General features: G+C 26.6%; 2 long non-coding RNA genes across 2 annotated transcripts; one reads left to right on the forward strand and one right to left on the reverse strand.

Moving 5' to 3' along the window:
- Window positions 1-27,292: 27,292 nt before the first annotated feature.
- Window positions 27,293-43,713, reverse strand: LOC126301326 (uncharacterized). The gene is made up of 2 exons (XR_007553040.1): window positions 43,014-43,713; window positions 27,293-27,397 (listed from the first exon to the last, which is right to left on the reverse strand). It is a non-coding gene; the product is annotated as an uncharacterized LOC126301326 (long non-coding RNA).
- A 6,528-nt stretch (window positions 43,714-50,241) lies between these two features.
- LOC126301328 (uncharacterized) lies at window positions 50,242-102,252 on the forward strand. The gene is made up of 2 exons (XR_007553042.1): window positions 50,242-51,365; window positions 102,102-102,252. It is a non-coding gene; the product is annotated as an uncharacterized LOC126301328 (long non-coding RNA).
- Window positions 102,253-118,853: the final 16,601 nt, after the last annotated feature.

Raw genomic sequence — 118,853 nt, forward strand, 5'->3', positions numbered from 1 at the left:
CTAATTATATCATACACAGAAAATTCGTGATCTATAAAGATAAAGTCCCAAAAATCAAGAATCATTCTTCCTATAACAGTAATAATTTCAACAATAGGATTGATTTCAACATCAACCTTAATTTCATTATACTAAGGACTTAAGTTAATCAAACTAATAACCTTCAAAGTTATAATTAAAAGAATAATCTTTTAGGCCTTAGTAAAATTTTACACCTCTAGAATTGCAGTCTCGAATCATAATTGAATATAAGACCTAAATATGATAAGAGAGAAAACATCTCATAAGTAGATTTACAGTCTACCACCTAAAATTCATCCATCTTACCGCAAAAATGATTATTCTCAACAAACCATAAGGACATTGGTACTTTATACTTCATATTTGGAGCATGAGCAGGAATAGTAGGAACATCAATAAGAATACTTATTCGTGCTGAACTTGGCCAACCCGGATCTCTAATTGGGGATGACCAGATTTATAATGTTATTATTACAGCTCACGCATTCGTAATAATTTTCTTTATAGTAATACCTATTATAATTGGTGGATTTGGTAATTGACTTGTTCCACTAATAATTGGTGCACCAGATATAGCATTTCCACGAATAAATAATATAAGTTTTTGATTACTACCACCTTCACTAACCCTTCTTCTTACATCTTCTATAGTAGATAATGGTGCTGGTACAGGATGAACAGTTTACCCTCCTCTAGCAGGAGCTATTGCACACGGGGGTGCATCTGTAGATCTAGCTATTTTTTCACTGCACTTAGCAGGTGTATCATCTATTCTTGGTGCAGTGAATTTCATTACAACAGCAATTAATATACGATCAGAAAGTATAACTTTAGATCAAACACCTTTATTTGTATGATCTGTAGCTATTACAGCATTACTTCTCCTTCTTTCACTTCCAGTTTTAGCAGGAGCTATTACTATATTATTAACAGATCGAAATTTAAATACATCATTCTTTGACCCTGCAGGAGGGGGTGACCCAATTCTATATCAACATCTATTTTGATTCTTTGGACACCCAGAAGTTTATATTTTAATTCTACCGGGGTTCGGAATTATTTCACATATTGTATGTCAAGAAAGAGGAAAAATTGAATCATTTGGAACATTAGGTATAATTTATGCTATACTATCAATTGGACTAATAGGATTTATTGTATGAGCACATCATATATTTACAGTAGGAATGGATGTTGACACACGAGCATATTTTACATCAGCAACAATAATTATTGCTGTACCTACAGGAATTAAGGTATTTAGATGATTAGCTACATTATATGGAACTAAATTCAAGTTCAATCCACCATTATTATGAGCTCTAGGATTTATTTTCCTATTTACAATTGGTGGATTAACAGGATTAGTATTAGCAAATTCATCACTTGATATTGTATTACATGATACATATTATGTAGTAGTCCACTTTCATTATGTATTATCTATAGGAGCAGTATTTGCAATTATAGGAGGTGTCATTCAATGATATCCACTATTTACAGGATTAACTATAAATAATACATGATTAAAAATCCAATTTACAATTATATTCATTGGAGTAAATTTAACATTCTTTCCTCAACACTTCCTAGGATTAGCAGGAATACCTCGACAATACTCTGACTACCCAGACGCATATACATCATGAAACGTAGTATCAAGAATTGGGTCTACAATTTCTATTGTAGGAATAATTATATTCATTGTAATTATATGAGAAAGAATGATTACAAACCGAGCAATTATATTTAGAGCTAACATAAGAAGATCAACAGAATGACTACAAAATAACCCTCCTGCAGAACATAGTTACTCAGAATTACCATTAATCTCTAGATTCTAATATGGCAGATTAGTGCAGTAGATTTAAGCTCTACAAATAAAGGTTTGACCTTTTATTAGAAAATATTTATTAATGGCAACATGATCAAATTTATCTCTTCAAGATGGAGCTTCACCATTAATGGAGCAATTATCATTCTTTCATGATCATACTATGGTCGTATTATTATTAATTACAGTAATTGTAGGTTATGCCCTAAGTTATATATTATTTATTGCCTATACTAACCGTAATATACTTCATGGACATTTAATTGAAACAATCTGAACAGCTTTACCAGCAATTACATTAATTTTTATTGCCCTTCCATCATTACGACTATTATATTTACTTGATGATTCAGTAGATGCAATAATTACAATTAAAACCATTGGACGACAATGATATTGAAGATATGAATATTCAGACTTCATAGACGTAGAATTTGACACTTATATAACACCAGAACAAGACCTAGAAAATGATGGATTCCGACTACTAGATGTAGATAACCGAACAATCCTACCAATAAATACAGAAGTACGAGTATTAACAAGAGCATCAGATGTTCTACACTCATGAGCAGTTCCTGCATTAGGGGTTAAAATTGATGCAACGCCAGGTCGGTTAAATCAAGGAACATTCACAATAAATCGACCTGGATTATTCTTTGGACAATGCTCAGAAATCTGTGGAGCAAACCACAGATTTATACCAATTGTAATTGAAAGAACTTCAGTAAATTTATTTATTAAGTGATTATCTAAGATAATTTAAGGAGTTAGTTAAAATAGATAACATTAGAGTGTCAATCTAAAGTAACTAAAAAAAATTAGTACGCCTTGAAATTCATCAGATGACTGAAAGTAAGTAATGGTCTCTTAAACCAAATAATAGTAGATTAACGACTACTTCTGATGGGGAAATTATATCCAAATCCCTCAAATATCCCCTCTTATATGATTCTCACTATTCATTATATTTTCAGCTACATTAATCTTGTTTAATCAAATAAACTTCTTCTCATTTAAACCTAACCTTATTAAAAGAGCAGAAAAAGGAACAATTGAAATAAAAAACTTAAATTGAAAATGATAACAAATCTATTCTCAACATTTGACCCATCAACTAACATGTTTAATTTATCATTAAATTGAACTAGAACATTTCTAGGACTATTATTAATCCCCTCACTATTTTGACTTACACCATCACGAATTAACATTATCTGAAATAAACTAAATTTAACCTTACATAATGAATTTAAAACACTTCTTGGACCAAAATCATTTAATGGAACAACATTCATTTTCATCTCAATTTTTATTATAATATTATTTAACAATTTCATAGGATTATTCCCTTATATTTTTACTAGAACAAGACATTTAGCATTAACATTTGCAATTGCCCTACCTATATGGCTAAGATTTATATTATTTGGATGAATTAACCATACTAATCATATATTTACACACCTTGTACCACAAGGTACACCGCCTGCATTAATATCATTTATAGTACTAATTGAAACAATTAGTAATGTTATTCGACCAGGTACATTAGCAGTACGGTTGGCAGCAAATATAATTGCAGGACACTTATTATTAACCTTATTAGGAAACACAGGACCATCTATAGCAATAAACTTAATCTCATTACTAATTATTGGACAAATACTTCTATTAATTCTAGAATCAGCAGTAGCAATAATTCAAGCCTATGTTTTCTCAATTCTAAGAACTCTATATTCTAGAGAAGTATATTAAACCTATGTTAACAACTCACTCAAACCACCCATTCCACTTAGTAGACTATAGACCTTGACCATTAACAGGAGCAATTGAAGCAATAGTCCTAGTATCAGGACTAGCAAAATGATTCCACCTATTTAATATTAACTTATGCATAATTGGATTTGGAATTACCCTACTAACTATAATTCAATGATGACGAGATGTAGTACGAGAAGGAACATATCAAGGATTACATACAGGATTTGTATCAATCGTATTACGATGAGGAATAATTTTATTTATTGCATCAGAGGTATTATTTTTCGTTTCTTTTTTTTGAGCATTCTTTAGAAGAAGATTAGCACCAACAATTGAACTAGGAATACTATGACCTCCAATAGGAATTCAACCCTTTAACCCTATACAAATTCCATTACTTAATACAGCTATTCTTTTAGCATCAGGAGTAACAGTAACATGAGCACATCATAGTTTAATGGAATCTAATCATACTCAAGCACTACAAGGATTATTCTTCACAGTGTTATTAGGACTATACTTTACAATACTTCAAGCATATGAATATTGAGAAGCACCTTTTACCATTGCAGATGCAGTTTATGGATCAACATTCTTTGTTGCAACAGGATTCCATGGTTTACACGTTATTATTGGAACAATCTTTTTATCAACATGTCTACTTCGACACTCAATAAATCAATTTTCACCAAGACATCACTTTGGATTTGAAGCAGCAGCATGATACTGACACTTCGTAGACGTAGTATGATTATTCTTATATATCTCTATTTATTGATGAGGTAGATAATTGTTTTTCTAGTATAAATAGTACATTTGACTTCCAATCAGAAAGCTTGATATAAATCAAGAAAAACAATTCTAATTCTATCAACAAGAGTTTTCATTACATTTATTATTCCAATAATTGTTATAATCCTGGCAACAACACTATCAAAAAAATTAATTAATGATCGAGAAAAAAGATCACCATTTGAATGTGGGTTTGATCCAAAAAGATCAGCACGAATACCATTCTCAATACGATTCTTCCTAATCGCAGTAATCTTTTTAATTTTTGATGTAGAAATTGCACTAATTCTACCAATTGTAATTATTTTTAAAACTTCAGACATTATAATCTGAACTGTATCAACAATATTTTTTATTCTAGTTCTATTAGGAGGACTATACCATGAATGAAACCAAGGAGCATTACAATGAGCAGAATAAAGGGTTGTAGTTAAATATAACATTTGGGTTGCATTCAAAAAGTATTGATATTATCAATCAACCTTAAATAGAATAAGAAGCGAAATATTGCAGTCAGTTTCGACCTGGAAGATTGGTATGTACTGCCTTATTCTTATTAATTGAAGCCAAAAAGAGGCGTATTACTGTTAATAATATAATTGAACTATAATAGTTCCAATTAAGGAAATGTAAAGCCAATATGAAAGCTGCTAACTTTTTATATTAGCGGTTAAACTCCGTTAACATTTCTAAAATTTATATAGTTTAAATAAAACATTACATTTTCACTGTAAAAATAATATTTCTATATTTATAAATACTTAAAAGTAAAAATACTTCCTTAACATCTTCAGTGTCACGCTCTAATTATAAGCTATTTAAGTAAATGAAAAACAATATTACCAAAATAAATATTCAAAAAATAAAAGTTAAAAGATAAATCTTGAAATTAGAATCATATCAACCTTGAATATAACCAATTAAATAAATAAATAATCTATATAAACCTTGACCACCAAGTAATTCACCTCAACCATAATCAAATGACTTAGATGAATAATAACCTATTTTTAAAGGAATATATCTAATAAACTTAGTTGAAAGAAAAGGTATATATCATATAGAACCAGCAAATCTAACAAAAGAAAGTATACTTAAAGAAAATAAATTATGAGAAAAATCAAAATTAGAAATAAGATAACCTAAATAAGCACCTAAAATAACAACTGTAATAGTTAAAAAATTTAAACAATAAGGTAAAGCAATCACATGAGGAATAGGAAAAATTAATCAAGATAAAAGACTACCACCAAAAACAGCAACAAACAATAGACCAATTATTCCAAATGAAATATAATAACCCTTATCATCAAAAGAAAATCTAGAATAAAAATTATTATCACCAGATATTGAATAATAAAACAAACGAAAAGAATAAGAAGCAGTTAAACCAGTAGAAAAAAAAATAAAGAAAAAAAATTAAACAATTAATTCATCTTAAACAAACCATCTCAAGAATTAAATCCTTTGAATAAAATCCCGCTAAAAAAGGTGTTCCACACAAAGATAAACTAGAAACATTAAAACAAACTGAAGTTAAAGGTATGATATTAACAATTGATCCTATAAAACGAATATCCTGAGAATCCTTCAAATTATGAATTATTGAACCTGCACATATAAATAATAATGCCTTAAATAAAGCATGAGCCAATAAATGAAAAAATGCAAGCTTTGGATAACCTATAGCCAAAATTCTTATTATTAAACCAAGTTGTCTTAAAGTAGAAAGAGCAATAATCTTCTTTAAATCAAACTCAAAATTAGCGCCCAATCCAGCCATAAATATAGTTATACAACCAATTAAAAGTAAAAATCAACCACAATTATAAGTATCCAATATTGGTCTAAATCGAATTAATAAATAAACACCAGCAGTAACAAGAGTAGAAGAATGAACTAAAGCAGAAACAGGAGTAGGAGCTGCTATAGCAGCAGGAAGTCATGAAGAGAAAGGAATCTGAGCTCTCTTAGTTATAGCTGCTAAAACAATTAATATAGTAATGAGCTTTATTTCAAAAGAATTAGAAATAAAATCATAATAATAAATATAATTTCAACCACCAAAATTTAACATTCATGCAATAGAAATTAAAATAGCAACATCACCAATACGATTAGAAAGTGCAGTTAATATAGCAGCACTATAAGATTTTACATTTTGATAATAAATAACTAAACAATAAGAAACTAAACCTAAACCATCTCAACCTAATAAAATTCTAATTAAATTAGGACTAATAATTAAAAAACCTATAGAAAGAATAAATATTAAAACAATAATAATAAAACGATTTATATTCTTTTCACCAGATATATAATCCTCTCTATAATAAATAACCAAAGAAGAAATATATATAACAAAAGATATAAAAATAAGAGATATTCAATCCAAAATTAAAGTTATAACAACTATAAAACCATTTAAATTGAAAAGCTCTCACTCAACAAAAACTCTATAATCAATTATTAAATAATAAATACCTAAAATAAAAATTATAGTTCTCGAAATAAACAAAGAAAAAAAACTCAAAGAACAAATAGAAAATAAATTCACGGCCTAAGATGAAAAACTTCATATCATTGATTCCACAAAACAATATTTTTAATTAAAATACTTAAGCAAACTAAACAAAGAAATATTCACCCTTTAAACAGAGAATATTTAAAGGCAATCAATGTAAAAGTAAAAGATGATATTCACGAAAATAACCAAGAGAACAAGTATAAACACCAGAATAATAATTCCCATGCTGAGAATAAGAATATATATACAAAGTATAAACAGCTCTAAAAAAAGATAAAAAAATCAAAGCAAAGAATCTAAAAGAAGATCAAGATATAATTCTATTTAATAATCTAATTTCACCTACCAAATTTAAAGAAGGAGGAGCAGCCATATTTGATGATCTTAAAAGAAATCATCATAAAGCCATTCTTGGTATCAAATTAATTATACCCTTGTTAATTAATAATCTTTGTCTACTTAAACGTTCATAAATAATATTAGATAAACAAAATAAACCAGAAGAACATAAACCATGACCAACCATTAGAGAAAGAGAACCTACACAACCTCATCAATTCATAGTCATCAATCCACCAATAACCATTCTTATATGAGCAACAGAAGAATATGCAATTAAAGACTTTAAATCAACCTGACGAAAACAAATAAATCCTACAATAACACCCCCAGATAAACCTAAAGACAATCAAAAATAATTAAACTTTAAACCCAAATAAGAAATAACCTTTATAACACGAAAAATACCATAACCACCTAACTTTAATAAAACACCAGCAAGAATTATTCTACCTGAAATAGGGGCCTCTACATGAGCCTTAGGAAGTCATAAATGAACCAAAAACATAGGTATCTTAACTAAAAAAGCCAAAATTATAAATACATAAAACATAAAATAATAAGAACCAAAATCAACCAATAAAGGAAAATATAAAGTATTAGAAAAATCATAAACCTTAAATAAAACTAATAATAAATGTAATCTAGCAACCAAAGTTTAAAAAATTAAATAAACACCAGCCTGCAAACGCTCAGGTTGATAACCCCAACCCAAAATTAAAAGTAAAGTAGGAACTAATCTAGCCTCAAAAAAAATATAAAAACAAAGAAGACTTAATCTAGCAAATGAACAATAAAGCATAATTATTAAAATCAAAACCATAAATACAAAAAAATTAGAATGATATGAACTTAAATAAACTGAACCTCTAGCAGTGATTATTAAAGAACAAATCCAAAAACTAAGTAAAATTAAACTAAAAGAAAAATAATCAATACCAAAATAATATCTAATTATATTCAAATCAGCATATGAATAAACACAAATTATAAAAACAAAACCCGACAGAAACATTAAAGAATGAACCAACCATCAACAATTATTTAATAAACAAAGAGGGATCAAAAAAATAGTTATAAATAAATACTTTAACATAAAGATAAACCAAAAGAATTAAAAAAATCATTACCATGAGAACGAATTATTGAAACTAAAATAGAAAGACCTAAAGCACCCTCACAAACAGAAAAAACTAAAAAAATAACAGGAAAAAATAATCATAATCAAACTCAATAAGAAAAACAATAACTAACATAAATAAAGAAAGAACAATATATTCTAATCTCAAAAGAACCATTAATAAATGTTTACGTTTAGAAGAAAAAACATAAACACCAGCAAAATAAATCAATAAAGAAGTAAAAATAGAGAATATAAACATTAGTTTTAATAGTTTAAAAAAAACGCCGGTCTTGTAAACCGGAAATAAGTCCAGCCCCCACTTTTAAAACTTCAGAGGTGGAAAAGCTTCCATCATCGGTCCCCAAAACCGGTATTTTAAATAAACTAACCCCTGAAATGATCAAAATAATAATTATATCATTATCAAATGTAATAAATATTAATTTTATTAAATTAAGACACCCAATATCAATAATGCTTTTTATTATCCTTCAAACCTTCCTAGTTGGATTAATAACAGGAACAATAATAGAAAGATATTGATTATCATATATTTTATTTTTAACATTTCTTGGTGGTATACTAGTATTATTTATTTACATTACAAGAATTGCATCAAACGAAATATTTCAGCCTAAATCAATCACTATAATTATTACATTAATAATGTGAGTATTTATCATATTAATATTAATTATTCTAGATATATCTATATTTATAGACTTTTTCAAAAACACCGAAACTATAAATATTGATAATTCAATCAATTATCAAGAAATAACAATATCTTTAGAAAAATTATATAATAGACCAACATTCATTATTACAATAATAATAATAATTTATTTATTTTTAGCACTACTAGCAGTTGTTAAAATCACCAATATTAATCAGGGACCTATTCGTAAAATAAGATAATTACTAATGAATAAACCCTTACGATTAAGACATCCTTTAATTAAAATTATTAATAACTCTTTAATTGACTTACCTGCCCCAACAAATATTTCATTTTGATGAAATTTTGGATCCCTATTAGGGTTATGTTTGGTAATTCAAATCGTAACTGGACTATTTTTAGCTATACATTATACATCAAATATTGAAATAGCATTCAGTAGTGTAGTACACATCTGCCGAGACGTAAATAATGGTTGAATTATCCGAACCTTACACGCAAATGGAGCATCTATATTTTTTATTTGTATTTACTTACATGTAGGATGGGGAATTTACTATGGATCTTATATATATATACATACCTGAATAATTGGTACAGTGATTTTATTTTTAGTTATAGCAACTGCATTTATAGGATATGTCTTACCCTGAGGCCAAATATCTTTTTGAGGTGCAACAGTAATTACTAATTTATTATCAGCAATCCCATACTTAGGAACAGATTTAGTCCAATGAGTATGAGGAGGATTCGCTGTTGATAATGCAACATTAAATCGATTCTTCACATTCCATTTTGTATTACCATTTATTATTGCTGCTATAGCAGCAATTCATTTATTTTTTCTTCACCAAACAGGATCTAATAATCCTCTTGGACTAAATGGAGATATTGAAAAAATTCCATTCCATCCATACTTTACCTTTAAGGATTCTATTACATTTGTAATAATAACATCATTATTAATTATACTATGTTTAATTAATCCTTACCTATTAGGAGATCCAGATAACTTTGTACCTGCCAACCCATTAGTAACACCAATTCACATTCAACCAGAATGATATTTCCTATTTGCATATGCAATTCTACGATCTATCCGTAATAAGATAGGAGGTGTTATTGCATTATTTTTATCAATTAGAATCTTAATAATTTTACCATTTTATAATAAAACACCATTCCGAGGCATTCAATTTTACGTTATTAATCAAATTTTATTCTGAATTATAGTAGTTGTTGTATGCTTACTAACGTGAATTGGTAAACGACCTGTTGAAGAACCTTATATTATAACAGGTCAAATCTTAACAATTATTTACTTCACATATTTCTTAATTAATGTCCATGTCGCAAAGGCATGAGATAAATTAATTAAGGAATAAAGTTAATTAGCTTAGGAAAAGCATATGTTTTGAAAACATAAAATTAGAAGTTTAACTCTTCTATTAACTTTTCTCAAAAAATTTCACTAAACAAATGAGATAAATAAAATCTTTAAACCAACAAAGAAAATAAAAAAATTCAAAGATAAAGGTAAAAAACTTTTTCAAGCTAAGTACATTAATTTATCATAACGGAACCGTGGTAATGTTCCACGAACCCAAATAAAACCAAAAGATATAATAGCAAGCTTAATAAAAAATATAAAAGAATAAAAATCACCGCCCAAAAAAATTAAAGCCAATAACATTCTTATGAAGACAATTCTAGTATATTCAGCTAAAAAAATTAAAGTAAAACCACCCGCACCATACTCAATATTAAATCCTGAAACTAACTCAGATTCCCCTTCAGCAAAATCAAAAGGATTACGATTAGTTTCAGCTAAGCAAGAAGCAAAACAAGCTAAAGCTAAAGGAAAAGAAATAATAATAAATCAACAATAAAGCTGATAGTTTATAAAATCAAACATATTAAAACTACCAATTAAAATAATTAAAGACAATAAAATTTAAGCCAAACTAACTTCATAAGAAATTGTTTGAGCAACAGAACGAAGAGAACCTAATAAGGAATAATTTGAATTAGAAGATCAACCAGCAATTATAACAGTATAAACACCTAATCTAGTACAACATAAAAAAAATAAAAATCCATAAGAAAAAGAACACATATAAGTTAAATAAGGAAAAATTACTCAAACGGCTAAAGAAATCATTAAATTAAAAACAGGGGAAAAATAATAAAGTAGGTAATTAGATATAATAGGAATTGGCTGCTCCTTACAAATTAACTTAATAGCATCTCTAAATGGCTGAGGAATTCCAACAAAACCTACCTTATTTGGACCCTTTCGAATCTGAATATAACCTAAAACCATACGCTCTAATAAAGTTAAAAAGGCAACACTAATTAAAACACAAATAACCAATAAAAGAAAATTCAAAATAAATATAAATAAATCATAAAGTATCAATACTATTTGTAGAAAAAATATACATAAATGAATTCTAAATTCAACACATTAATCTGTCAAAATAGTAAATAAATTAATATTAATCAATATAACAAAAAATATTTTAACCATATGGTCCTTTCGTACTAATATGGATTAACAATCTTAGGATAGAAACCGACCTGGCTCACGCCGGTCTGAACTCAGATCATGTAAGAATTTAAAGGTCGAACAGACCTAATCATTGGGCTCCTGCACCCAAAATTTTTCTTAATCCAACATCGAGGTCGCAATCTGCTTTGTCGATATGAGCTCTCAAAAACACTTACGCTGTTATCCCTAAGGTAACTTAATCTTATGATCATAAATTATGGATCAAAATAACAAACATAAATAAATGATATAATAATGAAGAGTTTATCTATTCTTCATGTCACCCCAACAAAACATCATCATTAAATATAGAAAGACAAACAAAAAACTATATAAAAGTAAAATGACAAGCTCTATAGGGTCTTCTCGTCCTAAAGAAGAATTTAAGCCTTTTGACTCAAAAGTTAAATTCAAAAATTTATTAAGAGACAGTTGATTTCTCGTCAAGCCATTCATTCCAGCCACTAATTAAGAGACTAATGATTATGCTACCTTTGCACGGTCAAAATACCGCGGCTCTTTAAAAATACGCTCAGTGAGCAGGCCAGACCTCAAAATATAAACAAGAGGACATGTTTTTGATAAACAGGCGGAAATCAATTTTGCCTAGTTCCTTATAATAAGTTCACAAGGTAAAAATTTCATACAAATAAATATACTAATTCTATCATTATTACAAAAATTTTAAAATTAAATTAATAATCTTAATAAAAAACCTAAAATATTTATTAAATCAAAATCAAAAATAATGAACTAAAACGTAATCTTAAAGATAGCTGGTTTAAAGCTTACTATTATATTTCTATAAAATAAATTATAGGTTATTAACTTCAAAGCTTATCCCTTAAAGAATAAATAAGTTAATATTTTTACTTAAAAAATTAAATAAAAACAAATAACTTTAAAAAATTAAATTTTTTCTTAAGAAACTAGATATCTTGGGAAACGATTAACATCTCATTTCTATAAATAATTTAATAATAATTATGATACATTAACTATAAATTATTTATAAATCAACCCAAATCGAGACAAGTAAAATAAATACTAAAATTTTGATAAACCCTGATACAAAAGGTACAATAAATAAAATCTACTTAAATAAATTTAAAATAATATTTCATAAAACACTTACATTACCAATAAACTATAATTTAAAAAATCAATTCTATAAAATATACTAAGACAAAAATACAATAAAATTATTTATATTAAATAATTAAATAAACAAAAAATAAATATAATAAAATAAATAATCAAGATATCCTGATTTGCACAGAAAAATTTTCAGTGTAAATGAAACACTTTACTAATAAGTTATATCTTGAAACTCTTCCTAGATACACTTTACAGTACATCTACTATGTTACGACTTATCTCATCTAAATTGAAGCTACTTTAAAATAAAATAGAATAATCAATAATGAGAGCGACAGGCGATGTGTACACATCTCAGAGCCAATATCAGTTAAATTAAATAAATTAAATTACTATCAAATCCACCTTCATTAACAGTATTTCACTATCCAATCCGTTATAAACAAAATTCTATTGTAACCCACCTCCTCTTAACTATAAGCTGCACCTTGACCTGAAATATTTTATAATTATAAATCTTGAGAATTATAACTCTAAAAAGATTCTCTGATAACGGAGATATACAAACAAATAAATTAAGTAGAGTAAATCGTGTATTATCAATCATGGGGTAGGTTCCTCTGAATGGAATGAGATACCTCCAAATTCTTTGGGTTTAAAGACCTTAACTAATAGTACCCTGGTAAATATAATTAACATTTAAAATAATAGGGTATCTAATCCTAGTTTATTATTTAAATTTCACAGATTCATAAAAAGGGCCACAAATAAATTTTAACATTTCACCTTACAAATTTATATTTCAACCCTAATAATATAAACAACTGTTTTAACCAATAATATTCACTTGTATCAATCGTATAACCGCGGCTGCTGGCACGAATTATGCCGATACTAAATCAATTGCTAAATCCAAAATCACTTGATAATTAAATCAAATTACTGCAAAAAGAACATTTAGTCTAACAAAACTTACATATAATACAAAGAAAAAGTGAATAAACAAGCAAGAATAAAACTTTTAACAATAAAAAATAAGAAAATTTTAAATCTATTAATTCAGGAAAAAATAAAAGATTCAAATATTTAAAGAAAAAAAAAGAAAAAAACCACAAACATTAACAAAAAAAAAGAAACGCCCCTATGTATAACCACAACAACTTCTCTATTATATATAATTAAAGATTAATATGGAACATGTATAGCAATAAATGTATTATATTCTTTCTTATTTAATCTTTCTTTTCACTAATAAATAAAGAAACATTAAATAATATAATAATTATATTTTATACAATTATGTATTTTAATATAATATGTTATTAATATGAATTCTTTTTTTATATTAAGTTAACTTTCATATATATTAGTTAAATAATCTAATTATAGATAATTTACATAATTATATTATTATAATTAATATAATTATTTATATTAATTATAATATTTTATATTTAAATTAATAATTTTATTTATTATATCCAATTATAATAATATTAAATATTAAATTACATATTATTATATATATTATATTGTAATAACCTATTTTAAGCTAAAAACATAAGTAGCTATAATCCTAGGTAAATAATTGCATTAAAATAATCAATTGATAATGGTAAGATGAACTTATAATACTTTAATTTCAATTGAATGTAATATATTAATATAAATTATTTATTATATATATATATATATAAAAAAATAAAATGAGCAGGATAAATTAATCCTAATTAAACAAAATAATACATAAAAGAATTTCAAAAAAAAACTTTCGATTTATATATTAAATAAATGAAGTGCCTGATTAAAGGGTTACCTTGATAGGGTAAATAAAGTAAATAAAATTACCTTCATTAAAATTACATAAGATAGAATTAAACTACCTCCTTTAGTATCAAAAACTAACGTGCATCATACACCTTAATGTAAAAAGGTAAGCTAAACAAGCTAATGGGTTCATACCCCATTTATAGAGGTATCAATCCTCTCCTTTTTAATGACCAACAACTCTACAAAACTTCTCTTTCTATCAACATTAATGATAGGAACGATCCTGTCCATTTCATCAAATTCCTGATTTGGGGTTTGAATAGGACTTGAGATCAACTTACTTTCATTTATTCCGCTCCTAACAAGAAATAAAAATATAATAATAAATGAATCATCAATTAAATATTTTATGGTCCAAGCAATAGCATCGACAGTATTATTATTTTCAATTTTGCTGATTCAAATAAAATATCCCATGGGATGGGAAACAGAATTTATCCCATCAATAATAATTAGATCTAGACTATTATTAAAGATTGGAGCTGCACCTTTCCATTTCTGATTTCCAGAAGTTATAGGAGCATCAAGATGAAATAATTGTTTAACATTAATAACATGACAAAAAATCGCCCCAATAATGGTCTTATCTTATTGTATTCAATTAAGAACTTTTATTTGAACAATTATTATCTTAAGAATTATTATTGGGGCAATAGGAGGTTTAAATCAAACATCCTTATGACAACTTTTAGCATATTCATCAATCAGACATCTAGGTTGAATAATTAGATCATTAACAGTCAGAGAAAACATCTGAGAACTATACTTCATTATTTACTCACTATTAAGATTAATTATAGTTTTATTATTTAAGCAAATAAATCTATTTTTCATAAATCAAATTTATTCAGCCAGAAATATAAAAACCGAAATTAAATTCATAATATTCTTATCTTTAGGTGGACTACCACCATTCCTTGGATTCTTACCAAAATGAATTGTAATACAATCATTAATAGAAAACAATATAACAACTATTATAACTATTATAGTTGTATTAACTACAATTACACTCTACTACTATATACGTATTAGATTCTCAGCTCTAATTATATCATACACAGAAAATTCGTGATCTATAAAGATAAAGTCCCAAAAATCAAGAATCATTCTTCCTATAACAGTAATAATTTCAACAATAGGATTGATTTCAACATCAACCTTAATTTCATTATACTAAGGACTTAAGTTAATCAAACTAATAACCTTCAAAGTTATAATTAAAAGAATAATCTTTTAGGCCTTAGTAAAATTTTACACCTCTAGAATTGCAGTCTAGAATCATAATTGAATATAAGACCTAAATATGATAAGAGAGAAAACATCTCATAAGTAGATTTACAGTCTACCACCTAAAATTCAGCCATCTTACCGCAAAAATGATTATTCTCAACAAACCATAAGGACATTGGTACTTTATACTTCATATTTGGAGCATGAGCAGGAATAGTAGGAACATCAATAAGAATACTTATTCGTGCTGAACTTGGCCAACCCGGATCTCTAATTGGGGATGACCAGATTTATAATGTTATTATTACAGCTCACACATTCGTAATAATTTTCTTTATAGTTATACCTATTATAATTGGTGGATTTGGTAATTGACTTGTTCCACTAATAATTGGTGCACCAGATATAGCATTTCCACGAATAAATAATATAAGTTTTTGATTACTACCACCTTCACTAACCCTTCTTCTTACATCTTCTATAGTAGATAATGGTGCTGGTACAGGATGAACAGTTTACCCTCCTCTAGCAGGAGCTATTGCACACGGGGGTGCATCTGTAGATCTAGCTATTTTTTCACTGCACTTAGCAGGTGTATCATCTATTCTTGGTGCAGTGAATTTCATTACAACAGCAATTAATATACGATCAGAAAGTATAACTTTAGATCAAACACCTTTATTTGTATGATCTGTAGCTATTACAGCATTACTTCTCCTTCTTTCACTTCCAGTTTTAGCAGGAGCTATTACTATATTATTAACAGATCGAAATTTAAATACATCATTCTTTGACCCTGCAGGAGGGGGTGACCCAATTCTATATCAACATCTATTTTGATTCTTTGGACACCCAGAAGTTTATATTTTAATTCTACCGGGGTTCGGAATTATTTCACATATTGTATGTCAAGAAAGAGGAAAAATTGAATCATTTGGAACATTAGGTATAATTTATGCTATACTATCAATTGGACTAATAGGATTTATTGTATGAGCACATCATATATTTACAGTAGGAATGGATGTTGACACACGAGCATATTTTACATCAGCAACAATAATTATTGCTGTACCTACAGGAATTAAGGTATTTAGATGATTAGCTACATTATATGGAACTAAATTCAAGTTCAATCCACCATTATTATGAGCTCTAGGATTTATTTTCCTATTTACAATTGGTGGATTAACAGGATTAGTATTAGCAAATTCATCACTTGATATTGTATTACATGATACATATTATGTAGTAGCCCACTTTCATTATGTATTATCTATAGGAGCAGTATTTGCAATTATAGGAGGTGTCATTCAATGATATACACTATTTACAGGATTAACTATAAATAATACATGATTAAAAATCCAATTTACAATTATATTCATTGGAGTAAATTTAACATTCTTTCCTCAACACTTCCTAGGATTAGCAGGAATACCTCGACGATACTCTGACTACCCAGACGCATATACATCATGAAACGTAGTATCAAGAATTGGGTCTACAATTTCTATTGTAGGAATCATTATATTCATTGTAATTATATGAGAAAGAATGATTACAAACCGAGTAATTATATTTAGAGCTAACATAAGAAGATCAACAGAATGACTACAAAATAACCCTCCTGCAGAACATAGTTACTCAGAATTACCATTAATCTCTAGATTCTAATATGGCAGATTAGTGCAGTAGATTTAAGCTCTACAAATAAAGGTTTGACCTTTTATTAGAAAATATTTATTAATGGCAACATGATCAAATTTATCTCTTCAAGATGGAGCTTCACCATTAATGGAGCAATTATCATTCTTTCATGATCATACTATGGTCGTATTATTATTAATTACAGTAATTGTAGGTTATGCCCTAAGTTATATATTATTTATTGCCTATACTAACCGTAATATACTTCATGGACATTTAATTGAAACAATCTGAACAGCTTTACCAGCAATTACATTAATTTTTATTGCCCTTCCATCATTACGACTATTATATTTACTTGATGATTCAGTAGATGCAATAATTACAATTAAAACCATTGGACGACAATGATATTGAAGATATGAATATTCAGACTTCATAGACGTAGATTTTGACACTTATATAACATCAGAACAAGACCTAGAAAATGATGGATTCCGACTACTAGATGTAGATAACCGAACAATCCTACCAATAAATACAGAAGTACGAGTATTAACAAGAGCATCAGATGTTCTACACTCATGAGCAGTTCCTGCATTAGGGGTTAAAATTGATGCAACGCCAGGTCGGTTAAATCAAGGAACATTCACAATAAATCGACCTGGATTATTCTTTGGACAATGCTCAGAAATCTGTGGAGCAAACCACAGATTTATACCAATTGTAATTGAAAGAACTTCAGTAAATTTATTTATTAAGTGATTATCTAAGATAATTTAAGGAGTTAGTTAAAATAAATAACATTAGAGTGTCAATCTAAAGTAACTAAAAAAAATTAGTACACCTTGAAATTCATCAGATGACTGAAAGTAAGTAATGGTCTCTTAAACCAAATAATAGTAAATTAACGACTACTTCTGATGGGGAAATTATATCCAAATCCCTCAAATATCCCCTCTTATATGATTCTCACTATTCATTATATTTTCAGCTACATTAATCTTGTTTAATCAAATAAACTTCTTCTCATTTAAACCTAACCTTATTAAAAGAGCAGAAAAAGGAACAATTGAAATAAAAAACTTAAATTGAAAATGATAACAAATCTATTCTCAACATTTGACCCATCAACTAACATCTTTAATTTATCATTAAATTGAACTAGAACATTTCTAGGACTATTATTAATCCCATCACTATTTTGACTTACACCATCACGAATTAACATTATCTGAAATAAACTAAATTTAACCTTACATAATGAATTTAAAACACTTCTTGGACCAAAATCATTTAATGGAACAACATTCATTTTCATCTCAATTTTTATTATAATATTATTTAACAATTTCATAGGATTATTCCCTTATATTTTTACTAGAACAAGACATTTAGCATTAACATTTGCAATTGCCCTACCTATATGGCTAAGATTTATATTATTTGGATGAATTAACCATACTAATCATATATTTACACACCTTGTACCACAAGGTACACCGCCTGCATTAATATCATTTATAGTACTAATTGAAACAATTAGTAATGTTATTCGACCAGGTACATTAGCAGTACGGTTGGCAGCAAATATAATTGCAGGACACTTATTATTAACCTTATTAGGAAACACAGGACCATCTATAGCAATAAACTTAATCTCATTACTAATTATTGGACAAATACTTCTATTAATTCTAGAATCAGCAGTAGCAATAATTCAAGCCTATGTTTTCTCAATTCTAAGAACTCTATATTCTAGAGAAGTATATTAAACCTATGTTAACAACTCACTCAAACCACCCATTCCACTTAGTAGACTATAGACCTTGACTATTAACAGGAGCAATTGGAGCAATAGTCCTAGTATCAGGACTAGCAAAATGATTCCACCTATTTAATATTAACTTATTCATAATTGGATTTGGAATTACCCTACTAACTATAATTCAATGATGACGAGATGTAGTACGAGAAGGAACATATCAAGGATTACATACAGGATTTGTATCAATTGGATTACGATGAGGAATAATTTTATTTATTGCATCAGAGGTATTATTTTTCGTTTCTTTTTTTTGAGCATTCTTTAGAAGAAGATTAGCACCAACAATTGAACTAGGAATACTATGACCTCCAATAGGAATTCAACCCTTTAACCCTATACAAATTCCATTACTTAATACAGCTATTCTTTTAGCATCAGGAGTAACAGTAACATGAGCACATCATAGTTTAATGGAATCTAATCATACTCAAGCACTACAAGGATTATTCTTCACAGTGTTATTAGGACTATACTTTACAATACTTCAAGCATATGAATATTGAGAAGCACCTTTTACCATTGCAGATGCAGTTTATGGATCAACATTCTTTGTTGCAACAAGATTCCATGGTTTACACGTAATTATTGGAACAATCTTTTTATCAACATGTCTACTTCGACACTCAATAAATCAATTTTCACCAAGACATCACTTTGGATTTGAAGCAGCAGCATGATACTGACACTTCGTAGACGTAGTATGATTATTCTTATATATCTCTATTTATTGATGAGGTAGATAATTGTTTTTCTAGTATAAATAGTACATTTGACTTCCAATCAGAAAGCTTGATATAAATCAAGAAAAACAATTCTAATTCTATCAACAAGAGTTTTCATTAGATTTATTATTCCAATAATTGTTATAATCCTGGCAACAACACTATCAAAAAAATTAATTAATGATCGAGAAAAAAGATCACCATTTGAATGTGGGTTTGATCCAAAAAGATCAGCACGAATACCATTCTCAATACGATTCTTCCTAATCGCAGTAATCTTTTTAATTTTTGATGTAGAAATTGCACTAATTCTACCAATTGTAATTATTTTTAAAACTTCAGACATTATAATCTGAACTGTATCAACAATATTTTTTATTCTAGTTCTATTAAGAGGACTATACCATGAATGAAACCAAGGAGCATTACAATGAGCAGAATAAAGGGTTGTAGTTAAATATAACATTTGGGTTGCATTCAAAAAGTATTGATATTATCAATCAACCTTAAATAGAATAAGAAGCGAAATATTGCAGTCAGTTTCGACCTGGAAGATTGGTATGTACTACCCTTATTCTTATTAATTGAAGCCAAAAAGAGGCGTATTACTGTTAATAAAATAATTGAACTATAATAGTTCCAATTAAGGAAATGTAAAGCCAATATGAAAGCTGCTAACTTTTTATATTAGCGGTTAAACTCCGTTAACATTTCTAAAATTTATATAGTTTAAATAAAACATTACATTTTCACTGTAAAAATAATATATCTATATTTATAAATTCTTAAAAGTAAAAATACTTCCTTAACATCTTCAGTGTCACGCTCTAATTATAAGCTATTTAAGTAAATGAAAAACAATATTACCAAAATAAATATTCAAAAAATAAAAGTTAAAAGATAAATCTTGAAATTAGAATCATATCAACCTTGAATATAACCAATTAAATAAATAAATAATCTATATAAACCTTGACCACCAAGTAATTCACCTCAACCATAATCAAATGACTTAGATGAATAATAACCTATTTTTAAAGGAATATATCTAATAAACTTAGTTGAAAGAAAAGGTATAAATCATATAGAACCAGCAAATCTAACAAAAGAAAGTATACTTAAAGAAAATAAATTATGAGAAAAATCAAAATTAGAAATAAAATAACCTAAATAAGCACCTAAAATAACAACTGTAATAGTTAAAAACTTTAAATAATAAGGTAAAGCAATCACATGAGGAATAGGAAAAATTAATCAAGATAAAAGACTACCACCAAAAACAGCAACAAACAATAGACCAATTATTCCAAATGAAATATAATAACCCTTATCATCAAAAGAAAATCTAGAATAAAAATTATTATCACCAGATATTGAATAATAAAACAAACAAAAAGAATAAGAAGCAGTTAAACCAGTAGAAAAAAAATAAAGAAAAAAATTAAACAATTAATTCATCTTAAACAAACCATCTCAAGAATTAAATCCTTTGAATAAAATCCCGCTAAAAAAGGTATTCCACACAAAGATAAACTAGAAACATTAAAACAAACTGAAGTTAAAGGTATGAAATTAACAATTGATCCTATAAAACGAATATCCTGAGAATCCTTCAAATTATGAATTATTGAACCTGCACATATAAATAATAATGCCTTAAATAAAGCATGAGCCAATAAATGAAAAAATGCAAGCTTTGGATAACCTATAGCCAAAATTCTTATTATTAAACCAAGTTGTCTTAAAGTAGAAAGAGCAATAATCTTCTTTAAATCAAACTCAAAATTAGCGCCCAATCCAGCCATAAATATAGTTATACAACCAATAAAAAGTAAAAATCAACCACAATTATAAGTATCCAATATTGGTCTAAAACGAATTAATAAATAAACACCAGCAGTAACAAGAGTAGAAGAATGAACTAAAGCAGAAACAGGAGTAGGAGCTGCTATAGCAACAGGAAGTCATGAAGAGATATATAATCCTCTCTATAATAAATAACCAAAGAAGAAATATATATAACAAAAGATATAAAAATAAGAGATATTCAATCCAAAATTAAAGTTATAACAACTATAGAACCATTCAAATTGAAAAGCTCTCACTCAACAAAAACTCTATAATCAATTATTAAATAATAAATACCTAAAATAAAAATTATAGTTCTCGAAATAAACAAAGAAAAAAACTCAAAGAACAAATAGAAAATAAATTCACAGCCTAAGATGAAAAACTTCATATCATTGATTCCACAAAACAATATTTTTAATTAAAATACTTAAGCAAACTAAACAAAGAAATATTCACCCTTTAAACAGAGAATAACTAAAGGCAATCAATGTAAAAGTAAAAGATGATATTCACGAAAATAACCAAGAGAACAAGTATAAACACCAGAATAATAATTCCCATGCTGAGAATAAGAATATATATACAAAGTATAAACAGCTCTAAAAAAAGATAAAAAAATCAAAGCAAAGAATCTAAAAGAGGATCAAGATATAATTCTATTTAATAATCTAATTTCACCTACCAAATTTGATGATCTTAAAAGAAATCATCATAAAGCCATTCTTGGCATCAAATTAATTATACCCTTGTTAATTAATAATCTTCGTCTACCTAAACGTTCATAAATAATATTAGATAAACAAAATAAACCAGAAGAACATAAACCATGACCAACCATTAGAGAAAGAGAACCTACACAACCTCATCAATTCATAGTCATCAATCCACCAATAACCATTCTTATATGAGCAACAGTAGAATATGCAATTAAAGACTTTAAATCAACCTGACGAAAACAAATAAATCTTACAATAACACCCCCAGATAAACCTAAAGACAATCAAAAATAATTAAACTTTAAACCCAAATAAGAAATAACCTTTATAACACGAAAAATACCATAACCACCTAACTTTAATAAAACACCAGCAAGAATTATTCTACCTGAAATAGGGGCCTCTACATGAGCCTTAGGAAGTCATAAATGAACCAAAAACATAGGTATCTTAACTAAAAAAGCCAAAATTATAAATACATAAAACATAAAATAATAAGAACCAAAATCAACCAATAAAGGAAAATATAAAGTATTAGAAAAATCATAAACCTTAAATAAAACTAATAATAAAGGTAATCTAGCAACCAAAGTATAAAAAATTAAATAAACACCAGCCTGCAAACGCTCAGGGTGATAACCCCTACCCAAAATTAAAAGTAAAGTAGGAACTAATCTAGCCTCAAAAAAAATATGAAAAGAAAGAAGACTTAATCTAGCAAATGAACAATAAAGCATAATTATTAAAATCAAAACCATAAAAACAAAAAAATTAGAATGATATGAACTTAAATAAACTGAACCTCTAGCAGTGATTATTAAAGAACAAATCCCAAAACTAAGTAAAATTAAACTAAAAGAAAAATAATCAATACCAAAATAATATCTAATTATATTCAAATCAGCATATGAATAAACACAAATTATAAAAACAAAACCCGACAGAAACATTAAAGAATGAACCAACCATCAACAATTATTTAATAAACAAAGAGGGATCAAAAAAATAGTTATAAATAAATACTTTAACATAAAGATAAACCAAAAGAATTTAAAAAATCATTACCATGAGAACGAATTATTGAAACTAAAATAGAAAGACCTAAAGCACCCACACAAACAGAAAAAACTAAAAAAATAACAGGAAAAAAATAATCATAATCAAACTCAATAAGAAAAACAATAACTAACATAAATAAAGAAAGAACAATATATTCTAATCTCAAAAGAACCATTAATAAATGTTTACGTTTAGAAGAAAAAACATAAACACCAGCAAAATAAATCAATAAAGAAGTAAAAATAGAGAATATAAACATTAGTTTTAATAGTTTAAAAAAAACGCCGGTCTTGTAAACCGGAAATAAGTCCAGCCCCCACTTTTAAAACTTCAGAGGTGGAAAAGCTTCCATCATCGGTCCCCAAAACCGGTATTTTAAATAAACTAACCCCTGAAATGATCAAAATAATAATTATATCATTATCAAATGTAATAAATATTAATTTTATTAAATTAAGACACCCAATATCAATAATGCTTTTTATTATCCTTCAAACCTTCCTAGTTGGATTAATAACAGGAACAATAATAGAAAGATATTGATTATCATATATTTTATTTTTAACATTTCTTGGTGGTATACTAGTATTATTTATTTACATTACAAGAATTGCATCAAACGAAATATTTCAGCCTAAATCAATCACTATAATTATTACATTAATAATGTGAGTATTTATCATATTAATATTAATTATTCTAGATATATCTATATTTATAGACTTTTTCAAAAACACCGAAACTATAAATATTGATAATTCAATCAATTATCAAGAAATAACAGTATCTTTAGAAAAATTATATAATAGACCAACATTCATTATTACAATAATAATAATAATTCATTTATTTTTAGCACTACTAGCAGTTGTTAAAATCACCAATATTAATCAGGGACCTATTCGTAAAATAAGATAATTACTAATGAATAAACCCTTACGATTAAGACATCCTTTAATTAAAATTATTAATAACTCTTTAATTGACTTACCTGCCCCAACAAATATTTCATTTTGATGAAATTTTGGATCCCTATTAGGGTTATGTTTGGTAATTCAAATCGTAACTGGACTATTTTTAGCTATACATTATACATCAAATATTGAAATAGCATTCAGTAGTGTAGTACACATCTGCCGAGACGTAAATAATGGTTGAATTATCCGAACCTTACACGCAAATGGAGCATCTATATTTTTTATTTGTATTTACTTACATGTAGGATGGGGAATTTACTATGGATCTTATATATATATACATACCTGAATAATTGGTACAGTGATTTTATTTTTAGTTATAGCAACTGCATTTATAGGATATGTCTTACCCTGAGGCCAAATATCTTTTTGAGGTGCAACAGTAATTACTAATTTATTATCAGCAATCCCATACTTAGGAACAGATTTAGTCCAATGAGTATAAGGAGGATTCGCTGTTGATAATGCAACATTAAATCGATTCTTCACATTCCATTTTGTATTACCATTTATTATTGCTGCTATAGCAGCAATTCAGTTATTTTTTCTTCACCAAACAGGATCTAATAATCCTCTTGGACTAAATGGAGATATTGAAAAAATTCCATTCCATCCATACTTTACCTTTAAGGATTCTATTACATATGTAATAATAACATCATTATTAATTATACTATGTTTAATTAATCCTTACCTATTAGGAGATCCAGATAACTTTGTACCTGCCAACCCATTAGTAACACCAGTTCATATTCAACCAGAATGATATTTCCTATTTGCATATGCAATTCTACTATCTATCCCTAATAAGTTTGGAGGTGTTATTGCATTATTTTTATCAATTAGAATCTTAATAATTTTACCATTTTATAATAAAACACCATTCCGAGGCATTCAATTTTACCCTATTAATCAAATTTTATTCTGAATTATAGTAGTTGTTGTATGCTTACTAACGTGAATTGGTAAACGACCTGTTGAAGAACCTTATATTATAACAGGTCAAATCTTAACAATTATTTACTTCACATATTTCTTAATTAATGTCCATGTCGCAAACGCATGAGATAAATTAATTAAGGAATAAAGTTAATTAGCTTAGGAAAAGCATATGTTTTGAAAACATAAAATTAGAAGTTTAACTCTTCTATTAACTTTTCTCAAAAAATTTCACTAAACAAATGAGATAAATAAAATCTTTAAACCAACAAAGAAAATAAAAAAAATCAAAGATAAAGGTAAAAAACTTTTTCAAGCTAAGTACATTAATTTATCATAACGGAACCGTGGTAATGTTCCACGAACCCAAATAAAACCAAAAGATATAATAGCAAGCTTAATAAAAAATATAAAAGAATAAAAATCACCGCCCAAAAAAATTAAAGCCAATAACATTCTTATGAAGACAATTCTAGTATATTCAGCTAAAAAAATTAAAGTAAAACCACCCGCACCATACTCAATATTAAATCCTGAAACTAACTCAGATTCCCCTTCAGCAAAATCAAAAGGAGTACGATTAGTTTCAGCTAAGCAAGAAGCAAAACAAGCTAAAGCTAAAGGAAAAGAAATAATAATAAATCAACAATAAAGCTGATAGTTTATAAAATCAAACATATTAAAACTACCAATTAAAATAATTAAAGACAATAAAATTAAAGCTAAACTAACTTCATAAGAAATTGTTTGAGCAACAGAACGAAGAGAACCTAATAATGAATAATTTGAATTAGAAGATCAACCAGCAATTATAACAGTATAAACACCTAATCTAGTACAACATAAAAAAAATAAAAATCCATAAGAAAAAGAACACATATAAGTTAAATAAGGAAAAATTACTCAAACGGCTAAAGAAATCATTAAATTAAAAACAGGGGAAAAATAATAAAGTAGGTAATTAGATATAATAGGAATTGGCTGCTCCTTACAAATTAACTTAATAGCATCTCTAAATGGCTGAGGAATTCCAACAAAACCTACCTTATTTGGACCCTTTCGAATCTGAATATAACCTAAAACCTTACGCTCTAATAAAGTTAAAAAGGCAACACTAATTAAAACACAAATAACCAATAAAAGAAAATTCAAAATAAATATAAATAAATCATAAAGTATCAATACTATTTGTAGAAAAAATCTACATAAATGAATTCTAAATTCAACACATTAATCTGTCAAAATAGTAAATAAATTAATATTAATCAATATAACAAAAAATATTTTAACCATATGGTCCTTTCGTACTAATATGGATTAACAATCTTAGGATAGAAACCGACCTGGCTCACGCCGGTCTGAACTCAGATCATGTAAGAATTTAAAGGTCGAACAGACCTAATCATTGGGCTCCTGCACCCAAAATTTTTCTTAATCCAACATCGAGGTCGCAATCTGCTTTGTCGATATGAGCTCTCAAAAACAATTACGCTGTTATCCCTAAGGTAACTTAATCTTATGATCATAAATTATGGATCAAAATAACAAACATAAATAAATGATATAATAATGAAGAGTTTATCTATTCTTCATGTCACCCCAACAAAACATCATCATTAAATATAGAAAGATAAACAAAAAACTATATAAAAGTAAAATGTCAAGCTCTATAGGGTCTTCTCGTCCTAAAGAAGAATTTAAGCCTTTTGACTCAAAAGTTAAATTCAAAAATTTATTAAGAGACAGTTGATTTCTCGTCAAGCCATTCATTCCAGCCACTAATTAAGAGACTAATGATTATGCTACCTTTGCACGGTCAAAATACCGCGGCTCTTTAAAAATACGCTCAGTGAGCAGGCCAGACCTCAAAATATAAACAAGAGGACATGTTTTTGATAAACAGGTGGAAATCAATTTTGCCTAGTTCCTTATAATAAGTTCACAAGGTAAAAATTTCATACAAATAAATATACTAATTAAATCATTATTACAAAAATTTTAAAATTAAATTAATAATCTTAATAAAAAACCTAAAATATTTATAAAATCAAAATAAAAAATAATGAACTAAAACGTAATCTTAAAGATAGCTGGTTTAAAGCTTACTATTATATTTCTATAAAATAAATTATAGGTTATTAACTTCAAAGCTTATCCCTTAAAGAATAAATAAGTTAATATTTTTACTTAAAAAATTAAATAAAAACAAATAACTTTAAAAAATTAAATTTTTTCTTAAGAAACTTGATATCTTGGGAAACGATTAACATCTCATTTCTATAAATAATTTAATAATAATTATGATACATTAACTATAAATTATTTATAAATCAACCCAAATCGAGACAAGTAAAATAAATACTAAAATTTTGATAAACCCTGATACAAAAGGTACAATAAATAAAATCTACTTAAAAAATTTTAAAATAATATTTCATAAAACACTTACATTACACCAATAAACTATAATTTAAAAAATCAATTCTATAAAATATACTAAGACAAAAATACAATAAAATTATTTATATTAAATAATTAAATAAACAAAAAATAAATATAATAAAATAAATAATCAAGATATCCTGATTTGCACAGAAAAAATTTCAGTGTAAATGAAACACTTTACTAATAAGTTATATCTTTAAACTCTTCCTAGATACACTTTCCAGTACATCTACTATGTTACGACTTATCTCATCTAAATTGAAGCTTCTTTAAAATAAAATAGAATAATCAATAATGAGAGCGACGGTCGATGTGTACACATCTCAGAGCCAATATCAGTTAAATTAAATAAATTAAATTACTATCAAATCCACCTTCATTAACAGTATTTCACTATCAAATTCGTTATAAACAAAAATCTATTGTAACCCACCTCCTCTTAACTATAAGCTGCACCTTGACCTGAAATATTTTATAATTATAAATCTTGAGAATTATAACTCTAAAAAGATTCTCTGATAACGGAGATATACAAACAAATAAATTAAGTAGAGTAAATCGTGTATTATCAATCATGGGGTAGGTTCCTCTGAATGGAATGAGATACCGCCAAATTCTTTGGGTTTAAAGACCTTAACTAATAGTACCCTGGTAAATATAATTAATATTTAAAATAATAGGGTATCTAATCCTAGTTTATTATTTAAATTTCACAGATTCATAAAAAGGGCCACAAATAAATTATAACATTTCACCTTACAAATTTATATTTCAACCCTAATAATATAAACAACTGTTTTAACCAATAATATTCACTTGTATCAATCGTATAACCGCGGCTGCTGGCACGAATTATGCCGATACTAAATCAATTGCTAAATCCAAAATCACTTGATAATTAAATCAAATTACTGCAAAAAGAACATTTAGTCTAACAAAACTTACATATAATACAAAGAAAAAGTGAATAAACAAGCAAGAATAAAACTTTTAAAAATAAAAAATAAGAAAATTTTAAATCTATTAATTCAGGAAAAAATAAAAGATTCAAATATTTAAAGAAAGAAAAAGAAAAAAACCACAAACATTAACAAAAAAAAAGAAACGCCCCTATGTATGACCACAACAACTTCTCTATTATATATAATTAAAGATTAATATGGAACATGTATAGCAATAAATGTATTATATTCTTTCTTATTTAATCTTTCTTTTCACTAATAAATAAAGAAAGATTAAATAATATAATAAATATATTTTATACAATTATGTAATTTAATATAATATGTTATTAATATGAATTCTTTTTTTATATTAAGTTAACTTTCATATATATTTGTTAAATAATCTAATTATAGATAATTTACATAATTATATTATTATAATTAATATAATTATTTATATTAATTATAATATTTTATATTTAAATTAATAATTTTATTTATTATATCCAATTATAATAATATTAAATATTAAATTACATATTATTATATATATTATATTATAATAACCTATTTTAAGCTAAAAACATCAGTAGCTATAATCCTAGGTAAATAATTACATTAAAATAATCAATTGATAATGGTAAGATGAACTTATAATACTTTAATTTCAATTAAATGTAATATATTAATATAAATTATTTATTATATATATATATATATATAAAAAATAAAATGAGCAGGATAAATTAATCCTAATTAAACAAAATAATACATAAAAGAATTTCAAAAAAAAACTTTCGATTTATATATTAAATAAATGAAGTGCCTGATTAAAGGGTTACCTTGATAGGGTAAATAAAGTAAATAAAATTACCTTCATTAAAATTACATAAGATAGAATGAAACTACCTCCTTTAGTATCAAAAACTAACGTGCATCATACACCTTAATGTAAAAAGGTAAGCTAAACAAGCTAATGGGTTCATACCCCATTTATAGAGGTATCAATCCTCTCCTTTTTAATGACCAACTACTCTACAAAACTTCTCTTCCTATCAACTTTAATGATAGGAACGATCCTGTCCATTTCATCAAATTCCTGATTTGGGGTTTGAATAGGACTTGAGATCAACTTACTTTCATTTATTCCGCTCCTAACAAGAAATAAAAATATAATAATAAATGAATCATCAATTAAATATTTTATTGTCCAAGCAATAGCATCGACAATATTATTATTTTCAATTTTGCTGATTCAAATAAAATATCCCATGGGATGGGAAACAGAATTTATCCCATCAATAATAATTAGATCTAGACTATTATTAAAGATTGGAGCTGCACCTTTCCATTTCTGATTTCCAGAAGTTATAGGAGCATCAAGATGAAATAATTGTTTAACATTAATAACATGACAAAAAATCGCCCCAATAATGGTCTTATCTTATTGTATTCAATTAAGAACTTTTATTTGAACAATTATTATCTTAAGAATTATTATTGGGGCAATAGGAGGTTTAAATCAAACATCCTTGCGACAACTTTTAGCATATTCATCAATCAGACATCTAGGTTGAATAATTAGATCATTAACAGTCAGAGAAAACATCTGAGAACTATACTTCATTATTTACTCACTATTAAGATTAATTATAGTTTTATTATTTAAGCAAATAAATTTATTTTTCATAAATCAAATTTATTCAGTCAGAAATATAAAAACCGAAATTAAATTCATAATGTTCTTATCTTTATTATCTTTAGGTGGACTACCACCATTCCTTGGATTCTTACCAAAATGAATTGTAATACAATCATTAATAGAAAACAATATAACAACTATTATAACTATTATAGTTGTATTAACTACAATTACACTCTACTACTATATACGTATTAGATTCTCAGCTCTAATTATATCATACACAGAAAATTCGTGATCTATAAAGATAAAGTCCCAAAAATCAAGAATCATTCTTCCTATAACAGTAATAATTTCAACAATAGGATTGATTTCAACATCAACCTTAATTTCATTATACTAAGGACTTAAGTTAATCAAACTAATAACCTTCAAAGTTATAATTAAAAGAATAATCTTTTAGGCCTTAGTAAAATTTTACACCTGTAGAATTGCAGTCTAGAATCATAATTGAATATAAGACCTAAATATGATAAGAGAGAAAACATCTCATAAGTAGATTTACAGTCTACCACCTAAAATTCAGCCATCTTACCGCAAAAATGATTATTCTCAACAAACCATAAGGACATTGGTACTTTATACTTCATATTTGGAGCATGAGCAGGAATAGTAGGAACATCAATAAGAATACTTATTCGTGCTGAACTTGGCCAACCCGGATCTCTAATTGGGGATGACCAGATTTATAATGTTATTATTACAGCTCACGCATTCGTAATAATTTTCTTTATAGTAATACCTATTATAATTGGTGGATTTGGTAATTGACTTGTTCCACTAATAATTGGTGCACCAGATATAGCATTTCCACGAATAAGTAATATAAGTTTTTGATTACTACTACCTTCACTAATCCTTCTTCTTACATCTTCTATAGTAGATAATGGTGCTGGTACAGGATGAACAGTTTACCCTCCTCTAGCAGGAGCTATTGCACACGGGGGTGCATCTGTAGATCTAGCTATTTTTTCACTGCACTTAGCAGGTGTATCATCTATTCTTGGTGCAGTGAATTTCATTACAACAGCAATTAATATACGATCAGAAAGTATAACTTTAGATCAAACACCTTTATTTGTATGATCTGTAGCTATTACAGCATTACTTCTCCTTCTTTCACTTCCAGTTTTAGCAGGAGCTATTACTATATTATTAACAGATCGAAATTTAAATACATCATTCTTTGACCCTACCGGAGGGGGTGACCCAATTCTATATCAACATCTATTTTGATTCTTTGGACACCCAGAAGTTTATATTTTAATTCTACCGGGGTTCGGAATTATTTCACATATTGTATGTCAAGAAAGAGGAAAAATTGAATCATTTGGAACATTAGGTATAATTTATGCTATACTATCAATTGGACTAATAGGATTTATTGTATGAGCACATCATATATTTACAGTAGGAATGGATGTTGACACACGAGCATATTTTACATCAGCAACAATAATTATTGCTGTACCTACAGGAATTAAGGTATTTAGATGATTAGCTACATTATATGGAACTAAATTCAAGTTCAATCCACCATTATTATGAGCTCTAGGATTTATTTTCCTATTTACAATTGGTGGATTAACAGGATTAGTATTAGCAAATTCATCACTTGATATTGTATTACATGATACATATTATGTAGTAGCCCACTTTCATTATGTATTATCTATAGGAGCAGTATTTGCAATTATAGGAGGTGTCATTCAATGATATCCACTATTTACAGGATTAACTATAAATAATACATGATTAAAAATCCAATTTACAATTATATTCATTGGAGTAAATATAACATTCTTTCCTCAACACTTCCTAGGATTAGCAGGAATACCTCGACGATACTCTGACTACCCAGACGCATATACATCATGAAACGTAGTATCAAGAATTGGGTCTACAATTTCTATTGTAGGAATCATTATATTCATTGTAATTATATGAGAAAGAATGATTACAAACCGAGCAATTATATTTAGAGCTAACATAAGAAGATCAACAGAATGACTACAAAATAACCCTCCTGAAGAACATAGTTACTCAGAATTACCATTAATCTCTAGATTCTAATATGGCAGATTAGTGCAGTAGATTTAAGCTCTACAAATAAAGGTTTGACCTTTTATTAGAAAATATTTATTAATGGCAACATGATCAAATTTATCTCTTCAAGATGGAGCTTCACCATTAATGGAGCAATTATCATTCTTTCATGATCATACTATGGTCGTATTATTATTAATTACAGTAATTGTAGGTTATGCCCTAAGTTATATATTATTTATTGCCTATACTAACCGTAATATACTTCATGGACATTTAATTGAAACAATCTGAACAGCTTTACCAGCAATTACATTAATTTTTATTGCCCTTCCATCATTACGACTATTATATTTACTTGATGATTCAGTAGATGCAATAATTACAATTAAAACCATTGGACGACAATGATATTGAAGATATGAATATTCAGACTTCATAGCCGTAGAATTTGACACTTATATAACACCAGAACAAGACCTAGAAAATGATCGATTCCGACTACTAGATGTAGATAACCGAACAATCCTACCAATAAATACAGAAGTACGAGTATTAACAAGAGCATCAGATGTTCTACACTCATGAGCAGTTCCTGCATTAGGGGTTAAAATTGATGCAACGCCAGGTCGGTTAAATCAAGGAACATTCACAATAAATCGACCTGGATTATTCTTTGGACAATGCTCAGAAATCTGTGGAGCAAACCACAGATTTATACCAATTGTAATTGAAAGAACTTCAGTAAATTTATTTATTAAGTGATTATCTAAGATAATTTAAGGAGTTAGTTAAAATAAATAACATTAGAGTGTCAATCTAAAGTAACTAAAAAAAATTAGTACACCTTGAAATTCATCAGATGACTGAAAGTAAGTAATGGTCTCTTAAACCAAATAATAGTAAATTAACGACTACTTCTGATGGGGAAATTATATCCAAATCCCTCAAATATCCCCTCTTATATGATTCTCACTATTCATTATATTTTCAGCTACATTAATCTTGTTTAATCAAATAAACTTCTTCTCATTTAAACCTAACCTTATTAAAAGAGCAGAAAAAGGAACAATTGAAATAAAAAACTTAAATTGAAAATGATAACAAATCTATTCTCAACATTTGACCCATCAACTAACATCTTTAATTTATCATTAAATTGAACTAGAACATTTCTAGGACTATTATTAATCCCATCACTATTTTGACTTACACCATCACGAATTAACATTATCTGAAATAAACTAAATTTAACCTTACATAATGAATTTAAAACACTTCTTGGACCAAAATCATTTAATGGAACAACATTCATTTTCATCTCAATTTTTATTATAATATTATTTAACAATTTCATAGGATTATTCCCTTATATTTTTACTAGAACAAGACATTTAGCATTAACATTTGCAATTGCCCTACCTATATGGCTAAGATTTATATTATTTGGATGAATTAACCATACTAATCATATATTTACACACCTTGTACCACAAGGTACACCGCCTGCATTAATATCATTTATAGTACTAATTGAAACAATTAGTAATGTTATTCGACCAGGTACATTAGCAGTACGGTTGGCAGCAAATATAATTGCAGGACACTTATTATTAACCTTATTAGGAAACACAGGACCATCTATAGCAATAAACTTAATCTCATTACTAATTATTGGACAAATACTTCTATTAATTCTAGAATCAGCAGTAGCAATAATTCAAGCCTATGTTTTCTCAATTCTAAGAACTCTATATTCTAGAGAAGTATATTAAACCTATGTTAACAACTCACTCAAACCACCCATTCCACTTAGTAGACTATAGACCTTGACCATTAACAGGAGCAATTGGAGCAATAGTCCTAGTATCAGGACTAGCAAAATGATTCCACCTATTTAATATTAACTTATTCATAATTGGATTTGGAATTACCCTACTAACTATAATTCAATGATGACGAGATGTAGTACGAGAAGGAACATATCAAGGATTACATACAGGATTTGTATCAATTGGATTACGATGAGGAATAATTTTATTTATTGCATCAGAGGTATTATTTTTCGTTTCTTTTTTTTGAGCATTCTTTAGAAGAAGATTAGCACCAACAATTGAACTAGAAATACTATGACCTCCAATAGGAATTCAACCCTTTAACCCTATACAAATTCCATTACTTAATACAGCTATTCTTTTAGCATCAGGAGTAACAGTAACATGAGCACATCATAGTTTAATGGAATCTAATCATACTCAAGCACTACAAGGATTATTCTTCACAGTGTCATTAGGACTATACTTTACAATACTTCAAGCATATGAATATTGAGAAGCACCTTTTACCATTGCAGATGCAGTTTATGGATCAACATTCTTTGTTGCAACAGGATTCCATGGTTTACACGTAATTATTGGAACAATCTTTTTATCAACATGTCTACTTCGACACTCAATAAATCAATTTTCACCAAGACATCACTTTGGATTTGAAGCAGCAGCATGATACTGACACTTCGTAGACGTAGTATGATTATTCTTATATATCTCTATTTATTGATGAGGTAGATAATTGTTTTTCTAGTATAAATAGTACATTTGACTTCCAATCAGAAAGCTTGATATAAATCAAGAAAAACAATTCTAATTCTATCAACAAGAGTTTTCATTAGATTTATTATTCCAATAATTGTTATAATCCTGGCAACAACACTATCAAAAAAATTAATTAATGATCGAGAAAAAAGATCACCATTTGAATGTGGGTTTGATCCAAAAAGATCAGCACGAATACCATTCTCAATACGATTCTTCCTAATCGCAGTAATCTTTTTAATTTTTGATGTAGAAATTGCACTAATTCTACCAATTGTAATTATTTTTAAAACTTCAGACATTATAATCTGAACAGTATCAACAATATTTTTTATTCTAGTTCTATTAGGAGGACTATACCATGAATGAAACCAAGGAGCATTACAATGAGCAGAAAAAAAGGGTTGTAGTTAAATATAACATTTGGGTTGCATTCAAAAAGTATTGATATTATCAATCAACCTTAAATAGAATAAGAAGCGAAATATTGCAGTCAGTTTCGACCTGGAAGATTGGTATGTACTACCCTTATTCTTATTAATTGAAGCCAAAAAGAGGCGTATTACTGTTAATAAAATAATTGAACTATAATAGTTCCAATTAAGGAAATGTAAAGCCAATATGAAAGCTGCTAACTTTTTATATTAGCGGTTAAACTCCGTTAACATTTCTAAAATTTATATAGTTTAAATAAAACATTACATTTTCACTGTAAAAATAATATATCTATATTTATAAATACTTAAAAGTAAAAATACTTCCTTAACATCTTCAGTGTCACGCTCTAATTATAAGCTATTTAAGTAAACGAAAAACAATATTACCAAAATAAATATTCAAAAAATAAAAGTTAAAAGATAAATCTTGAAATTAGAATCATATCAACCTTGAATATAACCAATTAAATAAATAAATAATCTATATAAACCTTGACCACCAAGTAATTCACCTCAACCATAATCAAATGACTTAGATGAATAATAACCTATTTTTAAAGGAATATATCTAATAAACTTAGTTGAAAGAAAAGGTATAAATCATATAGAACCAGCAAATCTAACAAAAGAAAGTATACTTAAAGAAAATAAATTATGAGAAAAATCAAAATTAGAAATAAGATAACCTAAATAAGCACCTAAAATAACAACTGTAATAGTTAAAAACTTTAAATAATAAGGTAAAGCAATCACATGAGGAATAGGAAAAATTAATCAAGATAAAAGACTACCACCAAAAACAGCAACAAACAATAGACCAATTATTCCAAATGAAATATAATAACCCTTATCATCAAAAGAAAATCTAGAATAAAAATTATTATCACCAGATATTGAATAATAAAACAAACGAAAAGAATAAGAAGCAGTTAAACCAGTAGAAAAAAAATAAAGAAAAAAAATTAAACAATTAATTCATCTTAAACAAACCATCTCAAGAATTAAATCCTTTGAATAAAATCCCGCTAAAAAAGGTATTCCACACAAAGATAAACTAGAAACATTAAAACAAACTGAAGTTAAAGGTATGAAATTAACAATTGATCCTATAAAACGAATATCCTGAGAATCCTTCAAATTATGAATTATTGAACCTGCACATATAAATAATAATGCCTTAAATAAAGCATGAGCCAATAAATGAAAAAATGCAAGCTTTGGATAACCTATAGCCAAAATTCTTATTATTAAACCAAGTTGTCTTAAAGTAGAAAGAGCAATAATCTTCTTTAAATCAAACTCAAAATTAGCGCCCAATCCAGCCATAAATATAGTTATACAACCAATTAAAAGTAAAAATCAACCACAATTATAAGTATCCAATATTGGTCTAAAACGAATTAATAAATAAACACCAGCAGTAACAAGAGTAGAAGAATGAACTAAAGCAGAAACAGGAGTAGGAGCTGCTATAGCAGCAGGAAGTCATGAAGAGAAAGGAATCTGAGCTCTCTTAGTTATAGCTGCTAAAACAATTAATATAGTAATGAGCTGTATTTCAAAAGAATTAGAAATAAAATCATAATAATAAATATAATTTCAACCACCAAAATTTAACATTCATGCAATAGAAATTAAAATAGCAACATCACCAATACGATTAGAAAGTGCAGTTAATATACCAGCACTATAAGATTTTACATTTTGATAATAAATAACTAAACAATAAGAAACTAAACCTAAACCATCTCAACCTAATAAAATTCTAATTAAATTAGGACTAATAATTAAAAAACCTATAGAAAGAATAAATATTAAAACAATAATAATAAAACGATTTATATTCTTTTCACCAGATATATAATCCTCTCTATAATAAATAACCAAAGAAGAAATATATATAACAAAAGATATAAAAATAAGAGATATTCAATCCAAAATTAAAGTTATAACAACTATAGAACCATTTAAATTGAAAAGCTCTCACTCAACAAAAACTCTATAATCAATTATTAAATAATAAATACCTAACATAAAAATTATAGTTCTCGAAATAAACAAAGAAAAAAAACTCAAAGAACAAATAGAAAATAAATTCACGGCCTAAGATGAAAAACTTCATATCATTGATTCCACAAAACAATATTTTTAATTAAAATACTTAAGCAAACTAAACAAAGAAATATTCACCCTTTAAACAGAGAATATTTAAAGGCAATCAATGTAAAAGTAAAAGATGATATTCACGAAAATAACCAAGAGAACAAGTATAAACACCAGAATAATAATTCCCATGCTGAGAATAAGAATATATATACAAAGTATAAACAGCTCTAAAAAAAGATAAAAAAATCAAAGCAAAGAATCTAAAAGAAGATCAAGATATAATTCTATTTAATAATCTAATTTCACCTACCAAATTTAAAGAAGGAGGAGCAGCCATATTTGATGATCTTAAAAGAAATCATCATAAAGCCATTCTTGGCATCAAATTAATTATACCCTTGTTAATTAATAATCTTCGTCTACCTAAACGTTCATAAATAATATTAGATAAACAAAATAAACCAGAAGAACATAAACCATGACCAACCATTAGAGAAAGAGAACCTACACAACCTCATCAATTCATAGTCATCAATCCACCAATAACCATTCTTATATGAGCAACAGAAGAATATGCAATTAAAGACTTTAAATCAACCTGACGAAAACAAATAAATCTTACAATAACACCCCCAGATAAACCTAAAGACAATCAAAAATAATTAAACTTTAAACCCAAATAAGAAATAACCTTTATAACACGAAAAATACCATAACCACCTAACTTTAATAAAACACCAGCAAGAATTATTCTACCTGAAATAGGGGCCTCTACATGAGCCTTAGGAAGTCATAAATGAACCAAAAACATAGGTATCTTAACTAAAAAAGCCAAAATTATAAATACATAAAACATAAAATAATAAGAACCAAAATCAACCAATAAAGGAAAATATAAAGTATTAGAAAAATCATAAACCTTAAATAAAACTAATAATAAAGGTAATCTAGCAACCAAAGTATAAAAAATTAAATAAACACCAGCCTGCAAACGCTCAGGTTGATAACCCCAACCCAAAATTAAAAGTAAAGTAGGAACTAATCTAGCCTCAAAAAAATATAAAAAGAAAGAAGACATAATCTAGCAAATGAACAATAAAGCATAATTATTAAAATCAAAACCATAAAAACAAAAAAATTAGAATGATATGAACTTAAATAAACTGAACCTCTAGCAGTGATTATTAAAGAACAAATCCAAAAACTAAGTAAAATTAAACTAAAAGAAAAATAATCAATACCAAAATAATATCTAATTATATTCAAATCAGCATATGAATAAACACAAACTATAAAAACAAAACCCGACAGAAACATTAAAGAATGAACCAACCATCAACAATTATTTAATAAACAAAGAGGGATCAAAAAAATAGTTATAAATAAATACTTTAACATAAAGATAAACCAAAAGAATTAAAAAAATCATTACCATGAGAACGAATTATTGAAATTAAAATAGAAAGACCTAAAGCACCCTCACAAACAGAAAAAACTAAAAAAATAACAGGAAAAAAATAATCATAATCAAACTCAATAAGAAAAACAATAACTAACATAAATAAAGAAAGAACAATATATTCTAATCTCAAAAGAACCATTAATAAATGTTTACGTTTAGAAGAAAAAACATAAACACCAGCAAAATAAATCAATAAAGAAGTAAAAATAGAGAATACAAACATTAGTTTTAATAGTTTAAAAAAAACGCCGGTCTTGTAAACCGGAAATAAGTCCAGCCCCCACTTTTAAAACTTCAGAGGTGGAAAAGCTTCCATCATCGGTCCCCAAAACCGGTATTTTAAATAAACTAACCCCTGAAATGATCAAAATAATAATTATATCATTATCAAATGTAACAAATATTAATTTTATTAAATTAAGACACCCAATATCAATAATGCTTTTTATTATCCTTCAAACCTTCCTAGTTGGATTAATAACAGGAACAATAATAGAAAGATATTGATTATCATATATTTTATTTTTAACATTTCTTGGTGGTATACTAGTATTATTTATTTACATTACAAGAATTGCATCAAACGAAATATTTCAGCCTAAATCAATCACTATAATTATTACAATAATAATGTGAGTATTTATCATATTAATATTAATTATTCTAGATATATCTATATTTATAGACTTTTTCAAAAACACCGAAACTATAAATATTGATAATTCAATCAATTATCAAGAAATAACAATATCTTTAGAAAAATTATATAATAGACCAACATTCATTATTACAATAATAATAATAATTTATTTATTTTTAGCACTACTAGCAGTTGTTAAAATCACCAATATTAATCAGGGACCTATTCGTAAAATAAGATAATTACTAATGAATAAACCCTTACGATTAAGACATCCTTTAATTAAAATTATTAATAACTCTTTAATTGACTTACCTGCCCCAACAAATATTTTATTTTGATGAAATTTTGGATCCCTATTAGGGTTATGTTTGGTAATTCAAATCGTAACTGGACTATTTTTAGCTATACATTATACATCAAATATTGAAATAGCATTCAGTAGTGTAGTACACATCTGCCGAGACGTAAATAATGGTTGAATTATCCGAACCTTACACGCAAATGGAGCATCTATATTTTTTATTTGTATTTACTTACATGTAGGACGGGGAATTTACTATGGATCTGATATATATATACATACCTGAATAATTGGTACAGTGATTTTATTTTTAGTTATAGCAACTGCATTTATAGGATATGTCTTACCCTGAGGCCAAATATCTTTTTGAGGTGCAACAGTAATTACTAATTTATTATCAGCAATCCCATACTTAGGAACAGATTTAGTCCAATGAGTATGAGGAGGATTCGCTGTTGATAATGCAACATTAAATCGATTCTTCACATTCCATTTTGTATTACCATTTATTATTGCTGCTATAGCAGCAATTCATTTATTTTTTCTTCACCAAACAGGATCTAATAATCCTCTTGGACTAAATGGAGATATTGAAAAAATTCCATTCCATCCATACTTTACCTTTAAGGATTCTATTACATTTGTAATAATAACATCATTATTAATTATACTATGTTTAATTAATCCTTACCTATTAGGAGATCCAGATAACTTTGTACCTGCCAACCCATTAGTAACACCAGTTCTCATTCAACCAGAATGATATTTCCTATTTGCATATGCAATTCTACGATCTATCCCTAATAAGTTAGGAGGTGTTATTGCATTATTTTTATCAATTAGAATCTTAATAATTTTACCATTTTATAATAAAACACCATTCCGAGGCATTCAATTTTACCCTATTAATCAAATTTTATTCTGAATTATAGTAGTTGTTGTATGCTTACTAACGTGAATTGGTAAACGACCTGTTGAAGAACCTTATATTATAACAGGTCAAATCTTAACAATTATTTACTTCACATATTTCTTAATTAATGTCCATGTCGCAAACGCATGAGATAAATTATTTAAGAAATAAAGTTAATTAGCTTAGGAAAAGCATATGTTTTGAAAACATAAAATTAGAAGTTTAACTCTTCTATTAACTTTTCTCAAAAAATTTCACTAAACAAATGAGATAAATAAAATCTTTAAACCAACAAAGAAAATAAAAAAATTCAAAGATAAAGGTAAAAAACTTTTTCAAGCTAAGTACATTAATTTATCATAACGGAACCGTGGTAATGTTCCACGAACCCAAATAAAACCAAAAGATATAATAGCAAGCTTAATAAAAAATATAAAAGAATAAAAATCACCGCCCAAAAAAATTAAAGCCAATAACATTCTTATGAAGACAATTCTAGTATATTCAGCTAAAAAAATTAAAGTAAAACCACCCGCACCATACTCAATATTAAATCCTGAAACTAACTCAGATTCCCCTTCAGCAAAATCAAAAGGAGTACGATTAGTTTCAGCTAAGCAAGAAGCAAAACAAGCTAAAGCTAAAGGAAAAGAAATAATAATAAATCAACAATAAAGCTGATAGTTTATAAAATCAAACATATTAAAACTACCAATTAAAATAATTAAAGACAATAAAATTAAAGCTAAACTAACTTCATAAGAAATTGTTTGAGCAACAGAACGAAGAGAACCTAATAATGAATAATTTGAATTAGAAGATCAACCAGCAATTATAACAGTATAAACACCTAATCTAGTACAACATAAAAAAAATAAAAATCCATAAGAAAAAGAACACATATAAGTTAAATAAGGAAAAATTACTCAAACGGCTAAAGAAATCATTAAATTAAAAACAGGGGAAAAATAATAAAGTAGGTAATTAGATATAATAGGAATTGGCTGCTCCTTACAAATTAACTTAATAGCATCTCTAAATGGCTGAGGAATTCCAACAAAACCTACCTTATTTGGACCCTTTCGAATCTGAATATAACCTAAAACCTTACGCTCTAATAAAGTTAAAAAGGCAACACTAATTAAAACACAAATAACCAATAAAAGAAAATTCAAAATAAATATAAATAAATCATAAAGTATCAATACTATTTGTAGAAAAAATCTACATAATTGAATTCTAAATTCAACACATTAATCTGTCAAAATAGTAAATAAATTAATATTAATCAATATAACAAAAAATATTTTAACCATATGGTCCTTTCGTACTAATATGGATTAACAATCTTAGGATACAAACCGACCTGGCTCACGCCGGTCTGAACTCAAATCATGTAAGAATTTAAAGGTCGAACAGACCTAATCATTGGGCTCCTGCACCCAAAATTTTTCTTAATCCAACATCGAGGTCGCAATCTGCTTTGTCGATATGAGGTCTCAAAAACAATTACGCTGGTATCCCTAAGGTAACTTAATCTTATGATCATAAATTATGGATCAAAATAACAAACATAAATAAATGATATAATAATGAAGAGTTTATCTATTCTTCATGTCACCCCAACAAAACATCATCATTAAATATAGAAAGACAAACAAAAAACTATATAAAAGTAAAATGTCAAGCTCTATAGGGTCTTCTCGTCCTAAAGAAGAATTTAAGCCTTTTGACTCAAAAGTTAAATTCAAAAATTTATTAAGAGACAGTTGATTTCTCGTCAAGCCATTCATTCCAGCCACTAATTAAGAGACTAATGATTATGCTACCTTTGCACGGTCAAAATACCGCGGCTCTTTAAAAATACGCTCAGTGAGCAGGCCACACCTCAAAATATAAACAAGAGGACATGTTTTTGATAAACAGGCGGAAATCAATTTTGCCTAGTTCCTTATAATAAGTTCACAAGGTAAAAATTTCATACAAATAAATATACTAATTCTATCATTATTACAAAAATTTTAAAATTAAATTAATAATCTTAATAAAAAACCTAAAATATTTATAAAATCAAAATAAAAAATAATGAACTAAAACGTAATCTTAAAGATAGCTGGTTTAAAGCTTACTATTATATTTCTATAAAATAAATTATAGGTTATTAACTTCAAAGCTTATCCCTTAAAGAATAAATAAGTTAATATATTTACTTAAAAAATTAAATAAAAACAAATAACTTTAAAAAATTAAATTTTTTCTTAAGAAACTAGATATCTTGGGAAACGATTAACATCTCATTTCTATAAATAATTTAATAATAATTATGATACATTAACTATAAATTATTTATAAATCAACCCAAATCGAGACAAGTAAAATAAATACTAAAATTTTGATAAACCCTGATACAAAAGGTACAATAAATAAAATCTACTTAAAAAAATTTAAAATAATATTTCATAAAACACTTACATTACCAATAAACTATAATTTAAAAAATCAATTCTATAAAATATACTAAGACAAAAATACAATAAAATTATTTATATTAAATAATTAAATAAACAAAAAATAAATATAATAAAACAAATAATCAAGATATCCTGATTTGCACAGAAAAATTTTCAGTGTAAATGAAACACTTTACTAATAAGTTATATCTTGAAACTCTTCCTAGATACACTTTCCAGTACATCTACTATGTTACGACTTATCTCATCTAAATTGAAGCTACTTTAAAATAAAATAGAATAATCAATAATGAGAGCGACGGGCGATGTGTACACATCTCAGAGCCAATATCAGTTAAATTAAATAAATTAAATTACTATCAAATCCACCTTCATTAACAGTATTTCACTATCAAATCCGTTATAAACAAAAATCTATTGTAACCCACCTCCTCTTAACTATAAGCTGCACCTTACCTGAAATATTTTATAATTATAAATCTTAAGAATTATAACTCTAAAAAGATTCTCTGATAACGGAGATATACAAACAAATAAATTAAGTAGAGTAAATCGTGTATTATCAATCATGGGGTAGGTTCCTCTGAATGGAATGAGATACCGCCAAATTCTTTGGGTTTAAAGACCTTAACTAATAGTACCCTGGTAAATATAATTAACATTTTAAATAATAGGGTATCTAATCCTAGTTTATTTTTTAAATTTCACAGATTCATAAAAAGGGCCACAAATAAATTTTAACATTTCACCTTACAAATTTATATTTCAACCCTAATAATATAAACAACTGTTTTAACCAATAATATTCACTTGTATCAATCGTATAACCGCAGATGCTGGCACGAATTATGCCGATACTAAATCAATTGCTAAATCCAAAATCACTTGATAATTAAATCAAATTACTGCAAAAAGAACATTTAGTCTAACAAAACTTACATATAATACAAAGAAAAAGTGAATAAACAAGCAAGAATAAAACTTTTAAAAATAAAAAATAAGAAAATTTTAAATCTATTAATTCAGGAAAAAATAAAAGATTCAAATATTTAAAGAAAAAAAAAGAAAAAAACCACAAACATTAACAAAAAAAAGAAACGCCCCTATGTATGACCACAACAACTTCTCTATTATATATAATTAAAGATTAATATGGAACATGTATAGCAATAAATGTATTATATTCTTTCTTATTTAATCTTTCTTTTCACTAATAAATAAAAAAAGATTAAATAATATAATAAATATATTTTATACAATTATGTAATTTATATAATATGTTATTAATATGAATTCTTTTTTTTATATTAAGTTAACTTTCATATATATTAGTTAAATAATCTAATTATAGATAATTTACATAATTATATTATTATAATTAATATAATTATTTATATTAATTATATTATTTTATATTTCAATTAATAATTTTATTTATTATATCCAATTATAATAATATTAAATATTAAATTACATATTATTATATATATTATATTATAATAACCTATTTTAAGCTAAAAACATAAGTAGCTATTATCCTAGGTAAATAATTGCATTAAAATAATCAATTGATAATGGTAAGATGAACTTATAATACTTTAATTTCAATTAAATGTAATATATTAATATAAATTATTTATTATATATATATATATATATAAAAATAAAATGAGCAGGATAAATTAATCCTAATTAAACAAAATAATACATAAAAGAATTTCAAAAAAAAACTTTCGATTTATATATTAAATAAATGAAGTGCCTGATTAAAGGGTTACCTTGAGAGGGTAAATAAAGTAAATAAAATTACCTTCATTAAAATTACTGTAATTAATAATAATACGACCATAGTATGATCATGAAAGAATGATAATTGCTCCATTAATGGTGAAGCTCCATCTTGAAGAGATAAATTTGATCATGTTGCCATTAATAAATATTTTCTAATAAAAGGTCAAACCTTTATTTGTAGAGCTTAAATCTACTGCACTAATCTGCCATATTAGAATCTAGAGATTAATGGTAATTCTGAGTAACTATGTTCTGCAGGAGGGTTATTTTGTAGTCATTCTGTTGATCTTCTTATGTTAGCTCTAAATATAATTGCTCGGTTTGTAATCATTCTTTCTCATATAATTACAATGAATATAATGATTCCTACAATAGAAATTGTAGACCCAATTCTTGATACTACGTTTCATGATGTATATGCGTCTGGGTACTCAGAGTATCGTCGAGGTATTCCTGCTAATCCTAGGAAGTGTTGAGGAAAGAATGTTAAATTTACTCCAATGAATATAATTGTAAATTGGATTTTTAATCATGTATTATTTATAGTTAATCCTGTAAATAGTGGATATCATTGAATGACACCTCCTATAATTGCAAATACTGCTCCTATAGATAATACATAATGAAAGTGGGCTACTACATAATATGTATCATGTAATACAATATCAAGTGATGAATTTGCTAATACTAATCCTGTTAATCCACCAATTGTAAATAGGAAAATAAATCCTAGAGCTCATAATAATGGTGGATTGAACTTGAATTTAGTTCCATATAATGTAGCTAATCATCTAAATACCTTAATTCCTGTAGGTACAGCAATAATTATTGTTGCTGATGTAAAATATGCTCGTGTGTCAACATCCATTCCTACTGTAAATATATGATGTGCTCATACAATAAATCCTATTAGTCCAATTGATAGTATAGCATAAATTATACCTAATGTTCCAAATGATTCAATTTTTCCTCTTTCTTGACATACAATATGTGAAATAATTCCGAACCCCGGTAGAATTAAAATATAAACTTCTGGGTGTCCAAAGAATCAAAATAGATGTTGATATAGAATTGGGTCACCCCCTCCTGCAGGGTCAAAGAATGATGTATTTAAATTTCGATCTGTTAATAATATAGTAATAGCTCCTGCTAAAACTGGAAGTGAAAGAAGGAGAAGTAATGCTGTAATAGCTACAGATCATACAAATAAAGGTGTTTGATCTAAAGTTATACTTTCTGATCGTATATTAATTGCTGTTGTAATGAAATTCACTGCACCAAGAATAGATGATACACCTGCTAAGTGCAGTGAAAAAATAGCTAGATCTACAGATGCACCCCCGTGTGCAATAGCTCCTGCTAGAGGAGGGTAAACTGTTCATCCTGTACCAGCACCATTATCTACTATAGAAGATGTAAGAAGAAGGGTTAGTTAAGGTGGTAGTAATCAAAAACTTATATTATTTATTCGTGGAAATGCTATATCTGGTGCACCAATTATTAGTGGAACAAGTCAATTACCAAATCCACCAATTATAATAGGTATTACTATAAAGAAAATTATTACGAATGCATGAGCTGTAATAATAACATTATAAATCTGGTCATCCCCAATTAGAGATCCGGGTTGGCCAAGTTCAGCACGAATAAGTATTCTTATTGATGTTCCTACTATTCCTGCTCATGCTCCAAATATGAAGTATAAAGTACCAATGTCCTTATGGTTTGTTGAGAATAATCATTTTTGCGGTAAGATGGCTGAATTTTAGGTGGTAGACTGTAAATCTACTTATGAGATGTTTTCTCTCTTATCATATTTAGGTCTTATATTCAATTATGATTCTAGACTGCAATTCTAGAGGTGTAAAATTTTACTAAGGCCTAAAAGATTATTCTTTTAATTATAACTTTGAAGGTTATTAGTTTGATTAACTTAAGTCCTTAGTATAATGAAATTAAGGTTGATGTTGAAATCAATCCTATTGTTGAAATTATTACTGTTATAGGAAGAATGATTCTTGATTTTTGGGACTTTATCTTTATAGATCACGAATTTTCTGTGTATGATATAATTAGAGCTGAGAATCTAATACATATATAGTAGTAGAGTGTAATTGTAGTTAATACAACTATAATAGTTATAATAGTTGTTATATTGTTTTCTATTAATGATTGTATTACAATTCATTTTGGTAAGAATCCAAGGAATGGTGGTAGTCCACCTAAAGATAATAAAGATAAGAATATTATGAATTTAATTTCGGTTTTTATATTTCTGGCTGAATAAATTTGATTTATGAAAAATAAATTTATTTGCTTAAATAATAAAACTATAATTAATCTTAATAGTGAGTAAATAATGAAGTATAGTTCTCAGATGTTTTCTCTGACGGTTAATGATCTAATTATTCAACCTAGGTGTCTGATTGATGAATATGCTAAAAGTTGTCGTAAGGATGTTTGATTTAAACCTCCTATTGCCCCAATAATAATTCTTAAGATAATAATTGTTCAAATAAAAGTTCTTAATTGAATACAAAAGATAAGACCATTATTGGGGCGATTTTTTGTCATGTTATTAATGTTAAACAATTATTTCATCTTGATGCTCCTATAGCTTCTGGAAATCAGAAATGGAAAGGTGCAGCTCCAATCTTTAATAATAGTCTAGATCTAATTATTATTGATGGGATAAATTCTGTTTCCCATCCCATGGGATATTTTATTTGAATCAGCAAAATTGAAAATAATAATATTGTCGATGCTATTGCTTGGACAATAAAATATTTAATTGATGATTCATTTATTATTATATTTTTATTTCTTGTTAGGAGCGGAATAAATGAAAGTAAGTTGATCTCAAGTCCTATTCAAACCCCAAATCAGGAATTTGATGAAATGGACAGGATCGTTCCTATCATTAATGTTGATAGGAAGAGAAGTTTTGTAGAGTTGTTGGTCATTAAAAAGGAGAGGATTGATACCTCTATAAATGGGGTATGAACCCATTAGCTTGTTTAGCTTACCTTTTTACATTAAGGTGTATGATGCACGTTAGTTTTTGATACTAAAGGAGGTAGTTTAATTCTATCTTATGTAATTTTAATGAAGGTAATTTTATTTACTTTATTTACCCTCTCAAGGTAACCCTTTAATCAGGCACTTCATTTATTTAATATATAAATCGAAAGTTTTTTTTGAAATTCTTTTATGTATTATTTTGTTTAATTAGGATTAATTTATCCTGCTCATTTTATTTATATATATATATATATATATATATATAATAAATAATTTATATTAATATATTACATTTAATTGAAATTAAAGTATTATAAGTTCATCTTACCATTATCAATTGATTATTTTAATGCAATTATTTACCTAGGATTATAGCTACTTATGTTTTTAGCTTAAAATAGGTTATTATAATATAATATATATAATAATATGTAATTTAATATTTAATATTATTATAATTGGATATAATAAATAAAATTATTAATTTAAATATAAAATATTATAATTAATATAAATAATTATATTAATTATAATAATATAATTATGTAAATTATCTATAATTAGTTTATTTAACTAATATATATGAAAGTTAACTTAATATAAAAAAAGAATTCATATTAATAACATATTATATTACATTACATAATTGTATAAAATATATTTATTATATTATTTAATCTTTCTTTATTTATTAGTGAAAAGAAAGATTAAATAAGAAAGAATATAATACATTTATTGCTATACATGTTCCATATTAATCTTTAATTATATATAATAGAGAAGTTGTTGTGGTCATACATAGGGGCGTTTCTTTTTTTTGTTAATGTTTGTGGTTTTTTTCTTTTTTTTTCTTTAAATATTTGAATCTTTTATTTTTTCCTGAATTAATAGATTTAAAATTTTCTTATTTTTTATTTTTAAAAGTTTTATTCTTGCTTGTTTATTCACTTTTTCTTTGTATTATATGTAAGTTTTGTTAGACTAAATGTTCTTTTTGCAGTAATTTGATTTAATTATCAAGTGATTTTGGATTTAGCAATTGATTTAGTATCGGCATAATTCGTGCCAGCAGCCGCGGTTATACGATTGATACAAGTGAATATTATTGGTTAAAACAGTTGTTTATATTATTAGGGTTGAAATATAAATTTGTAAGGTGAAATGTTAAAATTTATTTGTGGCCCTTTTTATGAATCTGTGAAATTTAAATAATAAACTAGGATTAGATACCCTATTATTTTAAATGTTAATTATATTTACCAGGGTACTATTAGTTAAGGTCTTTAAACCCAAAGAATTTGGCGGTATCTCATTCCATTCAGAGGAACCTACCCCATGATTGATAATACACGATTTACTCTACTTAATTTATTTGTTTGTATATCTCCGTTATCAGAGAATCTTTTTAGAGTTATAATTCTCAAGATTTATAATTATAAAATATTTCAGGTCAAGGTGCAGCTTATAGTTAAGAGGAGGTGGGTTACAATAGATTTTTGTTTATAACGGATTTGATAGTGAAATACTGTTAATGAAGGTGGATTTGATAGTAATTTAATTTATTTAATTTAACTGATATTGGCTCTGAGATGTGTACACATCGCCCGTCGCTCTCATTATTGATTATTCTATTTTATTTTAAAGTAGCTTCAATTTAGATGAGATAAGTCGTAACATAGTAGATGTACTGGAAAGTGTATCTAGGAAGAGTTTCAAGATATAACTTATTAGTAAAGTGTTTCATTTACACTGAAATTTTTTCTGTGCAAATCAGGATATCTTGATTATTTATTTTATTATATTTATTTTTTGTTTATTTAATTATTTAATATAAATAATTTTATTGTATTTTTGTCTTAGTATATTTTATAGAATTGATTTTTTAAATTATAGTTTATTGGTAATGTAAGTGTTTTATGAAATAATATTTTAAATTTTTTTAAGTAGATTTTATTTATTGTACCTTTTGTATCAGGGTTTATCAAAATTTTAGTATTTATTTTACTTGTCTCGATTTGGGTTGATTTATAAATAATTTATAGTTAATGTATCATAATTATTATTAAATTATTTATAGAAATGAGATGTTAATCGTTTCCCAAGATATCTAGTTTCTTAAGAAAAAATTTAATTTTTTAAAGTTATTTGTTTTTATTTAATTTTTTAAGTAAAAATATTAACTTATTTATTCTTTAAGGGATAAGCTTTGAAGTTAATAACCTATAATTTATTTTATAGAAATATAATAGTAAGCTTTAAACCAGCTATCTTTAAGATTACGTTTTAGTTCATTATTTTTTATTTTGATTTTATAAATATTTTAGGTTTTTTATTAAGATTATTAATTTAATTTTAAAATTTTTGTAATAATGATAGAATTAGTATATTTATTTGTATGAAATTTTTACCTTGTGAACTTATTATAAGGAACTAGGCAAAATTGATTTCCGCCTGTTTATCAAAAACATGTCCTCTTGTTTATATTTTGAGGTCTGGGCTGCTCACTGAGCGTATTTTTAAAGAGCCGCGGTATTTTGACCGTGCAAAGGTAGCATAATCATTAGTCTCTTAATTAGTGGCTGGAATGAATGGCTTGACGAGAAATCAACTGTCTCTTAATAAATTTTTGAATTTAACTTTTGAGTCAAAAGGCTTAAATTCTTCTTTAGGACGAAAAGACCCTATAGAGCTTGACATTTTACTTTTATATAGTTTTTTGTTTGTCTTTCTATATTTAATGATGATGTTTTGTTGGGGTGACATGAAGAATAGATAAACTCTTCATTATTATATCATTTATTTATGTTTGTTATTTTGATCCATAATTTATGATCATAAGATTAAGTTACCTTAGGGATAACAGCGTAATTGTTTTTGAGAGCTCATATCGACAAAGCAGATTGCGACCTCGATGTTGGATTAAGAAAAATTTTGGGTGCAGGAGCCCAATGATTAGGTCTGTTCGACCTTTAAATTCTTACATGATCTGAGTTCAGACCGGCGTGAGCCAGGTCGGTTTCTATCCTAAGATTGTTAATCCATATTAGTACGAAAGGACCATATGGTTAAAATATTTTTTGTTATATTGATTAATATTAATTTATTTACTATTTTGACAGATTAATGTGTTGAATTTAGAATTCATTTATGTAGATTTTTTCTACAAATAGTATTGATACTTTATGATTTATTTATATTTATTTTGAATTTTCTTTTATTGGTTATTTGTGTTTTAATTAGTGTTGCCTTTTTAACTTTATTAGAGCGTAAGGTTTTAGGTTATATTCAGATTCGAAAGGGTCCAAATAAGGTAGGTTTTGTTGGAATTCCTCAGCCATTTAGAGATGCTATTAAGTTAATTTGTAAGGAGCAGCCAATTCCTATTATATCTAATTACCTACTTTATTATTTTTCCCCTGTTTTTAATTTAATGATTTCTTTAGCCGTTTGAGTAATTTTTCCTTATTTAACTTATATGTGTTCTTTTTCTTATGGATTTTTATTTTTTTTATGTTGTACTAGATTAGGTGTTTATACTGTTATAATTGCTGGTTGATCTTCTAATTCAAATTATTCATTATTAGGTTCTCTTCGTTCTGTTGCTCAAACAATTTCTTATGAAGTTAGTTTAGCTTTAATTTTATTGTCTTTAATTATTTTAATTGGTAGTTTTAATATGTTTGATTTTATAAACTATCAGCTTTATTGTTGATTTATTATTATTTCTTTTCCTTTAGCTTTAGCTTGTTTTGCTTCTTGCTTAGCTGAAACTAATCGTACTCCTTTTGATTTTGCTGAAGGGGAATCTGAGTTAGTTTCAGGATTTAATATTGAGTATGGTGCGGGTGGTTTTACTTTAATTTTTTTAGCTGAATATACTAGAATTGTCTTCATAAGAATGTTATTGGCTTTAATTTTTTTGGGCGGTGATTTTTATTCTTTTATATTTTTTATTAAGCTTGCTATTATATCTTTTGGTTTTATTTGGGTTCGTGGAACATTACCACGGTTCCGTTATGATAAATTAATGTACTTAGCTTGAAAAAGTTTTTTACCTTTATCTTTGAATTTTTTTATTTTCTTTGTTGGTTTAAAGACTTTATTTATCTCATTTGTTTAGTGAAATTTTTTGAGAAAAGTTAATAGAAGAGTTAAACTTCTAATTTTATGTTTTCAAAACATATGCTTTTCCTAAGCTAATTAACTTTATTCCTTAATTAATTTATCTCATGCGTTTGCGACATGGACATTAATTAAGAAATATGTGAAGTAAATAATTGTTAAGATTTGACCTGTTATAATATAAGGTTCTTCAACAGGTCGTTTACCAATTCACGTTAGTAAGCATACAACAACTACTATAATTCAGAATAAAATTTGATTAATAGGGTAAAATTGAATGCCTCGGAATGGTGTTTTATTATAAAATGGTAAAATTATTAAGATTCTAATTGATAAAAATAATGCAATAACACCTCCTAACTTATTAGGGATAGATCGTAGAATTGCATATGCAAATAGGAAATATCATTCTGGTTGAATGTGAAGTGGTGTTACTAATGGGTAGGCAGGTACAAAGTTATCTGGATCTCCTAATAGGTAAGGATTAATTAAACATAGTATAATTAATAATGATGTTATTATTACAAATGTAATAGAATCCTTAAAGGTAAAGTATGGATGGAATGGAATTTTTTCAATATCTCCATTTAGTCCAAGAGGATTATTAGATCCTGTTTGGTGAAGAAAAAATAAATGAATTGCTGCTATAGCAGCAATAATAAATGGTAATACAAAATGGAATGTGAAGAATCGATTTAATGTTGCATTATCAACAGCGAATCCTCCTCATACTCATTGGACTAAATCTGTTCCTAAGTATGGGATTGCTGATAATAAATTAGTAATTACTGTTGCACCTCAAAAAGATATTTGGCCTCAGGGTAAGACATATCCTATAAATGCAGTTGCTATAACTAAAAATAAAATCACTGTACCAATTATTCAGGTATGTATATATATATAAGATCCATAGTAAATTCCCCGTCCTACATGTAAGTAAATACAAATAAAAATATAGATGCTCCATTTGCGTGTAAGGTTCGGATAATTCAACCATTATTTACGTCTCGGCAGATGTGTACTACACTACTGAATGCTATTTCAATATTTGATGTATAATGTATAGCTAAAAATAGTCCTGTTACGATTTGAATTACCAAACATAACCCTAATAGGGATCCAAAATTTCATCAAAATGAAATATTTGTTGGGGCAGGTAAGTCAATTAAAGAGTTATTAATAATTTTAATTAAAGGATGTCTTAATCGTAAGGGTTTATTCATTAGAAATTATCTTATTTTACGAATAGGTCCCTGATTAATATTGGTGATTTTAACAACTGCTAGTAGTGCTAAAAATAAATAAATTATTATTATTATTGTAATAATGAATGTTGGTCTATTATATAATTTTTCTAAAGATATTATTATTTCTTGATAATTGATTGAATTATCAATATTTATAGTTTCAGTGTTTTTGAAAAAGTCTATAAATATAGATATATCTAGAATAATTAATATTAATATGATAAATACTCACATTATTAATGTAATAATTATAGTGATTGATTTAGGCTGAAATATGTCGTTTGATGCAATTCTTGTAATGTAAATAAATAATACTAGTATACCACCAAGAAATGTTAAAAATAAAATATATGATAATCAATATCTTTCTATTATTGTTCCTGTTATTAATCCAACTAGGAAGGTTTGAAGGATAATAAAAAGCATTATTGATATTGGGTGTCTTAATTTAATAAAATTAATATTTATTACATTTGATAATGATATAATTATTATTTTGATCATTTCAGGGGTTAGTTTATTTAAAATACCGGTTTTGGGGACCGATGATGGAAGCTTTTCCACCTCTGAAGTTTTAAAAGTGGGGGCTGGACTTATTTCCGGTTTACAAGACCGGCGTTTTTTTTAAACTATTAAAACTAATGTTTATATTCTCTATTTTTACTTCTTTATTGATTTATTTTGCTGGTGTTTATGTTTTTTCTTCTAAACGTAAACATTTATTAATGGTTCTTTTGAGATTAGAATATATTGTTCTTTCTTTATTTATGTTAGTTATTGTTTTTCTTATTGAGTTTGATTATGATTATTTGTTTCCTGTTATTTTTTAGTTTTTTCTGTTTGTGAGGGTGCTTTAGGTCTTTCTATTTTAGTTTCAATAATTCGTTCTCATGGTAATGATTTTTTTAATTCTTTTGGTTTATCTTTATGTTAAAGTATTTATTTATAACTATTTTTTTGATCCCTCTTTGTTTATTAAATAATTGTTGATGGTTGGTTCATTCTTTAATGTTTCTGTCGGGTTTTGTTTTTATAATTTGTGTTTATTCATATGCTGATTTGAATATAATTAGATATTATTTTGGTATTGATTATTTTTCTTTTAGTTTAATTTTACTTAGTTTTTGGATTTGTTCTTTAATAATCACTGCTAGAGGGTCAGTTTATTTAAGTTCATATCATTCTAATTTTTTTGTTTTTATGGTTTTGATTTTAATAATTATGCTTTATTGTTCATTTGCTAGATTAAGTCTTCTTTCTTTTTATATTTTTTTTTGAGGCTAGATTAGTTCCTACTTTACTTTTAATTTTGGGTTGGGGTTATCAACCTGAGCGTTTGCAGGCTGGTGTTTATTTAATTTTTTATACTTTGGTTGCTAGATTACCTTTATTATTAGTTTTATTTAAGGTTTATGATTTTTCTAATACTTTATATTTTCCTTTATTGGTTGATTTTGGTTCTTATTATTTTATGTTTTATGTATTTATAATTTTGGCTTTTTTAGTTAAGATACCTATGTTTTTGGTTCATTTATGACTTCCTAAGGCTCATGTAGAGGCCCCTATTTCAGGTAGAATAATTCTTGCTGGTGTTTTATTAAAGTTAGGTGGTTATGGTATTTTTCGTGTTATAAAGGTTATTTCTTATTTGGGTTTAAAGTTTAATTATTTTTGATTGTCTTTAGGTTTATCTGGGGGTGTTATTGTAAGATTTATTTGTTTTCGTCAGGTTGATTAAAGTCTTTAATTGCATATTCTTCTGTTGCTCATATAAGAATGGTTATTGGTGGATTGATGACTATGAATTGATGAGGTTGTGTAGGTTCTCTTTCTCTAATGGTTGGTCATGGTTTATGTTCTTCTGGTTTATTTTGTTTATCTAATATTATGTATTATCTATAGGAGCAGTATTTGCAATTATAGGTGGTGTCATTCAATGATATCCACTATTTACAGGATTAACTATAAATAATACATGATTAAAAATCCAATTTACAATTATATTCATTGGAGTAAATTTAACATTCTTTCCTCAACACTTCCTAGGATTAGCAGGAATACCTCGACGATACTCTGACTACCCAGACACATATACATCATGAAACGTAGTATCAAGAATTGGGTCTACAATTTCTATTGTAGGAATCATTATATTCATTGTAATTATATGAGAAAGAATGATTACAAACCGAGCAATTATATTTAGAGCTAACATAAGAAGATCAACAGAATGACTACAAAATAACCCTCCTGCAGAACATAGTTACTCAGAATTACCATTAATCTCTAGATTCTAATATGGCAGATTAGTGCAGTAGATTTAAGCTCTACAAATAAAGGTTTGACCTTTTATTAGAAAATATTTATTAATGGCAACATGATCAAATTTATCTCTTCAAGATGGAGCTTCACCATTAATGGAGCAATTATCATTCTTTCATGATCATACTATGGTCATATTATTATTAATTACAGTAATTGTAGGTTATGCCCTAAGTTATATATTATTTATTGCCTATACTAACCGTAATATACTTCATGGACATTTAATTGAAACAATCTGAACAGCTTTACCAGCAATTACATTAATTTTTATTGCCCTTCCATCATTACGACTATTATATTTACTTGATGATTCAGTAGATGCAATAATTACAATTAAAACCATTGGACGACAATGATATTGAAGATATGAATATTCAGACTTCATAGACGTAGAATTTGACACTTATATAACACCAGAACAAGACCTAGAAAATGATGGATTCCGACTACTAGATGTAGATAACCGAACAATCCTACCAATAAATACAGAAGTACGAGTATTAACAAGAGCATCAGATGTTCTACACTCATGAGCAGTTCCTGCATTAGGGGTTAAAATTGATGCAACGCCAGGTCGGTTAAATCAAGGAACATTCACAATAAATCGACCTGGATTATTCTTTGGACAATGCTCAGAAATCTGTGGAGCAAACCACAGATTTATACCAATTGTAATTGAAAGAACTTCAGTAAATTTATTTATTAAGTGATTATCTAAGATAATTTAAGGAGTTAGTTAAAATAAATAACATTAGAGTGTCAATCTAAAGTAACTAAAAAAAATTAGTACACCTTGAAATTCATCAGATGACTGAAAGTAAGTAATGGTCTCTTAAACCAAATAATAGTAAATTAACGACTACTTCTGATGGGGAAATTATATCCAAATCCCTCAAATATCCCCTCTTATATGATTCTCACTATTCATTATATTTTCAGCTACATTAATCTTGTTTAATCAAATAAACTTCTTCTCATTTAAACCTAACCTTATTAAAAGAGCAGAAAAAGGAACAATTGAAATAAAAAACTTAAATTGAAAATGATAACAAATCTATTCTCAACATTTGACCCATCAACTAACATCTTTAATTTATCATTAAATTGAACTAGAACATTTCTAGGACTATTATTAATCCCATCACTATTTTGACTTACACCATCACGAATTAACATTATCTGAAATAAACTAAATTTAACCTTACATAATGAATTTAAAACACTTCTTGGACCAAAATCATTTAATCGAACAACATTCATTTTCATCTCAATTTTTATTATAATATTATTTAACAATTTCATAGGATTATTCCCTTATATTTTTACTAGAACAAGACATTTAGCATTAACATTTGCAATTGCCCTACCTATATGGCTAAGATTTATATTATTTGGATGAATTAACCATACTAATCATATATTTACATACCTTGTACCACAAGGTACACCGCCTGCATTAATATCATTTATAGTACTAATTGAAACAATTAGTAATGTTATTCGACCAGGTACATTAGCAGTACGGTTGGCAGCAAATATAATTGCAGGACACTTATTATTAGCCTTATTAGGAAACACAGGACCATCTATAGCAATAAACTTAATCTCATTACTAATTATTGGACAAATACTTCTATTAATTCTAGAATCAGCAGTAGCAATAATTCAAGCCTATGTTTTCTCAATTCTAAGAACTCTATATTCTAGAGAAGTATATTAAACCTATGTTAACAACTCACTCAAACCACCCATTCCACTTAGTAGACTATAGACCTTGACCATTAACAGGAGCAATTGGAGCAATAGTCCTAGTATCAGGACTAGCAAAATGATTCCACCTATTTAATATTAACTTATTCATAATTGGATTTGGAATTACCCTACTAACTATAATTCAATGATGACGAGATGTAGTACGAGAAGGAACATATCAAGGATTACATACAGGATTTGTATCAATCGTATTACGATGAGGAATAATTTTATTTATTGCATCAGAGGTATTATTTTTCGTTTCTTTTTTTTGAGCATTCTTTAGAAGAAGATTAGCACCAACAATTGAACCAGGAATACTATGACCTCCAATAGGAATTCAACCCTTTAACCCTATACAAATTCCATTACTTAATACAGCTATTCTTTTAGCATCAGGAGTAACAGTAACATGAGCACATCATAGTTTAATGGAATCTAATCATACTCAAGCACTACAAGGATTATTCTTCACAGTGTTATTAGGACTATACTTTACAATACTTCAAGCATATGAATATTGAGAAGCACCTTTTACCATTGCAGATGCAGTTTATCGATCAACATTCTTTGTTGCAACAGGAATCCATGGTTTACACGTAATTATTGGAACAATCTTTTTATCAACATGTCTACTTCGACACTCAATAAATCAATTTTCACCAAGACATCACTTTGGATTTGAAGCAGCAGCATGATACTGACACTTCGTAGACGTAGTATGATTATTCTTATATATCTCTATTTATTGATGAGGTAGATAATTGTTTTTCTAGTATAAATAGTACATTTGACTTCCAATCAGAAAGCTTGATATAAATCAAGAAAAACAATTCTAATTCTATCAACAAGAGTTTTCATTAGATTTATTATTCCAATAATTGTTATAATCCTGGCAACAACACTATCAAAAAAATTAATTAATGATCGAGAAAAAAGATCACCATTTGAATGTGGGTTTGATCCAAAAAGATCAGCACGAATACCATTCTCAATACGATTCTTCCTAATCGCAGTAATCTTTTTAATTTTTGATGTAGAAATTGCACTAATTCTACCAATTGTAATTATTTTTAAAACTTCAGACATTATAATCTGAACAGTATCAACAATATTTTTTATTCTAGTTCTATTAGGAGGACTATACCATGAATGAAACCAAGGAGCATTACAATGAGCAGAATAAAGGGTTGTAGTTAAATATAACATTTGGGTTGCATTCAAAAAGTATTGATATTATCAATCAACCTTAAATAGAATAAGAAGCGAAATATTGCAGTCAGTTTCGACCTGGAAGATTGGTATGTACTACCCTTATTCTTATTAATTGAAGCCAAAAAGAGGCGTATTACTGTTAATAATATAATTGAACTATAATAGTTCCAATTAAGGAAATGTAAAGCCAATATGAAAGCTGCTAACTTTTTATATTAGTGGTTAAACTCCGTTAACATTTCTAAAATTTATATAGTTTAAATAAAACATTACATTTTCACTGTAAAAATAATATATCTATATTTATAAATACTTAAAAGTAAAAATACTTCCTTAACATCTTCAGTGTCACGCTCTAATTATAAGCTATTTAAGTAAACGAAAAACAATATTACCAAAATAAATATTCAAAAAATAAAAGTTAAAAGATAAATCTTGAAATTAGAATCATATCAACCTTGAATATAACCAATTAAATAAATAAATAATCTATATAAACCTTGACCACCAAGTAATTCACCTCAACCATAATCAAATGACTTAGATGAATAATAACCTATTTTTAAAGGAATATATCTAATAAACTTAGTTGAAAGAAAAGGTATAAATCATATAGAACCAGCAAATCTAACAAAAGAAAGTATACTTAAAGAAAATAAATTATGAGAAAAATCAAAATTAGAAATAAGATAACCTAAATAAGCACCTAAAATAACAACTGTAATAGTTAAAAACTTTAAATAATAAGGTAAAGCAATCACATGAGGAATAGGAAAAATTAATCAAGATAAAAGACTACCACCAAAAACAGCAACAAACAATAGACCAATTATTCCAAATGAAATATAATAACCCTTATCATCAAAAGAAAATCTAGAATAAAAATTATTATCACCAGATATTGAATAATAAAACAAACGAAAAGAATAAGAAGCAGTTAAACCAGTAGAAAAAAAATAAAGAAAAAAAATTAAACAAATAATTCATCTTAAACAAACCATCTCAAGAATTAAATCCTTTGAATAAAATCCCGCTAAAAAAGGTATTCCACACAAAGATAAACTAGAAACATTAAAACAAACTGAAGTTAAAGGTATGAAATTAACAATTGATCCTATAAAACGAATATCCTGAGAATCCTTCAAATTATGAATTATTGAACCTGCACATATAAATAATAATGCCTTAAATAAAGCATGAGCCAATAAATGAAAAAATGCAAGGTTTGGATAACCTATAGCCAAAATTCTTATTATTAAACCAAGTTGTCTTAAAGTAGAAAGAGCAATAATCTTCTTTAAATCAAACTCAAAATTAGCGCCCAATCCAGCCATAAATATAGTTATACAACCAATTAAAAGTAAAAATCAACCACAATTATAAGTATCCAATATTGGTCTAAAACGAATTAATAAATAAACACCAGCAGTAACAAGAGTAGAAGAATGAACTAAAGCAGAAACAGGAGTAGGAGCTGCTATAGCAGCAGGAAGTCATGAAGAGAAAGGAATCTGAGCTCTCTTAGTTATAGCTGCTAAAACAATTAATATAGTAATGAGCTTTATTTCAAAAGAATTAGAAATAAAATCATAATAATAAATATAATTTCAACCACCAAAATTTAACATTCATGCAATAGAAATTAAAATAGCAACATCACCAATACGATTAGAAAGTGCAGTTAATATACCAGCACTATAAGATTTTACATTTTGATAATAAATAACTAAACAATAAGAAACTAAACCTAAACCATCTCAACCTAATAAAATTCTAATTAAATTAGGACTAATAATTAAAAAACCTATAGAAAGAATAAATATTAAAACAATAATAATAAAACGATTTATATTCTTTTCACCAGATATATAATCCTCTCTATAATAAATAACCAAAGAAGAAATATATATAACAAAAGATATAAAAATAAGAGATATTCAGTCCAAAATTAAAGTTATAACAACTATAGAACCATTTAAATTGAAAAGCTCTCACTCAACAAAAACTCTATAATCAATTATTAAATAATAAATACCTAAAATAAAAATTATAGTTCTCGAAATAAACAAAGAAAAAAAACTCAAAGAACAAATAGAAAATAAATTCACGGCCTAAGATGAAAAACTTCATATCATTGATTCCACAAAACAATATTTTTAATTAAAATACTTAAGCAAACTAAACAAAGAAATATTCACCCTTTAAACAGAGAATATTTAAAGGCAATCAATGTAAAAGTAAAAGATGATATTCACGAAAATAACCAAGAGAACAAGTATAAACACCAGAATAATAATTCCCATGCTGAGAATAAGAATATATATACAAAGTATAAACAGCTCTAAAACAAGATAAAAAAATCAAAGCAAAGAATCTAAAAGAAGATCAAGATATAATTCTATTTAATAATCTAATTTCACCTACCAAATTTAAAGAAGGAGGAGCAGCCATATTTGATGATCTTAAAAGGAATCATCATAAAGCCATTCTTGGCATCAAATTAATTATACCCTTGTTAATTAATAATCTTCGTCTACCTAAACGTTCATAAATAATATTAGATAAACAAAATAAACCAGAAGAACATAAACCATGACCAACCATTAGAGAAAGAGAACCTACACAACCTCATCAATTCATAGTCATCAATCCACCAATAACCATTCTTGTATGAGCAACAGAAGAATATGCAATTAAAGACTTTAAATCAACCTGACGAAAACAAATAAATCTTACAATAACACCCCCAGATAAACCTAAAGACAATCAAAAATAATTAAACTTTAAACCCAAATAAGAAATAACCTTTATAACACGAAAAATACCATAACCACCTAACTTTAATAAAACACCAGCAAGAATTATTCTACCTGAAATAGGGGCCTCTACATGAGCCTTAGGAAGTCATAAATGAACCAAAAACATAGGTATCTTAACTAAAAAAGCCAAAATTATAAATACATAAAACATAAAATAATAAGAACCAAAATCAACCAATAAAGGAAAATATAAAGTATTAGAAAAATCATAAACCTTAAATAAAACTAATAATAAAGGTAATCTAGCAACCAAAGTATAAAAAATTAAATAAACACCAGCCTGCAAACGCTCAGGTTGATAACCCCAACCCAAAATTAAAAGTAAAGTAGGAACTAATCTAGCCTCAAAAAAAATATAAAAAGAAAGAAGACTTAATCTAGCAAATGAACAATAAATCATAATTATTAAAATCAAAACCATAAAAACAAAAAAGTTAGAATGATATGAACTTAAATAAACTGAACCTCTAGCAGTGATTATTAAAGAACAAATCCAAAAACGAAGTAAAATTAAACTAAAAGAAAAATAATCAATACCAAAATAATATCTAATTATATTCAAATCAGCATATGAATAAACACAAATTATAAAAACAAAACCCGACAGAAACATTAAAGAATGAACCAACCATCAACAATTATTTAATAAACAAAGAGGGATCAAAAAAATAGTTATAAATAAATACTTTAACATAAAGATAAACCAAAAGAATTAAAAAAATCATTACCATGAGAACGAATTATTGAAACTAAAATAGAAAGACCTAAAGCACCCTCACAAACAGAAAAAACTAAAAAAATAACAGGAAAAAAATAATCATAATCAAACTCAATAAGAAAAACAATAACTAACATAAATAAAGAAAGAACAATATATTCTAATCTCAAAAGAACCATTAATAAATGTTTACGTTTAGAAGAAAAAACATAAACACCAGCAAAATAAATCAATAAAGAAGTAAAAATAGAGAATATAAACATTAGTTTTAATAGTTTAAAAAAAACGCCGGTCTTGTAAACCGGAAATAAGTCCAGCCCCCACTTTTAAAACGTCAGAGGTGGAAAAGCTTCCATCATCGGTCCCCAAAACCGGTATTTTAAATAAACTAACCCCTGAAATGATCAAAATAATAATTATATCATTATCAAATGTAATAAATATTAATTTTATTAAATTAAGACACCCAATATCAATAATGCTTTTTATTATCCTTCAAACCTTCCTAGTTGGATTAATAACAGGAACAATAATAGAAAGATATTGATTATCATATATTTTATTTTTAACATTTCTTGGTGGTATACTAGTATTATTTATTTACATTACAAGAATTGCATCAAACGAAATATTTCAGCCTAAATCAATCACTATAATTATTACATTAATAATGTGAGTATTTATCATATTAATATTAATTATTCTAGATATATCTATATTTATAGACTTTTTCAAAAACACCGAAACTATAAATATTGATAATTCAATCAATTATCAAGAGATAACAATATCTTTAGAAAAATTATATAATAGACCAACATTCATTATTACAATAATAATAATAATTTATTTATTTTTAGCACTACTAGCAGTTGTTAAAATCACCAATATTAATCAGGGACCTATTCGTAAAATAAGATAATTACTAATGAATAAACCCTTACGATTAAGACATCCTTTAATTAAAATTATTAATAACTCTTTAATTGACTTACCTGCCCCAACAAATATTTCATTTTGATGAAATTTTGGATCCCTATTTGGGTTATGTTTGGTAATTCAAATCGTAACTGGACTATTTTTAGCTATACATTATACATCAAATATTGAAATAGCATTCAGTAGTGTAGTACACTTCTGCCGAGACGTAAATAATGGTTGAATTATCCGAACCTTACACGCAAACGGAGCATCTATATTTTTTATTTGTATTTACTTACATGTAGGATGGGGAATTTACTATGGATCTTATATATATATACATACCTGAATAATTGGTACAGTGATTTTATTTTTAGTTATAGCAACTGCATTTATAGGATATGTCTTACCCTGAGGCCAAATATCTTTTTGAGGTGCAACAGTAATTACTAATTTATTATCAGCAATCCCATACTTAGGAACAGATTTAGTCCAATGAGTATGAGGAGGATTCGCTGTTGATAATGCAACATTAAATCGATTCTTCACATTCCATTTTGTATTACCATTTATTATTGCTGCTATAGCAGCAATTCATTTATTTTTTCTTCACCAAACAGGATCTAATAATCCTCTTGGACTAAATGGAGATATTGAAAAAATTCCATTCCATCCATACTTTACCTTTAAGGATTCTATTACATTTGTAATAATAACATCATTATTAATTATACTATGTTTAATTAATCCTTACCTATTAGGAGATCCAGATAACTTTGTACCTGCCAACCCATTAGTAACACCAGTTCACATTCAACCAGAATGATATTTCCTATTTGCATATGCAATTCTACGATCTATCCCTAATAAGTTAGGAGGTGTTATTGCATTATTTTTATCAATTAGAATCTTAATAATTTTACCATTTTATAATAAAACACCATTCCGAGGCATTCAATTTTACCCTATTAATCAAATTTTATTCTGAATTATAGTAGTTGTTGTATGCTTACTAACGTGAATTGGTAAACGACCTGTTGAAGAACCTTATATTATAACAGGTCAAATCTTAACAATTATTTACTTCACATATTTCTTAATTAATGTCCATGTCGCAAACGCATGGGATAAATTAATTAAGGAATAAAGTTAATTAGCTTAGGAAAAGCATATGTTTTGAAAACATAAAATTAGAAGTTTAACTCTTCTATTAACTTTTCTCAAAAAATTTCACTAAACAAATGAGATAAATAAAATCTTTAAACCAACAAAGAAAATAAAAAAATTCAAAGATAAAGGTAAAAAACTTTTTCAAGCTAAGTACTTTAATTTATCATAACGGAACCGTGGTAATGTTCCACGAACCCAAATAAAACCAAAAGATATAATAGCAAGCTTAATAAAAAATATAAAAGAATAAAAATCACCGCCCAAAAAAATTAAAGCCAATAACATTCTTATGAAGACAATTCTAGTATATTCAGCTAAAAAAATTAAAGTAAAACCACCCGCACCATACTCAATATTAAATCCTGAAACTAACTCAGATTCCCCTTCAGCAAAATCAAAAGGAGTACGATTAGTTTCAGCTAAGCAAGAAGCAAAACAAGCTAAAGCTAAAGGAAAAGAAATAATAATAAATCAACAATAAAGCTGATAGTTTATAAAATCAAACATATTAAAACTACCAATTAAAATAATTAAAGACAATAAAATTTAAGCCAAACTAACTTCATAAGAAATTGTTTGAGCAACAGAACGAAGAGAACCTAATAATGAATAATTTGAATTAGAAGATCAACCAGCAATTATAACAGTATAAACACCTAATTTAGTACAACATAATAAAAATAAAAATCCATAAGAAAAAGAACACATATAAGTTAAATAAGGAAAAATTACTCAAACGGCTAAAGAAATCATTAAATTAAAAACAGGGGAAAAATAATAAAGTAGGTAATTAGATATAATAGGAATTGGCTGCTCCTTACAAATTAACTTAATAGCATCTCTAAATGGCTGAGGAATTCCAACAAAACCTACCTTATTTGGACCCATTCGAATCTGAATATAACCTAAAACCTTACGCTCTAATAAAGTTAAAAAGGCAACACTAATTAAAACACAAATAACCAATAAAAGAAAATTCAAAATAAATATAAATAAATCATAAAGTATCAATACTATTTGTAGAAAAAATCTACATAAATGAATTCTAAATTCAACACATTAATCTGTCAAAATAGTAAATAAATTAATATTAATCAATATAACAAAAAATATTTTAACCATATGGTCCTTTTGTACTAATATGGATTAACAATCTTAGGATAGAAACCGACCTGGCTCACGCCGGTCTGAACTCAGATCATGTAAGAATTTAAAGGTCGAACAGACCTAATCATTGGGCTCCTGCACCCAAAATTTTTCTTAATCCAACATCGAGGTCGCAATCTGCTTTGTCGATATGAGCTCTCAAAAACAATTACGCTGTTATCCCTAAGGTAACTTAATCTTATGATCATAAATTATGGATCAAAATAACAAACATAAATAAATGATATAATAATGAAGAGTTTATCTATTCTTCATGTCACCCCAACAAAACATCATCATTAAATATAGAAAGACAAACAAAAAACTATATAAAAGTAAAATGTCAAGCTCTATAGGGTCTTCTCGTCCTAAAGAAGAATTTAAGCCTTTTGACTCAAAAGTTAAATTAAAAAATTTATTAAGAGACAGTTGATTTCTCGTCAAGCCATTCATTCCAGCCACTAATTAAGAGACTAATGATTATGCTACCTTTGCAAGGTCAAAATACCGCGGCTCTTTAAAAATACGCTCAGTGAGCAGGCCAGACCTCAAAATATAAACAAGAGGACATGTTTTTGATAAACAGGCGGAAATCAATTTTGCCTAGTTCCTTATAATAAGTTCACAAGGTAAAAATTTCATACAAATAAATATACTAATTCTATCATTATTACAAAAATTTTAAAATTAAATTAATAATCTTAATAAAAAACCTAAAATATTTATAAAATCAAAATAAAAAATAATGAACTAAAACGTAATCTTAAAGATAGCTGGTTTAAAGCTTACTATTATATTTCTATAAAATAAATTATAGGTTATTAACTTCAAAGCTTATCCCTTAAAGAATAAATAAGTTAATATTTTTACTTAAAAAATTAAATAAAAACAAATAACTTTAAAAAATTAAATTTTTTCTTAAGAAACTAGATATCTTGGGAAACGATTAACATCTCATTTCTATAAATAATTTAATAATAATTATGATACATTAACTATAAATTATTTATAAATCAACCCAAATCGAGACAAGTAAAATAAATACTAAAATTTTGATAAACCCTGATACAAAAGGTACAATAAATAAAATCTACTTAAAAAAATTTAAAATAATATTTCATAAAACACTTACATTACCAATAAACTATAATTTAAAAAATCAATTCTATAAAATATACTAAGACAAAAATACAATAAAATTATTTATATTAAATAATTAAATAAACAAAAAATAAATATAATAAAATAAATAATCAAGATATCCTGATTTGCACAGAAAAATTTTCAGTGTAAATGAAACACTTTACTAATAAGTTATATCTTGAAACTCTTCCTAGATACACTTTCCAGTACATCTACTATGTTACGACTTATCTCATCTAAATTGAAGCTACTTTAAAATAAAATAGAATAATCAATAATGAGAGCGACGGGCGATGTGTACACATCTCAGAGCCAATATCAGTTAAATTAAATAAATTAAATTACTATCAAATCCACCTACATTAACAGTATTTCACTATCAAATCCGTTATAAACAAAAATCTATTGTAACCCACCTCCTCTTAACTATAAGCTGCACCTTGACCTGAAATATTTTATAATTATAAATCTTGAGAATTATAACTCTAAAAAGATTCTCTGATAACGGAGATATACAAACAAATAAATTAAGTAGAGTAAATCGTGTATTATCAATCATGGGGTAGGTTCCTCTGAATGGAATGAGATACCGCCAAATTCTTTGGGTTTAAAGACCTTAACTAATAGTACCCTGGTAAATATAATTAACATTTAAAATAAAAGGGTATCTAATCCTAGTTTATTATTTAAATTTCACAGATTCATAAAAAGGGCCACAAATAAATTTTAACATTTCACCTTACAAATTTATATTTCAACCCTAATAATATAAACAACTGTTTTAACCAATAATATTCACTTGTATCAATCGTATAACCGCGGCTGCTGGCACGAATTATGCCGATACTAAATCAATTGCTAAATCCAAAATCACTTGATAATTAAATCAAATTACTGCAAAAAGAACATTTAGTCTAACAAAACTTACATATAATACAAAGAAAAAGTGAATAAACAAGCAAGAATAAAACTTTTAAAAATAAAAAATAAGAAAATTTTAAATCTATTAATTCAGGAAAAAATAAAAGATTCAAATATTTAAAGAAAAAAAAAGAAAAAAACCACAAACATTAACAAAAAAAAGAAACGCCCCTATGTATGACCACAACAACTTCTCTATTATATGTAATTAAAGAATAACATGGAACATGTATAGCAATAAATGTATTATATTCTTTCTTATTTAATCTTTCTTTTCACTAATAAATAAAGAAAGATTAAATAATATAATAAATATATTTTATACAATTATGTAATTTAATATAATATGTTATTAATATGAATTCTTTTTTTATATTAAGTTAACTTTCATATATATTAGTTAAATAATCTAATTATAAATAATTTACATAATTATATTATTATAATTAATATAATTATTTATATTAATTATAATATTTTATATTTAAATTAATAATTTTATTTATTATATCCAATTATAATAATATTAAATATTAAATTACATATTATTATATATATTATATTATAATAACCTATTTTAAGCTAAAAACATAAGTAGCTATAATCCTAGGTAAATAATTGCATTAAAATAATCAATTGATAATGGTAAGATGAACTTATATTACTTTAATTTCAATTAAATGTAATATATTAATATAAATTATTTATTGTATATATATATATAAAAAAATAAAATGAGCAGGATAAATTAATCCTAATTAAACAAAATAATAAATAAAAGAATTTCAAAAAAAAACTTTCGATTTATATATTAAATAAATGAAGTGCCTGATTAAAGGGTTACCTTGATAGGGTAAATAAAGTAAATAAAATTACCTTCATTAAAATTACATAAGATAGAATTAAACTACCTCCTTTAGTATCAAAAACTAACATGCATCATACACCTTAATGTAAAAAGGTAAGCTAAACAAGCTAATGGGTTCATACCCCATTTATAGAGGTATCAATCCTCTCCTTTTTAATGACCAACAACTCTACAAAACTTCTCTTCCTATCAACATTAATGATAGGAACGATCCTGTCCATTTCATCAAATTCCTGATTTGGGGTTTGAATAGGACTTGAGATCAACTTACTTTCATTTATTCCGCTCCTAACAAGAAATAAAAATATAATAATAAATGAATCATCAATTAAATATTTTATTGTCCAAGCAATAGCATCGACAATATTATTATTTTCAATTTTGCTGATTCAAATAAAATATCCCATGGGATGGGAAACAGAATTTATCCCATCAATAATAATTAGATCTAGACTATTATTAAAGATTGGAGCTGCACCTTTCCATTTCTGATTTCCAGAAGTTATAGGAGCATCAAGATGAAATAATTGTTTAACATTAATAACATGACAAAAAATCGCCCCAATAATGGTCTTATCTTATTGTATTCAATTAAGAACTTTTATTTGAACAATTATTATCTTAAGAATTATTATTGGGGCAATAGGAGGTTTAAATCAAACATCCTTACGACAACTTTTAGCATATTCATCAATCAGACATCTAGGTTGAATAATTAGATCATTAACATTCAGAGAAAACATCTGAGAACTATACTTCATTATTTAAACACTATTAAGATTAATTATAGTTTTATTATTTAAGCAAATAAATTTATTTTTCATAAATCAAATTTATTCAGCCAGAAATATAAAAACCGAAATTAAATTCATAATATTCTTATCTTTATTATCTTTAGGTGGACTACCATCATTCCTTGGATTCTTACCAAAATGAATTGTAATACAATCATTAATAGAAAACAATATAACAACTATTATAACTATTATAGTTGTATTAACTACAATTACACTCTACTACTATATACGTATTAGATTCTCAGCTCTAATTATATCATACACAGAAAATTCGTGATCTATAAAGATAAAGTCCCAAAAATCAAGAATCATTCTTCGTATAACAGTAATAATTTCAACAATAGGATTGATTTCAACATCAACCTTAATTTCATTATACTAAGGACTTTAGACGTAGAATTTGACACTTATATAACACCAGAACAAGACCTAGAAAATGATGGATTCCGACTACTAGATGTAGATAACCGAACAATCCTACCAATAAATACAGAAGTACGAGTATTAACAAGAGCATCAGATGTTCTACACTCATGAGCAGTTCCTGCATTAGGGGTTAAAATTGATGCAACGCCAGGTCGGTTAAATCAAGGAACATTCACAATAAATCGACCTGGATTATTCTTTGGACAATGCTCAGAAATCTGTGGAGCAAACCACAGATTTATACCAATTGTAATTGAAAGAACTTCAGTAAATTTATTTATTAAGTGACTATCTAAGATAATTTAAGGAGTTAGTTAAAATAAATAACATTAGAGTGTCAATCTAAAGTAACTAAAAAAAATTAGTACACCTTGAAATTCATCAGATGACTGAAAGTAAGTAATGGTCTCTTAAACCAAATAATAGTAAATTAACGACTACTTCTGATGGGGAAATTATATCCAAATCCCTCAAATATCCCCTCTTATATGATTCTCACTATTCATTATATTTTCAGCTACATTAATCTTGTTTAATCAAATAAACTTCTTCTCATTTAAACCTAACCTTATTAAATGAGCAGAAAAAGGAACAATTGAAATAAAAAACTTAAATTGAAAATGATAACAAATCTATTCTCAACATTTGACCCATCAACTAACATCTTTAATTTATCATTAAATTGAACTAGAACATTTCTAGGACTATTATTAATCCCATCACTATTTTGACTTACACCATCACGAATTAACATTATCTGAAATAAACTAAATTTAACCTTACATAATGAATTTAAAACACTTCTTGGACCAAAATCATTTAATGGAACAACATTCATTTTCATCTCAATTTTTATTATAATATTATTTAACAATTTCATAGGATTATTCCCTTATATTTTTACTAGAACAAGACATTTAGCATTAACATTTGCAATTGCCCTACCTATATGGCTAAGATTTATATTATTTGGATGAATTAACCATACTAATCATATATTTACACACCTTGTACCACAAGGTACACCGCCTGCATTAATATCATTTATAGTGTTAATTGAAACAATTAGTAATGTTATTCGACCAGGTACATTAGCAGTGTGGTTGGCAGCAAATATAATTGCAGGACACTTATTATTAACCTTATTAGGAAACACAGGACCATCTATAGCAATAAACTTAATCTCATTACTAATTATTGGACAAATACTTCTATTAATTCTAGAATCAGCAGTAGCAATAATTCAAGCCTATGTTTTCTCAATTCTAAGAACTCTATATTCTAGAGAAGTATATTAAACCTATGTTAACAACTCACTCAAACCACCCATTCCACTTAGTAGACTATAGACCTTGACCATTAACAGGAGCAATTGGAGCAATAGTCCTAGTATCAGGACTAGCCAAATGATTCCACCTATTTAATATTAACTTATTCATAATTGGATTTGGAATTACCCTACTAACTATAATTCAATGATGACGAGATGTAGTACGAGAAGGAACATATCAAGGATTACATACAGGATTTGTATCAATTGGATTACGATGAGGAATAATTTTATTTATGGCATCAGAGGTATTATTTTTTGTTTCTTTTTTTTGAGCATTCTTTGGAAGAAGATTAGCACCAACAATTGAACTAGGAATACTATGACCTCCAATAGGAATTCAACCCTTTAACCCTATACAAATTCCATTACTTAATACAGCTATTCTTTTAGCATCAGGAGTAACAGTAACATGAGCACATCATAGCTTAATGGAATCTAATCATACTCAAGCACTACAAGGATTATTCTTCACAGTGTTATTAGGACTATACTTTACAATACTTCAAGCATATGAATATTGAGAAGCACCTTTTACCATTGCAGATGCAGTTTATGGATCAACATTCTTTGTTGCAACAGGATTCCATGGTTTACACGTAATTATTGGAACAATCTTTTTATCAACATGTCTACTTCGACACTCAATAAATCAATTTTCACCCAGACATCACTTTGGATTTGAAGCAGCAGCATGATACTGACACTTCGTAGACGTAGTATGATTATTCTTATATATCACTATTTATTGATGAGGTAGATAATTGTTTTTCTAGTATAAATAGTACATTTGACTTCCAATCAGAAAGCTTGATATAAATCAAGGAAAACAATTCTAATTCTATCAACAAGAGTTTTCATTAGATTTATTATTCCAATAATTGTTATAATCCTGGCAACAACACTATCAAAAAAATTAATTAATGATCGAGAAAAAAGATCACCATTTGAATGTGGGTTTGATCCAAAAAGATCAGCACGAATACCATTCTCAATACGATTCTTCCTAATCGCAGTAATCTTTCTAATTTTTGATGTAGAAATTGCACTAATTCTACCAATTGTAATTATTTTTAAAACTTCAGACATTATAATCTGAACAGTATCAACAATATTTTTTATTCTAGTTCTATTAGGAGGACTATACCATGAATGAAACCAAGGAGCATTACAATGAGCAGAATAAAGGGTTGTAGTTAAATATAACATTTGGGTTGCATTCAAAAAGTATTGATATTATCAATCAACCTTAAATAGAATAAGAAGCGAAATATTGCAGTCAGTTTCGACCTGGAAGATTGGTATGTACTACCCTTATTCTTATTAATTGAAGCCAAAAAGAGGCGTATTACTGTTAATAATACAATTGAACTATAATAGTTCCAATTAAGGAAATGTAAAGCCAATATGAAAGCTGCTAACTTTTTATATTAGCGGTTAAACTCCGTTAACATTTCTAAAATTTATATAGTTTAAATAAAACATTACATTTTCACTGTAAAAATAATATATCTATATTTATAAATACTTAAAAGTAAAAATACTTCCTTAACATCTTCAGTGTCACGCTCTAATTATAAGCTATTTAAGTAAACGAAAAACAATATTACCAAAATAAATATTCAAAAAATAAAAGTTAAAAGATAAATCTTGAAATTAGAATCATATCAACCTTGAATATAACCAATTAAATAAATAAAAATCTATATAAACCTTGACCACCAAGTAATTCACCTCAACCATAATCAAATGACTTAGATGAATAATAACCTATTTTTAAAGGAATATATCTAATAAACTTAGTTGAAAGAAAAGGTATAAATCATATAGAACCAGCAAATCTAACAAAAGAAAGTATACTTAAAGAAAATAAATTATGAGAAAAATCAAAATTAGAAATAAGATAACCTAAATAAGCACCTAAAATAACAACTGTAATAGTTAAAAACTTTAAATAATAAGGTAAAGCAATCACATGAGGAATAGGAAAAATTAATCAAGATAAAAGACTACCACCAAAAACAGCAACAAACAATAGACCAATTATTCCAAATGAAATATAATAACCCTTATCATCAAAAGAAAATCTAGAATAAAAATTATTATCACCAGATATTGAATAATAAAACAAACGAAAAGAATAAGAAGCAGTTAAACCAGTAGAAAAAAAATAAAGAAAAAAAATTAAACAACCAATTCATCTTAAACAAACCATCTCAAGAATTAAATCCTTTGAATAAAATCCCGCTAAAAAAGGTATTCCACACAAAGATAAACTAGAAACATTAAAACAAACTGAAGTTAAAGGTATGAAATTAACAATTGATCCTATAAAACGAATATCCTGAGAATCCTTCAAATTATGAATTATTGAACCTGCACATATAAATAATAATGCCTTAAATAAAGCATGAGCCAATAAATGAAAAAATGCAAGCTTTGGATAACCTATAGCCAAAATTCTTATTATTAAACCAAGTTGTCTTAAAGTAGAAAGAGCAATAATCTTCTTTAAATCAAACTCAAAATTAGCGCCCAATCCAGCCATAAATATAGTTATACAACCAATTAAAAGTAAAAATCAACCACAATTATAAGTATCCAATATTGGTCTAAAACGAATTAATAAATAAACACCAGCAGTAACAAGAGTAGAAGAATGAACTAAAGCAGAAACAGGAGTAGGAGCTGCTATAGCAGCAGGAAGTCATGAAGAGAAAGGAATCTGAGCTCTCTTAGTTATAGCTGCTAAAACAATTAATATAGTAATGAGCTTTATTTCAAAAGAATTAGAAATAAAATCATAATAATAAATATAATTTCAACCACCAAAATTTAACATTCATGCAATAGAAATTAAAATAGCAACATCACCAATACGATTAGAAAGTGCAGTTAATATACCAGCACTATAAGATTTTACATTTTGATAATAAATAACTAAACAATAAGAAACTAAACCTAAACCATCTCAACCTAATAAAATTCTAATTAAATTAGGACTAATAATTAAAAAACCTGTAGAAAGAATAAATATTAAAACAATAATAATAAAACGATTTATATTCTTTTCACCAGATATATAATCCTCTCTATAATAAATAACCAAAGAAGAAATATATATAACAAAAGATATAAAAATAAGAGATATTCAATCCAAAATTAAAGTTATAACAACTATAGAACCATTTAAATTGAAAAGCTCTCACTCAACAAAAACTCTATAATCAATTATTAAATAATAAATACCTAAAATAAAAATTATAGTTCTCGAAATAAACAAAGAAAAAAAACTCAAAGAACAAATAGAAAATAAATTCACGGCCTAAGATGAAAAACTTCATATCATTGATTCCACAAAACAATATTTTTAATTAAAATACTTAAGCAAACTAAACAAAGAAATATTCACCCTTTAAACAGAGAATATTTAAAGGCAATCAATGTAAAAGTAAAAGATGATATTCACGAAAATAACCAAGAGAACAAGTATAAACACCAGAATAATAATTCCAATGCTGAGAATAAGAATATATATACAAAGTATAAACAGCTCTAAAAAAAGATAAAAAAATCAAAGCAAAGAATCTAAAAGAAGATCAAGATATAATTCTATTTAATAATCTAATTTCACCTACCAAATTTAAAGAAGGAGGAGCAGCCATATTTGATGATCTTAAAAGAAATCATCATAAAGCCATTCTTGGCATCAAATTAATTATACCCTTGTTAATTAATAATCTTTGTCTACCTAAACGTTCATAAATAATATTAGATAAACAAAATAAACCAGAACAACATAAACCATGACCAACCATTAGAGAAAGAGAACCTACACAACCTCATCAATTCATAGTCATCAATCCACCAATAACCATTCTTATATGAGCAACAGAAGAATATGCAATTAAAGACTTTAAATCAACCTGACGAAAACAAATAAATCTTACAATAACACCCCCAGATAAACCTAAAGACAATCAAAAATAATTAAACTTTAAACCCAAATAAGAAATAACCTTTATAACACGAAAAATACCATAACCACCTAACTTTAATAAAACACCAGCAAGAATTATTCTACCTGAAATAGGGGCCTCTACATGAGCCTTAGGAAGTCATAAATGAACCAAAAACATAGGTATCTTAACTAAAAAAGCCAAAATTATAAATACATAAAACATAAAATAATAAGAACCAAAATCAACCAATAAAGGAAAATATAAAGTATTAGAAAAATCATAAACCTTAAATAAAACTAATAATAAAGGTAATCTAGCAACCAAAGTATAAAAAATTAAATAAACACCAGCCTGCAAACGCTCAGGTTGATAACCCCAACCCAAAATTAAAAGTAAAGTAGGAACTAATCTAGCCTCAAAAAAAATATAAAAAGAAAGAAGACTTAATCTAGCAAATGAACAATAAAGCATAATTATTAAAATCAAAACCATAAAAACAAAAAAATTAGAATGATATGAACTTAAATAAACTGAACCTCTAGCAGTGATTATTAAAGAACAAATCCAAAAACTAAGTAAAATTAAACTAAAAGAAAAATAATTAATACCAAAATAATATCTAATTATATTCAAATCAGCATATGAATAAACACAAATTATAAAAACAAAACCCGACAGAAACATTAAAGAATGAACCAACCATCAACAATTATTTAATAAAAAAAGAGGGATCAAAAAATTAGTTATAAATAAATACTTTAACATAAAGATAAACCAAAAGAATTAAAAAAATCATTACCATGAGAACGAATTATGAAACTAAAATAGAAAGACCTAAAGCACCCTCACAAACAGAAAAAACTAAAAAAATAACAGGAAAAAAATAATCATAATCAAACTCAATAAGAAAAACAATAACTAACATAAATAAAGAAAGAACAATATATTCTAATCTCAAAAGAACCATTAATAAATGTTTACGTTTAGAAGAAAAAATATAAACACCAGCAAAATAAATCAATAAAGAAGTAAAAATAGAGAATATAAACATTAGTTTTAATAGTTTAAAGAAAACGCCGGTCTTGTAAACCGGAAATAAGTCCAGCCCCCACTTTTAAAACTTCAGAGGTGGAAAAGCTTCCATCATCGGTCCCCAAAACCGGTATTTTAAATAAACTAACCCCTGAAATGATCAAAATAATAATTATATCATTATCAAATGTAATAAATATTAATTTTATTAAATTAAGACACCCAATATCAATAATGCTTTTTATTATCCTTCAAACCTTCCTAGTTGGATTAATAACAGGAACAATAATAGAAAGATACTGATTATCATATATTTTATTTTTAACATTTCTTGGTGGTATACTAGTATTATTTATTTACATTACAAGAATTGCATCAAACGACATATTTCAGCCTAAATCAATCACTATAATTATTACATTAATAATGTGAGTATTTATCATATTAATATTAATTATTCTAGATACATCTATATTTACAGACTTGTTCAAAAACACCGAAACTATAAATATTGATAATTCAATCAATTATCAAGAAATAACAATATCTTTAGAAAAATTATATAATAGACCAACATTCATTATTACAATAATAATAATAATTTATTTATTTTTAGCACTACTAGCAGTTGTTAAAATCACCAATATTAATCAGGGACCTATTCATAAAATAAGATAATTACTAATGAATAAACCCTTACGATTAAGACATCCTTTAATTAAAATTATTAATAACTCTTTAATTGACTTACCTGCCCCAACAAATATTTCATTTTGATGAAATTTTGGATCCCTATTAGGGTTATGTTTGGTAATTCAAATCGTAACTGGACTATTTTTAGCTATACATTATACATCAAATATTGAAATAGCATTCAGTAGTGTAGTACACATCTGCCGAGACGTAAATAATGGTTGAATTATCCGAACCTTACACGCAAATGGAGCATCTATATTTTTTATTTGTATTTACTTACATGTAGGACGGGGAATTTACTATGGATCTTATATATATATACATACCTGAATAATTGGTACAGTGATTTTATTTTTAGTTATAGCAACTGCATTTATAGGATATGTCTTACCCTGAGGCCAAATATCTTTTTGAGGTGCAACAGTAATTACTAATTTATTATCAGCAATCCCATACTTAGGAACAGATTTAGTCCAATGAGTATGAGGAGGATTCGCTGTTGATAATGCAACATTAAATCGAGTCTTCACATTCCATTTTGTATTACCATTTATTATTGCTGCTATAGCAGCAATTCATTTATTTTTTCTTCACCAAACAGGATCTAATAATCCTCTTGGACTAAATGGAGATATTGAAAAAATTCCATTCCATCCATACTTTACCTTTAAGGATTCTATTACATTTGTAATAATAACATCATTATTAATTATACTATGTTTAATTAATCCTTACCTATTAGGAGATCCAGATAACTTTGTACCTGCCAACCCATTAGTAACACCAGTTCACATTCAACCAGAATGATATTTCCTATTTGCATATGCAATTCTACGATCTATCCCTAATAAGTTAGGAGGTGTTATTGCATTATTTTTATCAATTAGAATCTTAATAATTTTACCATTTTATAATAAAACACCATTCTGAGGCATTCAATTTTACCCTATTAATCAAATTTTATTCTGAATTATAGTAGTTGTTGTATGCTTACTAACGTGAATTGGTAAACGACCTGTTGAAGAACCTTATATTATAACAGGTCAAATCTTAACAATTATTTACTTCACATATTTCTTAATTAATGTCCATGTCGCAAACGCATGAGATAAATTAATTAAGGAATAAAGTTAATTAGCTTAGGAAAAGCATATGTTTTGAAAACATAAAATTAGAAGTTTAACTCTTCTATTAACTTTTCTCAAAAAATTTCACTAAACAAATGAGATAAATAAAATCTTTAAACCAACAAAGAAAATAAAAAAATTCAAAGATAAAGGTAAAAAACTTTTTCAAGCTAAGTACATTAATTTATCATAACGGAACCGTGGTAATGTTCCACGAACCCAAATAAAACCAAAAGATATAATAGCAAGCTTAATAAAAAATATAAAAGAATAAAAATCACCGCCCAAAAAAATTAAAGCCAATAACATTCTTATGAAGACAATTCTAGTATATTCAGCTAAAAAAATTAAAGTAAAACCACCCGCACCATACTCAATATTAAATCCTGAAAGTAACTCAGATTCCCCTTCAGCAAAATCAAAAGGAGTACGATTAGTTTCAGCTAAGCAAGAAGCAAAACAAGCTAAAGCCAAAGGAAAAGAAATAATAATAAATCAACAATAAAGCTGATAGTTTATAAAATCAAACATATTAAAACTACCAATTAAAATAATTAAAGACAATAAAATTAAAGCTAAACTAACTTCATAAGAAATTGTTTGAGCAACAGAACGAAGAGAACCTAATAATGAATAATTTGAATTAGAAGATCAACCAGCAATTATAACAGTATAAACACCTAATCTAGTACAACATAAAAAAAATAAAAATCCATAAGAAAAAGAATACATATAAGTTAAATAAGGAAAAATTACTCAAACGGCTAAAGAAATCATTAAATTAAAAACAGGGGAAAAATAATAAAGTAGGTAATTAGATATAATAGGAATAGGCTGCTCCTTACAAATTAACTTAATAGCATCTCTAAATGGCTGAGGAATTCCAACAAAACCTCCCTTATTTGGACCCTTTCGAATCTGAATATAACCTAAAACCTTACGCTCTAATAAAGTTAAAAAGGCAACACTAATTAAAACACAAATAACCAATAAAAGAAAATTCAAAATAAATATAAATAAATCATAAAGTATCAATACTATTTGTAGAAAAAATCTACATAAATGAATTCTAAATTCAACACATTAATCGGTCAAAATAGTAAATAAATTAATATTAATCAATATAACAAAAAATATTTTAACCATATGGTCCTTTCGTACTAATATGGATTAACAATCTTAGGATAGAAACCGACCTGGCTCACGCCGGTCTGAACTCAGATCATGTAAGAATTTAAAGGTCGAACAGACCTAATCATTGGGCTCCTGCACCCAAAATTTTTCTTAATCCAACATCGAGGTCGCAATCTGCTTTGTCGATATGAGCTCTCAAAAACAATTACGCTGTTATCCCTAAGGTAACTTAATCTTATGATCATAAATTATGGATCAAAATAACAAACATAAATAAATGATATAATAATGAAGAGTTTATCTATTCTTCATGTCACCCCAACAAAACATCATCATTAAATATAGAAAGACAAACAAAAAACTATATAAAAGTAAAATGTCAAGCTCTATAGGGTCTTCTCGTCCTAAAGAAGAATTTAAGCCTTTTGACTCAAAAGATAAATTCAAAAATTTATTAAGAGACAGTTGATTTCTCGTCAAGCCATTCATTCCAGCCACTAATTAAGAGACTAATGATTATGCTACCTTTGCACGGTCAAAATACCGCGGCTCTTTAAAAATACGCTCAGTGAGCAGGCCAGACCTCAAAATATAAACAAGAGGACATGTTTTTGATGAACAGGCGGAAATCAATTTTGCCTAGTTCCTTATAATAAGTTCACAAGGTAAAAATTTCATACAAATAGATATACTAATTCTATCATTATTACAAAAATTTTAAAATTAAATTAATAATCTTAATAAAAAACCTAAAATATTTATAAAATCAAAATAAAAAATAATGAACTAAAACGTAATCTTAAAGATAGCTGGTTTAAAGCTTACTATTATATTTCTATAAAATAAATTATAGGTTATTAACTTCAAAGCTTATCCCTTAAAGAATAAATAAGTTAATATTTTTACTTAAAAAATTAAATAAAAACAAATAACTTTAAAAAATTAAATTTTTTCTTAAGAAACTAGATATCTTGGGAAACGATTAACATCTCATTTCTATAAATAATTTAATAATAATTATGATACATTAACTATAAATTATTTATAAATCAACCCAAATCGAGAGAAGTAAAATAAATACTAAAATTTTGATAAACCCTGATACAAAAGGTACAATAAATAAAATCTACTTAAAAAAATTTAAAATAATATTTCATAAAACACTTACATTACCAATAAACTATAATTTAAAAAATCAATTCTATAAAATATACTAAGACAAAAATACAATAAAATTATTTATATTAAATAATTAAATAAACAAAAAATAAATATAATAAAATAAATAATCAAGATATCCTGATTTGCACAGAAAAATTTTCAGTGTAAATGAAACACTTTACTAATAAGTTATATCTTGAAACTCTTCCTAGATACACTTTCCAGTACATCTACTATGTTATGACTTATCTCATCTAAATTGAAGCTACTTTAAAATAAAATAGAATAATCAATAATGAGAGCGACGGGCGATGTGTACACATCTCAGAGCCAATATCAGTTAAATTAAATAAATTAAATTACTATCAAATCCACCTTCATTAACAGTATTTCACTATCAAATCCGTTATAAACAAAAATCTATTGTAACCCACCTCCTCTTAACTATAAGCTGCACCTTGACCTGTAATATTTTATAATTATAAATCTTGAGAATTATAACTCTAAAAAGATTCTCTGATAACGGAGATATACAAACAAATAAATTAAGTAGAGTAAATCGTGTATTATCAATCATGGGGTAGGTTCCTCTGAATGGAATGAGATACCGCCAAATTCTTTGGGTTTAAAGACCTTAACTAATAGTACCCTGGTAAATATAATTAACATTTAAAATAATAGGGTATCTAATCCTAGTTTATTATTTAAATTTCACAGATTCATAAAAAGGGCCACAAATAAATTTTAACATTTCACCTTACAAATTTATATTTCAATCCTAATAATATAAACAACTGTTTTAACCAATAATATTCACTTGTATCAATCGTATAACCGCGGCTGCTGGCACGAATTATGCCGATACTAAATCAATTGCTAAATCCAAAATCACTTGATAATTAAATCAAATTACTGCAAAAAGAACATTTAGTCTAACAAAACTTACATATAATACAAAGAAAAAGTGAATAAACAAGCAAGAATAAAACTTTTAAAAATAAAAAATAAGAAAATTTTAAATCTATTAATTCAGGAAAAAATAAAAGATTCAAATATTTAAAGAAAAAAAAAGAAAAAAACCACAAACATTAACAAAAAAAAAAGAAACGCCCCTATGTATGACCACAACAACTTCCCTATTATATATAATTAAAGATTAATATGGAACATGTATAGCAATAAATGTATTATATTCTTTCTTATTTAATCTTTCTTTTCACTAATAAATAAAGAAAGATTAAATAATATAATAAAAATATTTTATACAATTATGTAACTTAATATAATATGTTATTAATATGAGTCCTTTTTTTTATATTAAGTTAACTTTCATATATATTAGTTAAATAATCTAATTATAGATAATTTACATAATTATATTATTATAATTAATATAATTATTTATATTAATTATAATATTTTATATTTAAATTAATAATTTTATTTATTATATCCAATTATAATAATATTAAATATTAAATTACATATTATTATATATATTATATTATAATAACCTATTTTAAGCTAAAAACATAAGTAGCTATAATCCTAGGTAAATAATTGCATTAAAATAATCAATTGATAATGGTAAGATGAACTTATAATACTTTAATTTCAATTAAATGTTATATATTAATATAAATTATTTATTATATATATATATATATATATAAATAAAATGAGCAGGATAAATTAATCCTAATTAAACAAAATAATACATAAAAGGATTTCAAAAAAAAACTTTCGATTTATATATTAAATAAATGAAGTGCCTGATTAAAGGGTTACCTTGATAGGGTAAATAAAGTAAATAAAATTACCTTCATTAAAATTACATAAGATAGAATTAAACTACCTCCTTTAGTATCAAAAACTAACGTGCATCATACACCTTAATGTAAAAAGGTAAGCTAAACAAGCTAATGGGTTCATACCCCATTTATAGAGGTATCAATCCTCTCCTTTTTAATGACCAACAACTCTACAAAACTTCTCTTCCTATCAACATTAATGATAGGAACGATCCTGTCCATTTCATCAAATTCCTGATTTGGGGTTTGAATAGGACTTGAGATCAACTTACTTTCATTTATTCCGCTCCTAACAAGAAATAAAAATATAATAATAAATGAATCATCAATTAAATATTTTATTGTCCAAGCAATAGCATCGACAATATTATTATTTTCAATTTTGCTGATTCAAATAAAATATCCCATGGGATGGGAAACAGAATTTATCCCATCAATAATAATTAGATCTAGACTATTATTAAAGATTGGAGCTGCACCTTTCCATTTCTGATTTCCAGAAGTTATAGGAGCATCAAGATGAAATAATTGTTTAACATTAATAACATGACAAAAAATCGCCCCAATAATGGTCTTATCTTATTGTATTCAATTAAGAACTTTTATTTGAACAATTATTATCTTAAGAATTATTATTGGGGCAATAGGAGGTTTAAATCAAACATCCTTACGACAACTTTTAGCATATTCATCAATCAGACATCTAGGTTGAATAATTAGATCATTAACAGTCAGAGAAAACATCTGAGAACTATACTTCATTATTTACTCACTATTAAGATTAATTATAGTTTTATTATTTAAGCAAATAAATTTATTTTTCATAAATCAAATTTATTCAGCCAGAAATATAAAAACCGAAATTAAATTCATAATATTCTTATCTTTATTATCTTTAGGTGGACTACCACCATTCCTTGGATTCTTACCAAAATGAATTGTAATACAATCATTAATAGAAAACAATATAACAACTATTATAACTATTATAGTTGTATTAACTACAATTACACTCTACTACTATATACGTATTAGATTCTCAGCTCTAATTATGTCATACACAGAAAATTCGTGATCTATAAAGATAAAGTCCCAAAAATCAAGAATCATTCTTCCTATAACAGTAATAATTTCAACAATAGGATTGATTTCAACATCAACCTTAATTTCATTATACTAAGGACTTTAGACGTAGAATTTGACACTTATATAACACCAGAACAAGACCTAGAAAATGATGGATTCCGACTACTAGATGTAGATAACCGAACAATCCTACCAATAAATACAGAAGTACGAGTATTAACAAGAGCATCAGATGTTCTACACTCATGAGCAATTCCTGCATTAGGGGTTAAAATTGATGCAACGCCAGGTCGGTTAAATCAAGGAACATTCACAATAAATCGACCTGGATTATTCTTTGGACAATGCTCAGAAATCTGTGGAGCAAACCACAGATTTATACCAATTGTAATTGAAAGAACTTCAGTAAATTTATTTATTAAGTGATTATCTAAGATAATTTAAGGAGTTAGTTAAAATAAATAACATTAGAGTGTCAATCTAAAGTAACTAAAAAAATTAGTACACCTTGAAATTCATCAGATGACTGAAAGTAAGTAATGGTCTCTTAAACCAAATAATAGTAAATTAACGACTACTTCTGATGGGGAAATTATATCCAAATCCCTCAAATATCCCCTCTTATATGATTCTCACTATTCATTATATTTTCAGCTACATTAATCTTGTTTAATCAAATAAACTTCTTCTCATTTAAACCTAACCTTATTAAAAGAGCAGAAAAAGGAACAATTGAAATAAAAAACTTAAATTGAAAATGATAACAAATCTATTCTCAACATTTGACCCATCAACTAACATCTTTAATTTATCATTAAATTGAACTAGAACATTTCTAGGACTATTATTAATCCCATCACTATTTTGACTTACACCATCACGAATTAACATTATCTGAAATAAACTAAATTTAACCTTACATAATGAATTTAAAACACTTCTTGGACCAAAATCATTTAATGGAACAACATTCATTTTCATCTCAATTTTTATTATAATATTATTTAACAATTTCATAGGATTATTCCCTTATATTTTTACTAGAACAAGACATTTAGCATTAACATTTGCAATTGCCCTACCTATATGGCTAAGATTTATATTATTTGGATGAATTAACCATACTAATCATATATTTACACACCTTGTACCACAAGGTACACCGCCTGCATTAATATCATTTATAGTACTAATTGAAACAATTAGTAATGTTATTCGACCAGGTACATTAGCAGTATGGTTGGCAGCAAATATAATTGCAGGACACTTATTATTAACCTTATTAGGAAACACAGGACCATCTATAGCAATAAACTTAATCTCATTACTAATTATTGGACAAATACTTCTATTAATTCTAGAATCAGCAGTAGCAATAATTCAAGCCTATGTTTTCTCAATTCTAAGAACTCTATATTCTAGAGAAGTATATTAAACCTATGTTAACAACTCACTCAAACCACCCATTCCACTTAGTAGACTATAGACCTTGACCATTAACAGGAGCAATTGGAGCAATAGTCCTAGTATCAGGACTAGCAAAATGATTCCACCTATTTAATATTAACTTATTCATAATTGGATTTGGAATTACCCTACTAACTATAATTCAATGATGATGAGATGTAGTACGAGAAGGAACATATGAAGGATTACATACAGGATTTGTATCAATTGGATTACGATGAGGAATAATTTTATTTATTGCATCAGAGGTATTATTTTTCGTTTCTTTTTTTGAGCATTCTTTAGAAGAAGATTAGCACCAACAATTGAACTAGGAATACTATGACCTCCAATAGGAATTCAACCCTTTAACCCTATACAAATTCCATTACTTAATACAGCTATTCTTTTAGCATCAGGAGTAACAGTAACATGAGCACATCATAGTTTAATGGAATCTAATCATACTCAAGCACTACAAGGATTATTCTTCACAGTGTTATTAGGACTATACTTTACAATACTTCAAACATATGAATATTGAGAAGCACCTTTTACCATTGCAGATGCAGTTTATGGATCAACATTCTTTGTTGCAACAGGATTCCATGGTTTACACGTAATTATTGGAACAATCTTTTTATCAACATGTCTACTTCGACACTCAATAAATCAATTTTCACCAAGACATCACTTTGGATTTGAAGCAGCAGCATGATACTGACACTTCGTAGACGTAGTATGATTATTCTTATATAACTCTATTTATTGATGAGGTAGATAATTGTTTTTCTAGTATAAATAGTACATTTGACTTCCAATCAGATAGCTTGATATAAATCAAGAAAAACAATTCTAATTCTATCAACAAGAGTTTTCATTAGATTTATTATTCCAATAATTGTTATAATCCTGGCAACAACACTATCAAAAAAATTAATTAATGATCGAGAAAAAAGATCACCATTTGAATGTGGGTTTGATCCAAAAAGATCAGCACGAATACCATTCTCAATACGATTCTTCCTAATCGCAGTAATCTTTTTAATTTTTGATGTAGAAATTGCACTAATTCTACCAATTGTAATTATTTTTAAAACTTCAGACATTATAATCTGAACAGTATCAACAATATTTTTTATTCTAGTTCTATTAGGAGGACTATACCATGAATGAAACCAAGGAGCATTACAATGAGCAGAATAAAGGGTTGTAGTTAAATATAACATTTGGGTTGCATTCAAAAAGTATTGATATTATCAATCAACCTTAAATAGAATAAGAAGCGAAATATTGCAGTCAGTTTCGACCTGGAAGATTGGTATGTACTACCCTTATTCTTATTAATTGAAGCCAAAAAGAGGCGTATTACTGTTAATAATATAATTGAACTATAATAGTTCCAATTAAGGAAATGTAAAGCCAATATGAAAGCTGCTAACTTTTTATATTAGCGGTTAAACTCCGTTAACATTTCTAAAATTTATATAGTTTATATAAAACATTACATTTTCACTGTAAAAATAATATATCTATATTTATAAATACTTAAAAGTAAAAATACTTCCTTAACATCTTCAGTGTCACGCTCTAATTATAAGCTATTTAAGTAAACGAAAAACAATATTACCAAAATAAATATTCAAAAAATAAAAGTTAAAAGATAAATCTTGAAATTAGAATCATATCAACCTTGAATATAACCAATTAAATAAATAAATAATCTATATAAACCTTGACCACCAAGTAATTCACCTCAACCATAATCAAATGACTTAGATGAATAATAACCTATTTTTAAAGGAATATATCTAATAAACTTAGTTGAAAGAAAAGGTATAAATCATATAGAACCAGCAAATCTAACAAAAGAAAGTATACTTAAAGAAAATAAATTATGAGAAAAATCAAAATTAGAAATAAGATAACCTAAATAAGCACCTAAAATAACAACTGTAATAGGTAAAAACTTTAAATAATAAGGTAAAGCAATCACATGAGGAATAGGAAAAATTAATCAAGATAAAAGACTACCACCAAAAACAGCAACAAACAATAGACCAATTATTCCAAATGAAATATAATAACCCTTATCATCAAAAGAAAATCTAGAATAAAAATTATTATCACCAGATATTGAATAATAAAACAAACGAAAAGAATAAGAAGCAGTTAAACCAGTAGAAAAAAAATAAAGAAAAAAATTAAACAATTAATTCATCTTAAACAAACCATCTCAAGAATTAAATCCTTTGAATAAAATCCCGCTAAAAAAGGTATTCCACACAAAGATAAACTAGAAACATTAAAACAAACTGAAGTTAAAGGTATGAAATTAACAATTGAACCTATAAAACGAATATCCTGAGAATCCTTCAAATTATGAATTATTGAACCTGCACATATAAATAATAATGCCTTAAATAAAGCATGAGCCAATAAATGAAAAAATGCAAGCTTTGGATAACCTATAGCCAAAATTCTTATTATTAAACCAAGTTGTCTTAAAGTAGAAAGAGCAATAATCTTCTTTAAATCAAACTCAAAATTAGCGCCCAATCCAGCCATAAATATAGTTATACAACCAATTAAAAGTAAAAATCAACCACAATTATAAGTATCCAATATTGGTCTAAAACGAATTAATAAATAAACACCAGCAGTAACAAGAGTAGAAGAATGAACTAAAGCAGAAACAGGAGTAGGAGCTGCTATAGCAGCAGGAAGTCATGAAGAGAAAGGAATCTGAGCTCTCTTAGTTATAGCTGCTAAAACAATTAATATAGTAATGAGCTTTATTTCAAAAGAATTAGAAATAAAATCATAATAATAAATATAATTTCAACCACCAAAATTTAACATTCATGCAATAGAAATTAAAATAGCAACATCACCAATACGATTAGAAAGTGCAGTTAATATACCAGCACTATAAGAATTTACATTTTGATAATAAATAACTAAACAATAAGAAACTAAACCTAAACCATCTCAACCTAATAAAATTCTAATTAAGTTATGACTAATAATTAAAAAACCTATAGAAAGAATAAATATTAAAACAATAATAATAAAACGATTTATATTCTTTTCACCAGATATATAATCCTCTCTATAATAAATAACCAAAGAAGAAATATATATAACAAAAGATATAAAAATAAGAGATATTCAATCCAAAATTAAAGTTATAACAACTATAGAACCATTTAAATTGAAAAGCTCTCACTCAACAAAAACTCTATAATCAATTATTAAATAATAAATACCTAAAATAAAAATTATAGTTCTCGAAATAAACAAAGAAAAAAAACTCAAAGAACAAATAGAAAATAAATTCACGGCCTAAGATGAAAAACTTCATATCATTGATTCCACAAAACAATATTTTTAATTAAAATACTTAAGCAAACTAAACAAAGAAATATTCATCCTTTAAACAGAGAATATTTAAAGGCAATCAATGTAAAAGTAAAAGATGATATTCACGAAAATAACCAAGAGAACAAGTATAAACACCAGAATAATAATTCCCATGCTGAGAATAAGAATATATATACAAAGTATAAACAGCTCTAAAAAAAGATAAAAAAATCAAAGCAAAGAATCTAAAAGAAGATCAAGATATAATTCTATTTAATAATCTAATTTCACCTACCAAATTTAAAGAAGGAGGAGCAGCCATATTTGATGATCTTAAAAGAAATCATCATAAAGCCATTCTTGGCATCAAATTAATTATACCCTTGTTAATTAATAATCTTCGTCTACCTAAACGTTCATAAATAATATTAGATAAACAAAATAAACCAGAAGAACATAAACCATGACCAACCATTAGAGAAAGAGAACCTACACAACCTCATCAATGCATAGTCATCAATCCACCAATAACCATTCTTATATGAGCAACAGAAGAATATGCAATTAAAGACTTTAAATCAACCTGACGAAAACAAATAAATCTTACAATAACACCCCCAGATAAACCTAAAGACAATCAAAAATAATTAAACTTTAAACCCAAATAAGAAATAACCTTTATAACACGAAAAATACCATAACCACCTAACTTTAATAAAACACCAGCAAGAATTATTCTACCTGAAATAGGGGCCTCTACATGAGCCTTAGGAAGTCATAAATGAACCAAAAACATAGGTATCTTAACTAAAAAAGCCAAAATAATAAATACATAAAACATAAAATAATAAGAACCAAAATCCACCAATAAAGGAAAATATAAAGTATTAGAAAAATCATAAACCTTAAATAAAACTAATAATAAAGGTAATCTAGCAACCAAAGTATAAAAAATTAAATAAACACCAGCCTGCAAACGCTCAGGTTGATAACCCCAACCCAAAATTAAAAGTAAAGTAGGAACTAATCTAGCCTCAAAAAAAATATAAAAAGAAAGAAGACTTAATCTAGCAAATGAACAATAAAGCATAATTATTAAAATCAAAACCATAAAAACAAAAAAATTAGAATGATATGAACTTAAATAAACTGAACCTCTAGCAGTGATTATTAAAGAACAAATCCAAAAACTAAGTAAAATTAAACTAAAAGAAAAATAATCAATACCAAAATAATATCTAATTATATTCAAATCAGCATATGAATAAACACAAATTATAAAAACAAAACCCGACAGAAACATTAAAGAATCAACCAACCATCAACAATTATTTAATAAACAAAGAGGGATCAAAAAAATAGTTATAAATAAATACTTTAACATAAAGATAAACCAAAAGAATTAAAAAAATCATTACCATGAGAACGAATTATTGAAACTAAAATAGAAAGACCTAAAGCACCCTCACAAACAGAAAAAAACTAAAAAAATAACAGGAAAAAAATAATCATAATCAAACTCAATAAGAAAAACAATAACTAACATAAATAAAGAAAGAACAATATATTCTAATCTCAAAAGAACCATTAATAAATGTTTACGTTTAGAAGAAAAAACATAAACACCAGCAAAATAAATCAATAAAGAAGTAAAAATAGAGAATATAAACATTAGTTTTAATAGTTTAAAAAAAACGCCGGTCTTGTAAACCGGAAATAAGTCCAGCCCCCACTTTTAAAACTTCAGAGGTGGAAAAGCTTCCATCATCGGTCCCCAAAACCGGTATTTTAAATAAACTAACCCCTGAAATGATCAAAATAATAATTATATCATTATCAAATGTAATAAATATTAATTTTATTAAATTAAGACATCCAATATCAATAATGCTTTTTATTATCCTTCAAACCTTCCTAGTTGGATTAATAACAGGAACAATAATAGAAAGATATTGATTATCATATATTTTATTTTTAACAATTCTTGGTGGTATACTAGTATTATTTATTTACATTACAAGAATTGCATCAAACGAAATATTTCAGCCTAAATCAATCACTATAATTATTACATTAATAATGTGAGTATTTATCATATTAATATTAATTATTCTAGATATATCTATATTTATAGACTTTTTCAAAAACACCGAAACTATAAATATTGATAATTCAATCAATTATCAAGAAATAACAATATCTTTAGAAAAATTATATAATAGACCAACATTCATTATTACAATAATAATAATAATTTATTTATTTTTAGCACTACTAGCAGTTGTTAAAATCACCAATTTTAATCAGGGACCTATTCGTAAAATAAGATAATTACTAATGAATAAACCCTTACGATTAAGACATCCTTTAATTAAAATTATTAATAACTCTTTAATTGACTTACCTGCCCCAACAAATATTTCATTTTGATGAAATTTTGGATCCCTATTAGGGTTATGTTTGGTAATTCAAATCGTAACTGGACTATTTTTAGCTATACATTATACATCAAATATTGAAATAGCATTCAGTAGTGTAGTACACATCTGCCGAGACGTAAATAATGGTTGAATTATCCGAACCTTACACGCAAATGGAGCATCTATATTTTTTATTTGTATTTACTTACATGTAGGACGGGGAATTTACTATGGATCTTATATATATATACATACCTGAATAATTGGTACAGTGATTTTATTTTTAGTTATAGCAACTGCATTTATAGGATATGTCTTACCCTGAGGCCAAATATCTTTTTGAGGTGCAACAGTAATTACTAATTTATTATCAGCAATCCCATACTTAGGAACAGATTTAGTCCAATGAGTATGAGGAGGATTCGCTGTTGATAATGCAACATTAAATCGATTCTTCACATTCCATTTTGTATTACCATTTATTATTGCTGCTATAGCAGCAATTCATTTATTTTTTCTTCACCAAACAGGATCTAATAATCCTCTTGGACTAAATGGAGATATTGAAAAAATTCCATTCCATCCATACTTTACCTTTAAGGATTCTATTACATTTGTAATAATAACATCATTATTAATTATACTATGTTTAATTAATCCTTACCTATTAGGAGATCCAGATAACTTTGTACCTGCCAACCCATTAGTAACACCAGTTCACATTCAACCAGAATGATATTTCCTATTTGCATATGCAATTCTACGATCTATCCCTAATAAGTTAGGAGGTGTTATTGCATTATTTTTATCAATTAGAATCTTAATAATTTTACCATTTTATAATAAAACACCATTCCGAGGCATTCAATTTTACCCTATTAATCAAATTTTATTCTGAATTATAGTAGTTGTTGTATGCTTACTAACGTGAATTGGTAAACGACCTGTTGAAGAACCTTATATTATAACAGGTCAAATCTTAACAATTATTTACTTCACATGTTTCTTAATTAATGTCCATGTCGCAAACGCATGAGATAAATTAATTAAGGAATAAAGTTAATTAGCTTAGGAAAAGCATATGTTTTGAAAACGTAAAATTAGAAGTTTAACTCTTCTATTAACTTTTCTCAAAAAATTTCACTAAACAAATGAGATAAATAAAATCTTTAAACCAACAAAGAAAATAAAAAAATTCAAAGATAAAGGTAAAAAACTTTTTCAAGCTAAGTACATTAATTTATCATAACGGAACCGTGGTAATGTTCCACGAATCCAAATAAAACCAAAAGATATAATAGCAAGCTCAATAAAAAATATAAAAGAATAAAAATCACCGCCCAAAAAAATTAAAGCCAATAACATTCTTATGAAGACAATTCTAGTATATTCAGCTAAAAAAATTAAAGTAAAACCACCCGCACCATACTCAATATTAAATCCTGAAACTAACTCAGATTGCCCTTCAGCATAATCAAAAGGAGTACGATTAGTTTCAGCTAAGCAAGAAGCAAAACAAGCTAAAGCTAAAGGAAAAGAAATAATAATAAATCAACAATAAAGCTGATAGTTTATAAAATCAAACATATTAAAACTACCAATTAAAATAATTAAAGACAATAAAATTAAAGCTAATCTAACTTCATAAGAAATTGTTTGAGCAACAGAACGAAGAGAACCTAATAATGAATAATTTGAATTAGAAGATCAACCAGCAATTATAACAGTATAAACACCTAATCTAGTACAACATAAAAAAAATAAAAATCCATAAGAAAAAGAACACATATAAGTTAAATAAGGAAAAATTACTCAAACGGCTAAAGAAATCATTAAATTAAAAACAGGGAAAAATAATAAAGTAGGTAATTAGATATAATAGGAATTGGCTGCTCCTTACAAATTAACTTAATAGCATCTCTAAATGGCTGAGGAATTCCAACAAAACCTACCTTATTTGGACCCTTTCGAATCTGAATATAACCTAAAACCTTACGCTCTAATAAAGTTAAAAAGGCAACACTAATTAAAACACAAATAACCAATAAAAGAAAATTCAAAATAAATATAAATAAATCATAAAGTATCAATACTATTTGTAGAAAAAATCTACATAAATGAATTCTAAATTCAACACATTAATCTGTCAAAATAGTAAATAAATTAATATTAATCAATATAACAAAAAATATTTTAACCATATGGTCCTTTTGTACTAATATGGATTAACAATCTTAGGATAGAAACCGACCTGGCTCACGCCGGTCTGAACTCAGATCATGTAAGAATTTAAAGGTCGAACAGACCTAATCATTGGGCTCCTGCACCCAAAATTTTTCTTAATCCAACATCGAGGTCGCAATCTGCTTTGTCGATATGAGCTCTCAAAAACAATTACGCTGTTATCCCTAAGGTAACTTAATCTTATGATCATAAATTATGGATCAAAATAACAAACATAAATAAATGATATAATAATGAAGAGTTTATCTATTCTTCATGTCACCCCAACAAAACATCATCATTAAATATAGAAAGACAAACAAAAAACTATATAAAAGTAAAATGTCAAGCTCTATAGGGTCTTCTCGTCCTAAAGAAGAATTTAAGCCTTTTGACTCAAAAGTTAAATTAAAAAATTTATTAAGAGACAGTTGATTTCTCGTCAAGCCATTCATTCCAGCCACTAATTAAGAGACTAATGATTATGCTACCTTTGCAAGGTCAAAATACCGCGGCTCTTTAAAAATACGCTCAGTGAGCAGGCCAGACCTCAAAATATAAACAAGAGGACATGTTTTTGATAAACAGGCGGAAATCAATTTTGCCTAGTTCCTTATAATAAGTTCACAAGGTAAAAATTTCATACAAATAAATATACTAATTCTATCATTATTACAAAAATTTTAAAATTAAATTAATCATCTTAATAAAAAACCTAAAATATTTATAAAATCAAAATAAAAAATAATGAACTAAAACGTAATCTTAAAGATAGCTGGTTTAAAGCTTACTATTATATTTCTATAAAATAAATTATAGGTTATTAACTTCAAAGCTTATCCCTTAAAGAATAAATAAGTTAATATTTTTACTTAAAAAATTAAATAAAAACAAATAACTTTAAAAAATTAAATTTTTTCTTAAGAAACTAGATATCTTGGGAAACGATTAACATCTCATTTCTATAAATAATTTAATAATAATTATGATACATTAACTATAAATTATTTATAAATCAACCCAAATCGAGACAAGTAAAATAAATACTAAAATTTTGATAAACCCTGATACAAAAGGTACAATAAATAAAATCTACTTAAAAAAATTTAAAATAATATTTCATAAAACACTTACATTACCAATAAACTATAATTTAAAAAATCAATTCTATAAAATATACTAAGACAAAAATACAATAAAATTATTTATATTAAATAATTAAATAAACAAAAAATAAATATAATAAAACAAATAATCAAGATATCCTGATTTGCACAGAAAAATTTTCAGTGTAAATGAAACACTTTACTAATAAGTTATATCTTGAAACTCTTCCTAGATACACTTTCCAGTACATCTACTATGTTACGACTTATCTCATCTAAATTGAAGCTACTTTAAAATAAAATAGAATAATCAATAATGAGAGCGACGGGCGATGTGTACACATCTCAGAGCCAATATCAGTTAAATTAAATAAATTAAATTACTATCAAATCCACCTTCATTAACAGTAATTCACTATCAAATCCGTTATAAACAAAAATCTATTGTAACCCACCTCCTCTTCACTATAAGCTGCACCTTGACCTGAAATATTTTATAATTATAAATCTTGAGAATTATAACTCTAAAAAGATTCTCTGATAACGGAGATATACAAACAAATAAATTAAATAGAGTAAGTCGTGTATTATCAATCATGGGGTAGGTTCCTCTGAATGGAATGAGATACCGCCAAATTCTTTGGGTTTAAAGACCTAAACTAATAGTACCCTGGTAAATATAATTAACATTTAAAATAATAGGGTATCTAATCCTAGTTTATTATTTAAATTTCACAGATTCATAAAAAGGGCCACAAATAAATTTTAACATTTCACCTTACAAATTTATATTTCAACCCTAATAATATAAACAACTGTTTTAACCAATAATATTCACTTGTATCAATCGTATAACCGCGGCTGCTGGCACGAATTATGCCGATACTAAATCAATTGCTAAATCCAAAATCACTTGATAATTAAATCAAATTACTGCAAAAAGAACATTTAGTCTAACAAAACTTACATATAATACAAAGAAAAAGTGAATAAACAAGCAAGAATAAAACTTTTAAAAATAAAAAATAAGAAAATTTTAAATCTATTAATTCAGGAAAAAATAAAAGATTCAAATATTTAAAGAAAAGAAAAGAAAAAAACCACAAACATTAACAAAAAAAAAAAGAAACGCCCCTATGTATGACCACAACAACTTCTCTATTATATATAATTAAAGATTAATATGGAACATGTATAGCAATAAATGTATTATATTCTTTCTTATTTAATCTTTCTTTTCACTAATAAATAAAGAAAGATTAAATAATATAATAAATATATTTTATACAAGTATGTAATTTAATATAATATGTTATTAATATGAATTCTTTTTTTTATATTAAGTTAACTTTCATATATATTAGTTAAATAATCTAATTATAGATAATTTACATAATTATATTATTATAATTAATATAATTATTTATATTAATTATAATATTTTATATTTAAATTAATAATTTTATTTATTATATCCAATTATAATAATATTAAATATTAAATTACATATTATTATATATATTATATTATAATAACCTATTTTAAGCTAAAAACATAAGTAGCTATAATCCTAGGTAAATAATTGCATTAAAATAATCAATTGATAATGGTAAGATGAACTTATAATACTTTAATTTCAATTAAATGTAATATTTTAATATAAATTATTTATTATATATATATATATAAAAAAATAAAATGAGCAGGATAAATTAATCCTAATTAAACAAAATAATACATAAAAGAATTTCAAAAAAAACTTTCGATTTATATATTAAATAAATGAAGTGCCTGATTAAAGGGTTACCTTGATAGGGTAAATAAAGTAAATAAAATTACCTTCATTAAAATTACATAAGATAGAATTAAACTACCACCTTTAGTATCAAAAACTAACGTGCATCATACACCTTAATGTAAAAAGGTAAGCTAAACAAGCTAATGGGTTCATACCCCATTTATAGAGGTATCAATCCTCTCCTTTTTAATGACCAACAACTCTACAAAACTTCTCTTCCTATCAACATTAATGATAGGAACGATCCTGTCCATTTCATCAAATTCCTGATTTGGGGTTTGAATAGGACTTGAGATCAACTTACTTTCATTTATTCCGCTCCTAACAAGAAAAAAAAATATAATAATAAATGAATCATCAATTAAATATTTTATTGTCCAAGCAATAGCATCGACAATAGGAGGTTTAAATCAAACATCCTTACGTTAACTTTTAGCATATTCATCAATCAGACATCTAGGTTGAATAATTAGATCATTAACAGTCAGAGAAAACATCTGAGAACTATACTTCATTATTTACTCACTATTAAGATTAATTATAGTTATATTATTTAAGCAAATAAATTTATTTTTCATAAATCAAATTTATTCAGCCAGAAATATAAAAACCGAAATTAAATTCATAATATTCTTATCTTTATTATCTTTAGGTGGACTACCACCATTCCTTGGATTCTTACCAAAATGAATTGTAATACAATCATTAATAGAAAACAATATAACAACTATTATAACTATTATAGTTGTATTAACTACAATTACACTCTACTACTATATACGTATTAGATTCTCAGCTCTAATTATATCATACACAGAAAATTCGTGATCTATAAAGATAAAGTCCCAAAAATCAAGAATCATTCTTCCTATAACAGTAATAATTTCAACAATAGGATTGATTTCAACATCAACCTTAATTTCATTATACTAAGGACTTAAGTTAATCAAACTAATAACCTTCAAAGTTATAATTAAAAGAATAATCTTTTAGGCCTTAGTAAAATTTTACACCTCTAGAATTGCAGTCTAGAATCATAATTGAATATAAGACCTAAATATGATAAGAGAGAAAACATCTCATAAGTAGATTTACAATCTACCACCTAAAATTCAGCCATCTTACCGCAAAAATGATTATTCTCAACAAACCATAAGGACATTGGTACTTTATACTTCATATTTGGTGCATGAGCAGGAATAGTAGGAACATCAATAAGAATACTTATTCGTGCTGAACTTGGCCAACCCGGATCTCTAATTGGGGATGACCAGATTTATAATGTTATTATTACAGCTCACGCATTCGTAATAATTTTCTTTATAGTAATACCTATTATAATTGGTGGATTTGGTAATTGACTTGTTCCACTAATAATTGGTGCACCAGATATAGCATTTCCACGAATAAATAATATAAGTTTTTGATTACTACCACCTTCACTAACCCTTCTTCTTACATCTTCTATAGTAGATAATGGTGCTGGTACAGGATGAACAGTTTACCCTCCTCTAGCAGGAGCTATTGCACACGGGGGTGCATCTGTAGATCTAGCTATTTTTTCACTGCACTTAGCAGGTGTATCATCTATTCTTGGTGCAGTGAATTTCATTACAACAGCAATTAATATACGATCAGAAAGTATAACTTTAGATCAAACACCTTTATTTGTATGATCTGTAGCTATTACAGCATTACTTCTCCTTCTTTCACTTCCAGTTTTAGCAGGAGCTATTACTATATTATTAACAGATCGAAATTTAAAAACATCATTCTTTGACCCTGCAGGAGGGGGTGACCCAATTCTATATCAACATCTATTTTGATTCTTTGGACACCCAGAAGTTTATATTTTAATTCTACCGGGGTTCGGAATTATTTCACATATTGTATGTCAAGAAAGAGGAAAAATTGAATCATTTGGAACATTAGGTATAATTTATGCTATACTATCAATTGGACTAATAGGATTTATTGTATGAGCACATCATATATTTACAGTAGGAATGGATGTTGACACACGAGCATATTTTACATCAGCAACAATAATTATTGCTGTACCTACAGGAATTAAGGTATTTAGATGATTAGCTACATTATATGGAACTAAATTCAAGTTCAATCCACCATTATTATGAGCTCTAGGATTTATTTTCCTATTTACAATTGGTGGATTAACAGGATTAGTATTAGCAAATTCATCACTTGATATTGTATTACATGATACATATTATGTAGTAGCCCACTTTCATTATGTATTATCTATAGGAGCAGTATTTGCAATTATAGGAGGTGTCATTCAATGATATCCACTATTTACAGGATTAACTATAAATAATACAAGATTAAAAATCCAATTTACAATTATATTCATTGGAGTAAATTTAACATTCTTTCCTCAACACTTCCTAGGATTAGCAGGAATACCTCGACGATACTCTGACTACCCAGACGCATATACATCATGAAACGTAGTATCAAGAATTGGGTCTACAATTTCTATTGTAGGAATCATTATTTCATTGTAATTATATGAGAAAGAATGATTACAAACCGAGCAATTATATTTAGAGCTAACATAAGAAGATCAACAGAATGACTACAAAATGACCCTCCTGCAGAACATAGTTACTCAGAATTACCATTACTCTCTAGATTCTAATATGGCAGATTAGTGCAGTAGATTTAAGCTCTACAAATAAAGGTTTGACCTTTTCTTAGAAAATATTTATTAATGGCAACATGATCAAATGTATCTCTTCAAGATGGAGCTTCACCATTAATGGAGCAATTATCATTCTTTCATGATCATACTATGGTCGTATTATTATTAATTACAGTAATTGTAGGTTATGCCCTAAGTTATATATTATTTATTGCCTATACTAACCGTAATATACTTCATGGACATTTAATTGAAACAATCTGAACAGCTTTACCAGCAATTACATTAATTTTTATTGCCCTTCCATCATTACGACTATTATATTTACTTGATGATTCAGTAGATGCAATAATTACAATTAAAACCATTGGACGACAATGATATTGAAGATATGAATATTCAGACTTCATAGACGTAGAATTTGACACTTATATAACACCAGAACAAGACCTAGAAAATGATGGATTCCGACTACTAGATGTAGATAACCGAACAATCCTACCAATAAATACAGAAGTACGAGTATTAACAAGAGCATCAGATGTTCTACACTCATGAGCAGTTTCTGCATTAGGGGTTAAAATTGATGCAACGCCAGGTCTGTTAAATCAAGGAACATTCACAATAAATCGACCTGGATTATTCTTTGGACAATGCTCAGAAATCTGTGGAGCAAACCACAGATTTATACCAATTGTAATTGAAAGAACTTCAGTAAATTTATTTATTAAGTGATTATCTAAGTTAATTTAAGGAGTTAGTTAAAATAAATAACATTAGAGTGTCAATCTAAAGTAACTAAAAAAAATTAGTACACCTTGAAATTCATCAGATGACTGAAAGTAAGTAATGGTCTCTTAAACCAAATAATAGTAAATTAACGACTACTTCTGATGGGGAAATTATATCCAAATCCCTCAAATATCCCCTCTTATATGATTCTCACTATTCATTATATTTTCAGCTACATTAATCTTGTTTAATCAAATAAACTTCTTCTCATTTAAACCTAACCTTATTAAAAGAGCAGAAAAAGGAACAATTGAATTAAAAAACTTAAATTGAAAATGATAACAAATCTATTCTCAACATTTGACCCATCAACTAACATCTTTAATTTATCATTAAATTGAACTAGAACATTTCTAGGACTATTATTAATCCCATCACTATTTTGTCTTACACCATCACGAATTAACATTATCTGAAATAAACTAAATTTAACCTTACATAATGAATTTAAAACACTTCTAGGACCAAAATCATTTAATGGAACAACATTCATTTTCATCTCAATTTTTATTATAATATTATTTAACAATTTCATAGGATTATTCCCTTATATTTTTACTAGAACAAGACATTTAGCATTAACATTTGCAATTGCCCTACCTATATGGCTAAGATTTATATTATTTGGATGAATTAACCATACTAATCATATATTTATTATATTATTTAATCTTTCTTTATTTATTAGTGAAAAGAAAGATTAAATAAGAAAGAATATAATACATTTATTGCTATACATGTTCCATATTAATCTTTAATTATATATAATAGAGAAGTTGTTGTGGTCATACATAGGGGCGTTTCTTTTTTTTTTGTTAATGTTTGTGGTTTTTTTCTTTTTTTTCTTTAAATATTTGATTCTTTTATTTTTTCCTGAATTAATATATTTAAAATTTTCTTATTTTTTATTTTTAAAAGTTTTATTCTTGCTTGTTTATTCACTTTCTCTTTGTATTATATGTAAGTTTTGTTAGACTAAATGTTCTTTTTGCAGTAATTTGATTTAATTATCAAGTGATTTTGGATTTAGCAATTGATTTAGTATCGGCATAATTCGTGCCAGCAGCCGCGGTTATACGATTGATACAAGTGAATATTATTGGTTAAAACAGTTGTTTATATTATTAGGGTTGAAATATAAATTTGTAAGGTGAAATGTTAAAATATATTTGTGGCCCTTTTTATGAATCTGTGAAATTTAAATAATAAACTAGGATTAGATACCCTTTTATTTTAAATGTTAATTATATTTACCAGGGTACTATTAGTTAAGGTCTTTAAACCCAAAGAATTTGGCGGTATCTCATTCCATTCAGAGGAACCTAACCCATGATTGATAATACACGATTTACTCTACTTAATTTATTTGTTTGTATATCTCCGTTATCAGAGAATCTTTTTAGAGTTATAATTCTCAAGATTTATAATTATAAAATATTTCAGGTCAAGGTGCAGCTTATAGTTAAGAGGAGGTGGGTTACAATAGATTTTTGTTTATAACGGATTTGATAGTGAAATACTGTTAATGAAGGTGGATTTGATAGTAATTTAATTTATTTAATTTAACTGATATTGGCTCTGAGATGTGTACACATCGCCCGTCGCTCTCATTATTGATTATTCTATTTTATTTTAAAGTAGCTTCAATTTAGATGAGATAAGTCGTAACATAGTAGATGTACTGGAAAGTGTATCTAGGAAGAGTTTCAAGATATAACTTATTAGTAAAGTGTTTCATTTACACTGAAATTTTTTCTGTGCAAATCAGGATATCTTGATTATTTATTTCATTATATTAATTTTTTGTTTATTTAATTATTTAATATAAATAATTTAATTGTATTTTTGTCTTAGTATATTTTAAAGAATTGATTTTTTAAATTATAGTTTATTGGTAATGTAAGTGTTTTATGAAATATTATTTTAAATTTTTTTAAGTAGATTTTATTTATTGTACCTTTTGTATCAGGGTTTATCAAAATTTTAGTATTTATTTTACTTGTCTCGATTTGGGTTGATTTATAAATAATTTATAGTTAATGTATCATAATTATTATTAAATTATTTATAGAAATGAGATGTTAATCGTTTCCCAAGATATCTAGTTTCTTAAGAAAAAATTTAATTTTTTAAAGTTATTTGTTTTTATTTAATTTTTTAAGTAAAAATATTAACTTATTTATTCTTTAAGGGATAAGCTTTGAAGTTAATAACCTATAATTTATTTTATAGAAATATAATAGTAAGCTTTAAACCAGCTATCTTTAAGATTACGTTTTAGTTCATTATTTTTTATTTTGATTTTATAAATATTTTAGGTTTTTTATTAAGATGATTAATTTAATTTTAAAATTTTTGTAATAATGATAGAATTAGTATATTTATTTGTATGAAATTTTTACCTTGTGAACTTATTATAAGGAACTAGGCAAAATTGATTTCCGCCTGTTTATCAAAAACATGTCCTCTTGTTTATATTTTGAGGTCTGGCCTGCTCACTGAGCGTATTTTTAAAGAGCCGCGGTATTTTGACCGTGCAAAGGTAGCATAATCATTAGTCTCTTAATTAGTGGCTGGAATGAATGGCTTGACGAGAAATCAACTGTCTCTTAATAAATTTTTGAATTTAACTTTTGAGTCAAAAGGCTTAAATTCTTCTTTAGGACGAGAAGACCCTATAGAGCTTGACATTTTACTTTTATATAGTTTTTTGTTTGTCTTTCTATATTTAATGATGATGTTTTGTTGGGGTGACATGAAGAATAGATAAACTCTTCATTATTGTATCATTTATTTATGTTTGTTATTTTGATCCATAATTTATGATCATAAGATTAAGTTACCTTAGGGATAACAGCGTAATTGTTTTTGAGAGCTCATATCGACAAAGCAGATTGCGACCTCGATGTTGGATTAAGAAAAATTTTTGGTGCAGGAGCCCAATGATTAGGGCTGTTCGACCTTTAAATTCTTACATGATCTGAGTTCAGACCGGCGTGAGCCAGGTCGGTTTCTATCCTAAGATTGTTAATCCATATTAGTACGAAAGGACCATATGGTTAAAATATTTTTTGTTATATTGATTAATATTAATTTATTTACTATTTTGACAGATTAATGTGTTGAATTTAGAATTCATTTATGTAGATTTTTTCTACAAATAGTATTGATACTTTATGATTTATTTATATTTATTTTGAATTTTCTTTTATTGGTTATTTGTGTTTTAATTAGTGTTGCCTTTTTAACTTTATTAGAGCATAAGGTTTTAGGTTATATTCAGATTCGAAAGGGTCCAAATAAGGTAGGTTTTGTTGGAATTCCTCAGCCATTTAGAGATGCTATTAAGTTAATTTGTAAGGAGCAGCCAATTCCTATTATATCTAATTACCTACTTTATTATTTTTCCCCTGTTTTTAATTTAATGATTTCTTTAGCCGTTTGAGTAATTTTTCCTTATTTAACTTATATGTGTTCTTTTTCTTATGGATTTTTATTTTTTTTATGTTGTACTAGATTAGGTGTTTATACTGTTATAATTGCTGGTTGATCTTCTAATTCAAATTATTCATTATTAGGTTCTCTTCGTTCTGTTGCTCAAACAATTTCTTATGAAGTTAGTTTAGCTTTAATTTTATTGTCTTTAATTATTTTAATTGGTAGTTTTAATATGTTTGATTTTATAAACTATCAGCTTTATTGTTGATTTATTATTATTTCTTTTCCTTTAGCTTTAGCTTGTTTTGCTTCTTGCTTAGCTGAAACTAATCGTACTCCTTTTGATTTTGCTGAAGGGGAATCTGAGTTAGTTTCAGGATTTAATATTGAGTATGGTGCGGGTGGTTTTACTTTAATATTTTTAGCTGAATATACTAGAATTGTCTTCATAAGAATGTTATTGGCTTTAATTTTTTTGGGTGGTGATTTTTATTCTTTTATATTTTTTATTAAGCTTGCTATTACATCTTTTGGTTTTATTTGGGTTCGTGGAACATTACCACTTGTTCCGTTATGATAAATTAATGTACTTAGCTTGAAAAAGTTTTTTACCTTTATCTTTGAATTTTTTTTATTTTCTTTGTTGGTTTAAAGATTTTATTTATCTCATTTGTTTAGTGAAATTTTTTGAGAAAAGTTAATAGAAGAGTTAAACTTCTAATTTTATGTTTTCAAAACATATGCTTTTCCTAAGCTAATTAACTTTATTCCTTAATTAATTTATCTCATGCGTTTGCGACATGGACATTAATTAAGAAATATGTGAAGTAAATAATTGTTAAGATTTGACCTGTTATAATATAAGGTTCTTCAACAGGTCGTTTACCAATTCACGTTAGTAAGCATACAACAACTACTATAATTCAGAATAAAATTTGATTAATAGGGTAAAATTGAATGCCTCGGAATGGTGTTTTATTATAAAATGGTAAAATTATTAAGATTCTAATTGATAAAAATAATGCAATAACACCTCCTAACTTATTAGGGATAGATCGTAGAATTGCATATGCAAATAGGAAATATCATTCTGGTTGAATGTGAACTGGTGTTACTAATGGGTTGGCAGGTACAAAGTTATCTGGATCTCCTAATAGGTAAGGATTAATTAAACATAGTATAATTAATAATGATGTTATTATTACAAATGTAATAGAATCCTTAAAGGTAAAGTATGGATGGAATGGAATTTTTTCAATATCTCCATTTAGTCCAAGAGGATTATTAGAACCTGTTTGGTGAAGAAAAAATAAATGAATTGCTGCTATAGCAGCAATAATAAATGGTAATACAAAATGGAATGTGAAGAATCGATTTAATGTTGCATTATCAACAGCGAATCCTCCTCATACTCATTGGACTAAATCTGTTCCTAAGTATGGGATTGCTGATAATAAATTAGTAATTACTGTTGCTCCTCAAAAAGATATTTGGCCTCAGGGTAAGACATATCCTATAAATGCAGTTGCTATAACTAAAAATAAAATCACTGTACCAATTATTCAGGTATGTATATATATATAAGATTCATAGTAAATTCCCCGTCCTACATGTAAGTAAATACAAATAAAAAATATAGATGCTCCATTTGCGTGTAAGGTTCGGATAATTCAACCATTATTTACGTCTCGGCAGATGTGTACTACACTACTGAATGCTATTTCAATATTTGATGTATAATGTATAGCTAAAAATAGTCCAGTTACGATTTGAATTACCAAACATAACCCTAATAGGGATCCAAAATTTCATCAAAATGAAATATTTGTTGGGGCAGGTAAGTCAATTAAAGAGTTATTAATAATTTTAATTAAAGGATGTCTTAATCGTAAGGGTTTATTCATTAGTAATTATCTTATTTTACGAATAGGTCCCTGATTAATATTGGTGATTTTAACAACTGCTAGTAGTGCTAAAAATAAATAAATTATTATTATTATTGTAATAATGAATGTTGGTCTATTATATAATTTTTCTAAAGATATTGTTATTTCTTGATAATTGATTGAATTATCAATATTTATAGTTTCGGTGTTTTTGAAAAAGTCTATAAATATAGATATATCTAGAATAATTAATATAAATATGATAAATACTCACATTATTAATGTAATAATTATAGTGATTGATTTAGGCTGAAATATTTCGTTTGATGCAATTCTTGTAATGTAAATAAATAATACTAGTATACCACCAAGAAATGTTAAAAATAAAATATATGATAATCAGTATCTTTCTATTATTGTTCCTGTTATTAATCCAACTAGGAAGGTTTGAAGGATAATAAAAAGCATTATTGATATTGGGTGTCTTAATTTAATAAAATTAATATTTATTACATTTGATAATGATATAATTATTATTTTGATCATTTCAGGGGTTAGTTTATTTAAAATACCGGTTTTGGGGACCGATGATGGAAGCTTTTCCACCTCTGAAGTTTTAAAAGTGGGGGCTGGACTTATTTCCGGTTTACAAGACCGGCGTTTTTTTTAAACTATTAAAACTAATGTTTATATTCTCTATTTTTACTTCTTTATTGATTTATTTTGCTGGTGTTTATGTTTTTTCTTCTAAACGTAAACATTTATTAATGGTTCTTTTGAGATTAGAATATATTGTTCTTTCTTTATTTATGTTAGTTATTGTTTTTCTTATTGAGTTTGATTATGATTATTTTTTCCTGTTATTTTTTTAGTTTTTTCTGTTTGTGAGGGTGCTTTAGGTCTTTCTATTTTAGTTTCAATAATTCGTTCTCATGGTAATGATTTTTTTAATTCTTTTGGTTTATCTTTATGTTAAAGTATTTATTTATAACTATTTTTTTGATCCCTCTTTGTTTATTAAATAATTGTTGATGGTTGGTTCATTCTTTAATGTTTCTGTCGGGTTTTGTTTTTATAATTTGTGTTTATTCAAATGCTGATTTGAATATAATTAGATATTATTTTGGTATTGATTATTTTTCTTTTAGTTTAATTTTACTTAGTTTTTGGATTTGTTCTTTAATAATCACTGCTAGAGGTTCAGTTTATTTAAGTTCATATCATTCTAATTTTTTTGTTTTTATGGTTTTGATTTTAATAATTATGCTTTATTGTTCATTTGCTAGATTAAGTCTTCTTTGTTTTTATATTTTTTTTGAGGCTAGATTAGTTCCTACTTTACTTTTAATTTTGGGTTGGGGTTATCAACCTGAGCGTTTGCAGGCTGGTGTTTATTTAATTTTTTATACTTTGGTTGCTAGATTACCTTTATTATTAGTTTTATTTAAGGTTTATGATTTTTCTAATACTTTATATTTTCCTTTATTGGTTGATTTTCTTTCTTATTATTTTATGTTTTATGTATTTATAATTTTGGCTTTTTTAGTTAAGATACCTATGTTTTTGGTTCATTTATGACTTCCTAAGGCTCATGTAGAGGCCCCTATTTCAGGTAGAATAATTCTTGCTGGTGTTTTATTAAAGTTAGGTGGTTATGGTATTTTTCGTGTTATAAAGGTTATTTCTTATTTGGGTTTAAAGTTTAATTATTTTTGATTGTCTTTAGGTTTATCTGGGGGTGTTATTGTAGGATTTATTTGTTTTCGTCAGGTTGATTTAAAGTCTTTAATTGCATATTCTTCTGTTGCTCATATAAGAATGGTTATTGGTGGATTGATGACAATGAATTGATGAGGTTGTGTAGGTTCTCTTTCTCTAATGGTTGGTCATGGTTTATGTTCTTCTGGTTTATTTTGTTTATCTAATATTATTTATGAACGTTTAGGTAGACGAAGATTATTAATTAACAAGGGTATAATTAATTTGATGCCAAGAATGGCTTTATGATGATTTCTTTTAAGATCATCAAATATGGCTGCTCCTCCTTCTTTAAATTTGGTAGGTGAAATTAGATTATTAAATAGAATTATATCTTGATCTTCTTTTAGATTCTTTGCTTTGATTTTTTTATCTTTTTTTAGAGCTGTTTATACTTTGTATATATATTCTTATTCTCAGCATGGGAATTATTATTCTGGTGTTTATACTTGTTCTCTTGGTTATTTTCGTGAATATCATCTTTTACTTTTACATTGATTGCCTTTAAATATTCTCTGTTTAAAGGGTGAATATTTCTTTTGTTTAGTTTGCTTAAGTATTTTAATTAAAAATATTGTTTTGTGGAATCAATGATATGAAGTTTTTCATCTTAGGCCGTGAATTTATTTTCTATTTGTTCTTTGAGTTTTTTTTCTTTGTTTATTTCGAGAACTATAATTTTTATTTTAGGTATTTATTATTTAATAATTGATTATAGAGTTTTTGTTGAGTGAGAGCTTTTCAATTTAAATGGTTCTATAGTTGTTATAACTTTAATTTTGGATTGAATATCTCTTATTTTTATATCTTTTGTTATATATATTTCTTCTTTGGTTATTTATTATAGAGAGGATTATATATCTGGTGAAAAGAATATAAATCGTTTTATTATTATTGTTTTAATATTTATTCTATCTATAGGTTTTTTAATTATTAGTCCTAATTTAATTAGAATTTTATTAGGTTGGGATGGTTTAGGTTTAGTTTCTTATTGTTTAGTTATTTATTATCAAAATGTAAAATCTTATAGTGCTGGTATATTAACTGCACTTTCTAATCGTATTGGTGATGTTGCTATTTTAATTTCTATTGCATGAATGTTAAATTTTGGTGGTTGAAATTATATTTATTATTATGATTTTATTTCTAATTCTTTTGAAATAAAGCTCATTACTATATTAATTGTTTTAGCAGCTATAACTAAGAGAGCTCAGATTCCTTTCTCTTCATGACTTCCTGCTGCTATAGCAGCTCCTACTCCTGTTTCTGCTTTAGATCATTCTTCTACTCTTGTTACTGCTGGTGTTTATTTATTAATTCGTTTTAGACCAATATTGGATACTTATAATTGTGGTTGATTTTTACTTTTAATCGGTTGTATAACTATATTTATAGCTGGATTGGGCGCTAATTTTGAGTTTGATTTAAAGAAGATTATTGCTCTTTCTACTTTAAGACAACTTGGTTTAATAATAAGAATTTTGGCTATAGGTTATCCAAAGCTTGCATTTTTTCATTTATTGGCTCATGCTTTATTTAAGGCATTATTATTTATATGTGCAGGTTCAATAATTCATAATTTGAAGGATTCTCAGGATATTCGTTTTATAGGATCAATTGTTAATTTCATACCTTTAACTTCAGTTTGTTTTAATGTTTCTAGTTTATCTTTGTGTGGAATACCTTTTTTAGCGGGATTTTATTCAAAGGATTTAATTCTTGAGATGGTTTGTTTAAGATGAATTAATTGTTTAATTTTTTTTCTTTATTTTTTTTCTACTGGTTTAACTGCTTCTTATTCTTTTCGTTTGTTTTATTATTCAATATCTGGTGATAATAATTTTTATTCTAGATTTTCTTTTGATGATAAGGGTTATTATATTTCATTTGGAATAATTGGTCTATTGTTTGTTGCTGTTTTTGGTGGTAGTCTTTTATCTTGATTAATTTTTCCTATTCCTCATGTGATTGCTTTACCTTATTATTTAAAGTTTTTAACTATTACAGTTGTTATTTTAGGTGCTTATTTAGGTTATCTTATTTCTAATTTTGATTTTTCTCATAATTTATTTTCTTTAAGTATACTTTCTTTTGTTAGATTTGCTGGTTCTATATGATTTATACCTTTTCTTTCAACTAAGTTTATTAGATATATTCCTTTAAAAATAGGTTATTATTCATCTAAGTCATTTGATTATGGTTGAGGTGAATTACTTGGTGGTCAAGGTTTATATAGATTATTTATCTATTTAATTGGTTATATTCAAGGTTGATATGATTCTAATTTCAAGATTTATCTTTTAACTTTTATTTTTTGAATATTTATTTTGGTAATATTATTTTTCGTTTACTTAAATAGCTTATAATTAGAGCGTGACACTGAAGATGTTAAGGAAGTATTTTTACTTTTAAGTATTTATAAATATAGATATATTATTTTTACAGTGAAAATGTAATGTTTTATATAAACTATATAAATTTTAGAAATGTTAACGGAGTTTAACCGCTAATATAAAAAGTTAGCCGCTTTCATATTGGCTTTACATTTCTTTAATTGGAACTATTATAGTTCAATTATATTATTAACAGTAATACGCCTCTTTTTGGCTTCAATTAATAAGAATAAGGGTAGTACATACCAATCTTCCAGGTCGAAACTGACTGCAATATTTCGCTTCTTATTCTATTTAAGGTTGATTGATAATATCAATACTTTTTGAATGCAACCCAAATGTTATATTTAACTACAACCCTTTATTCTGCTCATTGTAATGCTCCTTGGTTTCATTCATGGTATAGTCCTCCTAATAGAACTAGAATAAAAAATATTGTTGATACTGTTCAGATTATAATGTCTGAAGTTTTAAAAATAATTACAATTGGTAGAATTAGTGCAATTTCTACATCAAAAATTAAAAAGATTACTGCGATTAGGAAGAATCGTATTGAGAATGGTATTCGTGCTGATCTTTTTGGATCAAACCCACATTCAAATGGTGATCTTTTTTCTCGATCATTAATTAATTTTTTTGATAGTGTTGTTGCCAGGATTATAACAATTATTGGAATAATAAATCTTATGAAAACTCTTGTTGATAGAATTAGAATTGTTTTTCTTGATTTATATCAAGCTTTCTGATTGGAAGTCAAATGTACTATTTATACTAGAAAAACAATTATCTACCTCATCAATAAATAGAGATATATAAGAATAATCATACTATGTCTACGAAGTGTCAGTATCATGCTGCTGCTTCAAATCCAAAGTGATGTCTTGGTGAAAATTGATTTATTGAGTGTCGAAGTAGACATGTTGATAAAAAGATTGTTCCAATAATTACGTGTAAACCATGGAATCCTGTTGCAACAAAGAATGTTGATCCATAAACTGCATCTGCAATGGTAAAAGGTGCTTCTCAATATTCATATGCTTGAAGTATTGTAAAGTATAGTCCTAATAACACTGTGAAGAATAATCCTTGTAGTGCTTGAGTATGATTAGATTCCATTAAACTATGATGTGCTCATGTTACTGTTACTCCTGATGCTAAAAGAATAGCTGTATTAAGTAATGGAATTTGTATAGGGTTAAAGGGTTGAATTCCTATTGGAGGTCATAGTATTCCTAGTTCAATTGTTGGTGCTAATCTTCTTCTAAAGAATGCTCAAAAAAAAGAAACGAAAAATAATACCTCTGATGCAATAAATAAAATTATTCCTCATCGTAATCCAATTGATACAAATCCTGTATGTAATCCTTGATATGTTCCTTCTCGTACTACATCTCGTCATCATTGAATTATAGTTAGTAGGGTAATTCCAAATCCAATTATGAATAAGTTAATATTAAATAGGTGGAATCATTTTGCTAGTCCTGATACTAGGACTATTGCTCCAATTGCTCCTGTTAATGGTCAAGGTCTATAGTCTACTAAGTGGAATGGGTGGTTTGAGTGAGTTGTTAACATAGGTTTAATATACTTCTCTAGAATATAGAGTTCTTAGAATTGAGAAAACATAGGCTTGAATTATTGCTACTGCTGATTCTAGAATTAATAGAAGTATTTGTCCAATAATTAGTAATGAGATTAAGTTTATTGCTATAGATGGTCCTGTGTTTCCTAATAAGGTTAATAATAGGTTTCCTGCAATTATATTTGCTGCCAACCGTACTGCTAATGTACCTGGTCAAATAACATTACTAATTGTTTCAATTAGTACTATAAATGATATTAATGCAGGCGGTGTACCTTGTGGTACAAGGTGTGTAAATATATGATTAGTATGGTTAATTCATCCAAATAATATAAATCTTAGCCATATAGGTAGGGCAATTGCAAATGTTAATGCTAAATGTCTTGTTCTAGTAAAAATATAAGGGAATAATCCTATGAAATTGTTAAATAATATTATAATAAAAATTGAGATGAAAATGAATGTTGTTCCATTAAATGATTTTGGTCCAAGAAGTGTTTTAAATTCATTATGTAAGGTTAAATTTAGTTTATTTCAGATAATGTTAATTCGTGATGGTGTAAGTCAAAATAGTGATGGGATTAATAATAGTCCTAGAAATGTTCTAGTTCAATTTAACGATAAATTAAAGATGTTAGTTGATGGGTCAAATGTTGAGAATAGATTTGTTATCATTTTCAATTTAAGTTTTTTATTTCAATTGTTCCTTTTTCTGCTCTTTTAATAAGGTTAGGTTTAAATGAGAAGAAGTTTATTTGATTAAACAAGATTAATGTAGCTGAAAATATAATGAATAGTGAGAATCATATAAGAGGGGATATTTGAGGGATTTGGATATAATTTCCCCATCAGAAGTAGTCGTTAATTTACTATTATTTGGTTTAAGAGACCATTACTTACTTTCAGTCATCTGATGAATTTCAAGGTGTACTAATTTTTTTAGTTACTTTAGATTGACACTCTAATGTTATTTATTTTAACTAACTCCTTAAATTATCTTAGATAATCACTTAATAAATAAATTTACTGAAGTTCTTTCAATTACAATTGGTATAAATCTGTGGTTTGCTCCACAGATTTCTGAGCATTGTCCAAAGAATAATCCAGGTCGATTTATTGTGAATGTTCCTTGATTTAACCGACCTGGCGTTGCATCAATTTTAACCCCTAATGCAGGAACTGCTCATGAGTGTAGAACATCTGATGCTCTTGTTAATACTCGTACTTCTGTATTTATTGGTAGGATTGTTCGGTTATCTACATCTAGTAGTCGGAATCCATCATTTTCTAGGTCTTGTTCTGGTGTTATATAAGTGTCAAATTCTACGTCTATGAAGTCTGAATATTCATATCTTCAATATCATTGTCGTCCAATGGTTTTAATTGTAATTATTGCATCTACTGAATCATCAAGTAAATATAATAGTCGTAATGATGGAAGGGCAATAAAAATTAATGTAATTGCTGGTAAAGCTGTTCAGATTGTTTCAATTAAATGTCCATGAAGTATATTACGGTTAGTATAGGCAATAAATAATATATAACTTAGGGCATAACCTACAATTACTGTAATTAATAATAATACGACCATAGTATGATCATGAAAGAATGATAATTGCTCCATTAATGGTGAAGCTCCATCTTGAAGAGATAAATTTGATCATGTTGCCATTAATAAATATTTTCTAATAAAAGGTCAAACCTTTATTTGTAGAGCTTAAATCTACTGCACTAATCTGCCATATTAGAATCTAGAGATTAATGGTAATTCTGAGTAACTATGTTCTGCAGGAGGGTTATTTTGTAGTCATTCTGTTGATCTTCTTATGTTAGCTCTAAATATAATTGCTCGGTTTGTAATCATTCTTTCTCATATAATTACAATGAATATAATGATTCCTACAATAGAAATTGTAGACCCAATTCTTGATACTACGTTTCATGATGTATATGCGTCTGGGTAGTCAGAGTATCGTCGAGGTATTCCTGCTAATCCTAGGAAGTGTTGAGGAAAGAATGTTAAATTTACTCCAATGAATATAATTGTAAATTGGATTTTTAATCATGTATTATTTATAGTTAATCCTGTAAATAGTGGATATCATTGAATGACACCTCCTATAATTGCAAATACTGCTCCTATAGATAATACATAATGAAAGTGGGCTACTACATAATATGTATCATGTAATACAATATCAAGTGATGAATTTGCTAATACTAATCCTGTTAATCCACCAATTGTAAATAGGAAAATAAATCCTAGAGCTCATAATAATGGTGGATTGAACTTGAATTTAGTTCCATATAATGTAGCTAATCATCTAAATACCTTAATTCCTGTAGGTATTGCAATAATTATTGTTGCTGATGTAAAATATGCTCGTGTGTCAACATCCATTCCTACTGTAAATATATGATGTGCTCATACAATAAATCCTATTAGTCCAATTGATAGTATAGCATAAATTATACCTAATGTTCCAAATGATTCAATTTTTCCTCTTTCTTGACATACAATATGTGAAATAATTCCGAACCCCGGTAGAATTAAAATATAAACTTCTGGGTGTCCAAAGAATCAAAATAGATGTTGATATAGAATTGGGTCACCCCCTCCTGTAGGGTCAAAGAATGATGTATTTAAATTTCGATCTGTTAATAATATAGTAATAGCTCCTGCTAAAACTGGAAGTGAAAGAAGGAGAAGTAATGCTGTAATAGCTACAGATCATACAAATAAAGGTGTTTGATCTAAAGTTATACTTTCTGATCGTATATTAATTGCTGTTGTAATGAAATTCACTGCACCAAGAATAGATGATACACCTGCTAAGTGCAGTGAAAAAATAGCTAGATCTACAGATGCACCCCCGTGTGCAATAGCTCCTGCTAGAGGAGGGTAAACTGTTCATCCTGTACCAGCACCATTATCTACTATAGAAGATGTAAGAAGAAGGGTTAGTGAAGGTGGTAGTAATCAAAAACTTATATTATTTATTCGTGGAAATGCTATATCTGGTGCACCAATTATTAGTGGAACAAGTCAATTACCAAATCCACCAATTATAATAGGTATTACTATAAAGAAAATTATTACGAATGCGTGAGCTGTAATAATAACATTATAAATCTGGTCATCCCCAATTAGAGATCCGGGTTGGCCAAGTTCAGCACGAATAAGTATTCTTATTGATGTTCCTACTATTCCTGCTCATGCTCCAAATATGAAGTAAAAAGTACCAATGTCCTTATGGTTTGTTGAGAATAATCATTTTTGCGGTAAGATGGCTGAACTTTAGGTGGTAGACTGTATATCTACTTATGAGATGTTTTCTCTCTTATCATATTTAGGTCTTATATTCAATTATGATTCTAGACTGCAATTCTAGAGGTGTAAAATTTTACTAAGGCCTAAAAGATTATTCTTTTAATTATAACTTTGAAGGTTATTAGTTTGATTAACTTAAGTCCTTAGTATAATGAAATTAAGGTTGATGTTGAAATCAATCCTATTGTTGAAATTATTACTGTTATAGGAAGAATGATTCTTGATTTTTGGGACTTTATCTTTATAGATCACGAATTTTCTGTGTATGATATAATTAGAGCAGAGAATCTAATACGTATATAGTAGTAGAGTGTAATTGTAGTTAATACAACAATAATAGTTATAATAGTTGTTATATTGTTTTCTATTGATGATTGTATTACAATTCATTTTGGTAAGAATCCAAGGAATGGTGGTAGTCCACCTAAAGATAATAAAGATAAGAATATTATGAATTTAATTTCGGTTTTTATATTTCTGGCTGAATAAATTTGATTTATGAAAAATAAATTTATTTGCTTAAATAATAAAACTATAATTAATCTTAATAGTGAGTAAATAATGAAGTATAGTTCTCAGATGTTTTCTCTGACTGTTAATGATCTAATTATTCAACCTAGATGTCTGATTGATGAATATGCTAAAAGTTGTCGTAAGGATGTTTGATTTAAACCTCCTATTGCCCCAATAATAATTCTTAAGATAATAACTGTTCAAATAAAAGTTCTTAATTGAATACAATAAGATAAGACCATTATTGGGGCGATTTTTTGTCATGTTATTAATGTTAAACAATTATTTCATCTTGATGCTCCTATAACTTCTGGAAATCAGAAATGGGAAGGTGCAGCTCCAATCTTTAATAATAGTCTAGATCTAATTATTATTGATGGGATAAATTCTGTTTCCCATCCCATGGGATATTTTATTTGAATCAGCAAAATTGAAAATAATAATATTGTCGATGCTATTGCTTGGACAATAAAATATTTAATTGATGATTCATTTATTATTATATTTTTATTTCTTGTTAGGAGCGGAATAAATGAAAGTAAGTTGATCTCAAGTCCTATTCAAACCCCAAATCAGGAATTTGATGAAATGGACAGGATCGTTCCTATCATTAATGTTGATAGGAAGAGAAGTTTTGTAGAGTTGTTGGTCATTAAAAAGGAGAGGATTGATACCTCTATAAATGGGGTATGAACCCATTAGCTTGTTTAGCTTACCTTTTTACATTAAGGTGTATGATGCACGTTAGTTTTTGATAGTAAAGGAGGTAGTTTAATTCCATCTTATGTAATTTTAATTAAGGTAATTTTATTTACTTTATTTACCCTATCAAGGTAACCCTTTAATCAGGCACTTCATTTATGTAATATATAAATCGAAAGTTTTTTTTTGAAATTCTTTTATGTATTATTTTGTTTAATTTGGATTAATTTATCCTGCTCATTTTATTTTTTATATATATATATATATATTAAATAATTTATATTAATATATTACATTTAATTGAAATTAAAGTATTATAAGTTCATCTTACCATTATCAATTGATTATTTTAATGCAATTATTTACCTAGGATTATAGCTACTTATGTTTTTAGCTTAAAATAGGTTATTATAATATAATATATATAATAATATGTAATTTAATATTTAATATTATTATAATTGGATATAATAAATAATATTATTAATTTAAATATAAAATATTATAATTAATATAATTATTTATATCCAATAGGAATTCAACCCTTTAACCCTATACAAATTCCATTACTTAATACAGCTATTCTTTTAGCATCAGGAGTAACAGTAACATGAGCACATCATAGTTTAATGGAATCTAATCATACTCAAGCACTACAAGGATTATTCTTCACAGTGTTATTAGGACTATACTTTACAATACTTCAAGCATATGAATATTGAGAAGCACCTTTTACCATTGCAGATGCAGTTTATGGATCAACATTCTTTGTTGCAACAGGATTCCATGGTTTACACGTAATTATTGGAACAATCTTTTTATCAACATGTCTACTTCGACACTCAATAAATCAATTTTCACCAAGACATCACTTTGGATTTGAAGCAGCAGCATGATACTGACACTTCGTAGACGTAGTATGATTATTCTTATATATCTCTATTTATTGATGAGGTAGATAATTGTTTTTCTAGTATAAATAGTACATTTGACTTCCAATCAGAAAGCTTGATATAAATCAAGAAAAACAATTCTAATTCTATCAACAAGAGTTTTCATTAGATTTATTATTCCAATAATTGTTATAATCCTGGCAACAACACTATCAAAAAAATTAATTAATGATCGAGAAAAAAGATCACCATTTGAATGTGGGTTTGATCCAAAAAAATCAGCACGAATACCATTCTCAATTCGATTCTTCCTAATCGCAGTAATCTTTTTAATTTTTGATGTAGAAATTGCACTAATTCTACCAATTGTAATTATTTTTAAAACTTCAGACATTATAATCTGAACAGTATCAACAATATTTTTTATTCTAGTTCTATTAGGAGGACTATACCATGAATGAAACCAAGGAGCATTACAATGAGCAGAATAAAGGGTTGTAGTTAAATATAACATTTGGGTTGCATTCAAAAAGTATTGATATTATCAATCAACCTTAAATAGAATAAGAAGCGAAATATTGCAGTCAGTTTCGACCTGGAAGATTGGTATGTACTACCCTTATTCTTATTAATTGAAGCCAAAAAGAGGCGTATTACTGTTAATAATATAATTGAACTATAATAGTTCCAATTAAGGAAATGTAAAGCCAATATGAAAGCTGCTAACTTTTTATATTAGCGGTTAAACTCCGTTAACATTTCTAAAATTTATATAGTTTAAATAAAACATTACATTTTCACTGTAAAAATAATATATCTATATTTATAAATACTTAAAAGTAAAAATACTTCCTTAACATCTTCAGTGTCACGCTCTAATTATAAGCTATTTAAGTAAACGAAAAACAATATTACCAAAATAAATATTCAAAAAATAAAAGTTAAAAGATAAATCTTGAAATTAGAATCATATCAACCTTGAATATAACCAATTAAATAAATAAATAATCTATATAAACCTTGATCACCAAGTAATTCACCTCAACCATAATCAAATGACTTAGATGAATAATAACCTATTTTTAAAGGAATATATCTAATAAACTTAGTTGAAAGAAAAGGTATAAATCATATAGAACCAGCAAATCTAACAAAAGAAAGTATACTTAAAGAAAATAAATTATGAGAAAAATCAAAATTAGAAATAAGATAACCTAAATAAGCACCTAAAATAACAACTGTAATAGTTAAAAACTTTAAATAATAAGGTAAAGCAATCACATGAGGAATAGGAAAAATTAATCAAGATAAAAGACTACCACCAAAAACAGCAACAAACAATAGACCAATTATTCCAAATGAAATATAATAACCCTTATCATCAAAAGAAAATCTAGAATAAAAATTATTATCACCAGATATTGAATAATAAAACAAACGAAAAGAATAAGAAGCAGTTAAACCAGTAGAAAAAAAATAAAGAAAAAAAATTAAACAATTAATTCATCTTAAACAAACCATCTCAAGAATTAAATCCTTTGAATAAAATCCCGCTAAATAGGTATTCCACACAAAGATAATCTAGAAACATTAAAACAAACTGAAGTTAAAGGTATGAAATTAACAATTGATCCTATAAAACGAATATCCTGAGAATCCTTCAAATTATGAATTATTGAACCTGCACATATAAATAATAATGCCTTAAATAAAGCATGAGCCAATAAATGAAAAAATGCAAGCTTTGGATAACCTATAGCCAAAATTCTTATTATTAAACCAAGTTGTCTTAAAGTAGAAAGAGCAATAATCTTCTTTAAATCAAACTCAAAATTAGCGCCCAATCCAGCCATAAATATAGTTATACAACCAATTAAAAGTGAAAATCAACGACAATTATAAGTATCCAATATTGGTCTAAAACGAATTAATAAATAAACACCAGCAGTAACAAGAGTAGAAGAATGAACTAAAGCAGAAACAGGAGTAGGAGCTGCTATAGCAGCAGGAAGTCATGAAGAGAAAGGAATCTGAGCTCTCTTAGTTATAGCTGCTAAAACAATTAATATAGTAATGAGCTTTATTTCAAAAGAATTAGAAATAAAATCATAATAATAAATATAATTTCAACCACCAAAATTTAACATTCATGCAATAGAAATTAAAATAGCAACATCACCAATACGATTAGAAAGTGCAGTTAATATAGCAGCACTATAAGATTTTACATTTTGATAATAAATAACTAAACAATAAGAAACTAAACCTAAACCATCTCAACCTAATAAAATTCTAATTAAATTAGGACTAATAATTAAAAAACCTATAGAAAGAATAAATATTAAAACAATAATAATAAAACGATTTATATTCTTTTCACCAGATATATAATCCTCTCTATAATAAATAACCAAAGAAGAAATATATATAACAAAAGATATAAAAATAAGAGATATTCAATCCAAAAATAAAGTTATAACAACTATAGAACCATTTAAATAGAAAAGCTCTCACTCAACAAAAACTCTATAATCAATTATTAAATAATATATACCTAAAATAAAAATTATAGTTCTCGAAATAAACAAAGAAAATACTCAAAGAACAAATAGAAAATAAATTCACGGCCTAAGATGAAAAACTTCATATCATTGATTCCACAAAACAATATTTTTAATTAAAATACTTAAGCAAACTAAACAAAAGAAATATTCTCCCTTTAAACAGAGAATATTTAAAGGCAATCAATGTAAAAGTAAAAGATGATATTCACGAAAATAACCAAGAGAACAAGTATAAACACCAGAATAATAATTCCCATGCTGAGAATAAGAATATATATACAAAGTATAAACAGCTCTAAAAAAAGATAAAAAAATCAAAGCAAAGAATCTAAAAGAAGATCAAGATATAATTCTATTTAATAATCTAATTTCACCTACCAAATTTAAAGAAGGAGGAGCAGCCATATTTGATGATCTTAAAAGAAATCATCATAAAGCCATTCTTGGCATCAAATTAATTATACCCTTGTTAATTAATAATCTTCGTCTACCTAAACGTTCATAAATAATATTAGATAAACAAAATAAACCAGAAGAACATAAACCATGACCAACCATTAGAGAAAGAGAACCTACACAACCTCATCAATTCATAGTCATCAATCCACCAATAACCATTCTTATATGAGCAACAGAAAAATA

This window comes from Schistocerca gregaria, unplaced genomic scaffold, assembly GCF_023897955.1.
Source record: "Schistocerca gregaria isolate iqSchGreg1 unplaced genomic scaffold, iqSchGreg1.2 ptg000066l, whole genome shotgun sequence".
In the NCBI taxonomy this organism is placed as follows: Eukaryota; Metazoa; Arthropoda; class Insecta; order Orthoptera; family Acrididae; genus Schistocerca; species Schistocerca gregaria.